At 43.8% G+C, this 144,179-nt stretch overlaps 4 protein-coding genes and 1 long non-coding RNA gene across 7 annotated transcripts; 1 reads left to right on the top strand and 4 right to left on the bottom strand.

Moving 5' to 3' along the window:
- Positions 1-21,901: 21,901 nt before the first annotated feature.
- Positions 21,902-24,994, bottom strand: LOC144669624 (cyclic AMP-dependent transcription factor ATF-4-like). The gene is made up of 3 exons (XM_078532175.1): positions 24,864-24,994; positions 23,216-23,557; positions 21,902-22,805 (listed from the first exon to the last, which is right to left on the bottom strand). Exons 2-3 carry the CDS (start codon positions 23,448-23,450, stop codon positions 21,970-21,972), a joined length of 1,071 nt encoding a protein of 356 aa, XP_078388301.1. The 5' UTR covers positions 23,451-23,557; positions 24,864-24,994; the 3' UTR covers positions 21,902-21,969.
- A 48,190-nt stretch (positions 24,995-73,184) lies between these two features.
- On the top strand, positions 73,185-129,383 carry LOC144669623 (uncharacterized). 2 transcript variants are annotated; one of them, XR_013573701.1, is made up of 5 exons: positions 73,185-73,377; positions 92,079-92,208; positions 124,779-124,822; positions 125,618-125,770; positions 128,171-129,383. It is a non-coding gene; the product is annotated as an uncharacterized LOC144669623 (long non-coding RNA). The 2 variants fall into 2 exon arrangements; XR_013573702.1 differs by lacking the exons at positions 73,185-73,377; positions 92,079-92,208 and adding an exon at positions 97,568-98,790.
- Positions 74,015-86,845, bottom strand: mief1 (mitochondrial elongation factor 1). 2 transcript variants are annotated; one of them, XM_078532171.1, is made up of 6 exons: positions 86,769-86,845; positions 84,507-84,552; positions 82,930-83,085; positions 80,247-80,442; positions 77,699-77,946; positions 74,015-75,217 (listed from the first exon to the last, which is right to left on the bottom strand). In XM_078532171.1, exons 2-6 carry the CDS (start codon positions 84,525-84,527, stop codon positions 74,411-74,413), a joined length of 1,428 nt encoding a protein of 475 aa, XP_078388297.1. In that variant the 5' UTR covers positions 84,528-84,552; positions 86,769-86,845; the 3' UTR covers positions 74,015-74,410. The 2 variants fall into 2 exon arrangements, with proteins under 2 accessions (XP_078388297.1, XP_078388298.1); XM_078532172.1 differs by having other exon boundaries at positions 80,259-80,442.
- LOC144669622 (mitochondrial ribosome and complex I assembly factor AltMIEF1-like) lies at positions 86,808-87,032 on the bottom strand. The gene has a single exon (XM_078532173.1). The coding sequence runs from the start codon at positions 87,030-87,032 to the stop codon at positions 86,808-86,810; it is 225 nt and encodes a 74-aa protein (XP_078388299.1).
- On the bottom strand, positions 106,335-143,043 carry eif3s6ip (eukaryotic translation initiation factor 3, subunit 6 interacting protein). Its single transcript, XM_078532170.1, has 15 exons — positions 142,777-143,043; positions 135,334-135,376; positions 134,229-134,439; positions 129,528-129,607; positions 128,304-128,365; positions 126,591-126,660; positions 125,089-125,162; positions 123,742-123,913; positions 122,086-122,240; positions 120,257-120,427; positions 118,629-118,762; positions 110,721-110,894; positions 109,976-110,165; positions 109,234-109,314; positions 106,335-107,123 (listed from the first exon to the last, which is right to left on the bottom strand). Exons 1-15 carry the CDS (start codon positions 142,807-142,809, stop codon positions 107,088-107,090), a joined length of 1,686 nt encoding a protein of 561 aa, XP_078388296.1. The 5' UTR covers positions 142,810-143,043; the 3' UTR covers positions 106,335-107,087.
- Positions 143,044-144,179: the final 1,136 nt, after the last annotated feature.

Raw genomic sequence — 144,179 nt, 5'->3', positions numbered from 1 at the left:
CTGCAATGGTGCAAGAGGAAGGTTGAACATCTTCTCAAGGGCAACTAGGAACGGGCAATAAACGCTGGCCCAGCCAGTGGCCCCCGCAGCCAGAGAATGATTTTTATAAATACTTTTTGAAACTCTGCCTAAAATATGAACGTCAACACTGACTGAAACCATTTAAGGTTTTGATTTTTGTATTTAATTCCACATTACCAAAATAATGCAAAATAAAAAACCTCCTTCCTCATAATGTCAAAAAAAAAACAAATTTTCTGCAGCGGGATTCCTTGAATAGTAAGTGGCTTCCTCATTACTGAGAGTCGTGTTCTGGTAAGGAGGAACTTATAGCATCTGGCCTCACAGTCAAATGGTGCAGTGCCTGCTTAAAGGGGCATTGGTCACTCTATAGGGGAAGGGGAGAGTACAGGGATGGGACATTTTCCGGTTCTGCTAACTCGACCCAGGGAAAAGAGGCCCAGAAGGTCAGGTTTTTGTCCTGCTGGTCAGGCTGGATTAGAAGTCAGGCCTGCCATCCAGGAACAAGTGCGGAGGCTGCCAGGTGCGGAGGTGAGCCGGGCTGAAGGGTCTGCTCTGCCTCTGTGGTCCGGCACCATGTTGGAGTTATTTAAGAAAACTAAAACAAAAAACCGCTCTCCACCCTCAGAGCCCACCCCACACACACTAAGCATGCGACCTTCATGCAAAGCTATGCCACCTCATGCCCCCTACCCATCGCCATTGACTTTCAGACCCCCTATGTCTCTCATACCCTCATGCCCATCATACCCTCTATGCCAACCTATGCCCCTCTACCCACCTCCATGACCCCTGTGCCACCCGATGCCCCACTACCCACCCCCATCGCACCTCATGCCCCCTTTCCCACCCTATGCCCCATGTTGAGGCCAGTGCCATTCATCTGTGCCAACTGTGGAAGGGACTGCCGCTCACAAATCGACCTCTATAGCCGCAACAAATTATGTCCGATCCAGAAGTGACATTTGTCCATCGTCTCCCAAAACGGACAGGTTCCAAAGACAATGAGGGATAAAGAGGAGGAGATGTTTAGAGAGGGTATGTTAGAGTTTGGGGCCCAGGCAGCTGAAGGTAAGACCCCCGACAATTAAAATAGGGATCGTGCAAAAGGCCGGAATTGGAGGAGCAGAGAGATCTCAGAGGGTTTTTAGGGCTGGGAAAGGTTACAGAGGTGGGGAGGGATGAGGCTATGGAAGAGAATTTTAAAATTGAAGCATTGCAGTCTGGGCATAGAATTTGTGCCTAAGCCTTTGGAGTGTGTCTGGAATCCACAATCCTCTAACTCAAGAGTCAAGCTACCTGCGGAGCCACAGCTGACGCTCAGTTCAGGAGCTGCAAAGAGTTATTCCCTTTACAGGATGAGTGTTAACTGAGGGGAGGGGGTTTCCTTTAAGTTTATATAGAATATTAAGGATGTGGGATCAGTGTTAAAAGGGAAAGGGATATTGAAGAGTCTTGTGCTTTCTGTAAAAGATGCTGCTTGACAGGTTTGCAAACCACTCCCTTGCACACAGACCGCAAGCATTATAAGCAAAGTTCTGCATATCTACGGGCTGTAGAGACCACAAATTCCTTGGCAGCTAGAGAGAGCAAGGATGTTGAGAAACAGCTGCAGTGAACCGATGAGATGCAATGACACAGCTGAGCCAGCAGCTTCAAAATAAGAGCAGAAGCTTGTGCAACACGAGGCTCCATTGTAACAGCAAGAGCAACTTACGTCTAAATCATTATAATTAGCATGACATAAAATTACTTAGGTTAAACAACACAGAAACGGGTCATTCGGCACAATCAGCCAATGCTAGTGTTTATATTCAACTCGAGCCTCCACCCATCTTTCCTCATCTAAATCTATCATCCGTAACCATCTATTCCCTTCCCCTTCGTCTAACGCCCCCTTAAATGTATCCAAACTGTTTGTTTCAACCATTCCCTGGTGGTAGCGAGTCCCACATTATCACGGGTAAAGAGATTTCTTCTGAATTCCCTATTGGATGTCTTGGTGACTTTCTTATATTGGTGGCCTCAGGGCCAGGTTTAGTTTATCATTTTAATGAGAATGTATGATTGAGCAAAGGGAAGACAATGATCTTTAAAAAGGGACCATTTCCTTCCCTTTCAGTCAGCATAGAAAACAGTTTAATGCAATTTCCTAGCTTTCGCATTTAAAATCAGTGAATAAGTTATTTAACCACAGAACTAAATCCTTCCTGGTCACCTCTTTGTTTATGGACAATCAAATAAGTACCCTGATTTAGGAAAAGTTTTGATTCTATGAATTGGAAAGTTGGATTCCGGTTGCTCCAAGAAGGAATGTTTGCAGTGAGCACTACCATCTAGAAGGACAAGGGCAGCAGGTACATGGGAACACCTGGAAGTTCCTCTCCAAGTCACTCACCATCCTGACTTGGAAATATATCGCCGTTCCTTCACTGTCGCTGAGTCAAAATCCTGGAACTCCCTCCCTAACAGCACTGTGGGTGTGCCTACACCACATGGACTGCAGCGGTTCAAGAAGGTGGCCCACCACCACCTTCTCAAGGGCAATTAGGGATGGGCAATAAATGCTGGTACAGCCAGCGACACCCACATCCCGTGAATGAATGATTAAAAAAAGTGAGTTGCAGATTTCTGTTGGTCATTGTGCATGTTACAAAGAGGCGCGTATTTTCTTGCAACAAGCTAAACATTTCTAAAAGTTCTTTGCTAAATCCAGCACCTCGAGCAGGACGATATAACAATGCATTCTTTTACATAAGAGTGGAAATTATTGAGCTTCTTTTCCTGGTAGCTGTAAGTCGTCCATGTTTCACAGCCACACAGCAAGGTGCTGAGAACACAGACCTCATAAACTATCAGCTTGGTCCTAAGGGTCAGCTTGATGTTAATCCATGTGCATTTCGCGAGTCAGCCAATGAGGTAGCTACTTTTCTTATGCTTGTATCGAGCTCTCCATCACAGATTGTCCGTCACCGTGGACCCAAGGTAGCAGAATTTGCTAACCACTTCCAGTGGGGCGTTATTTAGCGTGGTTGGGGCAGAGCTGCAACACCTTGTCCCAAGACCATGGTTTTCTTGATGTTTATAGCCAGGGAGAACAATGTACAGGCATGGGAGAAATAGTGCATGAGTAGTTGTATTTGAGTTGCCTTTTGGGTGACTAGCACAGCATCAGCAGTGTAGAGGAGTTCCCTGACCAGGTTGCATTGTGTTTTTGTCTTCACTTTTAGTCTTGGTGGGCTGCAGAGCTTTGCCGTCTGAACTAGTGTGCAAGCCCACTCCTTCCATCTCTGCAGGGAAGGCAAGGGTCAGGAAAATGGAGATGAAGACACCAAATGGACTGGGAACTCAGACACAACCCTGTTTCGCTGCAATCTTCACTCCGAAACTGTGGGAAGTGGAACCATCAAATTGTCCCATGCAACTCATGTTGCCATGGAAGGAGCAGATGAGCCTGAGGAGCTTTGGTAGGCAGCCAATTATCCCCAAAATCTTGCTTTGCTGATGGTGTCGAATGCCTTAGTAAGATTTCCGAAAGTAAGGTAAAGTGATTTTTAGCCTGTTCCCTACACTTCCCTTGAAGCTGGTGTATGGAGATCATGTCCGTAGTACTTCTCCGGCACAGAAATCACACTGTGCTCCAGATACACTCACTCTGCAAGTAGTTGGAGTCTTTTAAGTATGACCCTAGCAAAGGCCTTCCCCGTGACACTAAGGAGTGAGGTGCCCCTGTAGATGTTGCAGTCTCCTCTGCCAGGTTTGTTTTTGTACACTCCCATTTAAAATGACTCCTTTAATGTGGTTAGACGTGCCAAGGTGCTTTGACAAAGATTATCATTGCAAAACATTCTGGCAACTTCTATATCGCTGCCACCTTCTCAAGTGCAATTAGGGATGGACATTAAATGCTGGCCTTGCCAGTGATGCCCACATCCTGTCAATTAAAAAAAAAATCATTGACATGCTGATGATAGTGTTCAGGCACTCCTATGAACCGTAACTATACAAAATGCCAAATGTGATAAAGGTGATTTAATGCCAAACACAATAAATTAGAGGAGCTAAAATAGAGGTGTTCAAAAGTATGAAGCGGTTTGTTGGAGTAAATAAGGAGAAACGGTATCCAGTGGCACTGCATGGGGATGTTCTTGGCAGCACTGCCTGCTGCTGGGCACTGATGTTGGGTGTCTCACCCTATCTAGCTCACACAGAATGCTGGCTAACGTTTGGGATGTGGGCAAGTGGAACCCCTGACGGTGCCTCCTCAGCAGAATTGTTTTCGCTCACGGTCTGTTCTCCTGCAGGAGCCTTTTAGTGTTGGGAAGGTCCTAGAAAGCTGGGGGAAACGACCCTATCAGATGGCCAGGTCACTGGGTATAGTCAAGAAAGAAATTGATAAATTTTTGGATATTAGGGGGCGTCAAGGGATAAGGAGAAAAATTGGGAATATGGCATTGAGATAGAGGATCAGCCACGATCATATTGAATGGCGGAGCAGGCTCGAAGGACTGAATGGCCTACTCCTGCTCCTAGTTTCTATGTTTCTATGACAACAACAACAATTTGCATTTATATGGCACCCTAACATAGTAGAACGTCCCAAGGCACTTTCTAAGACTTTTATCAAACAAAATGTGGTGCCAAGTCATATAAGGAGGTATTAGGACAAGTGACCAAAAGCTTGGTCAAAGAGGTAAGCTTTAATGTGCAACTTAAAGAAGGAGAGAGATGTAGAGAGAATTAGAAAGGGAATCCGAGAGTTTAGGGCCAAGGCTCCTGAAGGCACGGCTGGTAATGGTGGAACAAGGAAAATTAGGGATGTGCAAGTTGCCAGAATTGGAGGAACGCAGAGATCGCAGATGGCTAAATTGGACTGAGCAGTGAAGTTGATGCTGTTGGAAATGCTTTCTGGATGGGATTGTGGCTGAAATGTTAACCAGTATATGTAAGGACATAGGAAAAGAAAGGTGTTAAAATTTCTGTTCACAGTGTTCCATTCTAAGTCCCCAGGTACAGAATTAATTCGCCTTATAGACACTTCCATTGTGCCAAAGCTGCCATATGATATGAACATACAAATTAGGAGCAGGAGTAGGCCACTCGGTCCTTCAAGCCTGTTCCGTCATTTGATAAGATCATGGCTGACCTGATTGTGGCTTCAACTCTACTTTCTTATCTAGCCCCTATGCCTTTGACACCCTTGGCAATCAAGAATCTAACTAACTCTGCCTTAAAAATATTCAATGACCCTGCCTTCACCGCTCTCTCGGCAAGAGAATTCCACAGACTAATGACACACTGAGAGAAAAAATTTCTTCTGATCTCCATCTTAAGTGGGAGATCCCTTATACTTAAGATAAAAGCAAAAAACTGCGGATGCTGGAAATCCAAAACAAAAACAAAAATACCTGGAAAAACTCAGGTCTGGCAGCATCGGTGGAGAGGAGCACAGTTAACGTTTCAAGTCCAAATGACCCTTCAACAGAACTAAGTAAAAATAGAAGAGAGGTGAAATATAAGCTGGTTTAAGGTGGGGTGGGACAGGTAGAGCTGGATAGAGGGCCAGTGATAGGTGGAGATAACCAAAAGATGTCACAGACAAAAGGACAAAGAGGTGTTGAAGGTGGTGATGTTATCTAAAGAATGTGCTAATTAAGGGTAGAAAGCAGGACAAGCAAGGTACAGATAGCCCTATAGTGGGGTGGGGTGAAGGAATCGAAAAAGGCTAAAAGGTAGAGATAAAACAATGGATGGAAATACATTTAAAAATAATAGAAATAGGTGGGAAAAGAAAAATCTATATAAATGATTGGGAGAAAAAGGGGGGGATCGGAAAGGGGGTGGGGATGGAGGAGAGAGTTCATGATCTAAAATTGTTGAACTCAATATTCAGTCCGGAAGGCTGTAAAGTGCCCAGTCGGAAGATGAGGCGCTGTTCCTCCAGTTTGCGTTGAGCTTCACTGGAACAATGCAGCAGGCCAAGGACGAACATGTGGGCAAGAGAGCAGGGTGGAGTGTTGAAATGGCAAGCGACAGGGAGGTCTGGGTAATGCTTGCGGACAGACCGAAGGTGTTCTGCAAAGCGATCACCCAGTCTGTGTTTGGTCTCTCCAATGTAGAGCAAACCGCATTAGGAGCAACGAATGCAGTAGACTAAATTGAGGGAAGTGCAAGTGAAATGCTGCTTCACTTGAAAGGAGTGTTTGGGCCCTTGGATGGTGAGGAGAGGGGAACTAAAGGGACAGGTGTTGCACCTTCTGCAGTTGCATGGGAAGGTGCCGTGGGAAGGGGTTGAGGTGTACGGGGTGATGTTTGTTTTGCTGGGACGCTGAACTAATATTGTTCCAAAGTATTTCCACATGTCATAGTTTCATGGTCAAACCTTCAGACTATGCCATACAAATGAAGGGCATCAATTGTTCTGGAGACAGCGGAGGGCACCAAGGTTAGTTTTACATTAGAAGAACAAAGAAACATATCAGAACCACTTTGAAGCATGCCAAAGTACCTCACCTGGAAGGTACAGCTTTGAACTGCAGTCCCTGCTGTTATATAGTCAAACGTAGCAGCCATTTTGTGCAGCGCAAAGTTCCACAAACAGCAGACAAGATGGGTGATTGGTTAATCTGGTCTTTTTTGGTTAGTGTCGGCCAGGACATTGGGAGACATCCCCTGCTCTCTTCGAAAAGTGCCATGGAGGATCTTTAATATCCCGCTGAATCACCAAAGCAGACAGTCCACCCGTCTAAAAATAGAGCATTACGACCTGGAAACCATATTTTGCAATGAGATGCTGGGACTAAAGTTAAAGAGGGGGTGTATTTGTGCAAATCAGAACAATATCCTGAATGTGAGTCCCATGTATTAGATAAGCCAAGTCCTGAATATCAGGGCCAGGGAGAGAAATCATGAGCCCTGGTGCTTTTCCTGTTTCTGTTCTCCCTTATTCCTCCCTCAACTTTAATCCTCCCCCCTCTATCATCCATGGTATTTTGTCCCCTTTCAAGATTCGCCAATCAATTCACAAAACAATCACTGAAATGTCCCGGCAAACTGAGAACACCCATTGTTGGCATCTGATTACAAATATCATTTGATATATACGCAGCATGGTTCATTAATGTTAGCAGCGGCAACTATATAATGCAGTGTTAGTTCGTGAGCTCCCTAAAGGTGATCCCACCGTGACTATTAACCAAACCAGAATGTACCAATTTTACTTTAACAGCTTTGGGCAATGTTGTTAATTTGACAGGAAAATATCCCATTAGTTATTTATAAAATTGTGCAGACAATAACACTGATTTCAGTGGCTGCTTCAGCCCTCATTAACATATTCTGCACAATGCACCATACGGACATGGTAACTGTAAATTCATATTTGGGGGAAAGATTCAATACTTGCAACCCAGATAAACTGCACAAGATCTTTTCCATTCTGCAGGAGTAGAAGGAGATTTTCTTCTGCCCTGGTGCATGATATTATTCAATATAATTATTTCATACAAGGGGTGTAATTGGATTCTATTTTATCAGTAATCTCACAGGGTAGAAAGATACAATGACTCCTGAGCAACAAAGTGGAATGATTAAACAACTTACGGCTTCATTGTCAGTGAGAAGCATTTGACCCTTCAGGTGTCTCTGTGCAACACAACTTTTAAGAGGCCAGAAGACAAAGACTGAATGGTTCACAATTGTATCTGTGTGTTTTTGATCAGCAAGTCTGAAGACTTTGCCGATTGCTGCATCTCACTAGAATATATTTTCAATATCTACTAAGCAACACAACTTTATCACCATATTTCAATACCTCAAAAAGCTCATAAAAAGCACCAAGATTGAGCAGGACAATAGGTAAGTAGACAAAAGGACAAGATTGAAGTCAATGGAAAGGATTCCTGAGAATCATGTGCAGTGTAAAGCAGGTTACTGATTCACTATGAGCCCATTATGGACTCCTGTCCTGGCAATCACCCCTCACAAAACCCACTCACAATAAACTTACATTGGCAACAAAATAAACACAACTCCAGCCATGATTCCACCCTCTACTCACAAGATAATTATGGATGACAAGGGCCACCTAGCCCAGCTCATCTCATCCATCCAGAATGACATACGAACATACATATTAGGAGCAGAGGTAGGTCATTCGACCCCTCAAGCCTGCTCTGCTATTTGATAACATTGCCTACCAGTGACTACAACTCAAAAGTATCTAGTTGGCTGTAATGGGATTTGAGATAGTGTGAAAGGTGCTATATAAATGTAGGTGCTGTCTTTCTTTCATTACACCTGCAGTAGTAGGCAGAGTGACTGTAGCAATAGTGAAATTAGAGGCCCAATGCTGATTCTCTAAGGATAATTAATCACCGGGCAATCACCTGATGTTAGGAAAATGGCTACAAAGAAATTGCTACATTTACAAAACAATTCTGTAGCTAGCCTCCCCTCCAACCCCCCTCCGACACCCCCACCAATCTCCCCCCACCCCCATCTAACCTCCCACCCAACCCCACCCCCCCCTACTTTAACCACCCCAAAAACCTTCCCCCACCCTTTCTTACTTCTCCCCAGCCACTCCTCCTACCTTCCCTCAACCCTCCCTCTAACCTCCCCCCAACACCACTCCCCCCAGCCCAAAACCTGGCCTGCAACCCCTCCCCCTCCAATCTTCCCCCACCAACTCCCCGCCCACTCCCGGCTTGAGTTCCCTCCCCTCACCTTCAGGCATCTTTGTGGATTTCTAGCCAGCTTATCAGAATAAAAACCCCAGGACCGCCCATGCTGCCCGGAGGTCAGGAGCAGTAGCAGTGAAATTGACACTGACACTGACAGACCGGATTTTTAACAATTAGAATCCTTCAGCCTGACAGATCTGGGGTTTTTTAAGCCGCTCTTTCAGGTCTGCAGCTCTGGCTTCTCAGTGTGGACAAGGAGAGACTCCATTTACAACATGGAGCCAAGGTGCCCCCAGACGCCAGGCCTTGCCCCAGTCCCCAGGACCGCCCAGACCCCGGTCACCCCCTCCCCCAGACACCAGGCCACCCCCAGGATTCCACCCCCCCCATTCCCAGACACCAGGCCCCAGACCTCAAGGGCCCCAGTTCCCAGAACTGCCTAGGCCCTAGCACCCCCACCCCCAGACCTTGAGCACCCCCCTGGATTCCGCACCCCCTTCCCGCTCCCCCCACCCCAGACAGCAGCCCAAGACCTCGGGTCACCCCCAGTCCCCAGGACCCCCCCAGACCCCGGGCTCCCCACAGACACCAGGCCCCGCCCAGACCTCAGAACCACCCAGACACCAGGCCTCCACCACAAAACCACGGCCCACCCTCCCCCTACAATCACTGGGGCCCCTCCCAACACACCGGGCCCCCTCAGTCCCCGGAACCCTCCCAAAACCCAGGCCCCCATGACCCCAGGCCTCCCCCAGATCCCTGCCATCCCAGACGCCGGGTCCTGGTGTTTGGCATTGTCAGCACCCTACTCCCAGGCCCTGTTAAGTATGCCCCTTGGACATTAAGCAGAATAGTGGGGCCATTTGTATAAATTTAGATCAGACAGTAAAATGGGGATCTTTAGACCAAAAGGGGTTAATATAACCCATTGGACAGGACAGTAAAGCAGTATAACTAGTAAAGTGTATGATGACAATGCATTTTGGACTCTTATCAACTTTGTGCATCTGTGGAAAGCCCTTCAACAGTCGCTTAAAATATCTGACAGGAGAGCTCTGCGGTTACCTCAGGGAGGTTATTCCATGTCAGCCTAAAGACCTCAGACTGGGGTAACTGTTCCACCCTGAACCCTGTGACCATCAGAGTTTCTGCCTCTATTGGCCAATCTGAACACCTTCTGCTAACTTCCGATGAGTGCAGGACTCGCTATCACAGGGGCTGGAATTTTCAGCTCGGCGAGAGGCGACATCATTTAGATTTTCAGTTCGGCGGGTGAACTAATTAGACTAATAAACTGAGCTGCCCGTCCAACCTTAAGGTTGGCAGGGGGGCAGGTGAAGAGCCCAGGCGGCCTTCGCATTTATCATGAAACCTCATCCACGGGCGGGACGAGGTTTCATGAAGGGTTTATAAATTGAATAAAAACTTTAATAAAAATTCATTGACATGTCCCAACTCACATGACACTGTCACACGAGGGAACACGTCTTAAAAGTTTTTCTATTCGTTATTTGGATTTTTGTAACTTGACTCAAGGAGATTTCTGCTCTTTTTCGCGTTTTTGCATGAAAGAGCGCAGGCCCCGACTCAGGGAATCTTCTCCCCCCCGCCCCCCCACCCGCACAGGGAGCGCTCAGCACTTCTGGGCCTACGTCAAGCTGGGCGGGCCTTAATTGGCCCATCCACGTGAAATGGCACATACCTTCTGGCAACAAATTGCAAGTCGTTGTGGTAGCTTGACCAAGTTTCCCTTTGGGATTTGGTCAGCCTGTCAATTGCCACCTACCATCTCATAACAAGTGTTTAAATTTACCTTTGCCTGTGGCCCAGGGAGAGTAGAGGCATGTTCTCCCCAACTCAGGTCCTGCAAGGAATGAAAAGAGGACTTGCAACTTCTGCCGTGTCTCCAGGCGTCCCATTACACCTTACAGCCAATGAAGTGCTTTTAAAGTGTGGTCACTGTTGCAATGTGGGAAACGGGGCACAGCAAGCCCCCACAAACAGTGATGTGGTAATGAGCAGGTTAGCCCTTCCCACCACATGCTGGCACCATCCCTGAAAACATGTCATTCTCCCGACCTCCTACCCACCCACCCCAGCACTAACTTCATGCTGAGGATCACTCGCTGGCGTCATCGAGCTCCCATCCCAGGAGGTTGTCATCACTCCCATTGATCTCAGGCCAGAGGTGGTGATGCAGTTTTGAAGTGAGATCCAGAGGTTAAAGTGGTCCCAGGGTGGTATTTGGAGCGGGTTGGTTTGGGGGGGGTGGTGGCTGGGGTGGGGTGTTTGCAGGGGGGTGGGGTGGCGGTGCTTCAGGCTGACGGCTGTGCAAAAGGGGTTTCTCCAAGTTTAAAATGAACCCTTGAAATTCCGCTTCAGTTTCCGGTATCTCCTCCAAAAGGCGCATTTGCATGACCGGTGTTTCAACCTCATTCCTTTATCTCAAATTTTAAACACGTCCTAATGTTAAATCTGTCCTGAAGATATTAATGTATATGATGTTATTGGAAATTATTTTAAATTGGATTTGTAGTAGGGTCTGTGCCTGTGGGTGTGAGTGTGTGTGTCTTAATTGGATTAAAGCCTGCACTGGAGTGCTGCTTTGGGCTGCAGTAGAGTGCTTAAGTTGGAGTTTGGTGACTGAGGGAGATCGGTGAGGAGGGAATGAGGTGATCCTTTGAGTACCGTGTGTATGGTCGGGTAAGTATTTGCTACTTTAATCGCTTATAGTTTTTAAGGTCTTATTTTGTGGATTATCATTTGTAAGGGCTATATTCTGTAACCACGAGGGGCAGGGAGGGAGGGCCCTAGAGTAATTGATATTATTTAATATTAAGTATCTTCCAAAAGGTTTAATTTAATTTAAAGGGGTAAGTCATGGCAGGAGAGCTCAAAGCCGTGGTGTGCTCTGCCTGCTCTATGTGGGAAGCCAGGAACATTTCCAGTGTCTGGGACTAGCATGTGTGCAGGAAGTGTCTCCAGCTGCAGCTCCTGGAAGCCCGGGTTTCAGAGCTGGAGCGGTGGCTGGGGACACTGTGGAGCATCCAAGAGATGGAGAGTATCGTGGATAGCACGTATAAAGAGATGGTCATGCTGCAGGCTAAGAGTCCACAGGCAGGAAGGGAATGGGCGACCACCAGGCAGAGCAAGAGGACTAGGCAGGCAGTGCAGGAATCCCCTGTGGCTATTCCCCTGCAAAACAGATATACCACTTTGGATACTGTTGGGGGGAATAGCCTCTCAGTGAAAAGCAGCAACAGCCAAATTCATTGCTCTGCTGCACAGGGGAGGAGTAAAAAGTGCAGGAATGCAACAGTTATCGGGGATTCAATTGTAAGGGGAATAGATAGGCGTTTCTGTGGCTGCAAATGAGACTCCAGGATGGTATGTTGCCTCCCTGGTGCCAGGGTCAAGGATGTCTCAGACTGGCTACAGGACATTCTGAAGGGATGAGGTCCTAAAAGCAGAATATAGGGAGTTAGGAAGTAAGTTGAAAAGTAGAACCTCAAAGGTCGTGATCTCAGGATTACTACCAGTGCCACATGCTAGTCAGAGTAAAAATATCAGGATATATCATATGAATACGTGGCTGAAGAGATGGTGTGAGGGGGAGGGTTTCAGATTCCTGGGACATTGGGACCGGTTCTGGGGGAGGTGGGACCAGTGCAAACTGGATGGGTCACAGCGGGGCAGGACTGGGACTGCTGTCCTAGAGGAAATATTTACTAGAGTGGTTGTGGAGAGCTTAAACTAAAATGGCAGGGGGGTGGGAACCTATGCAAGGAGTCAGAGGAGGGGGAATCAAGGACAAGAACAAAAGACAGAAAGGGTAATAAGAAAAGTGATAGGCAGAGAAATCAAGGGCAAGAATCAAACAGGGCCTCAGTGAAAGATAGTGGGAACGGGACAAATAATGTTAAAAAGACAAGCCTTAAGGCTTTGTGCCTTAACGCGAGGAACATTCGCAATAAAATGGATGAATTAACCACGCAAATAGATGTAAACAGGGATGATATAGTCAGGATTACGGAGACATGGCTGCAGGGTGACCAGGGATGAGAACTGAACATTCAGGGGTATTCAGCATTTAGGAAGGACAGATAAAAAGGAAAAGGCAGTGGGGTTACATTGTTGGTTAAAGAGGAAGTTAACGCAATAGTGAGGAAAGATATTAGCTCGGACAATGTGGAATCTGTATGGGTAGAGCTGAGAAACACTAAGGGGCAAAAAACATTAGTGGTGGTTATATATAGACCCCCAAACTGTAGTGGTGATGTTGGGAATGGCATTAAACAGGAAATTAGAGACGCATGAAATAAAGGAACATCTGTAATTATGGGTAACTTTAATCTGCATATAGATTGGGCAAATCAAATTAGTAACAATACCGTAGAGGAGGAATTCCTGGAGTATATATGGGATAGTTTTCTGAACCAATACGTTGAGGAACCAACTAGAGGACAGGCCAAAACAAAACCAGAAACAGAAATATCTGGAAAAACTCAGCAGGTCTGGCAGCATCGGCGGAGAATAGTACAGTTGACGTTTCGAGTCCTCATGAACCTTCAACAGAACTAAGTAAAAATAGGAGAGGGGTGAAATATAAGCTGGTTTAAGGGTGAGGGGGGGGGCTGTGGTTGTAGGGACAAGCAAGCAGTGATAGGAGGAGATAACCAAAAGATGTCACAGACAAAAGAACGAAGAGGTGTTGAAGGTGGTGATATTATCTAAAAGAATGTGCTAATTAAGAGTGGATAGCAGGACAAGCAAGGTACAGATAGCTCTAGTGGGGATGGGGTGAAATAAGACTAAAAGGGCATAAAAGGTATAGATAAATGATGGGTGCAATACATTTTAAAATAATGGAAATAGGTGGGAAAAGAAAAATCTATATAAATTATTGGAAAAAACAAAAAAGAGGGAGAAGAAACGGAAAGGGGGTGGGGATGGAGGAGGGAGTTCAAGATCTAAAATTGTTGAACTCAATATTCAGTCCGGAAGGCTGTAAAGTGCCTAGTCGGAAGATGAGGTGCTGTTCCTCCAGTTTGCGTTGAGCTTCATTGGAACAATGCAGCAGGCCAATGACAGGCATGTGGGCAAGGGAGCAGGGTAGAGTGTTAAAATGGCAAGCGACACGGAGGTCTGGGTGATGCTTGCGGATAGACCGAAGGTGTTCTGCAAAGCAGTCACCCAGTCTGCGTTTGGTCTCTCCAATGTAGAGGAAACCGCATTGGGAGCAACGAATGCAGTAGACTAAGTAGAACAAGCCATCCTAGACTGGGTATTGTGTAATGAGAAAGGAATAATTGGCAATCTAGTTGTGCGAAGCCCCTTGGGGATGAATGACCATATGATAGAATTCTTCATCAAGATGGAGAGTGACGTAGTTGATTCTGAGACTAGGGTCCTGAATCTTAATAAAGGAAACAACGATGGTATAAGGTGCGAGTTGGCTATGATGGATTGGGAAACGTTACTTAAAGGGTAATGACGGTGGATAGGCAATGGCAAACATTCAAAGAGTGCATGGGTGAACTGCAACAATTGTTTATTCCTGTCTGGCGCAAAAGTAAAACTGGAAAGGTGGCCAAACCATGGCTTACAAGGGAAATTAGAGATAGTATTAGATTCAAGGAAGAGGCATACAAACTGGCCAGAAAAAACAACAGACCTGAGGATTGGGAGCACTTTAGAATTCAGCAAAAGAGGATCAAGGGATCGATTAAGAAGGGGAAAATAGAGTACAAGAGTAAGTTTGTGGGGAACATAAAAACTGACTGTAAAAGTTTCTATAGGTATGTGAAAAGAAAAAGATTGGTGAAGACAAATGTAGGTCCCTTACGGTCAGAAACAGGGGAATTTATAATGGGGAACAAAGAAATGGCTGACCAACTAAATACACACTTTGGTTCTGTCTTCACACGGGAGGACACAAATAACCTACCAGAAATGTTGGGGAACACGGGGCTTAGTGAGAGGGAGAAACTGAAAGAAATCAGTATTAGTAGGGAAATGGTGTTGGAGAAATTGATGGGATTGAAGGCCGATAAATCCCCAGGGCCTGATAACCTACATCCCAGAGTATTTAAGGAAGTGGCCCTAGACATGGTGGATGCATTGGTGGTCTGAGATTCTATAGATTCTGAAACAGTTCCTACAGATTGGAGGGTAGCTAATGTAATCCCACTATTTAAAAAGGGAGGTAGAGAGAAAACAGAGAATTATAGACCAGTCAGCCTGACATCGGTGGTGGGGAAAATTCTAAAGTCCATTAAAGAAGATTTAATAGCTGAGCACTTGGAAAATAGTGGCAGAATCGGACAGAGTCAGCATGAATTTATGAAAAGGAAATCATGCTTGACTGAGTTTACTTGAATTTTTCAAGGATGTAACGAGTAGAGTTGATGAGGGGGAGCCAGCGGATGTGGTTTATTTGGACTTTCAGAAGGCTTTCGACAAAGTCCCACATAAGGCATTAGTGTATAAAATTAGAGCGCATGGGATTGGGGGTAGTGTATTGAGATGGATAGAAAACTGGTTGGAAGACAGGAAACAAAGAGTAGGAATAAACGGGTATTTTTCCGAACGGCAGGCAGCGACTAGTGGGGTACCGCAGGGATCGGTGCTGGGACCCCAGTTATTCACAATATATATTAATGATTTAGATGAAGAAACTAAATGTAATATCTCCAAATTTGCAGATGACACAAAGCTGGGTGGGAGGGTGAGCTGTGAGGAGGATGCAGAGATACTTCAGTGTGATTTGGACAAGCTGAGTGAGTGGGCAAATGCATGGCATATGCAGTATAATGTGGATAAATGTGAGGTTATCCACTTTGGTAGCAAAAACAGGAAGGCAGATTATTATCTGAATGGCTATAAATTGAGAGAGGGGAATGTGCAACGAGACCTGGGTGTCCTCGTACACCAGTCGCTGAAGGTAAGCATGCAGGTGCAGCAGGTGGCAAAGAAGGCAAATGGTATGTTGACCTTCATAGCGAGAGGATTCGAGTACGGGAGCAGGGATGTCTTGCTGCAGTTATACAGGGCCTTGGTGAGACTACACCTGGAATATTGTGTGCAGTTTTGGTCTCCTTATCTGAGGAAGGGTGTTCTTGCTATAGAGGGAGTACAGCAAAGGTTTACCAGACTGATTCCTGGGATGGTGGGACTGACATACGAGGAAAGATTGAGTCAGTTAGGATTATATTCGCTGGAATTCAGAAGAATGAGGGAAGATCTCATAGAAACCTATAAAATTCTAACAGGACTAGACAGGGTAGATGCAGGAGGCTGTTCCCGATGGTGAGGGAGTCCAGAACCAGGGTCACAGTCTGAGGATATGGGGTAGACCATTTAGGGCTGAGATGAGGAGAAATTTCTTCACCCAGAGAGTGGTGAGCCTGTGGAATTTGCTACCACAGAAAGTAGTTAAGGCAAAAACATTGTATGTTTTCAAGAAGGAGTTAGATATAGCTCTTGGGGCGAAAGGGATCAAAGGATATGGGGAGAAAGCGGGAGCAGACTATTGAGTTGGATGATCAGCCATGATCATAATGAATGGCGGAGCAGGCTCGAAGGGCCGAATGGCCTACTCCTGCTCCTTTTTTCCATGTTCCTATGTAAAGCCAGCTAGGCTGGGTGCTTTGATGTATAGTAGTTTTGAGATGTTAAACAGAAGGTAGAAGGTACATTTGCATTTTGTTGAATAAACCATTCAAAGACTGAGGGTGAAATCTTGCACCTAACGAGGAGACACCAAGCAATATGTTTATATTACTAACAGAATTGGTACTCTGAAAGGAGTTTTATTGTTAGAAGAGGTGGAGTTCAAAGGGCCTGGTGATACAATGAGAATTTGCATTCAAAGGGAGGGCTAGTTATATACAGAAAAAGAGGTTTGTGTGTGGGTCAGAGGCAAGCCGCCTGTAAGCTTACAACTGTACGAAGGAACCAAATTGAAAGGAACCTCATTTTAAATTCATAAGATAAAACGTGCTTTGCCTGGTGTCTGTTTAAGTCTATGAGTTATTGTTACCTCGGTGAAGATATTTACCTGGGAGTGATTAATTTGGGGATTTGTTTAAAAGTTATTATGGTAGTAATTTGTAATCATGTGTATGTGTTTAATTCCTTGTAAATTAATAAATGTTTAATTTAATTAAAAACCTCTGGAGGCTTGGTGGTTTCATTTCTGAATGCAGAGCTGCATCTCAAACATGCCAATTGAAAATATAGGTTGTGACAGTTGTTTAAAGTTTCCCTCTGGGATTTTAAATAAATCAACTGTTGTGTCATAACAAATCACATTGATAAAAATGCAGTCACGTTACTCCAGAACTTATATCCTCCTTGTTTAGGTGAACTAGGACCACACTAAACCCCCGCTACTTCCTCCAGCTAAGATCAGCTAATGTAATATAGTCATGTAACTCTCTCTCTCTTCACAAATTCTACCAGATCTGCTGAGCAAGCTGTTGGGTTATGACGAGTTTTCCAAATGAGTAATTGTTTCCCCTTAACCTTGATGGCAAAACCTGCGGCGGGCCAGCACCTACGGTCATTCGAAAAATTAACGATTAAGAATAGTCGAGACTAATTCGCCCACACCGCCACTGCAAAGTGTGGCCTGTGCGTCTGCAGCAACTGTGCACTGAGAGAGAAGGTGGCAGGAACACTGCACCAACACAGCTAGGGGAGCTTCAGGCCCAGAATGGTGGGTATTATCCTTCCCGTCTCCCCCTTTGCTGACTGGTGCTGGGCCACCCTTCAGTATCCAGCAAACAGACTTTTCCCATAGCAGCGGTGGGGGGCATCACAATCAGTGCGGATCCTGCCCTCGACTCATTGCCGCACTGGAACTGGAAGGATTACAACCAGCAGCTCTGGGCACTCTTGCTTCTTGCAATCCCAGAGACTTAGCGGCCAGTTTGTCTTCACTGTGAAGTGTCATATTATTTGCTGTGCAAGTGCAGTCACGTCCCTTTCGCTACCCTTCCCACCTTGGGATCGGTCGCCTGTAGCTTTCTGCTGAGTTTATTAACCTGCAAGGTGCGGACTAATCCAGGCTATGGCTGATGTACGATAGACCTGACAGTCTTTATCGAATACAGCAACGAAGAGATTCACTGCCACATGGAATGTGTCAGGCGAATAACATAGGACACATTTAAGGGAAATCTAGATAACCACAAAGCAGAAAGGAATAACGGATATGCAAATAGTATAAGATGAAGTAATTAAGAATGAGAGGCATTTTGGATGGATCAAATGGCCTGTTTCTGTGCAGTAAGTTCTCCATTCATACCTAGCAGATTGAGGCATTCTCAAAAGCTATGCTGTTATGTAGAGAATATGTGATACCTTAAGGCATGAAGGAAATGAAGCACAATTATTTTACACAGCAAGTTGGAATGCACAGCATGAAAAGGTAGTAATTTTCAATAGGAAATTGGATAAATACCAGAACAGGTGACATCTACGGGGCTATAGGGAAAGAGCAGGGGTGGAACTAATTGGACAGCTGTTTCAAAGAGCCAGCACAGGCACGATGGGCCAAATAGCCTCCTTTCGTGCTGTGACATCCTGTGATTACTTTGATATGGAAGGCATTGAAAATTTATAAGACATAAAGAGGCCATTCGGCCCATTGCCTCTGTGCCAACTGAATAAGAACGATGCAGCCTAATCCCACTTTCCAGCTCTTGGTCCATAGCCCGATAGGTTATGACGCCTCAGAGTATTTTTGTTAAGTGCAATGAGGGTTTCTGCCTCCATCACCCTTTCAGGCAGTAATATCAGTAACAGAATGCAGAATACTGACTTCAAACTCCATCACCTTGACTTCTCCAGTATTGGGAAACTCAGTACCGAGATGTTATCGAGACAACCTATTCTTTGCATGCCTCAGTTATTCTAAATTCTCAGTTCCACACACTGACACCCAGAACTAGTGTATTGGTATTTTTAAGTGTCTGTCGCATTCCTGGATGCGGTAACTCACCGATTCTCAATAAAAATTTACACTTGAAAAGGTTAGCTTGCATTCCGAGACAGCGTTGATATCTGGCCTGAGCAGCAGGGCAGAAACAAACACGTCACTACAGATTTTTTTTTTTTTTTTTTGCAAAAATATACTTTATTCATAAAATATCTTCAATCACATTCCAAACCATTTCAAAAACACCATTACAAGGGTACAATCCAGGTTAAACTTTTACAAAATGTATCACCAGGTGCATCAGTACAAACAATATTACAATCATTTACAGCCTTTCATTTTGAGCTGTACAGCCCGAGGGGCTCTAAACAGTTCCCAGTCTCTCGGTGCGCTGTGGCAGAAAGGTCTTAGACAGCGACCCTTCCCCATTGCGCCTTTGCGGCAGCTGCCCCAAGCTTTAGTGCGTCCCTCAGCACGTAGTCCTGGACTTTGGATTGTGCCAGTCCGCAACAATCGGTCGGGGACAACTCTTTGTGCTGGAAGACCAACAAGTTTCGGGCAGACCAAAGCGCGTCTTTCACCGAGTTGATGATCCTCCAGCTGCAGTCGATGTTTGTCTCGGTGTGTGTCCCTGGGAACAGCCCGTAGAGCACAGAGTCCTGTGTCACAGAACTGCTCGGGATGAACCTCGACAGCAACCACTGCATCTCTCTCCAGACTTTCTTTGCAAAGGCACAATCCACAAGGAGGTGAACAACGGTCTCTTCCCCACCACAGCCACCTCGAGGGCAACGTGCAGAGGGGGTGAGACTCCTGGCGTGTAGGAAGGATCTGACGGGGAGGGCCTTTCTCACCACCAGCCAAGCCACGTCTTGGTGCTTGTTGGAAAGTTCTGGCGATGAGGCATTCTGCCAAATGACTTTGACAGTCTGCTCGGGGAACCATCCCACAGGGTCCACCCTCTCCTTTTCCCTCAGGGCCTCTAGGACGTTACGTGCTGACCACTGCCTGATGGACTTGTGGTCAAAGGTGTTTTTCTGCATAAATTTTTCCACGAGGGACAGGTGGTACGGCACAGTCCAACTACTTGGAGCGTTCCGCGGCAGCGTGGCCAGACCCATCCTTCGCAACACCGGGGACAGGTAGAACCTCAGCACGTAGTGACACTTGGTGTTTGCGTACTGAGGGTCTACGCACCGCTTGATGCAGCCACACACAAAGGTGGCCATCAGTATGAGGGCGATGTTGGGCACGTTTTTTCCCCCTTTATCTAGAGGCTTGTACATCGCGTCCCTGCGGACACGATCCATTTTCGACCTCCAGATAAAGCGGAAGATGGCTCGAGTGATCGCCATCGCGCAGGAGTCTGGAATGGGCCAGACCTGCGCCACGTACAGCAACAGCGAGAGTGCCTCACACCTGATGACCAGGTTCTTACCCGCAATGGAGAGGGAGCGTCGCTCCCACATGCCCAGTTTCCTTTTCACCATAGCCACTCGGTCCTTCCAGTTTCTAACGCATGCCCCGGTCCCTCCGAACCATATCCCCAGCACCTTCAGGCCGTCAGCCCTGACAGTGAAGGGGACAAAGGATCGGTCAGCCCAGTTCCCAAAGAACATGGCCTCGCTCTTCCCACGATTTACCTTGGCTCCCGAGGCCAGTTCGAACTGGTCGCAGATGTGCATCAGTCTGCGCACCGACAGCGGATCCGAGCAGAAGACGGCGACGTCGTCCATGTACAGGGAGGCTTTTACCTGAGTGCCTCCACTGCCTGGGATCGTCACTCCTCTTATGCCCGGATCCTTCCTGATGGACTCGGCAAAGGGTTCTATGCAACACACGAAAAGAACAGGCGAGAGAGGACAGCCCTGCCTGACTCCAGATTTAATCGGAAAGCTATCTGTTTCCCACCCATTGATTGAGACTGCGCTACTGATGTTAGTGTAGAGCAGTTGGATCCAATTTCGAATTCCCTCCCCAAAGCCCATTTTGGAGAGCACATCCCCCATGTAGGTGTGCGATATTCTGTCAAAGGCCTTCTCCTGATCCAAGCTGATGAGGCAGGTATCCACACCCCTGTCCTGTACATAGGCAATCGTATCCCTGAGCAGCGCGAGGCTGTCAGAGATCTTCCCGCCTGGCACAGAGCAGGTCTGGTCAGGGTGAATCACCAATTCCAGAGCGGATTTGACCCGATTGGCGATGACCTTGGACAGAATCTTATAGTCCACATTCAACAGTGAAATGGGTCGCCAATTTCTAATTTCCTCCCTTTCCCCCTTGTGCTTGTAGATGAGGGTGATGATGCCTTTCCTCATGGATTCTGACATACTAACTTGTGCCAGATACAATGGATTTTCCCCCTCCCTCGAATTCAGCTCTTCTGAAGCAAGCCTGTTAAGGTCTGCTAGAGCAGTGATCTAGCAGATTGCAAACAGAACATCACAACGCAGTGTTATAGCAAATAGCCCTTTTTCCCTAGCTCCTTATTCTCCTGCAAATTGTCCATTTAGTATGGGTGGGCGTAAGGGTTAAATACCCCGAGCAAAAAATTAGATTGTGCTCAGATAATATGCTGCAATGTGCACTTAGTTTTGGAATGGCTTGCATTTAGCACCCAAACTTATATCCAAGTTAATACACTCCATAAGGGTAAAAATTATGAAATTTTGCCCAAAACTTCAGCTAGCTTCACCTACCAGGTCTAGAATTTCAACCATGTACAACAATAGTGCTTGTGCAACCCTCACACTGTGAAAATCCTTTCCATTTTTGGGGCAATAACCTTTGAATGAATTATATATTCACCCTAACCACAATCTTTTCCCAATGTACAGGGGAGGGGGAGACGAAAACAACACCGATGAATTGCCGAATCTGCAATGACTGCCAGAGGTCCTGTCCTCCAAGACCTTGAACCATTTTGGACTTTCAGCATTAATACCTTCAGCTTCTCCCACTCACATTCTAGTGGCAGATCTACTGAACTTGTAGTTTACACAATGGATGCAGCCTTGCTGGGGCCATTACAGCAATGGTTATGGAATGCAATACAGCCAGTCTTTTAGTTCAATGTTTGTTGCAAAAAAAAAAGTCTTTAAAATCTCTCCAGCACTGTTCAAATCTACAATGGGGGGGGTTTCAAGAGGAAAAGCTCATTCCCCCATTGCTCACTTTCCAAAAGTAGTGCAGCTGCAAATGGGATAAAGTGATGCGTGACAGTGAAGATCATTGAGGAAAGTAACAAACAAGGCTCATTTAATATTTTTTTATTAAAAATTATTTAGCCAACACATGTACAAAACAACAGCTAATGCTATATTACAAGCTTTTTGCACTTTTACTACTTTTAGCTTTTCTAACTTCTTCTATCAAGCCTTTTAAATATTGAATTTCTTTCGCTAATGAGTCCACTTTCTCCTGCAGATTTTTATTCTTTTCCTCCAGTAAACTACATTCCGCAACTATAGCACCATGCTCTGCTCTCTTCTTCTGTCTGTACCGTGTCGCTGCACTTTTGTTCTGCTCCATTTTCTTCAACTTTTTCTCTAGACCTCTTGGCTCCACACCACTGACTTTTACTTTCGACAAGCTGCCTACATTTTCTGCACTAGGACGATCATATGGTTTGGGCCTTATGGGGCTAAAGTCATCTAGTGAGGATCCACTAGTTTGTGGTGATCCCTCCGACGCACTTCTGTCAAAAGACTCATCAGTGGAGTGAGGGGAACTGGTCCCAACTCCGCTGTCAGAATCCAATACTGGCCCTTCATCCACTTCTTTGCAGGAATCCTGCAGAGGCCAGGATTGAGGCAATGCATCACCATCTGAAACACTAACTTCCTTCTCTACTTCTAAGTGGAAAAAATCATCAGGGGACGAGGTTAAAGATTCTGGGATAACAGTTGGGGTACCAGGAGCCAGCTGATCTGACCCCAGGGGTGAATTTGGGAATGGCTCAAGGCCAAGATTCAAGCCAAGGTCAGCTACTTGTGGTTTTGCTGACAAGGAATCAAAAGGCAATTCTTCAAGATCACAGGAACTGTTCAAGACGGCCAACAGCTCCTCTGAGGAGGAAGAGCCATTTTCATCCACCATCAGGATATCAAAGAGATCCACCTTCTCTACCATCCAGTCCAAGCCGGTGAATGCATCCTCTGTAAAAGCAGGGAACATAAAGATTGTCAACTGCATTTGCTTACTTACAAATCTACTATTCAGAAGACTGAATGTGGCAAAACACTGCAGGTGCCAGAGTTTAAATCCAGCACAAAACAATACAAGGACATCTCCAAACATGTTTTCCAGATTAAGTGCTAATGTATAACCTAAAATACATGCCAGTCAGGTGTGGAAACACCACGACTGAGGCAGGGACTGAATAAGGGAAACCTTAGTCTTATGGGTTTGCACAACAATGCATACAAGTAAAACATGCTTCAATTTCTATAAGACACCATTTTCTGTAACGTGTTTCATCTATACTGGGTTGTGAACTAAATTTACAAGTTAACCAACTACCCATCACTCAATCTTGAGTGTCACACTAGTAGCTCTGTTAACTTACCCGCAATATTGTCTGTGTCCAGTAACGAGTCAACACACGGGCACTGGGAGGACGCATCGCTTTCCTCATTGCCACCAGACGGGAGTGGTCTGAGGCATGATTTCACCGGCCCGGCCTCCTCCAGATCTGTGTGCAGGAGACACGGGTCCCCTTCAGCCGTCAGAAACGGCGAATCGAGGAAGGACACGAAGTCCTCCATCAGGGAAGAGAAAGAATTTGGCCAAACTGACATCATCTGTCTGTATTGTTAAACTGAGATGCTCTTCGAGGAAAAACAAAGTCTTCAAGTCGAGTATTTCTATGCTGTCGACTACAGCAATGCTGAGAAGTCCATTGTGGAGCCTGGGAATAAAAGAGATCATGATGATTTTTTTTTCAAACTTATTCAAGTTCAGCATTTTAGCTTTCAGAAAAAAAAACATCTAAACCAAATCTAACGTACTAACTCCATGTCTGTACCCAACTTAAAAATGATCAGTGCATGGAGAGAGACACTGAAGAATACACAAAGCCAGATTTTAAAATAAACTCGCCATATCCCAGAAGGATAGTACCAGGTTCATCCTGCAGTCTCTGCCGTTAGGAAATTCCTGTCAGTGCGGAAGTAGTGTGTGTTCCTTCAGATTTTGTAAAGCCTTGGCAGCTTGGTTAGCTAAATCTGGTTTCAAACCATCCATGACCATTTAAATATACGGAATATATTTTTAAAAAAAGAACCGATCTAAGTTCAGGCGTATCGGCAGCAGCCACAACACCGGTTACTATCAACATCAAATTCTTAAAAAAAAAATCACTAATAAAAAGAATTGTCGGGGAAGGGCTCAATAAAATTGTCAAAGCTACAACTAGAGGCGTGTAAACCCAAGAGAGTTGCAGTGCGCGCTGGAGGGAGCACCCTGTCCATTAAAGAGTTAACCAGGAGCTTGGCGCCGGCTCAGCCACGCCCAACACAGAATGGCGGAAGGAAGGCAGCCCACTTGGATTTTTTTTCTTCACTGCTCTGCCACGTCTTACGAACAGGCAAGTGGCGCCATCTTCACCCAGCGACAAAACCCCCTCGCCGTCAGGCCACCCAAACCTCCCCAACACTTTGGCTTCTTGGTGGTGGCGGTGGGGGGGGGTTGGAAAGCATTATCCAGACCCCAGGAGGATTAGGGTTAAGGGTTTTACACTTGTCCACCAGCTTAGACCATTTCAGACAAATTCCATTACTTTTACCATTACTGTTGGTGTCAATTTCCAAGAGTAATTAATTTTTAAAAAAATTTATACCTATTTTTGCAACTTTTATTTCAAATTTCCCAGTTACAAACCATTTGCAGAATTTAATTATTTTATAAAATGTTATTACCTATTATGGAATTGATTATTGACTATTACCATATTACGACTTTTTTTTTTATATGCAATTCCAATATATTATGTGTGACTCAGATAGATAGATATATTTGACTTTACGTTTTACATTTCAACTAGCAACAATTCATTGTCTAGAGAGCGATTTAACCCAGAGGCGCCATTCCCGCCCGCCGACGGCCACGAGGTACCCGCCGAAACTGGCACATGGGGATACAGGCGGGGCTCTTTTACATCCTTTTTTTCTTGGGGGGGAAAAAAAATAAAAGACAAAACAAGGATTTAAACTTACGCCATTTTGAAGCCGGTGTGTGCTTTTTGTGCCCAGTGCTTTGCACTGATGCGTTGCTGCCGCTGCTACCTCTCTAGTGAGCCGCCATGCCGAGACCCGGGCGGATCGGATCTATCAGCTTAATCACGAACTGGCTGGTGGAGGAAATGAAGCGGAACACTCGGCGCTGCTCCTTAAATAACCCCGTCCTCACCACTCACGTATACGTCACCACTCACTCCGCCGCAGACGTCATCAGAATATAGTCCTCCCACACATTTAAAAAAAAACACATCGAAGCGCCATTTCCTTCTTTTCGTTTTAATTTATCGCGTGTTTGTGTGTGTGTTTTTTTATATATATCACCGATTCTAGCGTCGACAAATGGCATTTGGAGTAGTTTTCTTTTTGTGGGAGGGGGGGTGGGGGAAGGGGGGTGGTGGAAAAAAAAGCTGAGGGGAAAACGGTTGGTGTGAAACGGTTGGTCCTATTTGCGATCACGCGCTCGGCAGTTCCGGAGGACGGTCTCTGATTGGACAGCCAAAGAGCTTCACGTGATGGAAGGAAGCTGATTGGTGGCGAGGCGACACCGCGGCGGCCGATAGTGGGGACCGAGCCAAGTCACGTGGGTAGGTTGGATTGTGGTTATTTTGATCCTTTTGTGAGCTTTGGTGCTTTTAAAGGGATTTGCGGAATGAAGTGTGCAATCAGTGCTCTGCCTGTAAGGCTAGCTGATTTAATCATAACTTCCAAAAGGAAATTGGATAAATACTTGAAGGGGGAAGATTTACAAGGTCAAGGAGTAAAGTGGGTCTAATTGGACAACTCAAAGAAGGCCAGCAGTGGCACAATGGGCTGAATGGCCTCCTTCCCCGCTCACGTTCCACAAAAAAAAATTCTAACGCTTGCCATAGTGCACCGAGGGGCTGGGAATTGTTTCGGGCAGTACAGCTCAAAATGAATGTAAGCATTGAATAATAGTTGTATTATAATTGTATTGAAGCACGTCATGGTGCAACATGATGTATGTTGATAACTCCAATACCATTGCACTGTCTGACTGTCTGCATTGACCATATTGAAATGACTGTATTGAAGCACCTCATGATCCATGTGTAAAAGTTGAATCTGACTGCACTTTTTGTGATGGCCATTTAGAAATGTTTTGTCGAGGTTCATCCTAAGCAGCTCCGTGATGCCGGACTCTGATCGCTACGGGCTGTTCCCAGGGATGCACACCGAGACAAGTTGGTGAAAGACGCTCTTTGTTCTGCCCGAAACTTGTTGGTCTTCCAGCGCTTGGTCCCTGACCAAGTGTTGCAGACTGGCACATTCCAAGGTCCAGGACTACGTGCTGAGGGATGCACTGAAGCTTGGGTCAGCTACCTCAGAGGTGCAATGGGTAAAGCCGCTCTCTAAGACCTTTCAGCCAGAGTGCACCGAGGGGCTGGGAATTGTAGAGAGCCCCATGTCAAAAGCCCAAAAATAGAAAAATAAAATTTCCCTAACATGTCCCCTCATGTGATACTGTCACATGAGTTGGGACATGTCCATAATTTTCACAAAAACTTTATTAAAATTTTTTAAAAGCCTATGCAGAGAAACACATGTCCATCAGGCAGTGGTCGGCACATAACATCTTAGAGGTCCTGCGGAAAAAGGAGATGGTGGATCCTGTTGGATGGTTCCCCGAGCAGACTGTCAAAGTCATTTGGCAGAATGTCTCATCGCCAGAACTTTCCAACAAGCACCAAAATGTAGCTTGGCTGGTGGTGAGAAAGGCCCTCCCCGTCAGATCATTCCAACACGCCAGGAGTCTCACCCCCTCTGCACGTTGCCCTCGAGGTGGCTGTGGTGGGGAAGAGACCGTTGTTCACCTCCTTGTGGAATGTACATTTGCAAAGAAGGTCTGGAGAGAGATGCAGTGGTTTCTGTCGAGGTTCATCCCGAGCAGTTCTGTGACACAGGACTCTGTGCTCTACGGGCTGTTCCCAGGGACACACACCGAGACAAACATCAACTGCAGCTGGAGGATCATCAACTCAGTGAAAGACGCTCTTTGGTCTGCCCGAAACTTGTTGGTCTTCCAGTGCAAAGAATTGTCCCCGACCGAGTGTTGCAGACTGGCACATTCCAAGGTCCAGGACTACGTGCTGAGGGACGCACTAAAGCCTGGGGCAGCCGCCGCAAAGGCGCAATGGGGAAAGGTCGCTGTCTAAGACCTTTCTGCCATAGTGCACCGAGGGGCTGGGAATTGTATAGACCCCTTGGCCTGAATACATTGAATGTATGCAGTAAATACTACATGTATCACAATTGTATTGAAGCACCTCAGAGTGCAACATGATCTATGCAGATAATTTGAATATCATTGCACTTCCTGTAATGACCATTTTGAAATGTTTGTAATGTTCTTTTTATTGTATTGAAGCACCTCAGAGTGCAACATGATCTTTCTTTAGATAATTTGACAGCATTCCAATTTCTGTGATGGCCATTTAGAAAAGTTTTGTAATGTTCTTTCAGATATTTTATGAATAAAGCACATTTTTGCAAATAAGACGTAATCATTCTAACATTGTTTGAAGAGAGATGCAGTGGTTTTTGTCGAGGTTCATCCCAAGCAGCTCCGTGATGCCGGACTCTGATCTCACGGGCTGTTCCCAGGGATGCACACCGAGACAAGCTGGTGAAAGACGCTCTTTGTTTTGCCCGAAACTTGTTGGTCTTCCAGCGCAAAGAGTTGTCCCTGACCAAGTGTTGCAGACTGTCACATTCCAAGGTCCAGGACTACGTGCTGAGGGATGCACTAAAGCTTGGGTCAGCTACTTGGAAAGTCGGTCTCTAAGACCTTTCAGCCAGAGTGCACCGAGGGGCTGGGATATTGTAGAGAGCCCCTCGGGCTGTACGGCTCACATTGAATGTACACAGTTAATGTTACATGTGTTGAAGTATCTCAGAGTGCATCATGAGCTATGTAGGTAATTTAAATAGCATCGCACTTTCTGTAACGACCGTTTTGCAACGTTTGTAATTTTCTTTTTATTGTATTGAAGCACCTCAGGGAAAGAACACGATCTATCTGTGGATAATTTGAATATCATTGCACTTTTTGTGATATCCATTTTGAAATGTTTTGTAATGTTCATTCAGATATTTTATGAACAACGTACATTATTGCAAAAAGAAAGAATTCTAAGATTGCTTGAATATCATTCCACTTTCTGTGGTGACTGCTGGGCAGCTGCCTAGAGAGTGGTTAAAATGTGGAACTTGTTACCACATGGAGTAGTTGAGGTGAATAGTATAGATGCCTTTATAAGGAAGCTAGATAGACGCACAAAGCAGAAAGGAACGGAAGATGCAAAATGGAAAGGTCACCATCTAAGACCTTTCAGTCATAGTGCACCAAGGGTTTGGCAATTGTATTGAACCCCTTGGGCAGTGTGCCTCACATTGAGGGCTGAATTTTCCCCCTGTTGGGGGGGAAGCTGAAGGGCGGGCGCGCACAGACGCGCTTCTGATCGGCGCCCCCAATCGGGGACGCGGCCCCATTTTACGTGGGCAGGCCAGTTAAGGCCCATCCAGCATGACGTCCACAGAGAAGCGCTATGCGCTCCTTGTGCAGGCAGGGGGTGGGGGGAATCCCTAAATCGAGAGTGCGCTCTTTCACGCATGCGCACAAAGGGAGCGCACTCATCTCCCTGAGGCTAAGTGCAGCCTCAGGGAGATCGGCTGTAAATGTCAAAAACCCAAAAATAGAAAAATAAAATTTCCCTAACATGTCCCCTCATGTGATACTGTCACATGAGTTGGGACATGTCCATAATTTTCACAAAAACTTTATTAAAATTTTTTAAAAGCCTACATGAAACCTTATCCTGCTGGTGGATGAGGTTTCATGCTTTTTCTAATTCATGCCGGGGCTCCTGGCCTGCCCGCCAACCTTAAGGTTGGACGGGCAGGTCCTTTAGTTACTTAATTGCCTCTATCAATGGCCTCAATTGGCAATTGACAGGTCGGCGGGCACGCAGCTGATTTCACTGTGTCCCCGCTTTCCTGAAAATTTAAATGGGGCGCGGTGACGTCGGGAGTTCCCCCCTACATCACCGCAGGTCATTTTACACGTCGGGGAGCGGGTCCCGCCCAGGTCCCGCCCCCTGCTCGCCGATGGTAAAATTCTGCCCTGAGTATGTAAAGTAAATATTACACGTATCACAAATGTATTGAAGCACCTCAGAGTGCAACATGATCTATGTGGAAAATTTGAATATCATTGCACTCTCTGTTGATGGCCATTTTGAAATGTTCTTTTCGATATTTTATGAATAAAGTATATTTTTGTAAAACAAAATTCTACTCAGTAAAACTGGATCATGACCCACTTGGCTCTGGCAATCTGATTGAGCGCCCTTCTACCATTTAGGTGAACCCCATAGGACCATGTTCAAGAAGAGAAAAATTTCCCCACCCACCCTTCACCCCCGCTGTCCCTCAACTAAAATCACTGAAACATCCTTTGAGCACTTATGGGGAAGACGGTAGGCATCATAAATATAAGATAGTCACTAATAAATCCAGTGAGGAATTCAAGAGAAACTTGTTTACCCAGAGAGCGTTTAAAATGCGGAACTTGCTACCACGTGGATTAGTTGAGATGAATAGAATAGATGCCTATATAAGGAAGCTAGATAAACACATAAAGCAGAAAGGAACAGAAGGCAGCTTGGGCACTAGTAGCATAGTGGTTATGTCACTAGACTAGTGACCTGGAGACATGAGTTTAGATCCCACCATGGAAGCTGGGAAACTTAAATTCAAATTTTAGGCTTTATTAATAGGCGTATAAAGCACAAAAGCAAGAAGGTTATGTTAAACTTGTATAGAACACTGGTTGAGCCTCAACTGGAGTGTCGTGTCCAGTTCTAGGCACCATACTTTAGGAAAGTGCAGAAAAAGTTCGCAAGAATGGTTCCAGGGATGAGGAACCTCAGTTACGTAGATAGATTGGAATTTTTGGGACTGATTTCCTTGGAGAAGATAGTTGAGAGGATATTTGATGGGGTATACAAAATTATGAGGTGACTGGATAGAATAGATAGGGAAGAACCAGAGGGCACAGATTTAAGGTAATTGGCATAAGAAACAACAGAGACATGAGGAAAGACTTTTCCCCACAGCAAGAGGTTGGGATCTGGAATGCAATGCCTGGCAGTGTTGCGGAGGCAGGTTCAATCAAGACATTTCAGAGTGAGTTAGATTATTATCTGAAATAGAAGAATGTGCAGGGCTACAGAGAGAATGGCACTAGCTAATTGTTCCTTAGGAGAGCCAGTGCAGACACAATGGGCCGAATGGCTTCCTTTAGTACTGAAACCATTCTATGATATGTTGCCAGGGTGAGGAGGAGGTGGGAGGAGGCTCAAGTGGAGCTTAAACACCGCATGGACCTGTTAAGCCCAAAAGCCTTCTTCTGTGTTGTAATTTCAATGCAATTATCACATTGATGTTTGCAAGACCTTGCTGTGTGCAAATTGGTTGCTGTGTTTTCTCAACTTTTCAGATGCCCACCTTCCACCCTCTATAAACTTCAACTCAACCAAAAACTATGCTTCCTGCATAAAAACTTGCACTGAATCACACTCACCCGTGTGCTCATTGTCATACATTGGATTCCAAGTCCATCAACACCTCAAACTTAATATTCTCGTCTTTGTGTATTGGGCTGGTATTGGGACCCTTGGTTTTCCTGATAGATATTAATGATCTAGATCTTGGTGTGCAGGGGACAATTTTAAAGTTTGTGAATGATACAGAACCTGGACTCATTGTAAACTGTGAGAACAGTGTAGAACTTCAAAAGGACATAGACAAGTTGGTGGAGTGGGCAGATAGGTGGCAGATGAAGTTCAATACGGAGAAGTGTGAGGTGATTCAGTTTGGTAGGAAGAACATGGAGTGACAATATGAAATAAGGGGTACAAATCTAAAGGGTGTGCAGGAACAGAGGGTATTTATGTGCATACGTCATTAAAGGTAGCAGGACAGGTGGAGAGAGCGGTTAATAAAGCAGACACAATGGGCCAAATGGCTTCCTTTAGTGCTGAAACCATTTTGTGATATGTTGCCAGGGTGAGGAGGAGATGGGAGGAGGCTCGAGTGGAGCTTAAACACCGCATGGACCTGTTAAGCCCAAAAGCCTTCTTCTGTGCAGTAATTTCAATGTAATCCTAGGCATTATTAATAGTGGCATAGAGCAAGGAGGTTATGCTGAACTTGTATAGGACGCTAGTTAGACCTCAGCTGGAGTATTGTGTACAGTTCTAGGTACCACGCTAAAGGATTGGAGTGAATGCAGAAGAGGCTTACAAGAATGGTTCCAGGGATGAGAAACTTCAATTACGAAGAAAGATCGGAGAAGCTGGGACTGTTCTCCTTGGAGAAAAGAAGGCTATGAGGAGATTGGATAGAGGTGTTCAAAATCATGAGGGGGCTGGACAGAGTAGATAGGGAGAAACTGTTCCCGGTCGTAAAAGGATCAAGAATGAGAGGGCACAGATTTAGAGTGATTTGCAAAAGAAGCAAGTGTGATATGGGAAAAAACTTTTTCACACATTGAGTGGTTCGGGTCTGGAATGCACTGCCTGGAAGTGTGGTGGAGGCAGGTTCAATTGAGGCAGTCAAGAGGGCATTGGATGATTATATAAATAAAAACAATGTGCAAGGTTACGGGGGAAAGGCAGGAGAATGGCACTGAGTCATAATGCTCGTTCAGAGAACTGGTGCAGACACAATGAGCTGAATGGCCTCCTTCTGCACCATAACAACTCTGTGATTCTGTGTTCAAACCCCTCCATGGTCTTCCTATCCCTAGTACATAGAGGTGAAAGTAATAGAAGGATAAGCTGATAGAGTGAGATGAAGTAGGGTGGGAGGAGGTTTGTGTTAAGCTTAAATAGCAGCACAGACCAGTTGAATTGAATGTCCTGTTGCGATGTGGTAATTCTCTATGTAATGTAATGCAGGTGTTACCCACTCATTTTGGTCCACTTGTGAAAGCATTAGAGCCCAAGAGCTTCATTTTGAAAATGTGGACACATTTACTGTCGGGAAAGAATTATAATGCCGTTAACTAATTGGGGGAATTAGGTCAGGCACTTTAACTGTAAAAGCAGAAAAAAAATTGTGTCATCTTCATCTGATCTGATGAGATTAAAGACTTAATTCTATTCTAGGAGCTGCACTTCCAGGAAGAAATCAGACCTAAAATGTTGTGCCATCTGACTCAGTCTGGAAGTGCGGTGAAAGCCCTCATTTACATGTAGAAGATCCCAGGAAAGGCAGAGCGCAAGAAGAACGTGCTGCTCCACTAATAAGAGTGCCACGTCCTATCTAACCTCCTTCTGAAGCACCAGAACAGGTGCGCAGAGCCTATACTTAATACCTCAACCAAAAGTGGGGGACTGTAGACCACGCAATTGTCAAATCTACCTTTAAACGGTGAATTTGTCATTCCAAATATTGAACGTAGTTACTCGCATACGCACAGGTGCATTTCTGTACACGTGGCATTTGTGGGTGTGTACTCTGCTGGAACATGCCAGACCTTTCGACCTTCACCTTGACTTGACAAACAGCATGTCACGCTGTGAAGCACGCCCATGTTTTGTTTCTATGGGAACCCTGCTACTGGTGATTAAGCCTCAATTAAACAGCAGTTCAATGTCCTCACTAACACCGTCTAGGCCCCGGCGCAGAGTTATTTACTTGGTATGCAGCAGACAAAACAATTAGAATGTCACTGAATGCTGAAGTGACAACAATGGTGGATCAAGTGGATTAGAGAGAGGTCTGGGGTCTAATCCCCTAGTGCTTTATGTTTCAATGCAAAATATGTGTCATAATGATAATGTGCACGTTCTAAAACTTCCCTTTCATTTATGGATCTGATTGCGTAATAATATTTTAATAGGAACAACACAAAAGAGATCAATACCTTTTATGAAGATAATGATATATAGCTGTCAGGAATAAAGCAGTAGTTTAATCTTTAACTTTAAATAGCTGTTTACATTCGATATATATTCAGACAGAAATGTAAGGGTGTCAGTTGTTAATGCCCTGGCCACTGAGTCAGAAGCTTGTGGGTTGTGATTGGCACTCCCAGTGTAGTACTGAGGGAGTGCCGTAATGTCAGAGATGCAGTCCTTTGAACAAGATGTTAAACTGAGGCCCCTGTCCGTCCTCTTATGTGGACATAAATGATTCCACAGCACTACTGGGAGATGAGTTATCCCCATTGTCCTTGCCAATATATATCCTTCAAACAAAGCAACTAAAATGGTGATCATGACACTATTTCATTGCAGCTGATGGAAGCTCACTGGGCACATAGAGGCTGCGTGTTCCCTACATCACAATAATGTTGTTGGGGTCCGTCCATCTCAGACTGTGCCCGGGGTGTATGTCACTGGATCAGCCGTCGTCTGTTGTAGCTGTAGAGGCCAATTTGTGAGTGGCAGTCCCTTCCACGGCTGGCACAGGTGACTAGTGTGGCCCGAGTTCAACTGATGTTTGTTTCCTTCCAGCAGACTCTCTTTTTCTGCCATCTGGTCATTCCTTTTGTCCTCTGCTTTTTCCACACCCTTCCTGACTGCTTGTCTCCAGGCGCTCCAGTCAGCAGCAAGGACTTCCCATGCATCGACTCCGATCCCAGTCAACTTGAGGTCTTGCCTACCGACATCCTTGTATCGCAGAGTTGGGCGACCTGTTGGTCTTGCGCCAATAGCAAACTCGTCATGGAGCATGTCTTTGGGGATGGGGCCGTCACCCACTCAGTTCACCTGGGCCCAGCCAATAGAGTCGCCGCTAACTCAAGAGGGCAAACATGCTGGACTTATGCAAGGCAAGAAAACAGGCTGAACAGCTTCCACCTCTGCTGTCTCAAAGGAATGTTGGGCATCTCCTGGCAAGACAGAGTACCAAATATGGAAGTACACAATCATGAAAACACTTCAAAAGCACTTAATTAGTTATTAAGTGCCATGGCATGTCCTGAGGCCATGAAAGTCCGGGTGTAAATTGCCAGTCTTTCTTTCCAATTCTGTAGTCCAGTGTTTCCAAGGACGAAACCACCAGGACTGAAACGATACAGGTTTAATGGGCCATGCCACTGAGTTCTCAAATTCACCTGCGGCACCGGGAGGACGTACTGTAGGGCTGTTGGCCACCTAGGAGTGTATGAATGAGCCTCAAACTCTTGGAGTTTAAATCAACCTTCCCATCAATCGGGATTTATGTTGCTGACTTTAAGAGATTTTGATTTCCTGACAAGCACAAGGTAACAGCGCTAAGGAAAGCTCTTTCTAAATCTTCAGGCCTTCAAACTTAGTACAGAGGAACAGAGGGACTGTGGAGTGTCCACAGGTCCCCGACGGTGGCTGAGTAGAAGGTGGTTAAGGAGGCACACGTGATACTTGCCTTTATTAGCCAAAGCACAGAATATAAGAGAAGGTAGATCATGCTGGAACTGTATAAAAACACTGGCTAAGCTGGAGTATGGTGTGCAGTCTGGTCACTGTGCAATAGGAAAGATGTGATTGCTCTAGAGAGGTACAGAGGAATTTGCCTGGACTGGAGATTTTTTGTTATGAGAAAGATTAGATAGAGAATTCGGTGGAAAATAACTAATTTCATGACTTCCCAAAGCCCGTCCACCATCTACAGGGCACAAGCCAGGAGTGTGATGAAAGACTCTCCACTCATCCTTGAGTGTAGCTCCAACAGCACTCAAGAAGCTTGATACCATCCAGGACAAAGCAGCCCATCCATTACCTTAAACATCCACTCCCTCTGCCACCATCGCACAGTAGCAGCAGTGTGTACCAACTACAAGATGCACTGCAGGAACTCACCAAAGCTCCTTTGACAGCACCTTCCAAGCCCATGACCTTTACCACCTAGAAGGACAAGAGCAGCAGATGCATGGGAACACCACCACCTGTAAGTTCCCCTACAAACTACACACCATCCTGGCTTGGAAATATATCGCTGTTCCTTCACTGTCGCTGGGTCAAAATCCTGGAACTCCCTCCCTAACAGCACTGTGGGTGTACCTACACCACATGGTCTGCAGCGGTTCAAGAAGGCGGTATTAGAATCTTATCTCTCAAGACTGAATTTTTCTTTAACAAAATGGAACGACATGGCACGTTCTGGCTTTCTGGATGCTAACCCGGGATTTTTTATTTAAAAGAAGGTCATAAGTTCACCTTGGAACTGTCAACAAGCAGGCCTCTTCGCCCGACCTTTATGGTACTTGAGGAAGATCTGTCTGTTTGCTCTGAACAGCAATCACTTTAATTGATGGAAAAAAAACTGCAAAGGAAAGTTGGTAACTTGCTGGAAATCGCATGGGAGAGAGGAAACAAACTTAAGTTGTGAACCTGCTTGTATTGAAGGCAGTCTTGTTGGGGAACAAGCTGAGGAAGGAAGGCTACCCTAACTGGCTCTCTCTCTCACTCTCTGAACCTTGCCTAAAATTGTGTGTGGCTTTCAACCTGTAGCCAGAGAATCTGAGTGTAACTGGTCTGCACTCGGACCTGCAATGCTGAGACCAGTTGGTGAGAACTTCCAGGCCGGGACCAGCAATCACTTTCACACAAGGGAACTCCGGGTCAACAGCATCGAGACCCTGCGGACTTTATCCTTTATTTTATAACCCCCATCCTCCAAAGCCCATCTTGGCAGGGAGACTATTTGTCCTTTGTTTGTCTGTGTGTCTGTCTGTCTGTGTGTCTGTGTGTGCGTGTGTCTGTGCATGTGTCTGCGCGTGTGTGTGTCTGTGTGTGTCTGTGTGTGTGCTGGGGCAATTCTTTAGGAAGAGGTAGATAGTTACACTTCCCCATTACAATTGAGTGTTACCCAATACTTGCAACTGGTTAAAAGGAAGTTTTGTTAGAAAATTACTTAATCATTCTGAGTTTTTTTGAAAGAAGCCTGGTCAGTCTTTTCTTCTGGGTACTAAAGGTATAGGTAAACAATTGGCCATTTTGGTGAGAAAATTAAACATTTAAATTAGTGGTACGGCCTGCAGAGTAATGGGGCTTGATAATTCGCACAATCCTCCCATCTTGGTTGCAACAGCAGCTCACCACCACCTTCTCAAGGGAAATTAGGGATGAGCAATAAATGCCGGCCTAGCCAGCGATGCCCTCATCCCATGAACAAGTATAAAAATAAAGGTTGGGGTTGTCTTCTTTGGAACAGAGGGGACTGAGGGGAGACCTAACAAAGAGTGTAAAATTATGAGGAGCCTAGATAGAGTGGATCGGAAGCCTCTATTCCCCTTGGTTGAGGGGTCCATAACCAGAGGACATAGATTTAGGGTAAGAGGAAGGAGATTTAAAGAGGATTTGGGGGGAAATACTTTCACCCAGAGGATGATGGGGATCTGGAACTCACTGTCTGAAAAGGCAGAAACCCTCATAATGTTTAATAAGTACTTGGATAGGCACTTGAAATGCCATAACCTGCAGCGCTGTGGATAAAGAGCTGGAATATGGCAATCCTGGAGGTTGGCAACCCTGTGAGCAGAGGAAAATATCAGTTTCTCATTAACTAATATAATCTGTTCTGTTTACATTGCTGTGCACAAACCAGCTGCCAAGTTTCCTACATTGTAACAGTGATTTCACACCAAAAGTATTTCATTGGCTGCAAAGTGTTTTGGGATAACTTGAAAACATGAAAGATGGCATATTTAAGCAGGGTCTTTCTTAAGAGCACTCAGATGAATTCTAAATGGTAGAATACAGTCAGGTACATAGGCTATTCTACTGGTGTGTGTGTGTGTGTGTGTGTTTGTGTGTGTGTATGTCTATGTCTCTGTGCATGTCCATATGTGTGTCTTTGTGTGTATGTCTATGTGTGCGCACCTGCTTGCGCATGCATATGTATCTGTGTGTGTGTTTGTGTGTGTCCATACATGTATGTGTGTGTCTGTGTGTGTGTGTGTGTGTTGTGTGTATGTTTGTATTTGTGTGTATTTGTCTCTTTATATGTATGTGTGTGTGCATGTGTGCAAGTGTCTATGTGTGTGCATGCGTGTGTATCTGTGTGTTTTGTGTGTGTCTGTACATGTTTGTGTGTGTGTTGGTGTGTCTGTCTGTGTGTTTGTGTATTTGTGTGTGCTCATGTGTGTGCGTGTCTATGTGCGTGTGTGTGTGTCTGTCGAAGTCTTTGTATTTATGCATATGTGTCTGTTTGTGTGTGTCCGTATCTGTGTGTGTGTGTGTGTGTGTGTGCATGCCCGTGTGTGTGTGCATGCCCGTGTGTGTGTACATGTGTGCGTGTGTACCTGTGTGTCTGTCTGTGTGTGCGTATGTGTGTATCTGTGTGTGTGTGTGTGCGTCTGTGTGTGCATGTCTGTGTGTGTATGTGTGCCTGTGTGTGTGCATGCGCGTGTGTCTGTGTGTGTGTGCTTGTGCGTCTGTGTGTGTGCAAGTTTGTGTGTGTGTCTGTGTGTGCGTCTGTGTGTGTGTGTCTGTGTGTGTGTATGTGTGCCTGTGTGTGTGCCTGTGTGTGTGCATGCGCGTGTGTCTGTGTGTGTGTGCTTGTGTGTCTGTGTGTGTGCAAGTTTGTGTGTGTGTCTGTGTGTGTCTGTGTGTGTATGTCTGTCTGTGTGTGTGTGTGTCTGTGTGTGTGTGTGCTTGTGTGTCTGTGTGTGTGCAAGTTTGTGTGTGTGTCTGTGTGTGTCTGTGTGTGTATGTCTGTCTGTGTGTGTGTGTGTCTGTGTGTGTGTGTGCATGTGTGTCTGAATGTTACCTCAGTCAGCCATGATGAAACTCTGCACTGCCCTGATACACAGCTGCCTTTATCATTCAACCTTCAGCACTGGCCACTTATATTCTGTAACTCTGCCTCCGTTACGGTAACGCCTTTACTACAGAGGCAGCAACATGGGGCAACTAATGGACAAAATAAACAGAAAATACTGAAAACCAACTTCAGGTTGGTCTGTGCCTGCAGAGAGAGCAGGGGTCAACTGTTTTAAAGGGAGGGGAGTGAAGGAGAGGGAAAGGAAGGGAAGGAAAGGGGCAGTGAGAGACCCTGCAGATAGGTCTGAAAAGAACACGGAAACGTTGGATAAACCTCAACTCCCTCCAGCTAATCACTGGGGACACATCACCAGCAGCTTACCAGCAACCTGCTTCCCCACCCATTATTTCAGGCTGAACCAGACTGGTGGCAATCTTCTCTGCCTCTCTTTTCTTTAATAAGTGCTTTAAAATCAAGCTTTTGATTGCTTGTCCTAACATGTCTTTAAGTGACTTGGCATCAAATTCTGCCTGATAACTCTTCAGTGAAGTGCCTTGGGATGTTTTTACTACATTAAAGGTGCTATATAAATGCAAGTTATTGTTGCACTTGTCGGGTCTTAGCTCATTCGATGTCCCTGCGTATAAGGTCTTGAGTTTGACCCTTGGGCTGGAATTTTCCGGCCAAGTTGGCGTCAGATGTCATTGTGGGTGGAACCATATGGCGAGAAGGCCAAAAACTGGTTTCATGCCGGTGAGAAAGCACAGCGGGGGTCATCTGATGGTGTCCACCATGGCAGAACGCCAATGCCGCTGGAAGCCGCCGTGAACCCGCTTTGCATCCCGATTTGCCAGATTTCCCGTTACGTCGGCAGGAAAACACGCCGGCCCAGAACACATCTGGACAAGCATGACGTGTGGAAGTCAAGACTTCCCGTCAGGGCCTTGATCAGCTGGCGGACATCCAACATGCAGAAGATACTGGAGCCCTACAGCCACCGGACCCTGGAGGAACACACGTATCGCACACTGGGTGGCCCTGTCGTGAAGCAGCTCACGGAAGGCGGGAGGTCTCCGTTGATGTCTCGGGTCTGCTTCAGGACACCACGGCCTTGGCCATGGGCTGCCACGGATGATCGGCGAGGCTGGGGGCGGGGAACGTTGACTAATCTCAGCCGAGGCACTCGTTGGAGAGATACCAATGGACTCATCAACCAAGGTTAGGGAAAAGAATTAGACATGATCAATTTCTCAGCAAATAAGCCTTTCTGGAAAGTGTGTGTGAGCAGGCTTTGGGTGCAGTCAGGAGAAGCCTTCTCTTTCGTGAGAGGAATTGATACCTTCATCGACTTCTCTTTCAGCAGCCTTGTGAGGAAGAGGGCCTAAATTTAGCGAGTCTCAGAATTTCCCTTTCAAGATGCCATTTTGTACGTGTGTAACCGAGAATGATGGCAGCTGTGGAATCATTCTCACATTCTTACAGTGCTGGTGGGTGGGGGTGGGGGTGGAGTGGTGGGGGTTATGTCTGTCGGTTCATTAAAAGAAGCAGATATTGAAGAGACAGATGAACATGAGGAGAGAGGACAGTTTTAAGTAGAGAATTGAAGAGCGTAAGGGCAAAGGTGACTGACTGAAGTTACGACAGAAGACCAAACCGGTAAAGTTCTGTTCTGACAACAGGTCTGTCATCTGATACCTGCCTATAAATAGTTATTGCCTAGCAATAGCTGTCAATATAGACTGCGTATTTATATGTGGTTCCTTAGCACAATGGATAATAGATGAAAGTTTGCCTCAGTCAGCTGTTATAATGGGGCCCTGCATGATTTTGAGCATCACCGAATAATTTTCCTTTAATAATAAATGATATTAGAAATTTCACATCTGGGCACGCTTCCTGTTTACAGAGATAAAAACAAAAAACTACTGCGGATGCTGGAAATCCAAAACAAAAACAGAATTACCTGGAAAAACTCAGCAGGTCTGGCAGCATCGGCGGAGAAGAAAAGAGTTGACGTTTCGAGTCCTCATGACCCTTCAGCAGAACTGAGTAAAGTTAGGAGAGGGGTGAAATATAAGCTGGTTTAAGGTTGTGGCGGGGGGCGGGGGGAGAGAAGTTGCGGGGGGGGCGGTGGGTGGGTGGGGGAGAGAGAAGTTGGGGGGTGGTGTGGTTGTAGGGACAAGCAAGCAGCGATAGGAGCAGATAATCAAAAGATGTCACAGACAAAAGGAACAAAGACGTGTTAAAGGTGGTGATATTATCTAAGAAAATGTGCTAATTAAGAATGGATGGCAGGACACTCAAGGTACAGCTCTAGTGGGGGTGGGGTGGAAAGACTGACAGGCTATTACAGTTATAGATTTAAAAATAATGGAAATAGGTGGGAAAAGAAAAATCTATATAAATTATTGGAAAAAACAAAAGGGAGGGGGAAGAAACGAGAAGGGGGTGGGGATAGGGGAGGGAGTTTAAGATCTAAAGTTGTTGAATTCAATATTCAGCCCGGAAGGCTGTAAAGTTTTGATGTACAGTTAGATCGAATGGCCTGTCTTAGTACTGTAAAATTCTACGTAATTCATTTATGGCTGACCTGAATTATTTAAACTGGTGTGAAGGAGCCTTCGCGTTTTGAGTTGTTTGCTAATGCTGTGACCTGTGTTCGTCAGTATTTGCGGGCCTGCCTAGGGTAAGTGGAAGCTGAGCAACTGATCTCATGAATACATCTGTATAAGGCTAGAAGTCAATTACCCAGTAATGCTGCAATACTATTCAAAATGTCCATTCAAAATATATTGAAATGTTTTGATCTGCGCTCACTGTTAATGGGTCTTTTCAAATATGAAGAAAAAGAAACACTTGCCTTTATGTAATGCTTTTCACATCCATCTGACAACTCATAGCGTTTTACAGTCAATGAAGCACCTATGAAGTGTACTCATGGTGTAGGAAATGCGGCAGCCACTATGCACACAACAAGCTCCCACAAACAGCAATATGATAATGACCAGGTATTCTGTTTTTGTGATGTTGCTTTGAGGGACAAACATTGGGCAGGGATAACCCCCCCTGCTCTTCTTCAAAATAATGCCATGGGATCTTTTACATCCACCCAAGAGAGCAGGCAAAGCCTAACATCCAAAAGACAGCACCTACAATACCCTCAGTACTGTACTGGAATGTCAACCTGGATTTTTGCACTAAGGTCCTGAAGTGGGAATTGAACTCAGAACTTTGTGATTAAAAGATAAAGCAAGAACACTGTCAATTGAGCTACAGTTGACAAACCTGCCTTCAATTCAAATTGATTGAATGATGTTCTTCAAGGTCCCATTTTTTTTTTCCCCAAAATATGTTTTATTTATAAAATTTGTAGAAGCACTTTACAAAATATTTCAAATTAGACACTACAGAAAGTGCAATAAAATTTAACTTTTCTCATACACCTCAGAGGTGCCTCAATACAATTTCAATACTCTTGATATATACAACGTACATTCCATGTCAGGCATACAGCCTGAGGCATGAGGACTCAAAACGTCGACTCTTTTCTTCTCCGCCGATGCTGCCAGACCTGCTGAGTTTTTCCAGGTAATTCTGTTTTTATACAGCCTGAGGGGTTTTGCACAGTTCCCAGCCCCTCAGTGCACTGTGGCAGAAAGGTCTTAGACAGCGACCTTTCCCCATTGCACCTTTGCGGCGGCTGCCCCGAGCTTTAATGCGTCCCTCAGCACGTAGTCCTGGACCTTGGAATGTGCCAGTCTGCAACACTCGGTCAGGGACAACTCTTTGCGCTGGAAGACCAACAAGCTTCAGGCAGACCAAACAGTGTCTTTCACCGAGTTGATGATCCTCCAGCTGCAGTTGACGTTTGTCTCGGTGTGTGTCCCTGGGAACAGCCCGTAGAGCACAGAGTCCTGTGTCACAGAACTGCTCGGGATGAACCTCGACAGAAACCACTGCATCTCTCTCCAGACCTTCTTTGCAAAGGCACAATCCACAAGGAGGTGAACAACGGTCTCTTCCCCACCACAGTCACCTCGAGGGCAACATGCAGAGGGGGTGAGACTCCTGGCGTGTTGGAAGGATCTGATGGGGAGGGCCTATCTCACCACCAGCCAAGCTACATCTTGATGCTTGTTGGAAAGTTCTGGCGACGAGGCATTCTGCCAAATGACTTTGACAGTCTGCTCGGGGAACCATCCCACAGGATCCACCCTCTCCTTTTCCCGCAGGGCCTCAAGGGCGTTACGTGCTGACTCTTGTCTGATGTGTGGTCAAAGTTGTTTCTCTACATAAAATTTTCCTCAAGGTGGTACGGCACGGTTCAACTACCTGGAGCGTTCCATGGTAGCGTGGCCAGACCCATCCATTGCAACACCGGGGACAGGTAGAACCTCAGCATGTAGTGACACTTGGTGTTTGCATACCGAGGGTCTACACACAGCTTGATGCAGCCACACACAAAGGTGGACATCAGGATGTGAGTGATGTTGGGCATGTTTTTTCCCCCTTTATCTAGAGGTTTGCACATCGCGTCCCTGTGAACACGATCCATTTTCAACCTTGAGATAAAGCAAAAGATTGCCACCACACAGGAGTGAGGAACCAGCCAGACCTGCAACACTGAGAGTGCCTCACACCTGATGACCAGGTTCTTAACCGCAATGGAGAGGGTCCATCGCTCCAACATGCCCAGTTTTTGTTTGACCATGGCTGCTGGCTCCTTCCAGTTTTTAGCGCATGCTCTGGTCCCTCTGAACCATATCCCCAGCACCTTCAGGCCACCTGACCTAATGATGTTCAATCCCCAAAGAACATGGCCTCGCCCTTGCCATGATTTACCTTGGCTCCCGAGGCCAGTTCAAGCTGGTCGCAGATGTGGATCAGTCTGCGCACCAACAGCGGATCCGAGCAGAAGATGGTGACATCGTCCATGTACAGGGAGGCTTTGACCTGAGTGCCTCCACTGCCTGGGATTGTCACTCCCCTTATGCCCGGATCCTTTCTGATGGACTCAGCAAAAGGTCCTATGCAACACACAAACAGGGCAGAGGAGAGAGGGCAGCCCTGCCTGACACCAGATTTAATTGGAAATCTTTCTGATTTCCACCCATTGATTGAAACTGTGCTACAGATGTTTGTGCAGAGCAGTTGGATCCAGTTGTGGATTCCCTCCCCAAACCCCATTTTGGAGATCACATTCACCATGTAGGCGTGCGACACTCTGCCAAAGGCCTTCTCCTGATCCAGGCTGATGAGGCAAGTGTCCACACCCCTGTCCTGTACATCAGCAATCGTATCCATGAGTAGCGCGAGGCTGTCAGAGATCTTCCTGCCGGGCACAGCGCAGGTCTGGCCAGGGTGGATCACCAACTCCAGAGCAGACTTCACCCGATTGGTGATGACCTTGGACAGAATTTTTTAGTCCACATTCAACAGTGAGATGGGTCACAAATTTCTAATTTCCTCCCTTTCCCTCTTCTGCTTGTAGATGAGGGTGATGATGCCTTCCCTCATGGATTCTGACATGCTGCCAGCCAGGAGTATACACTCGTACACTTCTAGCAGGTCTGGGCCCATCCAGTCCCACAGAGCCGAATAGAACTCAGATAGTAAGCTGCTGCTTCCGGGAGTTTTAATCTTCTCAAAGGACTTGACGGCCTTTGTCTGTTCATCCAGAGTTAGCAGTTTGTCCAGGCTCTCCCGCATACTGTCGCCTAAGACCTCACTGATAGAGACCGTGTTGTCTGTCGGCTTCACATCGTACAATCCGGCATAAAAGGGTTTGCTGATCCTTAGTATGTCAGGTTGCAATGTAGTTACCAAGCCAGCTGTTCCTTCAGGCTGCTGGTCACAGAGCCCCCTCTCTGTACCTTTTGGAAGAAGAAACGTGAGCACATCTCATCCTGCTCCATGGAGCAGGCTCTGGGCCGGAAGATGATCTTGGAGGCCTCTGAGGCAGAGCCTGAGGCCTGTTGGCTTTTCACCTCTTGGAGATCCTCCTTGACATCGGCCCCATCGACTGCAGCTGGAGCAGATTCTGCATGTTTTTCTGGAGTAGGGACATTTCCCTCTGTTCCTTCTGGCCTTCTGAACACCTTTGAGGATGAAGAACCTCTTGATGCTCTCCTTCATCGCTTCCCACCGGTGTGTTGGAGGCTGAAAGAGGAGTTTCCCAGTTCTCCAACCTTTCCAATCCCTTTTAAGATCCTCAACACTCCCTGGGAAAAGCAAACTCCTGTCAGCTTCCATGTCCCCCTGCCAAACCCTCTGGTGTTCCTGTAAGTGGCAGTCAGCCAGTAGGAGGCAGTGGTCAGGGAAGAACATTGGCTTGAGGTCGGTGGATCTAAGTGTGAATGCTCGGGACATGAACAGGAAGTCTATGCTGGAACAGACAGACCAGGTGCCTCTGAATGGTGCACAGTCTGCAGGCTTGGCTGAAGATGTCCTGCAGCTTGGCATCTTTTACCGTTTCCAGTGGGAGTCTGGACGTGGCTCCCAGTTTGTTGTCTGCCCCGCCGGATTGTCCAGCCACATCGATGATGCAGTTGAGATCACTGCCCAGAATGACCGGCCTGGATGTTGCCAGCAGCAGTGGGAGCTGCTGAAAGATGGCCAGTCGCTCGCTGTTTTGATCCATACACGTTAATTAACCAAAACTGGGCGTTTTTGTAAATTACGTCCGCTACAAGGAATTGCCCCCCACCGCCATCACCTCCTTAACCTCTGAGATGGTGAAGTTGCCTCCCTGCAGCAGAACACCGAGGCTGGAGGAATGGGGATCACTTCCCCCTGACTAAATCAATGGCCCACGGGCCCACCATCGCCACCATTGTGGAGGGGGAACGTCTCCGCAGGGCAGCCTGTGGCGAGGCAGGCCGGGAGGACCTCAGAGCCTTCCTGGGAAGGCTGACCCCACCCCCCCCACCTCGCTCTGTCGCCTGGCAGCTGGCCTAGTCCCTGATGCCTCCCGATAATTGGAGACCAACTGGAAAATCCCTCTTGGCCTCTGGCAATAGGCAGTGACCATCAAAATCATATCCTATCAAGTAGGAACCATGGCACAGAATGCTCCTATAATTTTCCAGGACCTAGCCTGGGAACTTTCAAGAAAGTAGAGCTGGTTTTCTGAATAAAAAGAAATGGTTTAAAAGGCTTATGTTGTTCAAAACTTTCTTGAGGTCTCCATAAGATTCCCCCTGTATAGGTTCTAATTTTCACTGCCAGGACTATACACATTAATCTGCAGTTAAATTCTGCCTTTGAAATGTCCTTAGCGTATCAAAGATATGTTTGGGGGTGGGGGGGGTGGTGAGGGGTGCGTGGGAGGGATCATTTTAATCTCCCGCCCAGCCTGGGCGCGTGAGGGAGGAGGCAGGTGAGGAAGTTAAAAATAAAAAACCAGGAAAGTCCTTGACCACTTTCAGTTTTGGCAGCGAGTGAAGAAGCCAGAGCAAATTATGAAAGTGGCACACTGATAAGAAGCAAGGCTTCCCACGGCTCTCTTGCAGCTACAGCGGCCTGGTTGACATGCCAGGAATTCACTGCGATGGTCTCTTCCACAGACACCCTCAAATATTCTCATAAGCAGCAGCGGCTGCAGGTTTTGCACATAAAGTAGTATTCAACTCTGCTCTTTTAGTCGTGCATTGATGCACGAACAGCTCTAAAAATGTGCACCTTCTGTTGTGGCCCGGTGGTTATTGGGGTTTTAGCTCTTCAAATCGTATCATGCTAAAATGAGCCTTCTCACCTGCTCCAACCTCTCCTTGTGCAGCTCGATGTCAGTTTGTGTCCTGGTAACCCTGCTGCAAAGCAACTGGGACCTTTCGCAAAGATACCTTATTAAAAGCCAGCTGTTGCCTGACAAAACACCATAAAGATCATAGGATGGTGACAGCACAGAGGCAATTCAGCCCATCGAGTCCACGTCGGCTCCCTGCAAGATGGCTCAGCAAGTACCATTCCCCTCACCTGCAAATGGATTCTCTTCAGGTGCTTCTCATTGTATTCTGCCCCCCCTCGCACTCTCAAGCAGCGCATTCCAGACCCTAACCGCTTGCTGCATAAAAAAAGCTTTTCCTCACAATTAATTCATTCTGCTTTTTTTGGGGGGGGGATGGGGAGAGTTTTGTTTGTGTTAAGAAATGCTTCCAGTCTTTACCCCTAATGCTCTGATCTGAAGGTTGTGCCTTCTGGTTCCTGACTCCCCCACCAGACAAAATGATTTCTCTCTTATCTATGAGCTCCTTTAATGTTCTTAAACACTCCAATTGGCCCACTCCTTAATCTTCTGTGGCCTAAGGGAATACAAACCTAGTCCAGTCATCATAATTGAAACCATTTAGCCCCAGTATCATTCTGGTGAATCTGCCCTGCACCTCCTCCTAGACCAATACATCCTTCCTGAGGTGTGGTGCCCAGAACTGAACACAGCATTCCAGATATAGTCTGACCAGAACTTTATACGACTGCAGCACAATTTTCACCCCTTTGTACTCCAGCCCACTTGAGGTAATCGACAACATTCCATTAGCCTTTTAAATTATTCTTAGTGCATGTCGACTAGTTTTTAGCATTTTCTGTACTTGGACAGTAGTTGCCTGCTTTAACAGAATCAGGGAGTACACACAGCTTTAGCCCTTTTGCTTGCCAAATCTGATCACGTGGAACCTCTTGAGTCCAGCAGAATATCGCAGTTCCTGTGAACATATCCTGTGACGTCAATGTCTTTTCCCGCAGTTAGTGGTAATTATTTGATAGCTTTACCTCCGTTACCTGGTAAGCTGTTTTGGTTTTAGACAATGTGTGTCTTTTCTCTTAAATGTGTTTGAGTTGTAGAACATCACCGCAAAGGTGTCATTGCACTAAGAGAGGGTACAGTGGAGATTTCTGAGGATGTTGTCTGGACTGGAGAGTTTTAGTTATGAGGAAAGGTTGGACAGGCTGGGGTTGTATTTTTTTTTTGAATCAGAGGCGGCAGAGGGGACATCTGATTTGAGTGTATAAAATTATGAGGGGTCTAGGTAGAATGGATCGGAAGCATGTTTGGTTGAGGGGTACAAAACCAGGGGTTAGAAAAGGTTTGGAGGCCATTTTGTTTCACCCAGAGGGTAGCAGGGATCTGGAACTCACTGCCTTTGTTAAAATTCATTCATGGGGTGTAGGCATCACTGGCAAGACCAACATTTATTGACCATCCCCAGCTGTGTAGCTTACTAGGCCGTTTCAGAGGGCAGTTAAGTGTTAGCCATATTGCTGTGGATCTGGAACATGTGTATGTCAGATTTCCTTCCCTAAAGGGGTATTAGCGAAGCAGAGGGGTCTTTATGACAACTGAAGCTGATTTCATGGTTACCATTACTGTAATTAGCTTTATAATTCCAGATTTATTAATTGAACTTAAATTCCACCAGCAATGGTGGGATTTGAACCTATATTCCCAGGAGATTAGCTTGGGACCCTGAGATTATGAGCCCAGTGACATTACCATTACCATAACACCACCACCTCCCCACATTCAAAGCGTACTTGGATATGCACTTGAGGCGCTGTAACCTACAAGGCCACAGACCAATATTGGGAAGTGGGATAAGGCTGAATGGCCACTTGTTAGTTGGCTTGGACACACTGGACTGAAAGGTCCCGTTCCCTGCTGTAAATGTTGACGATTCTTTGAAAGCCGCCTTGCTTCTGAGTTTATTCTTGAAACCAAAAAAAGGTAAACGGCAAGACAAAGATAATATCTTGACCTCCCAATCTGGAGCGGCATTTCTTCCAACTGAGACATAAGGTCAAAGGGCAAAAGAGTTCTGATTTTTTTTTAAGGCTGTTGTGATCTTTGTGTGAAGGGCCTCTCTCCTCCCCAGTGAAAATACAACAAAATATTTTCGCAAGTTTAGCACTATTTTCAGTCAGAGGGAAAGAAAAGTTTCATTAAAAGGATCAGGGGTAAGTCAGATCCAATTTCTAGGCTTGGGTTGAAGGCTGCGATTGTTATTAAAATACATCACAGAACTGTCGTTTTCATTTTGTCAGCACCAGTGAAGCATAAGGGCCCTGGACAAAGGAACAAAAGAACACTAAAGATATTTGTTTTTAAAAAAAGAAATCCTGTCAGCAGAATGAACGCCTGTTTTGTCACTGCCCTGTGCTCTGTCAACCCATTTTAGTACTCTGGGCGAGGGAGGGAGAAACTAGCTTGGGGCCATGGGCTGTTAAGTCTGGGTGGAAACCTTCCTTCTGACTGTTAATTGTATGTCATTTGCAGTTAACTATATGCAGGTGGAGGGTATTGATTAGGTTGTTACTTGAGCACATATAAAGAGGCACTGACACGTTACTGTGGTTGAGTTAGGAGGTATATACCTGTAATGTTTCACTCTGTGAATAAATCTAAGCTGAGTAAAAAATTAGCTCTGGTTACATCCTTCACCAGCCGGCTATCAGGAGTTTAACATTGACCACATGACATCTGACCATGTGATGTCTGTATGCGAATTGAATTGGTCTTTTAAAGATTGGGCTCCTCAGGTTGAGTATCTTTGCTCATGGTTTCGGGGCTGCAGCTATTGTGTGAGCAGTTCTGAGAACCAGGAGGTCAAGGAGGGAAACCGGGGGCAGAGAAACTGAGGGAAAACCCAGGGTAGGAGAGGCAAAACTGAGAATGGGAGAGGCAAAACCAAATGCAGGGAAACTGAGGTGAAGCAGATGGGCAGGGAAGAGGGGAAATCAAGATTGAAGGTGGAGAGGTGTGTGTGCGCGCACAAGTGTGTGTGAGGGGGAGGAGCTGATTACAGTGTATGTGTGTGTGTGTGGGGGGGGGGAGAGGGTTTGATTACATCATGTGTGTGTGCATGGGAGGTGGGGAGAGTTGTATACTTTTTATCTCGGAGCCATATGCAGAGGTGACACTAGTTTCTATATGTGTAACAGGCTTTATTCACAGTGCTTTAAAATGTCTGCTCCATGCTTACAGCTCCAGCTTCCAGAAACTTCTACAATCTAGGCTTAACTGAGGACAGTGAGCAACAATAGTAACCAGACTCACATAATCCAATGCAGAACAATTGAACACTACAAGGAGTGGGTCTGATTACAGTGTGTGCTGGGTGGGGTGGGTGGGGAGGGGAGAGGGGCTGATTACAATGTTTGTGTGTGGGAACGGAGAGTCCGATTTGTATGTGTGTGAAGGGGGGAGAGTCTGAGTACAATGGTTGGGATTATCCATGCCCGCCAGTGTCAGGCATGTTCGGTGGCGTGAGTGGACAATATGGCGAGAAGGCCAAAAAACAGTTTCACGATGTCGTGAAGCCAATTTGCGATCGTCTGCTCGGCCCGTCAATGCCAGACTGTGTTCCCCGCCATCAGACGTCGGGAACCTCATTGTAAAATATCAGCATGTTATAACAAGGCCAACCCGCGGGACTCATCTCCCCCCGCACCCGCTGGATCATCCGCCCATGTTAGCGGGAAAACACAGCCATTTGTTTCACAACAACGTATATAAGGAATGTGAATGTGTGATGGGCTTGAGTGTGTAAGTTTAGAGTGATGAGATGGTTGCCTTACCCTGGCGGCATAGATGAGATCATTCACCCTCTTTCTGCATTGGATGAGCAACCTCTTCTGTGCAGCAGAAGTGGTAATGTAGCTGCCCCTCCTGTGGCCAGAGCAGGGGTACAGGACATCACCGCGGAACCCCCATGGTGTTCAAAAGGAGCTCGAGGGGTGCTGTCTTCTTGCCTTTCGGGGCCATGTCTTCTTTGCTGCAGTCCTGGGCTGGAAGCACTGAGCGCAGCTGCACTTTAAATGTGGTGCCTGGCGTAATGAAGTGGCGAGGTGGTGGCATGGCAGGCGAATCAGAGCCTGCCCACCATCGAAACAGCGTGTATCCCGGGAATGCATAATTAATGCAGCGGGTTTGGGACGATACGGCGTGAAAAGCCGCCATTGCGGCCGGCGGGAAAAACATCGCTTTTCCTGCCTGCTACTGCACTTAGTGCAAAACTGGGACAATTCCACTCAATGTGTGTGTGTGGGGTGGGGGGGGGGGGGTGGGGCGGAGAGAGGCTGCTTAAAGTGTTTGTGTGTGTGTGTGTGTGTGTGTGTAGAGCAGCTGATTACAGAGTGTGTGTGTGTGTGTGTGTGGGGGCGGGGTGGAGAGAGAGGCTGCTTAAAGTGTTTGTGTGTGTGTGTGTGTGTAGAGCAGCTGTTTACAGAGTGTGTGTGTGTGTGTGTGTGTGTGTGTGTGTAGAGCAGCTGTTTACAGAGTGTGTGTGTGTGTGTGTGTGTGTGTGGGGGCGGGGTGGAGAGAGAGGCTGCTTAAAGTGTTTGTGTGTGGCGGGGGGAGAGAGAAGCTGCTTAAAGTGTTTGTGTGTGGCGGGGGAGAGAGAAGCTGCTTAAAGTGTTTGTGTGTGTGTGTGTGTGTGTGTGTGTGTGTGGAGAGCGGCTGATTACAGAGTGTGTGTGTGTGTGTGTGCGCAGGGAGAGAGGCTGATTACTGTGTGTCATAACCTTTGCCTCCCCTGCAGATATGGAAGGAGTCGATTTACACACCAGGTCAGACAGCAAGCTCTACAATCGATCAAGGCAAAAGTGAAGACCAAAACACATTGTGTGCTGATCAGGGAATGCCTCTCCGCTGCTGATGCTGTGCTAGTCGATCCCCATGGAACCACAGCTACAAAGACTCATGGACTATCTCTCCCATGTAACCTGTTCTCCCTAACAATAAATGTCAAGAAAATCTTGGATGTGGGAAAGGTAGTTGCATCGCCGCTCCTGATCACACTAATTAACACCCTGCTGGAAACAGTTAGCAAATTCTGTTACCTTGGGTCCAATGGTGACAAACAAGGTACGTGAGTGAGAGACATACAGGTCCCTTGATGCAGAGCTCAATACATGCACAGTGAAAGCAGCTACCACCCTGGCCGATGTGCCAAACGTGCATGGGGTAACACCAAGCTGACCCTTAGGACCAAGCCGATGGTTGATGAGGTCTGTGTTCTCAGCACCTTGCTGCGTGGCTGTGAAACACGGACGACTTACAGGAAAAGAAGCTCAATAATTTCCATCTTCACTGCTTGCAGTGCATTATGGGCATATCCTGGCAGGACACGACGACGAATGTGGTGGGTCCTCTCAAAGGCAGAGCCCCCAGTGCGTTGGCACTAATCAAACAGCGCCAGCTTCGGTGAATCGGACTATGTCTGCAGGGCGGGAGACAGTCACACACCCAAGGGCCTCCTGCATGGTGAGGTTGCTGGAGCCGGGTGACCAGTGGGGCGTCCATGGCTCCGCTTCGAGGACGCTTGAAAGCGCGACAGAAAAGCCTTAAACATTGACCTATCGCACCTGGGAGCCCCCAGCTGGCGGAAGAGGGAAATGACGACACCGCCTGTGCGCTCGACTACTACTACCACAACCAGCGGCTACAGCAGCCTGGCAGCAGCTTGGCAGCAGCCTGGTAGCAGCCTGGCAGCAGCTTGGTAGCAGCCTGGCAGCAGCTTGGTAACAGGCACCAGAGTCAAAGACAACAACCCACAACAACGCCTGGCAGCCTCATGTGCGGCCGGCCTCTCAAGGATTGGCCTTCACAGCTATCTGCAAAGGGTGCACAAAATGAAGACCCCCACCCCCACCCCCACCCACCTAAATGGATTGTTGGCTGCGCGTCCGTCGCCTCTCATTGATGAATGGATGCCAACAAAAGCCGCGGGGGGGTGGGGTGGTGGTGGGGGGTGGGAGAAGAGAGAGTGGCTTCGCTGAGTCTTATGTCATCGGGAATATAGCGAGCTTGGTTGAAACCTCAAATGGTTGCGCCTCATGTTCTAACCCTGTTTAGAAACAGGTCCACGTTCCACTTTCCCCAGGTTGGAAGACGTATGGCTCCACATTCAGATAAGTTACTTACCTTGTGAGATAAATTTATTTTATTTTAAAGCTGCATTGTGTGTAGCAGAATCTGCATTGAAATTGCAGCACCCAGGACCATCAATAATCCCGTGTCATTTGAAATCGTCAGTAGAAAATTAAACGCTTACTTGACTAAGCTCACATGAAAATCAATGATGCCAGGATAGCCTATAGGGAACCTTGGTGTGATTTATTTTAGATCAGTAATCCTGAAGGCAAAAGCAAATATCAGTAGTATCTACTGCTTCCTGGGCAAGGTGCATGAGCTAGAGCGGCTCAGATTAAGTAATGGACTGTTTAATACATAAAATAATAAAATTTTTCGTATAGCAAGTACTTTAGTTTTAATAACATTTTATTTTAATAACAAGTAAAAATACATATCTTCATATTTACATGATTTATGATATGTTGATCTATATTGCATTATGTCTGCTAGGGAGGTGGTGGTGTAGTGGTAATGTCATTAGACGGGGACATGGGTTCAAATCCCATGGTAGCAATAGGTGGAATTTAAATATAATCAGTAAATCTAGAACTATAAAGCTGTTCTCAGTAATAACAACCATGAGCTATCATCAATTGTCATATAAATGGGGGAAAACAAGCCATCTTGTTGATTAATGTCCTTTAGGGAAGGAAATCTGCCATCCTTATCCTGGCTTGGCCTACATATGACTCCAGACCCACCACAATGTAGTTGACACTTAACTGCCCTCTGAAGTGGCCTAGCAAGCCACTCAGTTCAAGGGCAATTAGGGATGGGCAAATGCCAGCCTTGCCAGTGACACCCACATCCCATGGAAGAATAAAGAAAGCAAAATTATATACTATGCTTGATGTCTGGGGTCACGTTAATTTTCAAGTGTTAAAATGGGGCCACTTTGGGAAACACTGACCTAAAAGCTGCTCAGCTTTGCAAAAATGTTTGGTAAAAGCAGCATTCTGTCCTCAGTGCAATGAAGGAAATGTGGAGTTTCTGACACAGCATTACACCCATGCTACCACGTCAGCCAAAGATAAGTAAATGCCTCTACTCACGAAGAGTTCCTTAAAGCTTTTAGCCAAACTGGCAGAAGTACCCAATAATGGGCTTGAGAACAGACCTGGAGAGCCTAAAACCACAGAATTGAATCTCGAAAGAAGGTTGAGGTGGTAAGATGGGAAACAACACTTTCTCAGAGTTCTAGGCTGACGATATGTCAACCAAAGGGTGAAGGACACTCAATTCACCCCTCTTTTCCCTGAAAGGTTGGAGATAAAGGGTGCGCTGACTCTTCTTCTTTTATCTGGAAGACAATTGACTCCTCATTGGCCAACCCACCCTTCGGAAAGACCCCAGTCAAGTAAGGATGTGGATCAATTCACCCCCTCTATACCTACCCTCAAAAGTGGCATAAAAAAGAGACCAATTACAGCGTTACACTGGACAGGGGCGAGCGCTGACCCTTAAAGGGAGAAGCAGCCACATGAGAAAAGGTTCAGGATCCAAAAGAGGAAACCCCAGGAAGGATAGAGTGAGCAGCCAATGAATAGCGAGAGAGGGACCCCAGGCAAGGTGGAATCTTCCTTCAAGAGTCCTACCAAATGAAGTCAGCAATACTTAACCCTGAAAGGCACAGGTGGTTTAATTCCCACTTTGTACTATAACCTACTGATAAGCCACATATGGGCGCTGACTCTTGTGTCAAACTTAATTTAAAAAAAGAAAGGCTTGCATCTATATAGTGCTTTTCACAACAACCAGACGTCTCAAAGTACTTTGGTGGCAGGGAAGTAAAACTGGTAACAGGAAGTTGAAAAGTAGTAAGTGAAATTAGAAGGCAGACAAAGCAGATCAGAAAGCGGAATAATGTCATAAGACAAAGTTAAGGGCAGTCTATCTGAATGCACGCAGCATTTGCAATAAAGTAGATGATTTGAAGGCACAAATAGAGGTAAATGGGTATGATTGAATCCCATTATGGCAATGTGGTTGCAGGGCGACTGAGACTGGGATCTGAATATTTAAAGATAGTTGTCATTTAGGAAGAATAGGCAAAAAAGGAAAATGAAGTGGGGTAGTACTGTTAATAAGGGATGAGATCAGTGAGAGAAGATCTGAGATTGAAGAATCAAGATCTAGAATCAGTTTGGGTGGAGCTAAGAAACAGCAAGGGGCAGGAGACATTGGTGGGAGTTGTTTATAGACCACCAAATTGTAGTGGTAACATTGGGCACAGTATAAATCGGGAAATTAGAGCTGCAAGTAACATGGGTAATACAGTAGTAATGGGCGATTTCAATTTATATATAGACTGGATAAACCTAATTAACACTAATGCTTTGAAGGATGAATTCCTGGAGTTTGTACGAGATGGGTTGCTGGAGCAGTACATTGCAGAACCAACTAGGGATCAGGCTATTGTGGATTTACTATTATGTAATGAGAAAGGCCTAATTAATAACCTTGCTGTAACGGAGCCTTTAGGGAATAGTGACCATAACATGACAGAACTTTACATTAAGTTTGAAAGTGATATAATTCATTCCGAAACTAGGCTCCTAAATCTGAACAAAGGAAACTATGGAGGCATGAGGGGCAAGTTGGCTATGGTGGATTAGGAAAACACTCTAAAATATTTGACGGTAGACAGATAAAGGCTAGTATTTAAAGAAGTGTTACATGGTCTACAACAAATATACATTCCTCTTAGACACAAACCAAAAGGGAAAGCTGAATCAACAATGGCTAATAAAAGAAGTTAAAGGTTGCAGTAGATCAAAGGAAGTGGCTTATAAGGTTGCCAGAAAAAGTGATAACCCCGAGGATTGGGAGCTATTTCGAATCTAGAAAAGGAGAACCAAGAAACTGATAAAGAAAGAGAAAAGAGAATATGAATGCCAACTAGCAAGAACCATAAAGGCTTCTGTAAAAGCTTCTTTTATGTAATAAAAAGGAAAAGTTTAGCAAGGACAAATGTGGGTCCATTACGAGGGGAGACAGGAGAACTTATAACAGAGAATAGGGAATTGGCAGCGAAACTAAACATTACTTTGTCTCTGTCTTCACAGAGGAAGATACAGAAAACCTCCCAGAAATACTAGGAAACCGAGGGTCTTGTGAAAATAAGGAACTGGACTTGTTTAATTTTTCATCTGAGGGACACGTCAGACTGTGCAGCAACTCTCTCAGTGTTGCACAGAACAGTCAGCCTGAAGAAAATCTCATTGAGACATACAAAATTCTTGCAGCGTAGATGCAGGAGGGATATTTCCCCTGGCTGGGGGATCTGGAATCAGGGGACACAGTCTCAGCATAAAGGGCAGGCCCTTTAGGACTGAGATGAGGAGGAATTTCTTCACTCAGGGGGTGGTGAATCTTTGGGATTCTCTACCCCAGAGGTCTATGGAGACTCAATCACTGAGTGTGTTAAAGACAGGGATGTACAGATTTCTAGATGTTAAAGATTAAGGGATATGGGGTAGTGCGAGAAAATGGCATTGACGTAAAAGATCAAACCTGATCCAGTTGAATGGCAGAGCAGGCTTGAGGGGCTGAATGGCCTACCCCTGCTCCTATTTCCTAGGTGCTCAAAGTCCCTGGAGTTGGGATTTGAACCCACAGCCTCAGGCTTTGAGGTAAGAATGCCATCCACTGAGCCACAGCTGACTGGAATGTCAGCCATGTTACGTGTTCTCTCGTTTGGTTTGCTAAATCTCGTGTGTGAAGTGCCTCTCCTGTCGTACTTGTGACTGTTTCCAAATTAGAAAAATGTTTTCTTTAGCTTCTCTTTCACCAGCCGTGGCATTTCTTGGGTATGAGAGAGGGCAAGAAAGCAGAAACTGAGCCCCGGGATGGCTTAGCCTTTGCTCCTGACTTCTGAAGGAAATGCTTCACGTCTTCTTGTGCTTCCTCCTAGCGCAGCAGCTGAAGTTGGTAACTTGATCTGCAAGGATTCAAATCCATATTTCTAGAAACAACAGGAACAAAGGAGGCCATTCAGCCCATCTAGGTGTTACAGGCAGGAGGGGGGTCAGTTCAAATAGCACTGACTTCCTCTTACCACCTGTCCATGAAACAGAAGGTGTTTTGAATCAGTTTGCTTTTAAGGATAAGAATATTTTTTTTGAAAGTATTTTTTAAGTCCCTCAGTTTTAATGTGATCCAATTTTACTAATAAATCCACAGAAAATTCGAGTTAGGATTAACTCACAAGGTTAGTTTATTTTTACGCATTTAAAAACCCATGAAAAGGAGTGTTCGCCACACCCCATTCCGCATTCACGTAGTACAGGGAGGGATAGAGAAAAGAAGGTTTTATAGTACAAGGACCAGAGAGAAAATGGGTATTGGTGCATATGTGTTCCAGAGCCCCAAAGTTAGAGTCCAATGAGGAAGCCTTTTCATGTAGGCCTTCGATGGCTAACAGGTGGAGACTGGTGTTGTAAGATTTGCTTTTTCAGGTGACGTTGATGCCACGAGGTGAAGTAGGCACACAGAGATGGCATCAGTTCCGTAGGCGATGATACAAAACCTTCCAGTAGTCTGGTTGGCTGGTAGTCCAACCTGGACAGAGCTTGCTTCTGTGCAGCCGGCCAGTTGGATGTTAAACAGCAGACTGGCTACACAGCACCGAAAAGTGATATTAAACTACCCAAAAGGTCAGAGTCTTGGGTCATGTGACCTTCCTTCACCAGAGTGACTTCAACAAAGGATGTTTATCCAACACCTGGAATTTGGCTTTGTTTTCAGGACTGATAATGTCTCAGCCATTACGGGTTGAAAGGGGTGCCATTCATCTGGAGGGTCTGGTGTTTGGGAAGCTATTGTCTCAACAGACCCACAAACTCCGCTAGCAAGGTTGGCTTGTCAAATGCAAATGGCCTTCCTGTAGCTCCTTCTGAAATTGGCCTGTGTAGTCCCTGGTGGTATGTTAGAAACTCCTTGGGCATAACGAGGTGTGACATTCCTAACACCGAGAAGAGAGAAGTCTTTTGTTCTGGAGACCACTGGGGGACAATTTCCAGACAGAGGGTCAACTATCTTAATTGTCTGTGTTCAGCAGAAAAGTCCAGTTTAAAAATAAGAAATGGTAATAAGGATAAAGTTTTTAAATATATACAGGGTTGGGTTTCTGTTCCGTGTCACAGGGGCCCAACGTAAGTCATTTCTGTCACTTAATTAGGTGAGGGCTTCTCTATATGTCAATTCCACCTACCTTTCTCCTTAACCCTTAAAGCCCTTTGCCTAACCAAAACATATGAACCCATTTTAATATTTTTATTTGAACCCCCACCACCCCCCACGAACAACAGATTTTTGGGTGAGCGAGTTCCAGTTTCCATTACCCTTTGTGTGAAGAAGTGCTTCCTGACATCACCCCTGAACGGCCTGCCCCACGTTAAGGTTATTCCCCTTGTTCTGGACTCTGCATCAGAGGACATGGTTTGACTCTATCTATTTGAGCAAATACTTTAATCTCCTTAAACACCTCAGTTAGATCACCAGATATTTACATCAGATAATTCTACACACCTTTGCCAAGATTTTTCAATACGTTGCGGCAATCTAATTTTAACTATTAATCATTGTAGTTTTATCATAGTTTCCATTCCTATTCCTGTCGGCTCTGCAGAGCGACAACAGCGAAATTATTTCATTAATAGACTTTAGCCGGAGAATCTCTCACACATTTTGCTGTGTTTCTATTGCCACCTGTTGGTTTATTCATCACACTTCTTAGAGGCAGATTATCAATTGCACATTTTACTGTGGTGACCACTCCACCTCAGACAGCTAGGGAATTCTTTTGAAGTAATGAATTTAAAATAATCAATTGATCTTAGGCAGCATTGCTCACAAATATTTTCCTGTTAACGTTAAGATTTTCCATTTGGCTCTCATTCTTTGTCTACCACTCTTTCTCTTTCTCCTCTCTCTCTCTGGCTTCTCGGTCAGCAATGCCTCGATTTAAAAATCTTCACCCTTGCTTTTCAAATCCCTCCATGGCCTCACTCTGCTCTATCGCTGTAAGCTCTTTCAGCCCCACAACCCTCCAAAATTTCAGTATTCCTCCAATTCTGGGCTTTTTCACATCCGCGATATTCATCACTGGCGGCTGTGTTTCAACTGACTAGTCTATAAGCTCCCTAAACCTCTTTACCTCTCTACCTCTCTTTCCTCCCTTAAGCTGCTCCTTATAACCTACCCGAACCCTAACTCTAACCCCACCTCTTTGACCAAATTTTCCTGATATCTCCCTATGTGGCTCGGTGTCACGTTTTATTTGATAATGCTCATGTGAAGCATTTTGGGATGTTTCTACTGCAATAAAGGCGCTATAGTAATACAAGTTCCCACACACCTGCTGCTCTTGTCCTTCTATCTGGTAGAGGGCTTGGGTTTGGAAGGTGCTGTCAAAGGAGCCTTGGTGAGTTGCTGCAGTGCATCTTGTAGATGGTCCAAGCTGTCACTGTGCAATGGTGGTGGGCGAGGGAGTAAACATGCATGTTATTGTGCTACATTTTCTCAGTTATATTGCCAAACTCCTTCTTGCCCCTGGTTTAGGTCTCAGCTGTTATTTCAATCCTTGCCTGTTGTTGCAGGTCCCTGAACAATCTCTCCCTCCATGTATAGTCCCAGGCATTACTTCTGTCCTAAAACAGAGAAGGTGGTTTCCCCAGGATAAGAAGCCAGTGCCAAGGACAAGTGGAGGTTAGGAAAAATGCTGCTGCACAAAGTGTTTTCCCTCCATCCCAGCTGTCTCTCCTCTCGTAGTTACTGACACTCCAAGGACTCTTTCTCAAGTGATAGGAGAATCATGGAGGTGTACGGCACAAAAGGAGGCCATTCGATCCATCACATCTGTGGCAGCACTTAGCGAGGAAGCTATTTCCACTCCATTGCTCTCGCCCGGTAGGCCTGATTTGTCTTCAGTTTCAAACATTTATCCAATATTCCCTTAATAGATGTGATAGTCTCTTCCCCAATCACTCCCACTCACAATGCATTCAACGCCACAACGCATGGTGACTGTTAGGGGAACATTAAAAATGCTAAATTAAAACACTGTAAGAATTTACTGAAGAACACTTAAAAATCCAGGCAGACATGGCTGCTAAGCATAATAAGAGTTGACAATTACCAGATGAACATTGCACAACCTTGAGAGTCAGGCTGAAGACACAAGGAGGACATAAAATAGATTACGTGTACTCCCCTCTCACATAGGGAAGGGGCAGATGGTTTTAGCTTAGATATGGGAAGACATACAATGGACGAAGAGGGGGCTTTGATGAAACACAAGCAGTCTTGAGTTGTAAGAACCAAGGTCTTTGCGTACGTGTTTTAATTTTGATGGGTTAATATAATTATGTATAATACAGCCTTTAGAATAATTGGTTAGCAAAATCACATATTTATGTACTCAGTAGGATAGTGTTAACATGGGACCTGTGTGTCGGTTACCGATTGGATGTATTCAAATGTACTCAAATGTATTATGATAAGAAAAGATACAAAAGTAATGAAATGTAGTCAGTCTGGGAGCTGGGTCATTTTCAGGAATGATTGCAACTCCCTTGCATATGCTTGAATAAACTGGTGAAAGGAAGCCTGGGTCTCTGTGGTCGCTGTGTGATCAGGGGTTGTAGTTTCGCCTCTTCAACTGTGACCATGACAACTATCTTTGATTGTTGTAAAAACCCATCTGGTTCACTAATGTCCTTTATGGAAGGAAATCTGCCGTCCTTACCTGGTCTGGCCTGCATGTGACTCCAGACCTCCAGACCCACAGCAATGTTGTTGACTCTTAACTACCCTCTGAAATGGCCTAGCAAGCTAGTTAGGTCAAGGGCAGTTGGGGATGGGCAACCAATGCTGTTCTCCTTGCCAACAACGCCCACATCCCATGAAAAAAAAAGTTGGAAAGTGTACTTACATGGATACTGGTCAAGGAACAGGATTATGTTCAAATGTACGTGCTTTAGTGGTCAAATATTTTGTAGATACTTAGTGTGCAGACTCACACAAGGGCACTGGCCATTTTGGATTTCATCAGTATTATAGTAAACCCAACTGCATCAAGTCTCAAGTCAGGCTTCTTAAAGGGGGTTTACTTTACAATTATTGTCCCCCATCTTGATAGAGTGATCTCTATTCCCCATTGTTCCTTCTTTATATTTGATGTGAGGTGCAGACCTCCAACGTTCCCAGTGTTAAATGCCACAGCAGGAACCTTTGTTTGAGTGCAGATCCATGCACCCACGATACGATCAGTTCCCTGGAACTGCAGTTTGTTTGCATCACAGTCCGGAGTTAATTCTCCAAGACCTGCACATCTACTATTGGCCAGAAACTACCAAAAGAAGCAACATTAAATGTCAAAAGTATTTTATGACATTCAACAGCCCATCATATCGCTTATACATACACAGCTGACTTATTCTAAAATAATAGCAGCAGGACCATTTAGAATTATATTGTATACCCAGGCCACTCAGTCCAACTGGTTTGTACCAGCTTTTATACTTCACATGACTCTCCTCCAACCTACCCTCACTCTAGGGGAAGGTGGTGGTGTAGTGGTATTGGTGTTGTCACTAGACTAGTAATCCAGAAGCCCTGTGTAATGTTCTGGGGACCAGGGTTCGAATCCTACCATGACAGGTAGTGAAATTTGAATTCAATAATTTTTTGAAAATCTAGAATTAAAATGTTGATTGTTGTCAAACCCCATCTTGCCTGGCTGACATGTGACTCCTCTGAAATGGCCTGAATGCACTCTGTGTGGGGGACTTCAATGCCCATCACCAAGAGTGACTCGGTAGCACCACTACTGGCCGAGTCCTAAAGGACATAGCTGCTAGACTGGGTCTGCGGCGGGTGGTGAGGGTACCAACAAAAGGGAAAAACATACTTGACCTCATCCTCACGAGACCGCCTGCCACAGATGCATCTGTCCATGACAGTATTGGTAAGAGTGTCACTGGATAGTCCTTATGGAGATTAAGTCCCATCCTCACATTGCGCATACCCTCCATTGGCACTACCACAATGGGATAGATTTTGAACAGATCGATCAACTCATGACTGGGCAAATGTGAGGCACTGTGGGCCATCAGCAGCAGCAGAATTGTACTCAACCACAATCTGTAACCTCATGGCCCGGCTTATCCCCCACTCTACCATTACCACCAAGGCAGGGGATCAACCCTGGTTCAATGAAGAGTGCAGGAGGGCATGCCAGGAGCAACACCAGGCATACCTAAAAATGAGGTGTCGATCTGGTGAAACTACAACACAGGACTATTTGCATGTCAAATAGCATAAGCAGCAAGCGATAGAGTCGCTAAGCAACTCCACAACCAACGGATCAGATCTAAGCTCTGCTGTCCTGCCACATCCAGCCGTGAATGGTGGTGGACAATTAAACAACTCAGGATCACACAGTGCAGAAGAGGCCCTTCGGCCCATCAAGTCTGCACCGACACATGAGAAACACCTGACCTACCTACCTAATCCCATTTACCAGCACTTGGCCCATAGCCTTGAATGTTATGACGTGCCAAGTGCTCATCCAGGTACTTTTTAAAAGATGTGAGGCAACCCGCCTCCACCACCCTCCCAGGCAGAGCATTCCAGACCGTCACCACTCACTGGGCATGGCTCCACAAATATCCCCATCCTCAATAATGGGGGAGCCCAGCACATCAGTGCAAAAGATAAGGCTGAATGTAACAATTTTCAGCCAGAAGTACCAAGTGGGTGATCCATCTCGGCCTCCTCCAGTGGTCTCCAGCACTACAGGTGCCAGCCTTCAGTCAATTCGATTCATTCCACATGACATCAAGTATGGCTGAAGGCATTGGATACTGCAAAGGCTATGGGCCCTGACAACATTCCAGCAATAGAATTGAAGACTTGTGCTCCAGAACTTGCCGAGCCCCTAGCCAAGCTGTTCCAGTACAGCTACAATACTGGCATCAACCTGGCAATGCGGAAAATTGCCCAGGTATGTCCTGTACACAAACAAAAAGCAGGATAAATCCAACTTGGCTAATTGCTGTCCCATCAGTCTACTCTCGATTATCTGTAAAGCGATGGAAGGGGTCATCAACAGTGCTACCAAGTGGCACATGCTTAGCAATAACCTGCTCAATGATGCTCAGTTTGGGTTCCGCAGGGTCACTCAGCTCCTGACCTCATTGTAGCCTTGGTTCAAACACGGACAAAACAGCTAAACTCCAAAAGTGAGGCGAAACTGACTGCCCTTGGCATCAAGGTAGCATTTGACTGAGTGGCATCAAGGAGCCCTAGCAAAACTGGAGTCAATGTGAATCAGGGGGAAAACTCTCCACTGGTTGGAGTCATACCTCGCACAATGAAAGATGGCTGTAGTTGTTGGAGGTCAATCATCTCAGTTCCAGCAAATCACTGCAGGAGGTCCTCAGCCCAACCATCTTCAGCTGTTTCATCAATGATCTTCCTTCCATCACAAGGTCAGAAGTGGGGATGTTCGCTGATGATTGCACAATACTCAGCACCATTCACGACTCCTCAGATACTGAAGCAATCCATGTCCAAATGCAGAAGACCTGGACAATATCCAGGCTTGGACTGACAAGTGGCAAGTAACGTTCATGCCACACAAGTGCCAGGCAATGATCATCTCCAGCTAGAAAGAATCTAACCACTGCCCCTCAATGCTCAATGGCATTACCATTTCTGAATCCTATCAACATCCTGGGGGTTACCATTGACCAGAAACTGAACTGGACTAGTCATATAAATACTGTGGCTACAAGAGCAGGTCAGAGGCTAGGAATCCTGCATTGAGTAACTCGCCTCCTGGCTCCCCAAAGCCTTGGAGGATGAAAATAGCGTGAGTAAAGAGGCAGTCGGGAGATTGGAAACAGCGCAAGTGGAGAGGCAGTCGAGAGATTGAAAACAACGTGAGTGGAGAGGCAGTCGGGAGATTGAAAACAGCGCGAGTGGAGAGGCAGTCGGGAGATTGGAAACAACATGAGTGGAGAGGCACTCAGGAGATTGAAAACAACGCGAGAAAACAAATAGTGACATCACAGCAAAGAAGCAATTTGATTTGTTGGTGAAGAAGCTAGCTTTTTGGTGAGTACCTGGTCAGTAATTAGTAAGTGGTTAAGGTTTATTCTGTTCCTAGGATTTAAAATAGTATGGGCACTGTCCTTTGTAAATTGATAGTAAGTTGATAGGCCGATAAGTGCTTCTTGTTAGGGATAGTATGTTAATAGCCAGCTTAGGACACAGGAGTTAAGGTAGATTTATAAATAAAATAGAACTAAAACTTTAAAATTAAAATAAAATAATTAAAGTAAACACCTAAAACACGTACCTGTGTAGTTAAGAAGCATGTAACCTTTAGTTGTCAGTGGTACTAGCATTTAATAAGCACCGTAAATTGTAGCATACATAGTAATTACTCTAAGTTAATTAAGAAAGTAATTAAATTAGATTAACTAAATAACATAAGTAACATGGCAGGACAAGTGTTATGTTGCAGCTGTGGAATGTGGGAGCTTTTGGATGCCAAGGTGATTCAGGACAAACCCGTCTGTGGAAAGTGTAAGCAGCTTGAGGAATTCTGGATCAGGATTATTGATTTGGAGGCCGAACTGCAGACACTGCGCAACATAAGGGAGGGTGACAAATACCTGGACACTTTTTTCCAGAAGATAGCCACACTTCTTAGAATAGGGTCATCTGTTTTGGTCAACAGTGAGGGACAGGAGGATGTAACCATGAGTGGCACAGGTAAAGGGATCGAGCAGTCGGTAGTGGAGGAGCCTCAGGCTTTGCAATTGTCAAACAGGTTTGAAGTGCTCACAACCTGTGTAGACAAAATCAAGGTCTACAAGGTAGATGAGCAGGCTGGCCGTGGCACCATGGTACAGGAAGCCGTTCAAGTTGGGGGAACAATCAGGAATGTAGTTGTAATGGGATAGTGTAGTGAGGGAGGTTGACACTGTTCTCTGTAGGGAAGAGCGAGAGTCCAGAAGGCTGCATTGCCTGTCCGGTGCCAGGGTTCAGGACATCTGCTCAGGGCTGGAGAGGAACTTGCAGTGGGAGGGGGAGGACCCAGTGGCCGTGGTCCATATAGGACATAGGCAGGACAAGGAAAAACGTTCTGCATAATCAGTATGAGGAGCTAGGTACTAAAAGGTAATAATGTCTGGATTATTACTTATGCCAAATAAGATTAGAGAGATGAATGCGTGGCTCAAAGACTGGTGTGGGAGAAGTGGGTTCAGTTTGAGGGGCACTGGCACCAGTACTGGGGAAACTGGGTGTGTACCATTGGAACGGTTTACACCTGAACCATGCTGGAATGAGTGTTCTTGCGAATCGCATGACTAGGGAAGTAGAAATTGTGGGGGCAAGGGACCAAATGTGGGAAGATGTGGTGCATCAAAGAGTAGAGACAAGGTAAGTGGAAGGTATTAATTTGGGAAATGATAAACAGACCATGGCAGAAAGGGGCAGAGAGTACAAGTCTAAGAGTAAACCAATAGATAAGGCTAGATGTTACAAAATGAATAAAAGGACAAAACTTAAGGCTCTGCATTTGAATGCATGTAGCATTCGAAACAAAACAGATGAACTAATTATCTAATAGCTATTACAGAGACATGGCTACAGGATGGGATAGATTAGGACCCGAATGTTGAAGGGTGTGAGACTTTTAGGAAGCATAGGAAGTTATGAAAAGGTGGATGGGTGGCTCTGTTAATTAAAGACGACATTAACACAATAGAGAGGGATGGACTAACTGCAGGAAACCAAGATATAGAAGTGGTTTGGGTAGAGATGAGGAATGATAAAGGCAAGAAATCACTTGTGGGAGTGGTGTACAGGCCCCCTAACAGTAATCACACAGTAGGATGGAGTATCAAAGAAGAAATCATAGGAACTTGTCAGAAAGGTATAGTGATTATTATGGGGGATTTTAATCTATATATACACTGGAACAACCAGATAGGCAAAGGTAGCATAGATGACGAATTCATAGAATGTTTTCGGGATAATTTCTTAAGTCAGCACATTCTGGAACCAACCATGGAGCATAGAACAGGCTACAGTGGACCTGGTATTGTGCAATGAAATAGGATTAATTAATGACCTCACAGTGAATGTGCCCCTAGGTAGCAGTGATCATAATATGAATTAATTTTACTTTCAGTTTGATGGAGAGAAGTCTAGGTCTAACACTAGTATTATAAACTTAAATAAAGGCAATTGTGAAGGCATGAAAGCAGAGCTAGTGAAAGTGAACTGGCAATTTAGGTTAAAGGATAGGTCAATAGAGATCCAGTGGCAGACATTTAAAGAGATATTTCAGAATACACGGAATATATATATTCCAATAAGAAAGAAAGATTCCAAGGGGTGGATTCACCATCCATGGTATAGTAGATGGTATCAAACTCAAAGAAAAAGCGTATAATTACACAAAGACAGGTGATTGGTCAGAAGATTGGACAGAATATAAAAACAGCAAAGAATGGCTAAAAGATGAATCAGGAGGGAAATATTAGAGTACAAGAGAAAGCTAGCTGGAAATATAAAGGCAGACAGTAAGAGTTTCTACAGATATTTTAAAAAGTAGTTAACAAAGTGAACATTGGTCCTATAGGAAAATAAGGAGATGGCAGATGAATTGAATAGGTATTTTTCAAAGGTCTTCACTATAGAGGATACAAGTAATATTGCAGTAATAGCTGTTACTCAGGAATTGGAAGGGAGGGAGGAATTCAAGAAAATTACAATCACCAGGGAAGTGATACTTAGCAAGCTGTTGGAACTGGGTCCTGATGGATTCCACCCTAGGGTCTTATGAAATATGAGGTTAAAATCAGATCATCCATGATCTTATTGAATGGCAGAGCAGCTTGAGGGGCCGAGTGGCCTAGTCCTGCTCCTAATTCATGAATACGTATGTTCTTATGTCTACCATCTACAAGGCACAAGTCAGGAGTGTGATGAAATACTCTCCACTTGCCTGGATGAGTGCAGCTCCAACAACACTCAAGAAGCTTCACACATTCCAGGACAAAGCAGCCCACTTGATTGGCACCCCATCAAAAACATTCACTCCCTCCACCATTGACACACAGTGGCAGTAGTGTGTGCCATATACAAGATGCACTGCAGGAACTCACCAAGGCTCCTTAGACAGCACCTTCCAAACCCATCACCATTACCATCTAGAAGGACAAGGATAGCAGACTGATGGGAACACCTATAAGTTCCCCTCCAAGACACTCACCATCCTTACTTGGAAATGTATCGCTGCTCCTTCACTGTCGCTGGATCAAAATCCTGGAACTCCCTCCCTAACAGCACTGTGGGTGTACCTACACCACATGGGCTGCAGCGGTTCAAGAAGGCAGCTCACCACCAACTTGTCAAGGGCAATTAGTGATGGGCAATAAATGCCTGCCTAGCCAGTGATGCACACATCCCATGCATGAATAAAAGAAACCCTCTATGCCCACATCCTACCATTCCTTTCTCCCTCGTATTTATCGCAGCTTTAGTAAGACAAACGTTAGTGGTGTTGCTGTGTGGTTCTTTTACTGAGTATGTTATCAGTATTAGGTGTTATGGGGGTTCAGTAGCATAGTAGTTGGGTTCACTTGTCTAGTAATATAGAAATCTGGACTAATGATCCAGAGGCATGAGTTCAAATATTACAGCAGCTGGGGAATTTAAATTCAATTAAATGAAAATGCAATGAAAAGTAAGCATCTGCAATGGTGACCATGAAACTATCAGGCTATTTTCAAAACCCATTTGGTTCACTCATGTCTCTTTAAAGGAGTTCTGCCCCGTCTGACCTATATATGGTTGACTCTTAACTTCTGTCTAAATTGGCATAGCAAGTCACCCAGTTCTATTCACAAAAGTGGCTCACCACCACCTTCACAACAAATAGGCAATAGATAGGTTAAATGAATGGGCAAAGATCTGGCAAATGGGAGTATAATGTGGGAAAATGTGAAATCGTTCATTTTGGCAGGAAGATTAAAAAGGAAGCTTATTATCTAAATAGTGAGAGATTGCAGAGCTCTGAGATTCACAGGGATCTGGGTGTCCTAGTGCATGAATCACAAAAGGTTAGTATGCAGGTATAGCAGGTAATTAGGAAAGCTAATGGAATCTTATCATTTATTGTGAGGGGAATTGATTACAAAAGTAGGGAGGTTATGCTTCAGTTGTACAGGGTATTGGTGAGACCACATCTGGAGTATTGTGTACAGTATTGGTCTCCTTATTTAAAGAAAGATTTAAATGTGTTAGCAGTTCAGAGAAGGCTTACTAGGCTAATACCAGGAATGGGTGGCTTGTCTTATGAGGAAAGGCTGGACAGGTGAGGCTTGTGTCATGAAAATGTAATAGTTTTCATAATATTGTGATTTATTGTAAAGGTAGGTTAATAGTGGGATTTGGATTAGTTTCTGTGTGTGTAGGTGTGTGTGTAGGTTTTAATTGAATTGCAGACTGCTGGTCTGGAGCTTTTGAGTTATCAAAAGAGAAGCTAAGTTTGAAAATGCTAAATAAATAAACATGGTTGAAGTTTTAGGACTTGAAGTGTGAGGAACATTTGCATTTTTAGATAAACCAGAGTAGTTTGAATTTCAAAGAGATGATGGGATGTTACACCTAGCCATAAGAAGTTAAGCCAGTGTGTTTATTTTTCCCAATGATTACTGATAATATGAGTACTATGAAAGATTTATTTTATGGAAAAAGTAAAGTTGCAAAGACATATTGAGACAATGGAATTTACATTAAAAAGGGAGAAATCTGTATAAAGGACATGAGGTTATGTGTAAGGGGAAGGAATTCTAAGATCTAACAAGTGTGAAAAGCCTCCAGCTTCTATGCATCAAGCTGCTGTCTACAGGAACCAAAGAAAACTTATTGTGAATATCACTGTCCAGCGTATTGTGGGCTATGCCTGGGTCTGTTGAAATTTATCTTGTTTTACTGTTACCTTAACAGAGGCGTAACTGGGAGCTAGATTAATTAGGAGATTTAGGAGTTAATATAGTAATAATTTGTAGACCTATATGTGTGCTTAAAATCTTTTCTTCTGTTAATAAATGTTTTAGTTTTGTACAAAAACCTCAAAGTCTCGGTGGACTCATTACTACTGAATTCAAGGCATGCATCTCCAAATAAAATACAAATTGCAAAAACAGTTATGGCAGCTATTTCAAGTTTCCCTCTGGGATTTGAGCAGCTCAGCATTTACCATCTGTGGTGCCATGTCACTTGTATCCACTGGAATTTAGAAGAGTAAGAGGTGACTTAATTGAAACCTTTAAGAGCCTGAGGGGTCTTGAGAGGATGGATATGGAGAGGATGTTTCCCCTTGTGGAAGAATCTAGAACTAGAGGCCACTGTTTAAAAATAAGGGGTTGTTCATTTAAGACAGATATGAGGAGAAATTTTTTCTCTCAGAGGGTAGTGAGTCTTAGGAACTGTCTTCCTCAAAAGGCAGTGGAAGCAAAGTCTTTGAATACTTTTATAGCTGAGCTACACAGATTCTTGATTAACAAGGGGGTGAAAGGTTATCGGGGGTAGGCAGAAATATGGGTCATTGAGGTCACATTCTGATCAGTCATGATCTTATTGAATGGCGGAGCAGGCTCGAGGGGCCGAGTGTCCTACTCCTGCTCCTAATTCATATGTTCATATGCAATAAATCCTGGTCTTGCCAGCGAAACCCACATCCTGTGAATGAATAATAAAAAAACATTATCAGGAATTACAGAGAAATTTGTTTGTGATCTGTAAGGAGGGATTGTATAACATACGAAATCAACATTTAAAAAGAAGTTCAAATTTGCAGCACTTAAAGGTAAAAGTTGCATCTTTATTCAAAGGAGCACTTTACAATGGTTTAAAGTAAATAAGTTACTCCTCATAAATCCATTAGTTTCGGTAGCTTGTGAACAGGGCTGTTGGGAACATGGATTTCAATAACCCAAATATGAATTTGAGACAATATTTTGAAGGATGCCAGTTACATTTCTCCATCAAAACCATATCACAAACACAAAAATTATAGTTCCAAGTATATTGTTTCTAGGTATACGTACAAACACAACTTTCATTAGATACATCCAGGCAGAAAAGTGCACAGAATTTCCGTTTCACTTGGCATCGATAATTCTGCAAATTAAGGAAACGTCCTCTGGTTTCTAAGGTTCAGCGTTAAAATTTTCTCAGAAAAATCAAGCAAACAAATGTCAAAAGATAGAAAATGATCTCTGACTAGAATCAAGTTCAAGAGAGTTAAATTGTTGGAATGGAGACTTTAAAACTGCTGGGTAACTTTTCAAATGCCAATAAAGCTGTTTTTAATATAGAAATCTGGCAAACATACTTATGATCAGTTAAAGTAACATGTTAAGTTGGTTCTGCAGGTCTGGCAGCATCTGCGGAGAGGAACGCAGATGCTGCCAGACCTGCTGAGTTTTTCCAGGTATTTTTGTTTTGGATTTCCAGCATCCGCAGTTTTTTGCTTTTATGTTAAGTTTGTTGTCAGTCAGTTAACACTTCCACCTGCTGTCTAGTCACCATAGGCAACCTTTTTTGTCCATTCCTGTGCACTGTGTGGGACTACATTCCACTATATTTTAGTGTACAACTTCTGTTCCAGTATGTGTGAATGCTGGACATAATTAGGGCGTCTACAGAAAAAGACCAACATTAATATTGTATCTTTCATGATATACCTCAAAGCACTTTAATATTATTGTGAAGGTAGGTTAATAGTGGGGTTTGGATTAGTTTCTCTGTGTGTGGGTTCTAATTGAATTGCAAACAGCTAGTCTGGATCTTTTGAGTTATCAAAAGAGAAGCTAAGCCAATGAAGTACATTTTTTTAAGAATAGTCACTATTGTAAAGTAGGAAACACAGCAGCCAATTTGCATACAACTGCTGCAAACAGCAATAATAACCAGATAATCTGTTTTTATGTTGATTGAGGGACACTGAGGAAAACTCTCCTGCTCTTCTTTGAATTAGTGCCATGGGATCTATTACATCCACACAAAGGGCACACAAGGCTTTGGCTTAACATCTCATTCCTTTTACCTCCACTCCACCCTTTCCCTGTCTCTGTACTTACTTAAAACCTGGTACAGCTCTTAACTGTGCCCAGTTCTGTTAAAAGGTTGCTGACTCCAAATGTCAGCTGTGACTCAGTTGATAGTACTCTTAACCTCTGACTCTTAAAAGATTGTGGTTTCAAGTCCCATTCCAGGACTTGCGCACAACAATCTAGGCTGACACTCCAGTGCAGTACTGAGGGAGTTGGAGGTGCTGTCTTTTAGTTGAGACGTTAGATGGGCATCTGCCATCTCAGGTGGATGTAAAGGATCCCATGGAACTATTAAGAAAAGCAGGAGAATTTTCTCTTGTGTCTTAGCTGACATTTATCCCTCAAATAACATTAAAAGCCAGATTACCTAGTCATTATCATTTTGCCATTTGTGGGACTTTGCCGCACACAAAATGTTTGCCATATTTCCTACATTACAAACATAATGTTCAAAAGTACTTTACTGGTGGGATAGCACTTTGGGGTGTCAAGCGGTCTTAAAAGGTGCTACATAAATGCAGGTTCCTTCTATCTGTGATTGCTGTGAAGGGTGTTATTCAGTGTCATGCACCCATTATCCTTTCCTCGAATTCAGATACACCGCTGAACGATGTATCCATTCAGGTTTGTTATAATTTGCAGTGGTCCACTTGTTAGGTAGTCAAAGCCAATTCTGAAATGTTTTTACGCGACACTCTAGGACCTTCCTCCATGACTGGACAGATAACAGTTCTATATTCCTGTGCCTTTCAAGATACCACTCATCACCCTCCTGTTATACTAAAGGTGGTTCTAAGAGTTAACACTGAATACTACAAAATTATAAATAATTTAAAGGTTTGAACAACGCTTTTGCGCATTTGAACATTTTGTACTGCAATGTTAAGTTTTAAAAGGTACATGAGATAGAGCATTCATGAATAAGGATGGGAACTTGATCCACAACTAAACATCATCTGATACACTGTATGTCCTAATATTTCCTACCTATTTTACCAACTAGTGAACAGATGGCAACGTTTTACATTTTATACACACACAGCGAATTTCAAACCCGTGTATTTAAAATGTGTTCCGAGGAAGAGTCACATTGGGCTCAAAACTTTAATGCTGTTCCTCCCTCCACAGATGCTGACAGACCTGAATTTTTCCAGTTGGTTTTATTTCAGATTTCCAGCATCCGCAGAATTTTCTTTTTATTTAAAATGTGTTCCAGTTTATGAAGGGGGATTTGTTATACCTACCACAGTATTTTCACATTGCAATAACTAAATAAAGGAACCAAAGTGGGTTTAAACCATCTGATATGACCCTTCCCAGTAGTCAGCTTAGATTTAAGTCACAACCAGAACATTAACCAGTCTTTCTGACGCTGATTGCATATGTCCTTTAATTTATTACATTCCAATGTCAAAACTAATGATAAGAAAAATCGCTTTTCATAAACTGGATGAATTTTAAATAGAGTTGCACAAAATTCTGTGTGCAACATGAAATATTGCTAAATATTTGTGTTACAAATGCAATATTCTTCACCAATCAGCTCAATCTCAGCAGGTACAGTTGGTCACTTTCCAAAACTTTACAGCTGCAACATAATTAGGTACAAATGCAAAAATAGTACAAAATCCATGTTTATAATCAAAGACTGCTTAAATGAAGAAGGAAAACCATTGGCTAAATATCATCAACAGATATCAGCTCAAAGAGGTTTTCTGTGCATTTAAGTTTTCCTTCTTTCAGCGTCCTTGGCCAGGGCTATCGGGACAGCCATATGAGTTTTGCTTTTTGAATAATAATCTTTGGTTACAGAGATTTGTGTCAATTATACTCACATAGAAATCATTAATTTTGTATAGGGACAAACCTTTCCATGGTGTACATGTTACTCAGCAAGACTTCTGATTAGAATGAATCATGCAGATTTTACATTAGCAATGTGCATATAATTACAGGTAATTATCTTAGTGCAGAATATTAATCATATTCTGATACAAGATTATTGTACATAACCAGAGACGGAAGCGGTCGTCTTTGTAGTATTGATAGAGGTTTTAGATACTCTTCCAAGAGGTTTTTGCCGTACCCCTTAGCATCATCTTGCATATTTTAAACAGGACTTATTTTTCTTCTCCAAGGAAGAGATTCACACTGTAGTACAGTTCCATAGGCTGCAGCTGCCTTATGGTATTTGCTCAATCTTCATATGCACAGCTAGGTAATGAGCACCAGTGGGCTATTTGGCCACAGAAGCCCAATTCTACCCACATCTGATGAACATATACACAACATTCAGATGGCAGTGTATAGCTATCAAGAATGAGAACCCTAGTTGACTCTTTTCCCCCCCTCTCCTTTCCAGGTAGTGTGGCACACATTGTGGTGCTCCCACTGGTACCCATGCCATTCAGCGTATGCTTGTACTGGTACTAACTTTATGATACAGCATTAAAGGTTGAACTGGAAAACATATAAAATATTTTCTTAAAAGCAAAAGGGTATGTTCTCTCATACAAAGGGACATACCAATGTTCCAACACCCATTGCCTAACCCCTGCTAAAAGGCAGCCTTTTTCCCATTACTGGTTAGCTTACGATGTACATAAGCTAGATGGAGACTCCCCATTTGGTTTTATCCAGCATCTGTGGCAGCAGAGGTCCCGAGATCAGGGAGGAGAGCAAGTTCAACCCCAACTCCACTTCAGTGTATCACACTTCCACTGAGGTTTCTTAGTTAATTGTAAATTTAAAACATTGTTCGAAAAGAGAAATTCTTTACTGAGTGTGAAAGTATTACATAGAATTTCCAAAGAGGTTATTCAACCCAACTGGTCGGTGTTTATGTTCCATTTGAGCTTCCTCTCAAATGCTTCATCTCACCCTTTCAGCATACCCTTCGAATCCTTGCTACCTCAAGTGTTCATCTAGCTTCCCCTTAAATGCAGCTATGCTATTTGCCTCAACTACTCCCGGTGAGTTCCACATTCTAACCACTCTGGGTAAAGAAATTTCTCCTGAGTTCTTTATTGGACTTATTAGTGACTCTCTTCACTGAAGCTTAAGCTGGGTGGCCAAAAGAGTCAAGAGATAAGCACCAGAAAAGGCAACATATCAAAAACACCAAAGGAAAAGCTGGAAAAAGAATCGAAGACTGTAACATTACGCAGGAGTTTCTCTGTGTCATCGAAAAACAACTTTTTAAAGCTGTGAATAGGAATTCATACTCAAGAAACCTGGAACCCCTGAGTTAAATCATGAGAACAGCAGCATAGAGATTATAAAAAGGACGTTTGTGTTCAGTTACTGGGGTTTGCCAGCACTCATTTATCCACATTTTTGCGTGGTAAAAGCTGAATCGGAAGAAGTAATTTTCTGTAGAAAGCCATCTGGCAGTGATGTGATGGATGAGTAGGAACTTAGCTCTTTGGGGAAAACACTGCGCTGTTCATAGTGTCACTGCCTAGGCAAAACACCTTCAAATTAAAATGAAAAAAAGGACGGGAGGCGTCCAGCAATTCTGGCAGCATCTGAAGGAGAGAGATAGGTTTAGGTGAGGCTACTCGCCAAAACCACATGTGTGTTGATTAAAGTGTGTGAAAATTTCTAGTTGAAGTATTGATACAGCCAGCTGGATGTACAAGTCATTATGGGATGAGTAAACGTGAACATGAAAAGTCTGCTATAACATTTAGCTTGGTATGAACTATAAAAGCAGATTGATAAATTAAATCTTGTTTTGAGTTTAACAAAGAAAACTCAATTTTGTTCTTCACAAACCACTGAGAATTTGCATTTTACACAGAATTTACAGTGAAGAAACAGGCCATTCGTGCACACTGGTCTGTTCCAGTATTCATGCTCTATACCATTTTGTATCTTGTATAAGTTTTAAATTGAGTTGGGACCTGCATCGAAAACTAAATCTTAACCATTGGCTCTTCTGCTGCAGGTGGTTAATTTGGCAAGGAGATAGCAATTTTCCTGCAATTAGGCATGGGCAGTGTTCACTTCAACGAACTGATGACTCAAGAGGGAAGTATGCTCAATAAGAAGTCTCACCTCCCTTATGTTCCATACAGTACTTTTACTTTAGTTCTGAGACAGTGGAGTGGAAGGGCTCCTCATAAGTGGAGGGAAAAATTGCTACTGTGAATATCCGCCCGACCAGATTAGTTTCTGAAGCTCTTAGTTTGCACTCTTCTTTTAACATGCAGTTCCTATTGAATTCTGTTTGCATCCTTAGTAATAATCCTGGACATTTATCGGTTTTTGAAAACAGAACCAGTAGAACAAATGACTGGACCTCAGTCAAATTGATTTTATTGACAGCTGCAATTTTGAAAATTTTGTCCGAGTCTTTCAAAACGACATTTATTTTAAATCTTTACATTTTAAGTGTTAATGGGAAACGTGAATATTTATTTCACGTTTGGTTCATCAAAAGGACAAGACACCATTCAGCCCGAGCCTAATTGCCTTTTTAAAATAGTAAACAACATTGGAAGTCCTTCCCACAAGATCACTGGTTCCCCTTTCATGCAACTTCCAATCACGACTACAAATTCAGGAAATGCAAAATGAGTCATCTGGCCAATAGGGTTATTAAATGGTTAACAGCACTCGAACGCAGTCATTTGGTGAACCCTGATAAATATCAAATTACGAACCTCTTCACGTGCCTACTACAAAATAATTCATGTATTTAACAACGTCTCTGGTTCAGATAAGGAACAGTATAGCATGTATCCCAATTCATCAATTTCTTCTTCTTTAAGTTCCAAAAACAAGTTGACTTTGGTATCTAAGCTGCATGGCAAGAAACCTTGCTCCAAATAGCTTATAAGCTCTCTGAGAATCAGCAGGAATTTATCGGCCAGCGAATCTGGTGACCAGTCGGATTCCTTCTCGCAGCCATGGAGGATCACGTTGGTCAGCTGGCTAGCCGTCAGCTTGTTGAGAACAGGGCTGGACTTGCAGATGGCTTTCAGTATCTTCAGGCAGCAGCAGCGACAGCCTCCGTCCCTCTCGTCCAGGGCTCGCAGCTTAACGGTTTCCGCAGTTCGGAAGCTTTGCCGCCACATGTTTTCGTACCGTCCGTCCCGGTGAGGTTTGGCAATCAGCATGGTCTCCTCCATCACGATCAATGGCAAGAACTCAATAAATAATTTTTTACTCGTGTCGTACTGAACCTCCAAAGTCATTGTTTCCGAGGGGACCACCGGTCGAATCACGAGGTCCAAGACACTGCCTATAGCTGGCCAGTTGATGGTCCCTGACAAGGCCTTGTCAAACGTCTCGTTCACAACTTTAGGTGAGAGGTAGCCACCCACGATGCAGCGGTCCCAGTAACTGCTGCCGCGGGGGAAATATTCCATGTTTTCCCTGCGGACCAGCCAGAACCCAGGGACATTCATAATGGTCTCCTCCCCTGGGATTGCAGCCCAGAGGTTCTTCTCCAAGATCAATGGAACCATCAGTTGAACATGATCTGCAGTGACGACCTAAAGAATCAGACACAATTAAACTCAATTGATAATACGGTCAGAAGCAATTTTATCAAGACAAGCATTTAGTAACATGTGAATGCCACAAAACATCACTAATCAAGATGATAACATTCCAAACAGATCTCATATAGCTAAAATGAATCAAATCAGGAAAAGTAGCATGGATGATGAGTTCATAAGAGTGTATTCAGGACAGATTCTTAGAACAATATGTTCTGGAACCGACCATGTAACAGGCTATTTTAGGCCTGGTAATGTGTAAGGGCACAGGATTAATTAATTACCTCATAGTAAAGGATCCCCTTGGTAAGTGATCATAATAGATTGAATTTCACATTTAGTTTGAAGGTGAGAAATGTTGTTCTGAAACTACAGAGTTAGGGTAAATGGATCATTTTCAGGTTGACAAACTGTAATGAGTAGAGTGCCACAGGGATCATTGCTAGGGTCTCAACTATTTACAAAGTATATTAATGACTTGGATGAAGAGACTGAAGAATAGATATACAGAATATTACATAAATGGAGAGAGACTGCAGAACTCTGCAGTACAGGGGGATCTGGATGTCAGGGGGGCAAAAAGCTAATATGCAAGTAACAGCAAGTAATTAGAAAGACAAAAGGAATGTTGGCCTTTAGTGCAAAAGAGATGGCATATAAAAGTAGGAAGTCTTGCAGCAGCTGAACAGGGCATTGGTGAGACCACACCTAGAGTACTATGTACAGTTTTGGTCTCCTTACGTAGCAAAGAAGGTTCACTAGGCCAATTCCTGGGATGAAGAGATTACCTTATGAGGAAAGGCTGAGCAGGTTGGGCCTATACTCACTAGAGTTTAGAGGAATGAGAGGTGATCGTATTGAAACATATGATTCTGAGGGGGCTTTACAGGGTAGTTCCTGAGAGGGTGTTACCCGTCATGAGGGGATCTAGAACGAGGGGCTACAGTTTAAAAATAAGAGGCCTCCCAAAAAAGACAGAGATAAGGAGAAACTTTTTCTCTCAGAGCATTGTTAGTCTTTGGAATTCTCTCCCAGGGCAGTGAAGGCTGGGTCATTGAATATATTCAAGGTTGAGTTAGGCGGATATTTGTTCTACAAGGGAGTCAAGGGTTACAGGGAGGCGGCAAGCAGAAAAGTGGAGTTAAGGCCGCAATCAAATCAGCCATGATCTTACTGAATGTTGCAGCAGGCTCGAGGGGCCGAATGGCCTGCTCCTGCTCCCATTTCTTATGGTCATATTTATGATTAAATTCTTCCCTTGCCCTTCAACACTCATATGACTCAAAGACCAGAACCCAAGAAGCTGGATAATTTGGGGTAAATCTGTACCTTCCCAATCTATAGCAGGAATGCAACGCAGTATGAATCTGTCACCCAGGAATCCCCAGTTTTTAAAGTGAATAATTCCAATAAATCCAAGGCGATTAGATCCACAACAAATTGTTTTGTGTCTTTTGGATTAACAAGGCCTGCTCTTTCCAATGCTGCTGAGGTATTTTAAATTCCCACACATTTTATCCTGAAGCAGGTTATTGAAATAGTGCCAGTTTGTAGGCATTGTATAATGCATAGTATAAATTGTTTTATATGAATGAACAAGGCCCCTGTATTTCTTCCTCTGTATCTAGTGGTCGAGCGTATCACCACCTTAATCACCTATACCTCATCTGTTTCCATTCTTTTCAACCTCCAGTAAATACCCTGCACCGACTTTCATCTGGGGTTCTCAGTAAGATTATTAAGGATGAACAGAATATCTGGGAGGGGGCCAGAAAAGAACGCAGTACGTGAGACATGATTCCAGAATCACATCAGAGCCCAACTGTGTAGCATTCTAACTTTCCAATACACATCTTGAATTTGAATATGACAATAGTCAAATGACAGCTGTGGCTCAGTTGACTGTGCACCAAACGGTTCAAGGCCTATTTCAGAGACCTGACCACATAGTCTAGGTTGTCACTCCAGTGCAGCGCTGAGTGGGTGCCGCACTTTTGGAGCTGCTGTTTCTCGGATGAGATGTTAAGCCTCCATTGCACACAATTTGGTTGCTGCATTGCCCTATATTAGATGACACTTCAAAAGGACTTTATTGGCTGTGAACAGATTTGGGACATCAAGTGAAAGGTGCTGTATAAATGCAAGTTCCTTCTTTCTTTCACCATCAACATGGCAATCGGAAAACCTAGGTCAGACTTCATCTATTGGCCCAAGCAAGATCTAGTCGGACAACCAGCGTTACTGTGACTTGAACCATCCTTCTACTCGGGATTCAGGAGATCAATTCAACCTTCACACTTCCATTTCCCCATTATAAAATTACTGTCCTTCTCCTGTCATGCTGCTCTTTATGCTACATGCCATTCCACAACAGAGAAAGTAGCAGTATTTTGCTTTTATCTTAGAGAAAGTAGACAGACGGTCTGCTTCCAGATCTGTCTGATGCCACTCAACGGAATTAGATTAAACTCAAACCTGTAGATCGTCATACAGACTGCCACTGAGATACATATCCCGGAGGGGCATATCAGGAAGCTTGGCATGGATGAAATTCCGCAGTTCTGTGCAAATATCCATTGCAGCCTGCTTGGCTCTGCTCATTTCCGCACCTAGGATGACAACATGCTTACGGTAATACACAAAGAGTTTATCTTGCATGGACAAGCGGAGTCGAGCTTTCTTCAAATCCATTTGGTTTCTCTTGCTAGCACCTTTGGAAGTACCTGTATCGAGACACAAAATGGAGTAAATGCAACTAATTCATTTAACACTCAATATACAAGTCACACTTGTGTCTGAATTGTACGTCATGTAAATCAAACCGGTCATAAAGTGAAATAGTTTGACAACTCATTCAACCTGGCAGCAGGCAGAAGACTGAAATGGATAGTTTTAACCTAAGCCGCATAATTAACTTTCTTAAAAGCAAAAAACTGCGGATGCTGGAAATCCAAAACAAAAACAAAAATACCTGGAAAAACTCAGCAGGTCTGGCAGCATCTGCGGAGAGGAGCACAGTTAATGTTTCGAGTCCGAATGACCCTTCAACAGAAGGGTCATTCGGACTCGAAACATTAACTGTGCTCCTCTCCGCAGATGCTGCCAGACCTGCTGAGTTTTTCTAGGTATTTTTGTTTTGTAATTAACTTTCTTTCCTTGACAGGGCATTATAAAGAATAGTAAATCCCATTAAGTTTCTGTTAACTGAACAACAAAGATTGGCGATATTCATTATAACAACTTATAACAAATTATAACAACTTGCATTGACAGTGTCTGTAAGGCAGAAAGTCACCCCAAGGCACTTTACAAGGCATGTTTAAAAGGATTGAATGCTAAACCATGTGAGAGTTAAGAGAGCTGACGGAAAGCTTGATCAAAAAGGTGGGCTTGAAGAAAATTCAAATATAGAGATGAGATTGAAAATATATAGCGCCTTTCATGACCTCGGGATGCCCCAAAGCACTTTACAGCTAATGAAGTGCTTTGTGAAGTGTAGTTACTGTTGTAATGTAGGAAATGCAGCAGCCAATTTGCACACAACAAACAGCCATGTAATAAGGATAAGATAATTTTTTTTAAGGTGATATTGATCGCAAAGATGAAGGTTTAAGCAGCAGAAACATGGGCAAGACAACTGGGGGCTCTCAAATCAACTTTGTTATCAAGGTAGAGGTCAGAATTAGAGGACAGAAAGGTGTGGTGGGGAAAGCAAGGCTGGAGCATATGCAGGGGTGCGTCACTGGAGAGAGGCGAGGCTGAGAATTTCAAATCGGATCTGTATTGGAACAGTTAACCAGTGTAGATTAGTGAGGAGGTTTGCATGCCAACAAGACTTAGTGCAGAACAGGACAGGGGAGGAATTTGAACAAGTTGAAGTTTGTGGAGAGAGGAGAATTGGAGACCAACAAGGAGGATGTTGAAGATACCAAGTCTAGAGATGGCAAAAGCATACATAAGAGTTTGGGCAATAGCAGCAATGAGGTAGGGTGTAGAGGGCAAAGCTGCAGAGGTGAAAAAGGGCATTGTGGAAGACTTGAGAAGCAATTCTGGCTCAAACTAAATACCAACGTTTGCCACAGACTGTACCTGAGTGAGTACCCAGGCATGGAGATGAAATCAGTGGAAAGGGAACAGAGTTTATGGCAGGGACAATGTTCGATAATAAATTAACTTAGTGTGGGATAAAATTACAGTAGAGAAACATAACACCAAGCCAATACACCAACATACTCTCCCTTTAATTTCCTACCTCATAAATGCTCTCTTAAAATAAGTTGGCTCAACACAGTCATTCTCACATGTAAACTGCAAGTGCTTCCAGGTCATTTTGATCATGGGTCACTATAATTGACTCAGCCTATCTCTGCTCATGATTACGTTTAAAAGATACCATTTTATGGAGCTGTGTACGAAAATGATACAGCTTTGTTAAAAGAATGATGTACCACCATTGAAGTTAGATGTTACGATGAACATCACTGCCGAGGAATGGAATACTTTGTCAGCCAGTAAGTATCAACGCTGACTGATGCTGAACCTGTCTGTACAAAATGACTCAACACCCAGTTTCAAAACCCACCATTGTAGTCAGTACTGATAACATAGCCAGATCAGATCTGCAGTACTGCAACACCCAGTGATGATGGAGGTTCCATTAACATAGTCATCCTCAATGACAGTAGAGGCCAGCACATGAGTGTAGAGGATAAGAATGAAAGTAATGGCCTTCAGCTAGAAGTGCCAAGTGGACGATCCATCCCAGCCTCCGCCTGAGGTCCTCACCATCACAGATTCTAATCTTCAGCGAATTCACTTCACTCCACATGATACCAAGAAGCAGCCAGTGTACTGGACATGGTGACTATGGGTTCCAATAACATCCTGGCTGTACTGCTGAAGATCTGTGTTCCAAAACTCCCTCTCCTACAACTGCACCAATCCCTTCAGTGTCATTAATTATGATTTTCTCCTTCTATAATTAGTGCATCATATATGCTGTATAGTAAACCACTTATTTTACCTGACAATTTACCTGCTTCGCAGCTCTTGCTATCAGTTGGCAGCGTCTGTAGCGATCTGCTGATGTTCATTTTCATATCTCTGGTCAATAAACGTGGTGATGAACCAATCCAGCTGGGCTCCTCCCAACTTTGCTTGCCAGATCTCAAATCCATCTTGCTGGGGCTACTTGGGGCACTGATCGCCCGGTCATACATCTGCAAGGAATAGGTTAGAAAAGATATAATATTGGTCATGAGCAGCTTGGTACACACAGTATGTACTATATTCCAGTAGTTTTCTTCCATGGGGATGGACGTTGCTGGCAAAGCCAGCATTTGTTGCCCATCCCCAATTGCCCTTGAACTGAACATTCCAGAGAACATTCCAACAGCCAACCACATTGCTGTGGGTCAGGAGTCACCCGTAGGCCAGACCAGGTAAAGGTGGCAGATTTCCCTCCCTAAAGGACATCAGTGAACCAGGTGGGTCTTTAAAACAATTGATGATCGTTTCATGGTCACCATCACTGAGACTAGCTTTATATTCCAGATTTATTAAGTGAATTTAAATTCCACCAGGTGCCATGGAGGTATTTGAACCCTGATCTCCAGAGCATTAGTGTGGGCCTCTGGGTCACTAGTCCAGTGACATTATCACTATGCCATCATCTCTTAAAGGGAGACATCAGCATTCTTTAGTTAAGCAATGTTAATATCCCGTTTGAGAGGAGATATCTTTCATCCATTGTGCAGCCCCACAGAGACAACAACAACTTACATTTATGGAGCACCTTTAATATACTAAAATGCCCTGAACAATGATGCCTCTAAGTTGCACAGCTGGAAAGCAGTCCAGAAGTTCTTGTGCAGGTCAACCACATGTTGGCCCCTTTGGTTGTCATGCAACAAATTTAAAGGGCCAGTACACTAAATGAATAGGCTGTGCACAACAAAATAAATTAGAAGCAATGGTGTTCCCAGGGTTCTTCACCAGACTGCCATCAAACAAAAACAAAAATAACTGGAAAAACTCAGCAGGTCTGACAGCATCTGCGGAGAGGAACACAGTTAACGTTTCGAGTCCGTATGACTCTTCATCAGAACTAAGGAAATAGAGAAATGAGGTGAAATATAAGCTGGTTGAGGGGGGGTGGGTGGGACAGGTAGAGCTGAGTAGAGGGCCAGTGATAAGTGGAGGTAAAGAAGAGATTGCCAAAGATGTCATAGACAAAAGGACAAAGGGGTGTTGACGGTGATGATATTATCTAAGGAATGTGCTAATGGTGACATTAAGGGTAGAAAGCAAGTGACAGATGGCCCTAGTGGGGGTGGGGTGGGGGGAAGGGATTGAAATGGGCTAAAAGGTGGAGATAAAACGATAGATTGAAATAAATTTTAAAACAGGTGGGAAAAGAAAAATATATTTAAAAAATTATAAATTATTGGAAAAAGGGAGATCGGAAAGGGGGTGGGGATGGAGGAGAGAGTTCATGATCTGAAGTTGTTGAACTCAATATTCAGTCCGGAAGGCTGTAAAGTGCCTAGTCGGAAGATGAGGTGCTGTTCCTCCAGTTTGCATTGAGCTTCACTGGAACATTGCAGCAGGCCAAGGATGGACATGTGGGCATGAGAGTAGGGTGGAGTGTTGAAATGGCAAGAGACAGGGAGTTCTGGGTCATGCTTGTGGACAGGCCAAAGGTGCTCCGCAAAGCGGTCACCCAGTCCGCGTTGGTCTCTCCAATGTAGAGGAGACCGCATTGGGAGCAGCGACTGCAGTAGACTAAATTGAGGGAAGTGCAAGTGAAATGCTGCTTCACTTGAAAGGAGTGTTTGGGCCCTTGGACGGTGAGGAGAGGGGAAGTGAAGGGGCAGGTGTTACACCTTCTGCAGTTGTATAGGAAGGTGCCGCAGGAGGGTGTTGAGGTGTAGGGGGTGATGCAGGAGTGGACCAGGGTGTCCCGGAGGGAACGATCCCTGCGGAATGCCGCCGGGGGGGTGAAGGGAAGATGTGTTTGGTGGTGGCATCATGCTGGAGTTGGCGGAAATGGTGGAGGATGATCCTTTGAATGCGGAGGCTGGTGGGGTGATAAGTGAGGACAAGGGGGTCCCTATCATGGTTCTGGGAGGGAGAGGAAGGAGTGAGGGTAGATGTGCAGGAAACAAAATCTGACACTAAGCCACATAGGGAGATTAGGACAATTGATCAAAGAGGCAGTATTTAAGGGTGTGTTTAAAGGAAGAGAGAGTGGTAGAGAGATATAAGGAGGTAATTCCAGACCCAAGGGATCAGGCAGCTGAAGGCACAGCCTCCAATGGTGATGGGATGAAAATCAAAGATTCACTAAAGACTAGAGCCTTAGGAGTGCAGAGATACTGAAGGGTTGAAGAACTGAAAGAGGTTATAGAGATAAGGAGGGCCAATGGCCATGGAGGGATTTAAAGGCAAGAATGAGAATATGAAAATTGAGGGGCTGCCAGACTGGGAACCAACATTGATCAGCGAAAGCAGGGGCGACCAGCAGGTGAACGAGACTTGTTGTAAGTTAGGATACAAGCAGCAGAGTTTTAGACAGGCTCAAGTTTACTGAGGTTGCGAAATGGGAGGCCAATCTCTCCACGGAACCTGAAAACCTAGAAAAGGAGGGTGTGGAGTTGGAGAAGGAAGCAGAACAGGTAAATGCTGAAAGAAAATGAGGACCCTACCCTCTTAACAGCCAGCGTTGCAATGCCTAACATCGCTGCTCCACCAACACCTAGCACCAGCCTGGCATTCGAGAGCACAAAGTCAATGGCATTTCCAATCCCATTGTCTCCTTTCTTGCTTTTTCCTTCACCCACACCAGCCATCTTGAACAGAGCCTGGAATGAAAAAAAGTTACAATATTTATTTTTAAAAATGATTTTGAAAAATATTTTCCTCCAAATTATTTGGGTGCTATTTGCAGAGGGAGGTACTTTGACCAGCATTCTAGTAGTACTGCCTGCTGATCCTCACTCTCCACGTCTACCTGGGCCATCAGAGCAGGCTTAGCTTAATTCATCAGCCAACGAACATCATGTAGAAATCAGGACCTGTAACTGGAATTCCCAAATTGGTCATTTTTAAAATATTATTCATTCACGGAATGTGGGCGTCATTGGTGAGGTCAGCATTTATTAATCATCCCTGTGAAACTGAGTGGCTTGCTAGGCCATTTCAGAGGACGGTTAAAAGTCTGTCATGTTGCTGTGGTCTGGAGTCACATGGCTGGCCAGGCCACAGTACAGATGGCCGATTTCCTACCCTGAAGTGAACCAGATAGGTTTCTGATACTATTTTATTCCAGATTTATGTAATTAATTTTATTAATCAAATTGAAATTCCTCAGCTGCTTAATTAAATAAATCTGGAATCAAAAGCTAGTATCAGTAATAGTGACAATGAAACCACCCCGATTGTAGTAAAAACCCACCAGTTCACTCATGTCCTTTAGGGCAGAAAATCTGCTGTCCTTATCCAGTGTGGTCTCAACCTGACTCCAGATCCACAGCAATGCAGTTAACTCTTAAGTGCCTTCTTAAATGACCTAGCAAGCCACTCAGTTGTATTCAAGGAGGCAGCTCACTATCACCTTCTCAAGGGCCATTAAGAATGGGCAATAAATGCTGGTCTAGCCCACCTGCCCTGAATGAATTAAAAAAAGAGATGTACACTCTCTGTGGCCTTAGTTTCATCCCATAATGTATCAGCACTGCCATGCTGAAAGCTATTATTTGTTTGTTGTTGTATTCTAAAGAAAAACCCAAACACTAAGCCATCTGTTTTTATGGCCTGTAATCACACGTTCAGGCAATCACTTCCTAGATCCCTTTGTTAGTCACACCCTTCAGTGTCTTTCCGTTCAGTGCATGTTTCCAAAATGTATCGCTTTAGAATTTTCCACGTTAAATTCCATTCGACCCCTCCCCCATCTACATTCTTCTGAAATTTTTCACAGGCCTTCTTGCTGTTTACTAAGCACCCTACTGTATGGTTTTAAATGTCTTTGTTTCTACAAAGGCATGCTCAAAACTGCACTTAGTATTGTAATTTGTGCCCTAACTGTTGCCCTTGGTTTTGTACTCTATGCCCATATATAGGCTATTGGCCTCTGTTTAACTTACTATTTCAGGTAATTCTGTGTTTGAACAGGTCCCTCCAGTTCATCAACACACACTGCGTCTTTCCAGAATGTATACTCCCATTTCTAGCACATCCTCTCAAAATTACCTCACGCTTCTCCACATCAAACATTACTTACCCAATCTGCTAACCTGTTCATCTTCTCCTGAAGCCTTTCTCCAGTCCTCATAACACAAGAGGGGAAACATAAAATAACACTAATTGACTCAACTCATCACAATGCTTCACTCCTCCCTTATGACTAAATACCTTCATTCTCTTTCCCTACCCAACCGAGAGAGCTGGCTACATTTGGTCTCAAAAACTTGTTGAGGCTGGGGGTCAACTGAAAAGTTGAAAACTGAGTTTAATAGGTTTTTGTTAGGCAAAGGTGCCAATGAATATGGAACCAAGTTCCTACAAGAAGATAAACGGCCAGAGAATTTGCTTTGATGTTGCTTGAGGGATAAATATTGGGTAGGGCACTCCCTCTTTGAAATAGTGCCATTCAATCTTTTACGCCCAACTGAGAGGGTTCATGGAGTACAGAGGAGCCACGATTTAACTAAATGGTGGGACAGGCTCGAAGGGCTGAATGATAATACTTCTTGTCCCATAGCAGCATGCATGAACTGGGAAAGAATTGGGATTCCTGTGCTTGTTAACTGCCCAGTAATCCCACTGGAGAGGGTGTGGAACAATTTTATACTGGAGTGACATTGAGCTTGTCTCTGATGGCTGAGCAGGCTGCTGGAGCATGTGGGATTTAGGGAAGTACGACAGGGCTGCCTGTATCTGTGGAACCTTACCCAGCATAAATCACCATTTCAGGCAGGAAAACAAGAGAAAAAAAGCAAGCTAGATGCAAAACAAAAATCCACCGCTTATAAACTACTGGCATCCAGTCAACACAATAACACAAATATCATTAAAATACAAGGAACTTAATTACATGAAACTCTTTCGAGTTATCAACAGTCACAGATTGCAACTCTTTCAAGTACAATCACAGTTCTTGGTTTCCGGGAGTGGGACGTGAACCCACAACCCTCTGATTCAAAGGCGAGGGTGCTATGAACTGAGCCACAGCTGACAGTGCACAACGTGTTCTAGACAACAAACTACTATAAAATTAGAGATGTTGAGGCATCTCTAAGATCTATTAATTTGGCAAGAATTATAAGCTTATTGATCATACTATGTTGATCATAACTTAAAGACAATAGAAAGAGATGCTAAACTAAGACCAGGCAAAGTCAAAACCCAGCACTGCAAGGAGGCTATTTATTCCTATTTTATCTTTTTATGATTTCATACAGAAGGTTTAACATATTTCCCTCTGCCGCCATTATACCTTCTGAAAATCTATTCCTTACTCTAGCCTTCTATTCTTTCCTCAAGTCACACTGGTGTGCACTTCCACGGGAGTTGGTCAAAGCTCTGGGGGAAAACCCATGTTGACTTTCCTCATCAAACCACAACTACCTCAGCTAAGGTCAACGAGCTCAGGGCTCAAAGCTCAGGCCTTTCTGATCCATTAGCTGCACTGAAGGCAAGTTCCTAAAGGTTCTTATTTTGTTATTAAAAATGTCGAAGACATAATGAATCCCCACCCGAACTTGCTGCCTACCATTCTACAGGGGTTGATGTGCTGAGGTATCGTTCTATGAGCAGAAGTAGCCGTCCAGTACCAGCCTCGATTACCTCTTTGGTTTTGTACTTGATGTCCATTTGTATTGTTACAATTGTGAGGTTGAGAAGATTGTGTTTTGGGACTGTCTCTTCGATTTAGGGTAAAATGAACAGGGTTGTGTGACCCACTCTGAAGTCTGCCTAACAACAGGCCTGGGTGAGGGGGCTGTTAAAGATTAAAGGAAGACCCAGATTGTTTTTCAGGGAAGAAGGTAAAAAGTATCTTCCGACAATTACCCAATTTCCTTTGAAAGCCACCACTGAATCTGCCTCCTCCACACTCTGAGGCAGTGCATTCCAGATCCTAACCACTCGCTGCATAAAAAGATTCGGCCTCATGTTACCTTTGGGTCTTTTGCCAATCACCTTAAATTGGAGTCCTCTGGTTCTCAGGTCCAGCACATACAGTTCAGAAAGGCCCACTCTCCTCATTAACTTCACACCCATTTTCTATCCAGAGTTACTCAGGAGTGCCCTATCATGGTGTCTCAGTACCCAGGAGGCTATGGCTGATGAAAGAACCCTTACTGATGCCCACAGAACTGCCAATCCTGCCCCAACTAACTCAAATGTGAAAATTCGTAGTCGACAGGACTCATTTTCACACTGGGCAATCCATTTACCAACTGTGGCCTCAGGAACATCTAACCTAAAGGTTCTAAGAGACAAAACAGTGCCATGAGTGATTTTTATTCCTTTAAAAGCATACCTCGAAGTTTGGAAACAGATCTTATGTTTTGGCTCAAGATTACACCAGGCCTCCGAGCTTGCTCTTCAGGAAGTAGACGCCCTTCTCCAATTGCTTAACTTTTTCCTCCTCCTTGGAGAGATGCTGGTTCTTTCTGAACTCCCTCTTGATGAGTGTATAGTAGTAGTCGCGGTCAGTGTACTGGAGATTGCGGCCCTCGCGCAGGAGAGCTCGGTAAAGATTCAGCACAGCCACACGTGACCAGGCCGCCATGACAAGAAACATCAACCAGGAAAATTGACCATGCCCTCTAATCAGTACGAAGTTATTTCTGCCATACCTGACGGAAAATAAACCAAAGTTGACAGCATTGATCAATAAGATAGAATGTACAGCACAGAAACGGGCCATTCGGCCCAACTGGTCAATGCTGGTGCTTATGTTCCATATGAGCCTCTCTCACCCTACTTCATTTAATCATATCAGTATAACCCTCTATTCCCTTCTCCCTCATGTATTCATCTAGCTTCCCCCTAAATGCATTTTTCTTTTTCACCTCAACTATTCCTTTTGGTAGCGAGTTCCACCACTCTCATAGTAAATAAGCTTCTCCCAAGTTCCCTATTGGATTTACTACTGACTATCATGTATTTATGTCCTCTCGTCTTAGTGTTCAGTTCTACTACCTGCCTGAGGTACTGGCAGCTACAAGTCTGTCACGTGGCAATTATAGGAGTAAACAGAGATCACTTTCACCACATATGAAGTATACTGGCACAGCGTAAAGGCGCAATGCCTGCAGAGCAGTTCTTATTACAATGATTTGGTGGTAATACCCATAATGTCAGATAGAACATTCTTCTCCATAGACATAAGTAAATAAGAACTGTAAACTTTGAAGATATACAGCATATCCATCAGCGTTGGAAAGACATATGTAAAATGAAGAATAAGCTTGTTCCTCAATCGGACTGAGCAAGATAGGGTGACGGAAGGAAGAGAAATCAGGACATCTAATCCCATTTGCACTAACTTTTCACACCATTCAATCCAAGTCAATCCAGATTTCATGAACAGAATCTCATCTTTCCCCTGGTCAATGTGCTGTCTTCTGCACTGAACTACACCAGTCATTCCACACCTCGGCCTTTGTCCTTGTTTACTCAGAAACAGAATACACTTGGCAGTTTTCCCTGTCAGGGGACAGGGATATTTCAGGTATAGAGCTTTCCCACATTCTACTATCTTCGTACATTCGTATTATTTCTCAACCAAACTGTTTCTCTTTCTCTGGGACTACCCCCTTCATTCCCTCATTAACCATTGCATTGCATTTTCTTATTCCGCATCCTTTCCAACATGTGCCTCACTCGCATTTACTTACATTTCACTTTCCGTAACTGTTGGCTTTACCATGTGATCTTCCTCTTCCCGTAAAGTCCCTTTCTCTCTACACGCAGGTGGAAATTGCATGGTGTTCAGTCTGTTATGTTGCTGAGCAACAAGACTGGATTGCTAATTTTCAGCCCATTGCCCACTTCACATCTCCACCCTCAGGAGTCCAAATGGTGGGGCATGTGGAACTCAAAGCCTAAATGGATGGCATAGGCAGAAACCCTCACCACATTTAAAAAAGAAATACTTGGATATACACTTGAGGTGCCATAACCTACATGTCGACGGATCAAGAGCTGGAAGGTGGGGTTAGACTGGATAGCTCGGCACGGACACATGCGCCAAATTACCTCCTCCTGTGTTTTAAATATTTCTATGTTTATGTTAAAACACAGATCTAAATGGGAGTCTATTCCAGGCAGCTGTAATGGAGAGGAAGTCAGTCTGGTCTATCTTTTACTTCAGGTGCTAATAACCTTGGTGTATTAACGTTTTTCTTGTTCTTAATTTGAGATTTCCAGTATTCATAGTTTTTTTCTCCCGTTATATTTCCTCCATATTTTTGCATCTATCATTCACTTTGGAGGATCTGTCTATTTTCAATGCCTTCATTCCTTTCGCACGTTTTATTCTCTTAATTCCCCTCTCGCTGCTAGAGGTGATCTTCGTCCACCACTCACTATTTCTACCACTTACCAAATAAACCCCATTTGCTGGCAATTCAACCTATTAACCATCCCTAACAACATTTAGCATCTTTGACATTTTTCTCTCTCTCTCGCACCCCATCCTCCCATTTTGTTTCAGCCGAATTAAAGCGCTTGTTTATTTTCAGGTTCTGAAAGTGTGAACCTTCTTCTCCTCCTAACTGACACACACATGTTGTGCAGTGCCAACATTTCCAGCTCCCCTTTAACACCGTCCTGAGAAAGGTGAAAAGCCAGATAAACATCCGAAACACTAAAGCTGTGAAACTTGTCGGTCATTGTTCATGACTCCCCATTTCTGCCTGTTCATTCCCTTACTAACTCTCTCATTTAGTGCAGTGGTCCGAAGGCCTTACCCTTCCTGAAATTTCAGTATTAGATGGAAGCACAGGGCCTAGGCAACTGAAGGTACGATTGCCAATGTTGCAGTGAATATAACTAGGAATGCACAAGAGGCCCAAAATCAAAAAGCAGAGATTACAGAGGATTGAATGTATCAAGCTACAGAGATGCTGAGAAGAAAGACCACTGAGCAATTTGAAAACAAGAATGAGAGTTTTAAAACTGCTGTCGAACCAGGAGCCAATGGCGATCAGCAAGTACGGGGGCGATGGGTGAACAGGATTTGGCTCAGGTGAAGACATAGACAGGAAAGTTTTGGGTTAGCTCAAGTGTACAGAGTGTGCAAGATAGAGGGTTGGCCAGAAGAGCATTCGAAGAGTCAAGTCTGGAAATAAAGGCATGGATGATGGTTTGAGCAGCAAATAAGCTGAGGCAGGAGCAAAGAATGGCAACGTTATGGAGATAGGTGAAGGCAGTCTTGGTGATGGAGCGGAAATGTGGTCAGAAGCTCATCTGAGGGTCATTTAGGGCATCACAGCTGCGAGCAGCCTGGTTCAACCACAGACAACGAAAGGGATGGAGTCAGTGTGTAAGGAACAGGGAATCAAGACAATATCACCCCTTTTCTCATGCAGTATAAATTGCTGCTCCCTTTGAAACTTGGTATTCTTGCATCTGTCCTAATGAGTGCAAGACGAAAAGCTTCAACATGTCTTTTTTCTTCCCAACAGTGAGCAGTTTTAGCAGAGAAGAGCAGGACCTTACATGGTCCAACCAGATCTGACAATGAAAGGATAAACCAGCACCATCTTCAAGAGGGAAACACTCCTATAACATGATCCAGTTTTGCAACCCCCAATGATTCAGTCCCAATGTTTTCCCCTTCCAGTCTGGGTAACAAAATAGGATTAAATACAGCAATATATATATGTTAAATCCAAATTTAGAGAGGCAGCTTTTACTTTTAATGCTACTATCCATTTATATTCTGTATTTATATTCTGGATTATCAGCCACAAACAGACAATAACCAGCTTATATTTCACTTCTTTTCTATTTTTACTTAGTTCTGTTGAAAGGTCATTCGAACACGAAACGTTAACTGTGCTCCTCTCCGCAGATGCTGCCAGACCTGCTGAGTTTTTCCAGGTATTTTTGTTTTTGTATTGGAAAGTCCTGATCTACTGGCAATGAAAAAAAACCTGTGATGGCTCACAGAAACGTGTCAGCAAATAGACAGCAGCTTAACATCGAGCAAAGTACTTGTGACTCTTTTCACTTTTGACCTTGTCCATGCAGCAAGATTGTTTAGTTGGACAGAAGGTTGTACCCAAAGACATTCCCCTGCCTTTTCACTTTACAGATGGTAACTGGCCGACTCGCTGTAGATATTCCAGCATTTTCAGACTCACATTTCAAGCATGTGATGTCCTTTAGTCAAAATCTGGGTTTAAAGACCCTTTTTTCCCCCACCTGGGTTTTAATGTATATAAATAGGGGCTAATGGGCAAATTAAACCAGGGAGTGACAAGGAATATGGAAATAAGAATTTAAAAATGAGTGCCAGCCCTTGTAAGATGCATAAATGGATTAAATTCCTTTAACAATAAACAGGCCCATTTTTAAAATAAAAAGTTGACCAGAATCTGGTTGAGAGACCGGAAGTCTCCACCCACCGCTCTCCGATTGGCCCCGACCCTTGTCAATCGTCTCTATTTGGCCAGACGGAATTAACAGCCTAAAGATAGCGGATTCCTTCGCAACTGCGGATTTTTAAAAAAAAAAACCCCACATAAAGCCGATAGCGACTAGCCTAATCTGATTTCGGTAAGTTCAACATAAAGCTAAATGAGTAAAATGTTGGCCTTACCTTTCGCCCCGCGCCCGCTCCGACCTCCGCGGAAGGATGAACAAGATGGCGGCCACGCCCCACAATTGCTCCCGGGTCACCTCTTACGTCATCACGTCCTTGCTGTGCCGGGGTGGGGCGGGGCCAACGTGGCTGTCAATCAAAGTGAAGGCTTTTGGAGGCCTGATTCCAATGAGAGTGAACCTGGTGCAATCTTCCATCCCAGGGGAGCTCCACCATGCCTCTACCTGCCTTGCCTTGTCCTTCTCCAGTCTTGTTCACACCCATGGAGGAGGGGCACACAGTGGCTCACCCCCTCCAAAAGTTAAAATAAAACAGTAAAACTTGGAAATGAAGGGTACCGGTTAAACTTCTCCAAACTGGTCTTGCATACCTTAAAATGGAACTCTAGTACTACTGATTTTTTACTGCAGTTTGACAATTCTGAACTTTTTTTTTAACCTTCTGGGAAATTCGGTAACATGCTCGCCTCTAAGCCACATCAGATGTTCTAAAGTCAAATCTGAGATGCATTGAAAAACCAAGGGAAGGTGAGGCTTCATAGTGATTGACATGTTGGGCAACCAATGACCGGGGTCTGGTGGGCGGGGGTGGTGGGTAGTTGAAGGTGGGAGGTAGGGTTGGCCTGGAGTCTCCAGGAATGGAAGATCAATCTCCAGGACACTGCTTTGTGCAACCCTGGATAGAAAAAATCATCTGGACATTAAAAAGGATTTTTTTTTGTCATTTTCTTTGATTGTTTCTCTTTACCAGATATTAAAAATGGAGAGTAAAAAGGCTGATTGGATGACAGTCCAAGCATCATCCAATTGGGTGATGAGTCTTATTGCTTTCCAATTGGTGTAGGAAGGCAGTGCGTCACAAGGATGGATGTGCTAGCTGACTAATGGTTGGAGTGTGGGAGAAAGTCATGTGATGAACGCTCCAGGAATACATTTAGTTACAGTTAGCAACCCTAGGCTGCAGCCATTCCATGGGAGCTCACTATGGCTCTACCTGCCTGTCTCTCTTCCACAGTTTTGTTCAACCCTGGAGGAGGAGAACGCAGTGGTTGGTAGCTCCTCTGCCTCTAACCCAGAAGTGTGTGGGTTCGGCTGACCAGATTTTCAAAAGTCAAATCCGAGGTTAATTGAAAAGCCATGGGAAGGTGAGACTCCATGATGATTGACATGTTGGTTGACCAATGGCAGAAGTCTGGGGTAGTTGAAGGTTGGCAGTCATATGATGACATAGGAACAGGAGAAGGCCATTCAGCCCTTCGAGCCTGCTCCGCCATTCAATACGATCATGGCTGATTGAACACTTCAATGTCTTTTACCCACATATCCCATAGCCCTTTATATTATTGTTAATCAGAAATCTATCAATCTCTACCTTAAACATATTTGATGACTGAGCTTCCACGGCCCTCTGGGGTAGAGGATTCTAAAGATTCACAACCCTCTGAGTAATTAAATTTCTCCTCATCTCGGTCTTAAGTGGCTTCCCCCTTATTGTGAAGTTGTGTCTCCTGGTTCTAGACTCCCCAACCAGGGGAAACATCTTACCTGCATCTACCCTGTCTATTCCTTTAAGTATTTTGTAGGTTTCAATGAGATCACTTCTCATTCTTCAAAACTCTAGAGGCCCAGTTTCCCCAATCTCTCTTCATAAGACAGTCCCGCCATCCCCGGAACAAGTCTGGTGAACCTTCGTTGCACTACCTCTATGGCAATAATATCCTTTCTGAGGCAAGGGGACCAAAATTGCACATACTATTCCAGGTGTGGTCTAACCAATGTTTTGTAAAATTGAAGCAAGACTTCACTACCCCTGTACTCAAATCCTCTTGTGATAAAGGCTAACATTCCATTAGCCTTCCTAATAGCTTGCTGCACCTGCATGTTAGCTTTCAGTGACTTATGGACAAGGACGCCCAGGTCCCTTTGGACATCTACACTTTCTAATCTCTTAGCATTTAGGAAATACTCTGCACATCTGTTCCTTCTACCAAAGTGGATAACCTCACATCTTTCCACATTATATTCCATCTGCCATGTTCTTGCCTACTCACTAAGCCTGTCCAAATCCTCCTGTAGTCACTTTACATCTTCCTCACAACACACATTCCTGCCTATCTTTGTGTCATTCCCAAACTTGGAAATATTACATTTGGTCCCCACATCCAAATCACTGATATATATTGTGAACAGCCCAAGTACTGATCCTTGCGGTACCCCACTAGTCACAGCCTGCTAACCCAAGAATGACCCGTTTATTCCTACTCTCTGTTTTCTGCCTGTTAGCCAATCCTTAATCTCTCCTTTGCCCCCACCTATCGCTGGCCTTCTATCCAGCTTCACCTGCTCATACTCCCCCCCCACCTCCCTCCGCTTAAACAGTATAAATTTCATCACATTTTTACTTCTCTTTAACTCTGAAGAAGAGTCAAACGGACACGAAACATTAACTCTGTTTTTCTCTCCTTAGATGCTGTTAGACCTGCTGAGATTTTCCAGCATTTTCTGTCTGTGTTTCTTCATCCATGCCATTATATTTCCTCCTATCCTATGTGCTTTTATTTTGCTAATCAACCTTCTGTGGGGATTTTATCAAAAGCCTTCTGAAAATCCAAGAATACTGTGTCCAAAGACTCTGCTTTATCAATTTTATTAGTAACACCCTCAAAAACTCCAATAAACCCATCAATCATGATTTCGCATTCGCAAATCCATGTTGACTATGCCCAATTAGATCATAATTATCCAATTATCTATTTATCACATCCTTTTTAATAGATTCTAGCATTTTCTCTACTACTGATGTGAGGCTAACAGGTCTGTCATTCCCTGTTTTCTCTCTCCCTCCCTTCTTAAATAGTGGGGTGACATTTGCTACCTTCCATTCTTCAGGAACCAATCCAGAATCTATAGAATTTTGGAAAATGATCACCAAGGCATCCACTATCTCTATAGCAACCTCTTTCAATGCTCTGGGATGCAGAATATCAGGTCCCGGGCACTTATCAACTTTCAGTCCCATTCATTTCTCCAATACAACCTTCTTACTTATACTAATTTCTTTCAACTCCTCATTCTCCCTAGTCCCTTGGATCTCTAAATCTGGGAGATTTCCTGTATCTTCCTCAGTGAAAACAGGCACAAAGTAATCATTTAGCTTCTCTGCCATTTCTCTATTCCCCATTATGAATTCTCCTGACTCTGCCTGTAATGGATCCACATTTGTCTTAGCCAAACAATTCTTTTTTACATACCTATAGAAGCTTTTACAGTCCATTTTTATGTTTTTTGTTAGATTGCATTCATATTCTATTCTCACTTTCTTTACCAGTTTCTTGGTCTTCCCTTGTTGTATTCTAAAAATCTTCCAATCCTCAGGTTCAATACTACTTCTGGCAACTTTATAAGCCTTTTCTTTTAATCTTATACAATCCTTAACTTCCTTCGTCAGCCATGGTTCACTGACTTTTTTGGGTTTTTGCACCTTGAAGGAATGTATAGGTGCTGTAAGCTGTGTAATAGTTCTTCGAAGACTATCAGTTGCCTATGTACAGTCATACCTTTTAATTTCCCCAATCCACCTCACCAATTTGTCCCTCATACCTTCATAATTTACTTTATTCAACTTTAATACCCTTGCTTCAGAGTGAACTACCTCACTTTCAAACATGAAGTAAAATTCTATCATATCGTGGTCACTCCTCCCTAAAGGATTAATTAATTAGTCCTTTTTCATTACATAATACTAAAATAGCTTGTCCTCTTGTCGGTTCCTCAACTTTCTGCTCTAGAAAACCATCCCTAACACACTCCAGAAACTCATCTTCCACTGTATTAGTGCTCAATTGGTTTACCCAGTCTATATGCAGATTGAAGTCACCCATGATTACTGTATTGTCCATGCTACATGCTTCTTTGATCTCCTGATTAATATATTACCGCTACTGTTTGGTGGCCTATAAACAACTCCAGCCAATGTCTGCTGCCCTTTGCTGTTTCTTAGCTCCACCCAAACAGATTCCACACATTATTCTTCCGATCTGAGATCCTCCCCTACTAATGCACTGATCTCATCCCTTAATATCAGCGCAACACCACCTCCTTTCCCTTCATGTCTGTCCTTCCTAAACATTGAAGATCCTTGAATATTCAGTTCCCAGTCTTGGTCACCATGCAGCCATGTTTCCGTAATAGCAATTATTTCACACCCATTTACCTTTATTTGTGCCTTTAGGTAATTGCCCTTAACTTTGTTTTTTTGGCATCATTCCTCATTCGAAGCATACTCAATGCTCTGCTTTGTTTCTCCTGCCTTGTAGTCTCACTACTACTTCCTGCTACCAACTTTACTTTCTTCCAATTTGGGTCACCCCTCAGGTTCCCACCCTCCTGACAAACTAGTTTAAACCCACCCCAACAGCACTAGCAAATCTCCCTGCAAGTAGATCAGCCCTAGTCCTGTTAAGATGTAACCTGTCCGGCTTGTACAGGTCCCACCTGTCCCAGAACAGGCCCCAATACCTCAGAAATCTGATGCCCTCCCTCCTACACCAGTTCCCCAGCCACATGTTCAATCACTCAATCCTCCTATTCCTATGCTCACTAGCACGTGGCACTGGGAGTAATCCTGAGATTAGTGTTCTTAAGGTCCTGCCTTTTAATTTCTTTCCTAACTCCCTGAAATCTGCTTTCAGGACCTCATCTCTCTTCTGACCTCTGTCGTTGGTACCAATGTGGACCACGAATTCTGGCTGATCACCCTCCCCCCGAAGGATGTCCTGCAGCCACTCCATGACATCATTGACCCTGGCACCAGGGAAGCAACACGACATCCTGCAATCATATTTACTGCCGCAAAGAAACGCCTATCAGATCCCCTGACTATGGAATCCCCTATCACTAAAGCCTTTCCATTCTCCTTCCTTCCCCCCTGTACAGCTGGTGCCACAGGCTTGGTTCTGGCTGCACTCCCCTGAGGAACTATCGCCCTCATCAGCATCCAAAATGGAAAACCGATTAGCAAGCAGGGTAGACTCGGGGGACTCCTGCACCACCTGCCTGGTTCTCTTAGACTGCCTGGTGGTCACCCATTCCCTCTCTGGCTGTACGTCTCTGACCTGCGGCGTGACCACCTCCCCAAGCGTGCTAACCACGTAGTCCTCTGCCTCCCGGATGCACAACAGTGACTCCAGCCACGGCTCAGGTTCTGAAACCCGGAGCTCAAGCTTGTGCAGCTGGTGACACTGATGCGTCCACGACTGCACACATACCACAGGATGTACACTCCACTTGGCCGAGCTAATCTGCCATTCCATAACTCTAAAAATTACTTTTTACACTTAGACTAAGTAGAATGGGCCACACTCCAGCTCCTATTTCTTATGTTATTGTTCTTGAAAAGGTGTTAACTGTATATTCTACATCACTAAAAACAGATGGTCCTGCCATCCTTGGGTTGAGCAGTTGCAAAGAGCTGTGGCTCATTTGAGCAAATCATGAGGTAAAGGAGGTGGAACTGAGGGTTGAAGGTAGCACATCTATTGAAAAGCACCCTCCAATCAGAAGCATGGGCAGGGGCAGAAGTTCTCAGCAAGCTTGATGCTAGCAATAGCTACTGGAACATGAGGCTTGACGTAACAAGTCGTTGTAATGGGAGTGCAATGAGATAAAAATCAATCATAAGCAACTGAGGCTTTTCTGCGAGACAGGGAGAGAACTCAGGGCCACACTCCCATTTTTGTTTATGTAGGCTATTGCATCATGGTCAAGGACTCGAATAACTATATGGATGCCATCAATCACTCACTGCATTTTTCAGAAAAACAGACCACAATCTGGTAAAAATAGACAGACGGTTCCTGTTGTTTTCACTGTTCTATTGAAAAGGAAATAGATATATTGGCCTGCTGACTAAAGCATCAGTCACCTGTTTGATACCTCTATATACAGCCCATCCCAAATTGCCCTAAAAAAAAATGAAACAACTCTGCCAAGCAAGATGCTCCCTCCACGTGATCAGGAGGAGGTAAGACGACAACTCACATTTGCACAGGTGGAAGGTCTGTCATGCCAAATCTCTGCCCAAGCTGTTGAAAGGTCAGACTGTGCGTGTACAGGACCCAATCCTGGAAACCTGGAAGCCAACAAAAGTTGTTTGGAAGCTGAGATTGCAAGGTCATACATTATTGAGGCCAAAACCGTTAAGCAAAGAGAAAGTGCAGAGTCCATGTTCGACCTCCGCCTGAGCTTGGAAAGCAGAAAAGATCATCAACAACATCGCTAACCAGCGAGACAGCATCACCAACGAGTGACACAATATTACCAAGCACAACTCCTACAACACCAGGCACCAGGAGCATCACGCACCACATCGCTTATGCAGCATACCAACTCACCACTGGGAGCAATGATGCCAGATCTACAAGGTGCAGGCACAGCATACTACCATCTGAGCAATACTGTAGTAATTTTTTGAGAAAGGAAACAAGCTATAACATACTCTAAAAGTGTTCAGTTTAATTAGAAAAAGTTGATTGTTAACCTTCCTTAGTTAGATTTAATATAAAAAAAAGTTAAGGATTGGAATTTATATTGATGTAAAATTTTTAAAGAAAGATGGATGTTATAGTGTTGTATTATTTGTAAAGAGTTAGGAACTAATTGTTACGGGAATGTACGTCCAGAGTGCCACATTTACTGCAACGCCGCAGTCACATGTCCAGCACAATGTATCACTCCATCAGTCACATGGAGATCTGTGAGAAATACATTCAATGAATCTCCTTGAGTTTAAATGTGTGACTATTTTGAACTTATGGGAACTGGAAGACATAAGTTCTAAGTGCAGCTCCAACCTTCCAATTTGTCTCTCCTGGAGCTCCTTCTCCACCTTGTGGCCGATGGCAGGATGGCTGGAAACAAGAAAGACCCACAGGCCATGGGAAGAGGAGACTCCCAGCAGCCTCCCAGTCATTGCCCGAGGAATATGGGACAAATGGCAAATGGTGTCTGGGGTAAACAAAAAAAGGGGGCGTGGGACTAAAGGGGAAATTACAGGAAAATGCCACAAATTAAGGGGCAGTTGGTCACCATGATCTAGAGACTTGACCACAAAATTCAGGCTGATACTCCCACTGCACTACTGAGGGAATTCTGTACTGTTGGAGGTGCCACCTTTTAGCTGAACTCTCTTGCCTAGTGCAATCTGCTTCTATCTCCATAAGGCCTAGTAAAGTATTTACATTGAACATTAAGCCCGCTCCACTATTTGTTAATATCATGGACATTCTCCAACCTCAACTCCATCTTCTTGTACTTTCCCCATGTCCTCTAGTTCCCTTAATATCCAAAAATCTATTGATCTCTGTCTTGTATATATTCAATGACTAAGCATCCACACGTCTCCAGGGTAGAGAGTTCCAAAGATTCAACACCTATTGAGTGAAGAAATTTCTCCTCATCTCAGTCCTAAATGACCAACTGGTTGTTCTGAGACTCTGATTCTGAGCTCTTGACTCTCCAGTCAGGGGATACATCTTCTCAGCATCTATCCTGTCAAGCCTTTTAAGAGTTTTATATGTTTCAATGAGATTAACTCTCATTCTTCTAAACTCTAGGGAACTAAGGCCAAGTTGACTCAATCTCTCCTCATATGACAATCCCCTCATCACAGGGATCAGTCTGGCGAAGTTTTGTTGCACTTTCTCAAAGGCAAGTACTTCCTTCCTTGGGTAAGTAGACAAGGCATGATACTTGTGAATTCTTGAATTGTGAACTTGTAATTTTTTTTTGCTGCTAATATATAATGTGCAATAATAAGTTATTGAAATAAAAATTATTTTAGACTTCTTAGGCAGTCCCTCGGAATCGAGGATGACTTGCTTCCACTCCAGTTCGATGGCTGACAAGCCCAATGCATGATGGGCGGACTCTGACAGGTATGGGACAGATTGTACTTGAAGGGTAGATGAGGTGTTTGGAGGTTTGGGCGTGCTCGCCTACGCCTTGATTTTGCCTCTGTGTGTTTCTGACAGTCTCTCGATGTATTCGGTGAAATGAAACTTCTCCACTTTCGTTCGTCACAAGCCAAAGACTCCCATGTGTCAAAGGGGATGCCGTAGTGTAGTGGTATTGTCACTGGACTAGTAATCCCAGGGTAATTCTCTGGGGACCAGGGTTCAAATCCCGCCAGGGCAGAAAAAAATCTGGAATTAAAATTTAATGGCCATGAAACCACTGTTGATTGTCGCTGGTTCACTAATGTCCCTTAGGGAAGGAAATCTGCCATCGTTACCTGGCCTGGCCTACATGAGATTTCAGATTCACAGCAATGTGGGTTGACTCTTAAATGTCCTCTGAAATGGCCCAGTAAGCAATTCAGTTTCGTAGGGGCAATTAGGGACGGGCAATAAATGATGGCCTAGCCAATGATGCCCATGTCCCGTGAATGAATAAAAAACAAATTGATCTCTTCAGGGATGCTTTGAAGATGCTGGGGGTCTCCCAAGTTCCAAGTAGAACATTTGCTTCAAGATAAAAACAAAAAGCTAAAAGCTACTGCGGATGCTGGAAATCCAAAACAAAAACAGAATTACCTGGAAAAACTCAGCAGGTCTGGCAGCATCGGTGGAGAAGAAAACAGTTGACGTTTCGAGTCCTCACGATCCTTCGGCAGAACTGAAGTATAGTTAGGAGAGAAGTGAAATATAAGCTGGTCTAAGGTGGGGGGCGGGGGGAGAGAGAAGTTGAGGGTGGGGTGGTTGTGGGGACAAGCAAGCAGTGATAGGAGCAGATAATCAAAAGGTGTCACAGACAAAAGGATCAAAGAGGTGTTGAAGGTGGTGATATTATCTAAGAAAAGTGCTAATTAAGAATGGATGGCAGGATACTCAAGGTACAGCTCTAGTGGGGGTGGGGGTGGGGTGGAAAGACTAACAAAGTATTAGTTGTAGATTTAAAAATAATGGAAATAGGTGGGAAAAGAAGAATCTATATAAATTATTGAAAAATTTGCTTCAAGAGTCTGTCGTCTGCCTGGAGGAGCTAGATTTGAATGATTAGCGCCAAAATGCTGGGCATGCTGGCTTGGGAGACTATGCTGCTGTTGGACCGCTATTCTTGCCACACTGTATTTGGAGGATCTTGCGAAGACTTCTCCCGTGCTTTGAGGTGCCTGCTGTAGGTCATCCAAGTCTCCGAAGCATACAGGCTGCCGGTAAACCATGATCTTTGTTTCGGGTTTGAGATCCTGATGCTCAAAATCTCTTTTCCTCAGTTGGCTGAAGGCTGACACACTGGAGCTGGAACTGGCACACTGGGGTCGATGGTGAATTCTGTCTGTTTTTGTTGAAAGGAGGCTCCTAAGAAATGGAAAATAGTCCAAGATCCCCAATAATCGATCTGCAGATAGGGGGAGGTGTTGTGCTATGGGAACTGGTTGGAAGAGGACCTTAGTTTTCCGGATGTTTAGTGAAAGGCCCATTTTCTCACATGCATCGGAAAAAGAGTCGACAATGACCTGGAGCTCAGTTTCCTCTTCTTTGCTTTAGGTTACAAAAGCATGAAATGCAATGTATTTGCATGAATATGCTCCCTCCATACTCCTATCAGTTTAAAATGTGTAAGTCAAACAAAACTGTATTTACAAGTTGCAACTGGTGAATAGGAACTGGCTTCGGAGTGAGATTTACTGTTGTGTTAGAAGAGTTGTCTGCTTTTCAGCCATTAGAAACTAGGTGAAGTTTGCTTCACAGACAGAGGAAACGTTCTTGCCGCCTCACAGCTTAATTGAACACAGATCCCAGAAGTGAAAGGGCAGTGTGCTAAGCAACAACTTGCCTTTATATAGCACCTTCAACATGGTCGAACGTCCCAAGGCACTTCACAGAAGCAAGGCGGAATCTGACACCAAGCCACATAAGGTGACATTAGGATAGGTGATCAAAAGCTTGGTCAAAAAGGTAGGTTTTAAGGGGCACCTTAAAGGAGGAGAGAGAGGCAGGGAGGAAATTTCCACTCTATCACACAGCCCATGAACTATAGGTTACAACATTGCCCCCGAAAAGCTGCTTAGTTGCATTGTTTTCTATTGGCATGCGCAGTGCTCAAAGGGTTAAAGGTTGTTGGGTCTGAATTCGTGGCAGATAGCCAAGACCCTGTGCTGTTTGAAATAAGGTTTTCTGGGATAGTAGCAAGAAACAAATAAAGCTCAAAACTTTGTGACAAGCACACACGCTAGATTCTCATATTAATTCCTGAAAGCAACAACTCTTGTTAGGGTATAATACCACTGGTGCCAACTGCAGTCCAACATCCTGGCTCCAAGATTATTCCTTAGCATGATCAGGCTACTTGGTTATGGGGTTATTGAGCCCAAGGTAAGCTGTCAAGAGGCCACAAATAGGCTGCAAACAGATATAGACAGGTTATGTGAGTGAACAAGAAGGTGACAAATGGAGTTTAATATGGGGAAAGTGTGAAATTATTCACTTTGGCAGTAAGAACAGAAAAGCAGAATATTTTTAAAAGGTGTGAAACTTTTGAATATCTGATCAGTTTATTTCCAATGGCAGGTTATCATGCCCACGCTGTTATACTCGTGGATTTATGGAAAATGGACACATTACTTTTAAAAAACAATCTGCTTTGAAGCAAGGTAGAGTTGAGAGGTCAGGTGACCTCCTTTCTTGACTGCCAATATACGTGGAATCACCCAATGATAGAAATTAGCCTGTTTGTCTGGACAGGACATTAAAAGGCAAACTGCCTTTTGGGACATTCCCTTGAGAAGGCATTGAAATTGCAACAGATCTTTCCCATGGATTTAATGGTTTATATTGTCCAAATACCTGCAAGAGCTAGCTTACAATTTCCCTGCAGACCTCTTGGCTGCGGAATGGAATTCCACAGAATGGGTGTGAGGAGAAACCCATTACATCACAAGGAGATGCAAATGGTTGAAACTCAAATACTATTGTGTGTCAATGTTCAAGTCATCAGGGATCATTTGTGTGGACAATAGTAAAATAGTTACAATGTTCATCTGACAGAAACCTGGTTATGATAGGGAACATTTATGAACATATTTGAAAGTAGCCTGAGGGAATCAGTCTGGGCAGCCAGAGAGAGACCAGCAAAAGAAGGACCTGCCTAAAATCCACCAGCAGGCAGCAAATTGGGGCTAGCTTTTACCTACCGATTTGAAGAACCAAAACCAGATTTTCGCTACAGGGGTTCGATTGCATCTCAACTGAAGCCAGAAACCTGCTGCTGCAAGCGGCAAGCGGCTGCAGGATCACATGACACTTCCAACCTCCATTTCTTCAGTGAACCAAAAGGGAATATCAGGCATGCAACGTTTCAAGCTTCCACTCAAGTATAATGGTGAATTTTTGGGCTTCTAAAAAATCTAAGTGCATGCTACCTCCTTTGGAATCACCTTTTCTTGTGTCTGTGTGTGTGTGTGTATATCTGTGCACGTGTGTGAATGGGTGCTGTGAATACATTTCGGGTGTTAAGAAATAAACATTCATCATCCTTTCTTTTTAAAACTTACAAGGAAACCTGCCTTTTGTCTGTTCTTGAAAGTTACAGCACTCAACACCTTTCCTTTAAAACACATCTATTTGTGGTCAGTTGAAAGGTAGAAAAATGGGAGCCATCCTACCATCTCTCCCCTGTCCAGATCAAAGTACATATCTCTAAGGATAAGTCAGTTATTTTGAAAACTATAGATTGATGAGACCACACCTGGAGTACTGATAGATTACTTTGAATCACATCAACGTTGCTGAGGTAGAATTTTATTATGAGCCACCATCCAAACTCATAGGACCTCTACTGCCTAAAAGGACAAGGGCAGCAGACAGATGGGAACACTACCGCCTGTAAGTTCCCCTCCAAGCCACACACCATCCTGACTTGGAAATATATCGGCCGTTCCTTCACTGTCGCTGGGTCAAAGTCCTGGAACTCCCTCCCTAACAGCACTATGGGTGTACCTGCACCACATGGACTGCAGTGGTTCAAGAAGGCAGCTCACCACCACCTTTTCAAGGGCAATTAGGGATGGGCAACAAAGGCTGGCTCAGCCAGTGATGCCCACATCCCACAAAAGATTAAAAAAGAAATAAATTGTCCATGGGATTTCTGTGAATGGTGCATGTGGGAAATTTTTAGATTATTGCCTTGAACTGAAAAAATTCCCAGCAGTAAATTTAAAGACATTTTCCCTTTCAAACTTGGGTTATGTGTAGGCTGTATATCACAAAGATAAATTACTGCTGGTGGTAGCTTTATTGATTCAAACACTAAACAAGCACATGATTAAAGCTTATTGCTGAAATGCGCGATTTTCCCCTTACGTTAAGTATGACAATTATAGCCAGTGACAACACTAAGTCATTTCAATGCAATAACCCAAGGGCGGTGGGGGCGCTGCATTGTCAGGTTCAACTGAGGCCCCATTTGAGCTCTCAGGTAGGCATAAAAGATCCTATGGCATAATTTAAAGAGCTGGGAATTTCTCTGTCCTTAGCACTAAAAGCAGGTTAACTGTTCAAGCAGCTCATTGCTGTTTGCTGGGTTTTGCCCTGCACAAATTGGCTGCCATGTTTCAAAAGTACTTCACTGGCTTTGAAACATCCTGCCGATGTGAAAGGCAGTGTATAATGGGTTTTCCTCTCTCTCTTTCTAAAGTCATCAGCTGAAAATGTGATTTATGGACAGAAATGTCTCAATTTGCAAAATCTAAATATGATCCCTGATCTTTGTCCTAATCAACAACCTGTCATCAGTAAGGAGATCTGAACCATTTAATCCCATTCTGATTTTCTTTATACAAGCATATGAATGAGGAGGAGTAGGCCACCCTTGAGCCTGCTTCGCCATTCAATGAGATCATGGCTGATATAATTGTGGGTGCAACTCCACGTTCCACCTACCCTGATAACCTTTAACTATTGCTAGTCAACAATCTATCTCCTTCTGTCTTAAAATTATTCAATGACCCTGCCTCCTCCACTCTTTCGGGGAAGAGAATTCCAAAGATTTATGACCCTCAGAGAAAAAAATTCTCATCTCTATCTTAAATGGGAGACCCCTATTTTTAAATGTTGTCCCCTAGCTCTAGTCTCTTCCACAAGGGGAAACATCTGTTCAGCATCCACCCTGTCAAGTTCCCTCAGGATCTTCTATCAATAAGATCACCCCTCAATCTTCTAAACCCCAATGGATACAGACCAAGCCTGTCCAATCTTTCCTCATAAGATAACCCTCACCCCCCCACAACCCAGGTATCAGCTGAGTGAACTTTCTTTAAAATGTTTCTAATACATTATATCATTTCTTAAATGAGACCAAAACTGTACACAGTACTCCAGACGTGGTCTCACCAACACCCTGTACTTTAATATTCCATTCCCCTTGCAATGAACAATAATCCATTTAGTTTTAAACTGTATTCTTGGCATCTATGTTTCAGATATTCTAGTCCCATAAGTTATTTCACTTGCCCAGATATCTCAAATTGTATTTCCTTGAATATAGAAGATTGAGGTTATGCAGAACTGAAATCAGGATGCAGATCTCCACATAGAGGGGTAACAGAACTCTGGAACCCTTCTCCCACAAAAAGCTGTGGACTTTGGGCCAACTGAAACTTTCAAAACTAAGATTGTTAATCTTTCCGAACAAAAATCCATCAATGATAATTTAGGACTGAGGAGGAGAAATTTCTTCACTCAAAGGGTTCTGAATATTTGGAATACTCGACCCCAGGGGATTGTGGATGAGCCATCATTGAATATATTTCAGGCTGGGATTGAAAGACTTTTGTTCTCACAGGGAATCAAGGACATGAGAATGAGCGGGAAAGTGGGGTTAAAGCCCAGTATCAACAATGATCCTATTGAACACAAGAATTAGGAGTAGGCCGTTCGGCCCCTCAACCCTACTCTGCCATTCAATAAAATCATGGCTGATCGGATTGTGGCCTCAACTCCACTTCCTGATCCCCATAATCCTAGGCTCCCTCGTCAATCAAAAAACTATCTAACTCGGCCTTGAATTTATTCAATGACCCAGCCTCTGCTACCTCTCTTGGGAAGAGAATTCCACATACTAATGGCCCTCAGAGAAAACATTTCGTCAAGCTGCAGATGTGGTTGCCGTAGATCACACAGGTATCCACTGGATCCCATACTCCACAGCTGCAACACAGCTCCTTCCCAGCCATCTATATTGCTTTATTGGACTAATTAAGTTTAGAAATATAACTCAAATGATTATCTGAGGTTATAAGTGATTTAACAAGTTAAGCTATAAATTTAAGCAATATTTATATTGCCCCAGTTAAACTACTTCCCCTGTTCAGAGAAAAAAAACAACTTAAAATCACCAAGCACTCACTGTTTCTTGGCTTCAACAGTCACATCCCACTCATGGTCTCTGGCTCCCTCTCTCAGCCCACTCTTTTGTAAAAAGTCAGAACAGCACCTACTCCCTCACTCACCAAATTCCCAAACTCGCACTCTGTTTTGATCTGCTATCTTCGTGCTTGCTTACTGGAAATGGCGGAACAGGTTTGACAACCCGTATCGTCTTCTCCTGCTCGTATTTCTTACGTTATGTTAACTCTCGTCTGAAAACGGCAATTGATGCTCGATCAATTGTTAATTTAAACCCGAGATTGATATATTTTTGTTAACCAAAGGTACTGAGGGATTTGGGGGGGGGGGGGGGGCAAAGATTGATACGTGGAGTTAAACCCAGGTCAGCTACGATCTCATTGATCACAGGCTTGAGACTAAATAGCCTCCTCCTGTTCCTGTAAGCATCAAGCTTTGCGAGGTATCAGCGTGGAAAAGGCCCTGCCATATTTTTCAATGTATCCGTGGAGGTGCAGTTACATTAGAACGCAGAAGTTCCCTAGAATTATTCTGAATTTATAAGGCAGAAGCAGGCCGAACTGGTCTAGGCTATTGCTTTTTCGAAGGCAAAAATCCAGAGGAAAACTCAGAACCAATGGGGGGGAAAAATACTCTTCAACCTCCACAGACACGCAAAGCCACTCAAGACCAACCCCAAATACAAAGTGTTGCATTCACATGCTTACAGATCTGTTGTGTTTTTATTATTCCATACTTTTAGTTTCTCTTTTATCCAAACATTGGCTGGACTGCTTTTGTTGCACATTCTTGGTTCTCCCCCAACAATCAGCTGTACGCAATATTCATACTGTTAACAATATCCTTGAATGAAAGATAACAAAGCAGGAGACAGCAAGTACATTTTTATTGAAAGGCCTGGTATTATATCTGATATCCAAACACATGCAGATAGCCAATGGACATGAAATCAGTCATAGATGGGTTACAGAGGCAGGAGTTTTGTAGAGATAGCTGGTGGATGCACTCGTAACCAGTTGTCCAAAATAACTGGACAGTGACACCTCGTTCCATTAGGTGCAGACTCAGTTGAAATTTAATTAAGAGATGGGGAGCAACACCCTTCAGTGTGTGTTCATTATCTGCATTCACACAGAACGCCAGAGAGTGTGAGAGTATAGTGAGGTGCCAATTGAATTAGGAATGCATCATTAACCAAGGATTTGTAATAACAATAACCAGTTATTATTTTATAATACATACAGCCTGAACTCGCAGGCTTTTTGCTTTTTTGAATGTTAATTCAGAAGACTGGAAATTTTCCTCTTCAGTATCACAACATCCTCCTCAAATTGCCTGTATCAGCTCACATTGAGCGAAAGGTAGGCTAAGAATGTGCGCTGTATATATTATAAAACAGAAGGCATTTTGTTACCAAGGTGTAAGTGGTAGGTTTTGAGCTTGGATGCTTTTAAAACTGATCTCTCGACCACATTTAACCAAGCAACGCACCTGGCCGTTCAGGTATCAAAAAGCCCTAGTTACATCAGGACAACTTGCACGGCAACCATCCATCACTGTGCTCTTGGAGAAGCAGCAACTTTCTTGGTTGACCGTTTGCTGCTGTAGGTACAGGAGTTCCATTATCGGGGGTTGATTTTCTTCAAGCTTCTGTTGAGCTGCAAAATAAAAATAAACTTGCGTGAAACATTCTGGCCCGACGAGGCAAGTCCATCACGAGCAGGTCTCTTTTATAGCAGTCAGAGTTCTATAATGCACAATATATATTAATCTGCTGTTCAGAGCTGGTCTGTCCCTCTATTGCAATTGGTGAGGGATCTTTGCAGACTGATGGGCACTGGTAAAATTCCAGCTCCAGGCAAAAGAAACCAGCATGAAATGACTACCTATCTTTCTCTTTATGCCTTTAACACCTTGCAAAGCCTTATTTCTGCGGGACAAATATACAGTTAATATATTAAAAATTAATACATTTTCCCAAACACTTCGATTTCTAGGTTTTCTTCTAAAACTCTCCCCGGGAAATGAAAACCTCTCTCTCTGCTGATTGTTGGGAGACCTACTTTGAAGAGGTGGTTCTCAACCCAAGCCCAATGGATGCAACTCCACTACATACAAGGTGGCCCAATCAAGAGGCCAAGAGGTTGAGGGAATAGAAAAACTTCACATGGTACGATGAAAGGAGATCCTTCTCAGACTGAGGCATGTTACTGCACTATATCAGATTAGGTTCACCAATCTCCAGCATTGCGGAAGCAAAAATTCCCCAGAATAAAAAGATAAATGACCACTACAAGGGTAAGATTTCTGTATCAGTGAAGAATCTTTAACGCATTTCCAATGTTTACTATACAAGCGGCACATCAAACACTTTGATAATATGTTGCCTTTTGTTTTCATTCTTTCAAGGGATGTGGGTGCCACTGGCAAGGCCAGCATGTGTTGTCCATCCCTAATTGCCCTTGAACTGAGTGGCTTGTTAGGGCACCGGAGAGAGCAGCTAAGAGTCAACCACATTGCTGTGGATCTGGAGTCTCATGTAGGCCAAAGCGGGTAAGGGTGGCAGATTTCCTTCCCTCAAGGACACGAGTGAACCAGATGGGTTTTTATGACAATTGATGATAATTTCGTGGTCGCCACTATTTTCAATAGCTTTCAATTCCAGATTTATTAATTGAAGTTAAGTTCCACCAGCTGCTGTGGATGCTCCTCAGGGCATTAGCCTGGCCTCTGGATTATCAGTCCAGTGATGTGACCACTATAATCACCATCTCCCCCTGTTGAAGATTTGTTATGACATACTCCTCAATCCCAGTTCCCAGGACGGGCAGAGGCATCTGGGTGTACAGGTCCACAGGTCACTGAAAGTGGCAACGCAAGTGGATAAGGTAGTCAGGAAGGCATATGGCATGCTTGCCTTCATTGGCAGGGGTATTGAGTATAAAAGCTGGGAAGTCATGCTGCAGCTGTATAGGACCTTGGTTAGGCCACACTTGGAATATTGCGTGCAATTCTGGTCGCCACATTACCAGGATATGGAGGCGCTGGAGAGGGTGCAGAGGAGGTTTACCAGGATGCTGCCTGGTCTGGAGGTTATTAGCTATGAGGAGAGGTTGGAGAAACTCGGATTGTTCTCACTAAAGCGTCGGAGATTGAGGGGCAACTTGATAGAAGTTTACAAAATTATGAGTGGCATGGACAGAGTAGATAGTCAGAAGCTTTTTCCCAGGGTGGAAGAGTCAATTACTAGTGGACATAGATTTAAGGTGAGAGGAGAAAACTATAGAGAAGATGTGCAGGGCAAGTTTTTTACGCAGAGGGTAGTGAGTGTCTGGAATTTGCTGCCAGAGGAGGTGGTGGAAGCAGGTACGATAGTGGCGTTTAAGAGGCAGTTTGACAAATAGATGAATAGGATGGGAATAGAGGGATATGGACCCTGGAAGTGCAAAATGTATTAGTTTGACAGGCAATATGATTGGTGCAGGCTTGGAGGGCTGAAGGGCCTGTTCCTGTGCTGTACTTTTCTTTTATCTTTGAAAGTATTCAACCCATTCAACTGACAATCCTGCTGAAAGGTAGCCAGAGAGAGTCACTCTCCATTTAACACTTGGTGAACTCCATGTTACACAGTTCAATGAGTTTCGCCTTTTGGTAAAAAGTCAGATTCAGGAGCACAGTCAAGATGGGTCCACGTTCCATGGTGTCACTCTCTTATCTAGAAAGGGCTTAATGAAGTCAGTACGTGAAGAATAAAACACTCAGCCTCACCTCTTCAAATTTGTGTATCTGCCTGATGAAGAAGTCACCATATCGTCGGGCCACTTTGGTGTCTGCAATGTGGATCATGTCCTGAATCAACAGTGAAAACAAGTTTTAAACAGAAATTCAAATTGTTCCATTGCGGGTAAAGACGAGGTCTGGTAATTTACTGCATGCACCCCAAAGGCTCAAGTTCAATTCCCAGTTTGTTGTGTGTCAGCTAGGGCAACCACTGACTGTGGTACATACACTAGGGTCTCATACTCTAGGGTGGTGCTCCCAAGCTTTTTCCCACTGCAACCACATTTAATCCTTAAAAGTTGGTGCAGCCCAGAGAGTGGGGGAGGGTTGTTGTTGAGCAGGAAGCGGGTGGAGGAAAAGAGTTATTGAGTGGGCAATGGGAGCTGCTGAGCAGGGCACGGGAGAATGCTTCTTTGTCCGAACAGTCTGGCAGATTGCAATGGAGACAGAGATGAGACCTCGGAGTTCAAGCCTCCAAACCATATGTGTGCTTAAGGGCCTCGGAGCCACTGACAGGGCTGTCCTGCCAGAATCACCATTGCTGCCTCACAATCTCAATCACTCGTCCCGCGGCCCCACCGGGCATCTTGACCCACGGTTTGGGAACCCTTGCCCTAGGGTCACAACATTGAAAAGGGAAAAGTATCAAATGGCCATCAGCACGTGTCGAGTAAGAGACATGAACCTGGTAGAATACAAAAAAAAGTACTCTTCCATAGGCAAAACTCACCTTATCAATGTAGAAGTCAACCTCAGAAGCAGATTGAAATTCGCCATCCAGGGCTGAGATCCCACTTGTCCATACCAGGTTCTTCATCTTGTGCTTGAAGACCAAGAGATTGATGCGGAATTCCTGCTCAGTCATATCGAGAAATCCAGCCAGCTTGACAACAGGCATTGTGGTATAAAGCTTCAAGAAACTGCAAGCGGAGAGATGGCAACCAGCAAGAAATCAACATGCAAGAGTGAGTGGCACATAATGATATTGGCCTCAAAACTAACTCCATTTAAAACAAATATATTTTCAGGTGGTTATTAAGTGAACCCTTTAGTCAACTAATGCAATGCCCCACTGAATATTCATTGATTGGTGTATTTTGGGTGCCTTGCCAGACTCATCAAGTGACCTATAGTGTCTTGACTCATCAAGTGACCTATAGTGTCTTGACTCATCAAGTGACCTATAGTGTCTTGACTCATCAAGTGACATATAGTGTCTTGACTCATCCCACTTCAAGGTTTCAATGCAGAACTGAGAGTGAGGGCGAGGGAGCGCACGCGAGGGCGAGACACGTTCCCTAATTCCTCCATTGCTAAAGCGGTGTCGACTTGTTGTTGGGAAATGGTTCCATAGGGATAAGTTAATCTAAAGTAACTTGCCATGGGATCTTTTGCACACCACTATATATTATTACAAACACACTAATAGATGGCAATGGTACCGTCTAATCTTGTTGCATTGTGAGTTCACATACCTACGTATAGTGGACAGTACAGACTGTTGCTGCACCTCATCCATAAACACTTTCAGCTGCTGTAGGAAGGGCTCCTTGTGGTAGTTGGGATGGACGGAGTCATAATTTGGCACCACCGGTGACAGGAACTTGGGACAAGCAAAACTGAAAAGCTCCTCAAAAATCTGCATCTCGCTATTGGAGAAACAAAAAGCAGCGTTATAGGTGTGGGGGAAAAAAAACAAATTTGGGAGACAGTCATCATAAAGCAAACCATTGCAAAAGCACAGCATTTCAAGGAGAAAGGACAGGTTATGGTTCAGCTGCAGCATGTGAACCTTTACTGTATTGTTAATATTAGATAAATATATATTGGTTGTGGTGCTGCTTCAGTGCTTAAATAATATCAACCGTGTCTTGCTATCTCAGAATTTTATTATGATAGGGGTCCACTGAAATATCTCTTTTCTAAGGGGAGGCGATGATCAGAGACCCAGGGTAATGCTCTGGGGACCCGGGTTTGAATCCCACCACGGCAAATGGTGGAATCTGAAGTCGATAAAAAAAGCTGGAATTAAAAAGGCTAATGTCGATTGTTGTAAAATGTTGTCACTAACGCCCTTTCGGCAGAAGGGAATCTGCCATCCCTACCTGGTCTGGCCTACATGTGACTCCAGACCCACAGCAATGCCCTCTGAAATGGCCTATCGAGCCACTACAAAGTATCAAAAGGCTCAAAAAAAGAATGAAACCGGACAGACCACTCAGCATTGACCTAGTCACTGGAAATGGACTTCAAACAACGAACCAATTTAGGCAAGTTTTCAGTGCGCAATGTCAAAGAACAAAGAACTAAAAGTGATCCTATTTACATCTAGAACAGCTTCTATTTTAAAAAAATCATTCAAGGAACGTGGGCTTCGCTGGCTAGACCAGCATTTATTGCCCATCCCTAGTTTCCCTTGAGAAGGTGGCGGTGAGCTGCCTTCTTGAACCACTGCTTCTATGCAACTTCAGGTGACTTGCTCTGAAACTATGCAAGTGGGTACTGTTGCACCACAGATTTTTAACTATCTGGAATGCAGAAGGTATCACAGTTCGAATTGAGTTGATTGCAATTTTAAGAGAAAAGATGGATAAATACCTGACGTAGAGGAAGACAGAGGGCTAGTTTTGGATTACTAATATAGAGGCGACACAGGCAAGGTGAATCATATGGCCTCTCAAATTCCGGAAAGCATTTGACTGTGCCTTATAACAGCCGGGTTTACAAGTTGTGTGACAAAGGTAAGCGAAGGATGGTGCTTTTTGGAGAACTGTCAGACTGGAAACTAACAACCAGTGCAGTTTCACTGCTGGAGGAACAGCACCTCATCTTCCGACAGGACACTTTGCAGCCTTCCGGATTTAATATTGAATTCAACAATTTCAGATCATGAACTCGCTCCTCCATCCCCACCCCCCTGTCCTCTTTTTCCAATAATTTATAATTAAAAAAATATATTTTTCTTTTCCCACCTATTTTTAAATTTATTTCGATCTATTATTTTATCTCCATCTTTTAGCCCATTCTGATCCCTTTCCCCCACCCCAACCCCACTAGGGCCATCTGCCACTAGCTTGTCCTGCTTGCTACCCATCATGTCCCCATTAGCACATTCCTTAGATATCACCACCATCGACACCCCTTTGTCCTTTTATCTATGACATGTTTAACAATCTCTCCTTTGTCTCCACCTATCACTGGCCCTCTATCCAGCTTTACCTGTCCCACCCCTCTCTACCAGTTTATATTTCACCTCATTTCTATATTCCCTCAGTTCTGATGAAGAGTCATACCGACTCGAAACGTTAACTGTGTTCCTCTCCGCAGATGCTGTCAGACCTGCTGAGTTTTTCCAGTTACTTTTGTTTTTGTTCAGTTTCACAAGGGTTGGTATTGGATTTTCTACTTAGAGAATGGAATACTGTCCAATGTTTGCAGATAACAGCTGGGTGCAATAGAGTAGCTAACAATGTTAATAATCCAGAGAGATCTAGAAGGGTTGGATCAATGGTCAGAGAGCTGGAAGATTAAGCTGAACATGGTTCTGTATAAAGCCATGAGATTAGGTAGAGGCAGCAAGACCGGAGCTTACATACTAAATTACAGTGTGCTTGAGGTAACAAAGCAGGGAGAGGTCTATGGAAGTTACTGAATAGATTGTTAAAACCATTAAGTCTTGTCTTCATTGATGGTGAGAAAGCAATTAAACTAATGAGATATATTAATCAGGATTGAGAGTTATAAAGGAAGAGATGTGGAAATTGTATCTGGAGCATCACAGCCAATTATGGCCAGTATTAAGGGCAAGGTATAGATTTTTTCAGGGATGGAAACAACAGTCCTGAGGAGGTACACAAAGCTGAGATAAGAGGAATGACTGGAACCTGTGACTTTACCCTCTGAAAAATAGGATGAGGGAGAGGAGGGAACTTAATGGAGATAAGATCTTCACACATACCCGAGTCTGGGTCCGGCAAAGTTCTGCCGACACTGTTGAGGAATAGTTTAAAACTTAATACAGACATGCATTTATATCATGCCTTTCACAACCACAGAACATCCCAAATGCTTTACAGTCAGACCTAGCTTCTTGTACATTTTTTTTAAAATTAAAGTCGTTCCAGCACTGGCAGCTGTTGTGACACTAAGGGCTATAATTCCTGCCTAAATCTCTCTGCCTCTCTATCCTCCTTTAACATGCTCCTTTAAACATACCTCTTTGACCAAGCTTTTGGTCAGCTACCCTATTATTCCCTTATGCAGCTCAATATCAAAATCTTATGTTCTCATCAAGTGCCTTGGGCACTTAGCATAGCAAAGGTACTACATAAACGAAAGTTGTTGTTGTTGAAGTACTTTTGAAGTGTAGCCACTGTTGTAGGAAACACGGCAGCCAATATGCGCACAGCAAAGTTCCACAAACAGCAATAAAAGAAAAGATCAAATCATCTGTTAATTGAGTGATAAACGTTGGCTAGGACTCCAGAGAGAACTCGCCATCCTGCCTTCGAAATAGATGGCTGAGAAAGATCTCTCAGCATTGAGAGAGCAAAAAGGGCCTCATGGTTTAGCAAATCATCTGAAAGATAGCACGTTACAAAGCGCAGCACAGAAGTGACAGCCCAGATTGTGCGCTCGAGTCTTTTTTTTCCAATTTATTCTTTCATGGGATGTGGGCATCGCTGGCAAGGCCAGCATTTGTTGCCCATCCCCTAATTGTTCTTGCACTGAATGGCTTGCTAGGCCATTTCAGAGGGCAGTTAATATGGATCTGATTAATGTGAATCTGGAGTCAAATGTAGCCCAGGTGAGGATGGCAGATTTCCTTCCCGAAAGGGCACGAGTGAGCCAGATGGATTTTTATGACAATTGATGATAGTTTCATGAGATTACTGTCACTGTTACTGAGGCTAGCTTTCAATTCCAGATTATTTTTTATAAATTGAATTTAAAATCCACCAGCTGCTATGGTGGAACTTGAACCCATGTACCCAGAACATTTGCCCGGGCCTCTGGATTACTCATCCAGTGACATTACCACCATCACCCCCTCAAGTCTCTGGAATGGTTCTTTAACCCATAATCTTCTGATCAGAGGCCAGTGAGCTGTCAGCTGAGCCGTCTCTTAAAGCCTCAAAATAAAATAGGAAATTCTGTCAACGGGTTTTTTTTTTAAATAAGGCGGTGATAAAATTTGGAGATTATCTGTGGGGATAGTTAGGTAAAATATAGATATTAGGTAGAATTCATGTATAATTAGGACGTTATACTTTAGAATTGAGAAAATGGTTACAGTCTAACAGACAGCCATTTTACCCAGAAGCTCTTTTCACACACAAACAGGGGCAGCACTGAACTTAATTAAAACCAGCTCTAAATTTAGTTAAAGACAGACAACATTCCTTCATGTTGGTATCATTCATTGGAATTCTAGTGCTCGTGCCTTTTTTGGAAGGAGGTAACGATAAGGATTATCCTTTCACAGTTTAAATACTTAAGTTACTACCAAAGGAATTTTTTAAAAAGGTGATAACACACATTTAATGATAGTTCAGTCCGGGATTTGGTGTCGCTACCTATTAAGAAGGCATTCTTAAAATTTAGCTCAACGTATCATGGAAGACTAGTGGGCTTCCAAAAGTCAGAATTGAACATTATCAGACACCTTATACAAAAGGCAGATGCTATAAGAACGTAGCCTCTGACTGAGCTGGGAAAGAACTTAAGAATCACTATTCCTGTGTTAAAAGTCTAAAATCACATCATGAAAATATAGAAACAAGTGAAATTAATTAGGATTGATATTAGAACATATCATAAACCTGTACTGACCAGATAAAGTCTCACAATGCTCACATAATAAGGCCATCCTCGACAATTAGATAATAGTGGATTATAAGGGATAATCAAAAGAGAGGAGTTTCAACAAGGAGGCAACACCCATAGCTGCTGGAGATGATGAAATTCAGTTTAGTCGGGTATAAAAGATTTCTCCAGAAAAGCAGAAATATTGAAGAAGAGTAAAGGGAAACCGTACACCAATTTTTCTGAGGCTGTCGAAGAGATAGAAACTTTAGACAAACGGTTTTTTCGTGTCCTACCATTCAGACAGCCTAAGCTACCGGGAGATTTAAGGCAATCTTTTGCTTTAAATATTTGATGGACATCTTAAGAGATATTTTAATCTGCAGCATTATTTTTTAAAGTCTCTTTTACTGGATTTTATATCAGAACTAAGATTATGCTTTCCATCTTACTATAAATCTTTAATGCTGCAATGTACTTATCAATTTTGAGTGTATTGTATGTTAAATAGTTCTTTAATAAATTTGTAAATAAATTATTAAAATATAACATCTCACGTAGTCTTCAGTGTGCAGCTTAAGAACCTCCCCTTTGCATTATCCTAAAAGTGGGAGGTACAACTTTTTGAAGAGACTCTCCTGGACCTTAGTAATTATAACCTAGCTGATAATTATTTAAAAGGCTGACTGGAAGAAGGTAATAATGTTCCTTGAGGAAAAAGTGGTTCACTTGCTCAGGCCCAAAAACAATAGTCTGTGGGAAGTGGCCAGGGCTATAAGGGGGAGACTAGAACTAGGGGATGCAGTTTAAGAATAAGAGGTCTCCCTTTTAAGACTGAGATGATGAGAATCATTTTCTCTGAGTGTCATTACGATGTGGAATTCTCTCCCCCCAAAAAGCAGTGGGGGCTGGGCCATTGAAGCTATTCAAGGCTGAGCTAGACAGATTTTTGATACACAAGGGGGTCAAGGGTTAGGGGGACAGACAGGAAAGTGGAATTGAGACCACAACCAAGTCAGCCATGATCTTATTAAATGGCAGAGCAGGCTCGAGGGGCTGAATGGCCTACTGCTGCTCCTAAGTCCTGTGTTCCTGTGATGGAACAGAAAACCATGGAAAGGTTAAAAAAAGGAGACAAATTCTTATTAAAGGGAAGGGGCTACTGGGTTATTAATTTCATGATCACAGTAACGAACCTGATGGAAAGTTGGAAAAGGGAGACACTATTACAAATCTCTCATTTTAGGTTAGTTTCTCATTCCTAAAATTCCACGTTTTACTTGCCCATTAATTGTAGCAGTTTCAGAACTTTTCAAAATCCAAAAAAATGGAACATCACCTCTCATAGAACTGAGCAGCACTTAGAAATCCTATGAAATAATAAACGGGTTTTGAATTGACAGCTTAGATTTTATTCATGCACTCCCATGGTCAACATCCGTTTAAGAAGATGTCTGACCAGTGCTGTCTTGTTCCTTTATCTTGAATTTTAGACTCATTTTTGTCCTAATTTAAGTCTCTAAAGTACAATTTTAGGCTAAGTTCACATTTCCTTTGAGTGATTGAACAAAATACTGCAGATGCAATCAGCAACTTAAGTGCAGGTTTCTAAGACGGCAAACCACCGGCTACCCAACCCTTTTACGCAGAATTCCTGATACAAGCCTGAACATGAATGCAAATTGAGTGAACACTTCCATTCAGTGTCAGTCATTGTTTAGATTCTTGTATTGCTCAACAAACGATTAAATGGGTGCCTAGTTCAAAGATTTGAAAACTGGTCACTATCAGCCAAAATCCTGGGCCAAAAAGCTCAGTTATGAATCACAGAATCACACAGGGCAGAAGAGGCTCTTCGGCCCATCGAGTCTGCACCGACATGTGAGAAACACTTGACCTACCTACCTAATCCCATTTACCAGCTCTTGGCCCATAGCCTTGAATGTTATGATGTGCCAGGTGCTCATCCAGGTACTTTTTAAAGGATGTGAGGCAACCTGCCTCCACCACCCTCCCAGGCAGTGCATTCCCGACCGTCACCACCCTCTGGGTAAAAAAGTTTTTCCTCACATCCCCCCTAAACCTCTTGCCCCTCACCCTGAACTTATGCCCCCTCGTGACTGACCCTTCAACTAAGGGGAACTGCTGCTCCCTATCCATGCCCTTCATAATCTTGTACACCTCGATCAGGTCACCTCTCAGTCTTCACCGCTCCAATGAAAACAACCCAAGTCCATCCAGCCTCTCTTCGTAACTTAAATGTTTCATCCCAGGCAACATCACGGTGAATCTCCTCTGCACCCTCTCCAGTGCAATCACATCCTTCCTATAATGTGGTGACCAGAACTGCACTTGGTACTCCAGCTGTGGCCTCACCAAGGTTCTATACAACTCCAACATGACCTCCCTACTTTTATAATCTAAATAAAGGCAAGGGTCCTATATGCCTTTTTCACCACCCCACTAACATGCCCCTCAGTATAACTGGAACAGCAGCATTGTGGTTATATTACTGGACTAGTAATCCAGGGATCTCCTAGTAGTCCAGAGGCATGGGTTCAAATTCCAGCACAGCAGTTGGAGAATTTAAATCAAATTAGTTAAATAAGTATAGAATTAAAAGGTGATGGTTGTTGTAGGGTGTTGGTACAGTTGGGTACATCTGAAGAAGTCTTTGCAGTCATATGTAGGTTAACTGCAAGTCTTTATTGATTCTGAGAACTAATTACAAATGTACAGTAAAGGGTACAAGGTAGGAGCTATCTGCATGGTGGCTGGGACACATGGTTCTGTCCAACATTAGACTGACCCTGGGTGCAGGTCACGTACTCTGTTACATCACTGTGTGGGTAGTACTGTACTCAGTCCCACATTATGTGCCAGACACTTATACTAAAATGGTGACCATGATTGTTGGTAAAAATCCATCAACGCCCTGACCAATGTGATTCCCTATTGACTACATTAGAGTAAAATTGGTTGTGGTGGTGGAGGGGTGGTGGTTAAAGCCAGATCTGCACTCATTTCCCAACAGTTTCCCAATGGAAAGGTGAGGTTAACATTGCCCCCGCTATTTCACTCCTGTACCACCCATTTCCAATTAGCCACTAATCATTCCAACAGAAACATCATTTTAGAGGTAACAACTGAATATACAGGTGGACAAGACTTGTGTTCAAATCCCTCCTCATCTCTGTAACCTCATCCAGGCCTACAATCCTCTTGAGATCTCTGTGCTCCTTCAATTCCTGCTTCTTGCCCATCCCGACTTTCATTGCTCCACTATTGGCAGCCGTTCCTTCTGCTGCCTCGGGCCAATTGGAATTCCCCCCCTTGAACCCATCTGCCTCAAAACCTACCTCACTGCCCAAGCTTGTGGTCACTTGCCCTAATGTCTCCTCGCATGGTTCACTATCAAAATTCGTCTGAGAATGCTCCTGTGAAGGGCCTTGGGGCATTTGACTACTATAAGGTGCTAAATAAATGCATATTGTTGTTGTGATGTGCACAATGCATCATTGCTGAATAACTGTAACATTAAAAATAAATGGATGGCAGAGAAGGAACAGCAGACCTACCCTTTCTGCATCCGCAGCATTTTGTCTCCGTACTTCTCTCGCAGCTGAGTGTGGATGCTCTCATCAATCCTCATCGGGTACAGCGTCAAGGCAATTGCCAACAGACTATGCATCTGCTCATTCTGTTTGTTGATCTACACATTGATGTAAAAAGGGGCAGAAGGAAGAGAGAAAGAAAACAGGGCTTTGATTTTATCTGTAATGATGCATTCCTACTTTTGGATGATCCCACACAATTGTTTGGAAAACCTACATACGTACCCATTCGGTCTGGGCTAGAAAAATGCCCAATTGGAATTTTAAATCAATCGCTATAATAGGGAAAGAGAAAGATAGACTTGTACTTATATAGCACCTTTCATAACCTCAGCACATCCCAAAGCGCTTTACAGCCAATTGAGTACCAACGTAGTCACTGCTGTAATGTAGGAAACATGGCAGCTACATTGCAAATAGCAAGCTCCCACAAACAGGGTCATCATTGGCTGCCCCTTGATTCGAGCATGACTTATACTCAGGGTCGCGTGATTCTGCTGCAGGTCTTCACGTGGCTGAACAGGCCGATTCTTGACTCGCAAACCAATGGGCAGATGGGGCAGGACATCTCACAAGGTAGTGGGATCTACGATGCAGGGCCACATGGTGCAAGAAATGGGCTTTGCACAAAGTAGAGAAATTAAATGGAACATCGGTCCCATGTCCAATCCCTGTTCTCGGGTAGGGCAGGAAGATATTTGGCCTCAGTTCCCTTAACAGGAATTGGGAGTGGGTGGGGAGGAAAAAATCTGCACGTGCTACTCAGTAGAACGGCTGCCTAGGAGTCAGAGAATATCGTGGGTTCAAATCTCACTCTAGAGGCTTAAAGACAAAGACCTGAGCTGACACTTCAGCAACAGTACTGAGGAACTGCTACATTGTCAGGGGTGACAACTTTTGGGTGAAACGTTAAATCGAGGTCCTGTCTGCCTTCTCAGATGGAAGTAAAAGATAACATGACACTATTTCAAAGAGATGGGGTATCCTGGGGCCAACACTTATCCCTCAACCAACATCACAAAACCACGTTATCTGGTCATTGCTGGTTTTGGGACCTTGTTGTGTGCAAATTGGCTGCCGTCTTTCCCACATTACAACAACGGTTACACTTGGGGGTAAAGCACTTTGGAACGTCCTGAGGTTGTGAAGGCACGACATAAACGCAAGTCTTTCTTTTGCCCGTAATCACCATTCAGTGCCCCAGTGCTGGAAAGTCAACTTAACACACAAAGCATGAACTGGGGTAAGGACAAGTTTGTCTGCGAACACCCTCCTTGCTGTTTGGCACTCACTATCTCAGCGCATGAAAAATGACCATTTTGCGCGAGTCAGGAGGGTTGACTATTTAAGAGCTGGCAGCATCAGGAACGGCGATAAGCAAATCAAAATAAAAAGTTAATATTGTCTGCTCTTGCTAATTCATAGTATTTGGACTTGTAAAAAATGTGAGTTATCTGTTAGTTTGAATAAAAACACCCAGGGAGCATTTCTTTTACGCTAACGTGGAATCATTTGAATTAAACAACTATAATTGAAGAGGAACACAGTGTATAAGTGCAACATCATACACAGTTTTTTTTTTTAAGGTTTACCATCTCATATTTATAGGTCGACCGCTGAAACATGTTCTTGGTTCTCTGAATATACAGCAATATGTTGGCAAACACACGGATAGAATCCTGGTAACGGCGCATCATCAGGTAGGCGAAACCCACGTAATAATAAGTCGTAACCTGACACTCTGGCACTCGGGAGTACATACTCTGTGTGAAGGAATCAAACACAAACAGGTTTACAGAAGGCGTGCTACTCTCAAACATCAGGTATGCATGGCTGGAAAACCAATACTTAACCCTCCCTGCAGATTTACCAACCAGACTGAATTACTGTGGCGTAACATTCTCCCTGGATTGGGGTGATGAGGGGACAGCAGATGATTTGGGGATAATAATTATTCCTCCTGGTCACCTGAGCGCTGTGATCATTACAAGTTCGTCATAGGTGAGGCAGGAGTCAGGTCGCTATCGTTAGTGAGAGAGTTTGAGGTGCCAGGAGCTGGCAGTACATCAGTTGCCGTGAAATCTATAGGAGAAGGATTGGAGTCTTGTTCTACTATTCCTTACCAGTGAAGATGAACCATCGTTCAAAGGGAAGTAGGTGAAAAAGTTCTGCCTCATCTGTTTGAAATGGGTGATCCCTTATTTTTAAACAGTGACTCCCTAGTCCTAGATTCTTCTACAAGAGGAAGCATCCTCTCCACATCCACCCTGTCAAGTCCCCTCAGGATCTTATATGTTTCAATCAAGTCGCCTCTTACTCTTCTAAGCTCCAGCAGATACAAGCCTAGCCTTTCCAACCTTTCCTTATAAGAAAACCCACCCGGTCCAGTTATTAGTGTCATAAACTTTCTGTGAGCTGCTTCCAACGCATTTACATCCTTCCTTAAATACGGTGACCAAAATTCTACACAGTACTCCAAATGTGGTCTCACTAGTGCCCAGTACAACTGAAGCATAACCTCCCTACTTTTATATTCAATTGCCTTGCAATAGCCTTTCTAATTATATGCTGTACTTGCATACTAGCCTTTTGTGATTCATGCACTAGGACACCCAGATCCCTCGGCACCTCAGAGCTCTAGTAATCAGGAAGTGGAGCTCTTGGAAGCTTTCCCTCTAGTGGCAAGGTCCTGATGGCAAATATCACACTCCCAACCACAACACAGCTGAATCAGCAAGGCCCCCGGGGTCTAAGCCAGGATCCTTCTGGCCTTTCTGTATGGTGCAGTGTCACAAAGCTATTGAGGAAACTGCAAAGGTTTTGCTAAAAAGCGCAGTGGGCAAGGTCTGGGCTTTGAGAGGTTACACAAAGGTGGTGTGACAAGAATTGTTGTCCCCCAATATTTTTACAGAGCGTGTTTCCAAACTCAACCTGTTCATCTACAAGATGGAGCAGAGTTGAAGGGAGGTATAAGCCCAGATGGAAAACCTATACAGATTACAATGCAGTTCTCAGCAAGCGTGACATTTAATAGCACTTGCAGGGACCCAGAGGGCTTTGAAGCTCCTCTAACTCCAAGGCCAGAAAATAGTGTACCTTGAAGGACAAAAAAAAACCCTCATTATCTGATGTATACACTCCTTTTCTTTTCCTCCTGCTTCACGAATTAAAACATGAACAACTTTTGGCTGATTACATAGATTTGAAAAGGCTGGCTAGTCCCAGTGTTAAGTTTGGCTTATAATATTTTCACTTGCATTACTCTCAGCGGTATTTTGGAATTCTTGTTTCTTGCAATGGATCCCTACCATTCGTCAACAGCTATAGAAATAACTGGAGAATGTGACTCTAACTGCTGGTTAAAATTAGCAGGATAATTAATCTCAGTTAACAGACAGAAATGTGCTGCGATGGGACGCACCTTTTTATTGAGTTCAATGTTCTCGAGAACTTTGATGGCCTGGTAGTAATCGCCGAGCAGTGAGTGGAGACGCAGGAGTCCAACCAAGCTGAAGTATCCCAGCATTTTGTACAGGGAATGACGTCCATACTCCCCAGCAACACTCTCAGGATCTCCTGTAATCAGATGAACAGTAGCAGATGTCAATGCAAGAGTGAATGTAGGTCTCTAGGGAAGTCAGTTTTAACTAACACCAGCAGTAGATGATCTGGCCGTTACCATGCGGCTGTTTGCGGGAGCTTGCTGTGCGCAAATTGGCTGCCGCATTTTCTTTATTCACAGTGACTATACTTCAAATTCATTTCATTGACTGTGAATCACTTTGCGGGATGTCCTGGGGTGGTGAAGGGTGCGGAACAAATGCAAGTTTCCCTTTCACAAAAATAGGGGCATCATTTGAGTGAAAATGTGGTTCTCAAATTAGATGGGGAAAAAATTGCAGATGTTTGAAAACTGAATTTAAACAAAAAGTGCGCAGGTCATTCAGGGGTCTGCAAAGTAACATTTTGGTTCAGGAAGCTGCTTCAGCATTTTTGAATGCTAACTTAAAATTAGTCTAGTGCCCAGAGACACAAAAAAAAAGATATAATTATTAAACACAGAAAATGAGGCAAAAAAATATAATCTTTCAGTGCAGAATAAGTTTATCAGGAAATGTAAGAATATTAACTGAGATTTCCTAAGAATTCACAATCCCAAATCAGTACAGAAAGTCCGCATTTGATGTTTTGTAGTTGCGTTCTTGAAAATTGTGACTTTAACTGAAACTACTTTATGTGAATCATAGGTTTCCATAGGAATCAATGTTAAAGTCAGAGTTGGGTTCCTTTGGTTTTCCTGGGTGAGAAAGGTCCGATGTACAAGTTGAAATACTGTACCATACCATGTGCAGCACTGTGCATTCCGAACTGAAATAACTCGCTAAGTAAAACACATCGCTAAATATAAAAAGAAATACAATACGTAAAATGTTTAAAAGAATAAAAAGGTACAGGGTACATTCAACTACATTGCAGTACTTTTAGATTGACCAGGCTCCATCCAGTGGCAAAAGTTGGTCGATGCAGGTAGCAGCTGAAGTTCGAGGACTACCTGCACTGACCAACTTCTGCCGCTAGATGGAAAACAGAACTTCAGAGAGAGCTCAGCAGCGGCCCCACAAGGGGGCTGGCGGGGCCGGGGGTGGGGGGGGTGGGGAGTGAGGCCGGGAAAGAGGGACTGAGAACGAGAGAATAAATATTAAGGAAAAAGTCATCTGAGCAGACAGTCCACAGAAGAGGAATCCTGTGGCGAACGACGTTGAAGTAAAAACAAAAAACTACTGCGGATGCTGGAAATCCAAAACAAAAACAGAATTACCTGGAAAAACTCAGCAGGTCTGGCAGCATTGGCGGAGAGGAAAAGAGTTGACGACTCAAAACGTCAACTCTTTTCTTCTCCGCCGATGCTGCCAGACCTGCTGAGTTTTTCCAGGTAATTCTGTTTTTGTTTTGACGTTAAAAGTAAAGGTTGGGGGCGGGGGGGGGGGGGGGGGGGGGCGCGGAGTGGGGCGCAGAAATGAAAGAATATCAACAAAAGAAAGCCAAGTTTACAGAACGCAGAATCATCCGCACTTGCCTCCACTGGTGTAGACCTCTAATTGCCGGTTGATGTTGGATTTGTCGACCAAGGAGTGCAGGACGTTGAGGACACTATGGACGTTCCAGATTTTGGGATTTGACCGCAGGAATTCAATTTCCTCTTCCGTCTTCTTGGCTGTTTTGCAGCGGTACTGACTAAAAGACTGGAACTGTGTGGAGAAAGAGCAAAGGTTTCAATGGAAGGCACGGACCTGGTTAGCACTCTGATAGGCAAGCCAGTTTTGGGTCAAATCTCTGGCAACGAAGATAGCTGCAAACTTTTGCAGGGCAGCCTAGCAAAAGCACATTTCGATTTGTACTCTGAATAAAATGTGTGGCTTATTTCCAATGTTTTCATCTCTGCTTGGTCTTCAGAATTACAACAGGTCAAAGGTGTATTCTGTTCCTTCACCAGGGCCATGTTTGTAACAGCACTGGTGCGGTGAAGACGTAAGGAAATGTTGCACAACCAAGTTTGTCCCAGTACGAACCCTAGGAAAAATAGGTTAAGTAACCCAGTCAACATGCCCTTCTCATCATATCTCCACATTCGACTTGTGTAGTTCAAACGGCGAATGCACAATATTTCTTTTATTATATATTCTTTCATGGGACATCAGTATTGCTGGCTAGGCCAACATTTATTGCCCATTCCTAATTGCCCTTGAGAAGGTGGTGGTGAGCCGTCTTCTTGAACCGCTGCAGTCCATGTGGTGTAGGTACACCCACAGTGCCGTTAGGAAGGGACTTCCAGGAGTTTGACCCAGCGACAGTGAAGGAACAGAGATATAGTTCCAAGTCAGGTTAGTGTGTGGCTTGGAGGGGAACTTACAAATAGTGGTGTTCCCATGCGACTGCCACCCTTGTCCTTCTAGATGGTAGAGGTTGTTGTTTGGAATGTGCTGTCGAAGGAGCCTTGGTGAATTGCTGCAGTACACATCATTGCCATTTCAAAATAAAACTGAAACTACTCAGTTCTAAATTTAGACTCAATTCGTGGCTCTAAAAATTATCCTTTATTTCTGCTTTTCACAGATATAACTTGGAACACAAATAAAATATGTACTTTGCAAGAATGGGTGAGTCCCCCCCGGTGATTTCTTCCTCAGCATCACCCTTCCCCTGCCTGACGTGCTCTAATGGGTCGAGATGAGAATTGCCAATTGTCAATAATAAGAGGCCAAGTCTGAATTGCCAATTGTTGCAGAGACTCAAACAAAGGAACAGGAGAAGGCCACTCAGCCCCTCGAGCATGCTCTGCAAATACATGCCACCCCAGGAACAGAAAAGTAATGTTCAGTTGAGATCCAGGCAAGTTAGCCTAAAGAAAAAGTCAGAAAGTCACCTGGTAAATGAACTCGTCAATGATGTCCCACAGCCACTGGTTCGGGAGCTCCAGAGGGACTGGGCCATCTGCATCTAAAAGGGACAAGATCGTTTTGATTTAAAATTAGTAGGATCTTACAGATCTGAAAACTCAACAATTCAGTCTCATTCTGGGGCTTTAGAGTAGAGTAGTTACCCAGAAGTTAGAAGAGATTTTACTTCTTCCAATTTTTCCTGGGTAACTATTTGTGTAACACATCCACTGGGAACCATCCAAGGTTTGGGATTTAACTTGCATTTTCAGATGGTTCCCAGCGCAGGGCAATCGCCCAGAGGAATCTTGCACTTTTGGGCAATTGCCGTACAAACCCTTACCTGTGAACGTAAGAAGGGGGTTCCCCAGCGCATCATCGGGGTGCCCCCCAAATCCGACGGCAGGGAGCTCGGACGTTACGGCCCATTATTTTTGTATAGCTACTTTAGTGTAGCTGTAACTGTTAAAACCAGGATATTTCAACATTTTATTTGCTATATCTGCTTCAATTCAGCTGCCAGATACTTTTGGTTTTTACATGGAGAACAATCACATCATATCAGAATTCACTGGCTGCAAAACCCAGGGGAAGTTGGATGGGAGAAAGTTCATGTGGAACATAAACACCTGCATTGACGAATTCGGCTGAACAGCCCCTTTCTGTGCTGTAAATTCTATATATTGTGTATTGGGCTGTCAATATTGAAGGATGTTGGTTGATGCTTTGTGTATAGGCTATCAGAATATAACTCTGCTGTTGTTCACCATCTTGAGTGTCCTTTTGTTCAAGTGTCTTTCACTTGTCCCACCACAATAATTGTTATTGTTAGTTAATATGGTTGTGCCTCTCCATTACAAAAGCAAAATATTACAGATCACAGAATCACACAGTGCAGAAGAGGCCCTTCGGCCCATCGAGTCTGCACCAACACTTGAGAAACACCTGACCCACCGACCTAATCCCATTTACCAGCACTTGGCCCATGGCCTTGAATGTTATGACGTGCCAAGTGCTCATCCAGGTACTTTTTAAAGGATGTGAGGCAACCCGCCCCCACCACCCTCCCAGGCAGCGCATACCAGACCGTCACCACCCTCTGGGTAAAAAAGTTTTTCCTCGCATCCCCCCTGAAACTCCAGCCCCTCACCTTGAACTTATGTCCCCACGTGACTGACCCTTCAACTAAGATCCTGGAAATCAGTTCGGATGAAAGGTCACAGACCTGAAAATGTTAACTCTCCACAGATGCTGCCTGACCTGCTGAGTACTTCCAGTATTTTTTGTTTCTATTTGTGTTTTTCTGTTCATCAGTTTTCAGGTTCTCATGTGCCCCAGGTTGACCGTAATGCAAGAAGATATCACTATTCAGTAACAATAACCACCGTCGCAACGTTCTCCCTTCCTCTCACTACCCGAGTTTGTGGTGGGGGTGGGGGGGGCAGAAAAACACAGAGAATAACAAATATTTTACTAGAAATGTACTTACTCAGAATGTAGTTGAACAGATTGCAGTAATTGTAGTATGATTCAAACCTCTGCTCCAACGTAGGCCCTCCCTAGAAAATAAAGAGAACCAGTGAGTATCACAGAAATAGTTCCCTAAACTATGCTTAATGTATGGTTTGCCCTGGAGACTGTACAGAAGCTTAAAGTCCATCAATACTCAATTCCACTCAGCCACCTTTTGACAAGGTAATACTGAACTAATGACTACAGCACACTGTGCTGTGGGATTTCCAAATAACTAATGTTAGCTTTCAATAAATCTGCAACAATGGCATCATGATTACTAATCTTTCCGTCTTAATGCCATTAAGCATGAAGACCATACAATCATAGAACCTTACAGCACTGAAGGAGGCCATTCGGCCCATTGTGCCTGTGTCGGCTCTTTGAAAGAACTATCCAATCAGTCCCACTCCCCTACTCTTTTCCCCATAACCCTGCAATTTTCTTCTCCCTTCCAAGTATATTTTATCCAATTTGATTTTGAAAGTTACTGTTGAATCTGCTTCCGCCACCCTTTCAGTTTACTTACTCTCTTACATGGATAATTCCACATTCGAATCAACCGCTGTGTAAATGATTGTTTTTCAAATCCTCCTAATTATTTTGTTGACTGTCTTAATCTCTGCCCTCGCTTCACCATCTCACCTCCCAGTGGAGACAATTTCTTACTGTTTACCCTTCCATAACTCTACAGAATCTGAAGACCCCCATCCTGTATCTTTCTGTAGTAGGATTCCAACATCTCATCATTTTTCCATCCCTGGTGATGCCCTTGTCAATCTACACTGCACCTTTTCCATTGCTTTTATATCTATCCTGTAATTTTCCTGCATAAATTCATCAGTACCTCCTTGTATTTGGATTCTGTGGCTCTGAAGTAGAATCCAGGATTCCAGGCTAATTTGTTGCTTTACTTACTTTCACTGAAACCCGAGCCAAAAAGTTAAAATAAAGTCTCTCAAAAACCCTGAAATGGCATCTACTGTACGTTATATACTGGGGAGATGATGACGTAGTCACTGGGCTAGTAATCCACAGGCCCAAGCTAAAGCTCTGGGGACGTGGGTCCAAATCCCACCACGGCAGCTGGTGGAATTTAAATTCAATTAATAAAAAATAAACTGGAATTCAAAAAAAAGCTAGTCTCAGTAATGGTGGCCATGAAATTATAACTGATTGTCGTAAAAACCCAGCTGGTTCACTAATGTCCCTAAGGGAAGGAAATCTGCCCTCCTTACCTGGTCTGGCCTACGTGTGACAATGTGGTTGACTCTTAACTGCCCTCTGAAATGGCCCTAGCAAGCCGCTCAGTTCAAGGGCAATTAGGGAGGGGCAACAAATGCTGGCCTTGCCAGCGACAACCACATCCCATGAAATAATAAACAAAGGAAAAAAATATAAACGCAAGGATGTATTGAGTGATTACAAAGGTCTTTACAGAACTTTATTTCTACAGAATAGAATATGTGCTTCCATTTAATATTTTGAAAAGCAAAATACAAGTCTAAGTCACTAGAAGACTAAAGTTCTAATTTGTGTTATGTTTTAAATTAACAGGCACAGGTATGAAAACTACAAGGAAAAGCCGTGCGTCTATAAGGGCTGATGAAAAATAGCATGTAAAATATTATCCTTCTAATATAGTTAAAATGCCGAACAAACAAATGGAAAGGTGGAGTTTAAGACTTACGCTGACTTTAGCGTAAATGTGTCTGTAGTAGAGCTCCTTGTATAGAATAATAAAAACAGCATCTGCAAAAGATCGTTTAGAAGGTAAATACACAGCTGACTGGACCTCAGTACTTATCCCCAGTAATAAATTATTCAGGATACTAGGTGACACCTACAACTTACCAGATATGCAATGTTACAAACCTTTTTTTAAATATATAAATTGCACCCCCTCTTCTGCCTTTAGGTAACCAAAAGACTTCAAAGTAAAATTAAGTTTCTACTCAAACTTCAAAATTTCACAAGGTATCGTAGGGACAGTGGCACCTGAAGCAGCAAAGGCATGACAGACTTGAGCGGCCCGAGGACCACCAAAAATTTATCCTCAGATTCCAACTTCGTAACCCAGGATAGTCACAGACACCGATCAGGTGTCATAATGCATGGGGTGGGAAGTTCAGGCTGCCAAAGACCTTCAGTTCTTTTCTGTGTCCAGGAGAAGCACTCCAGCCTTTAAGGACCACTTGTTCGACAGCTCAAGACCCGGAAATACCGGCCGCAGTTCGGAAATTAGTCCAAACTAACTAAGCATCTGATTGGAAATAGGAGCAGCAGTTTCATTTCAATATTGAAATAAGACCTCTGTTCACTTCGGGCCAGGGCCACCTAAAAAATGCAAGGGTCTGATCAATTTAGCAGTGGCCTGATGCACACATAGAACAGGCACTGGCTGCTACCCTGTTAAATTGGTTTTTGCTGCATCCATTTCACTCCCGGACACTGGGCACAACTTGTTAAATTTAGACCTCAGGTGTTCCGCAGATCTGATGATGATCTTGTTTCAGGGTGGGCTATATTGTGTGGAAATAAGCAGATGTCCTTAAGGATCAAGATAACGCATTCTGTGATAGGAGATTTAAACAGAATTGATTATTTTTCGTAGGCTTAGTAATCTTATGTTAATTGTATATCAATTATATTCAAGTCGTGGGCATCTAGGGATTCACTTTTGCTCTTGAATAAGTACGACTGAAACTGAGGTTGGCAAGGTTTGGAAATGCATGCTTGTAACATGTCTTGCTGCAAATAAAACCATATAAAGTGTATAAAGATTAAGTTCCAGTTTTGTCCTTTAATGGTATAGAACATCTTATTCTACTGCTGGGACACAACTTAGGTAGTCCATGAGCAAGTACATTAACATAAAACATCATTTTGTACAAGCTGAAAGCGAGAACTATACCATTTCGACATATGGATGCAATAGCTTCTGCCTCAGGCCAAGGGGAGTTTTTGAAGAACCTTTCTGTCAATTTGTTCCAGCTGAGGAAACAGGAGAATTAAAAGACATCACTCAAAATTTCAATAATTGCTCACATTGCAACTGTATAATATTCACACCACAGACACGCTTTTCTGACCAGTTTTGAGCTGTTGAGTTTCAGCATCTTTTTAACAAGTTAAATATGATTCTGGTCCATAATCCTACCAAATGAAGCATTTTACCGTATTCAATGATGAGTGCCTATGTGACAGACTTCCCAATTTTCTTTCCTCCTCCTCTTCAAATAAATGACAGTCACCAATAATTAAAACGGAAAATTCAGGAAAAAAATTCTTTATCGAATGTGTAGCAACAAATATGGAACTCACTTTCACGATGAGTAGGTAAAGCGAGTATCATAGATGCATTTAAGGGGAAGCCAGATAAGCAGATAAGGATAAAGGAATAGAAGAACATGTTGATGAGATGAGAAGAAGCGGGATGGGAGCAGGCTGACGTGCAGCATAAATGCTGGCAGAGACCGGTTAGGCAGAACGGCCTGTTTATGAGCTGCAGGCTCTTATGTAATCTCTCCAGAAGGTACTGCGGGGTTGTAGTTCCGAGAGCACTAGGTAACCTTCCGATAGCTCTTCCAAGAGCTCAGTTGTTACGTATGAACTTAGTAAAGTTCTGGTGGGCTATTTGACTGTTCAGGGTTTCACAGGCAAGTCTGATCCTGTCCTTCCAGCAAGGTCACGCAGCCAAGCTTGAAAATAAGACACAGGGGAGGTTAGAATGGGATGTACTAAAACGCGTTCAAGCACGTGCGGTGAATATTGTTTTGTCCAGATGTTTCAGAGTTCATTCGATGCAAAAAAAAGTAATTTAAGGTGTAGAATAAACTCAGGGTGATAGGTCTCTGCCTCCTTCGATGACTCTGAGCCATTTGGCCCACGAAGATACCTTGTTTGAATCCCAGTGTGCGCTGAGTTAATTTACTTCAAAATGCCATGGGAGTGTTACAATTCCTGGTCGCTATAGTGACCCCTGAGAGCAAGTACCAGTACGTGGACATTGGACGAACGTGTTGTCTCAGCACCAATAACAGAATACCATCAAAGCTTATGCATAAAAGCCACTTAAGCAAGGTATCCGATGTCGTGTCAGATGGAATTCTACCCCCAGTTAACAAGTCAACAACTTCAAGAGAAAAGGAAGAGAATAGAAACAAGAAAGCAACAAGTAATTCCCTGAGGAATAAAAACTCCACTGGAAAAGTGGCAGACATTGCTGTTAATTGCGTATCAATTAAGTGTTTAACTGAATTCAGGCGATGGGCATTAACTGGGGATTCATTTGTGCTCCTATATGTAGAACATAAACTGCAGCTGGTTGGGTTTGAAGGTGCAAGTTTGTTATGTGCATCTCCGTAAATAAAAAAAAATTACAAAGTGTGTAACGATTAGGTTCCAGTTCTATCCTTCACCGGCTGGCTTTCTGGATCGGAGGCATTGCGAACAAGAGGAGTTACGGATAATATTAGATTAAAAGAAGTGGCTTACAACGTTGCCAAAATAAACCTGAGGATTAGAGTGTTTCAAAAATTGGCAAAGGGCGATCAACAAATTGATAAAGGAGGGAAAAAATAGAATGAGAGTAAACTAGGAAGGAATACTAAAACATATTAGAAGAGTGTTTACAAACATGCAAAATGGAAGAGATTAGCTAAAGTAAATGTGTGTCCCTTGGAGGCAGAGACAGGAGAAATTATAACGGGGAGTAAAGAAATAGCAGAGACATTAACCATATGTTTTGTGTCTGTCTTCAAGCAGATGACACCCAGGGGATGCACGCTGACACATAAAATGACGCGTGTTGACGTCGGGCGAGCGTCCCGACGTCACCGCGCATCATTCAGATCTTTCATTCGGCGGGTGCGCGTTGGAGCCAGCTGTGCGCCCGCCGAACTGCCAAAGGCCTGTTAAGACCATTAAAAAGCTAATTAAACTAATTATCAATGCTGCCCACCCAACCTTGAGGTTGGCGGGCGGGCGAAGAGCCCAAGCGGCCTTCGCATTTTTCAGGATACCTCATCTATGGGCGGGATGAGGTTTCCTGAAGGTCTAATAAGATCTATAAATAATTTATTCACATTTCATAAACATGTCCCAGCTCATGTGACATTGTCACATGAGGGGACGTGTCTAAATAATTTTTACCTTATTTCAATATAAGCTTAATCTCCGAGACAGCTCCGTGCCTCGGAGATTTCTGCGCTTTTTCATGCGCATGCGTGAAAGAGCACAGGCTCTGATCTCCCTCTTCTCCCCCGCCCATGTAGCGCTGAGCGCTACTGGCCGTGCGTCACGCTGGGCGGACTTTAATTGGCCTGCCCGCGTAAAATGGCGCCTAGGATCGGCTCTGCGCCCACTCCCGACCGGCCTGCCCAGAACAATTCTTCCCCCAAGGACATCCAGGGGGTCTTCAGTTAAAGTTGTGGCTGTGTTCTTGAAAATTGCAACTTTAAGCGAATCACAGGTTCCCACAGGAATTAATGTTAAAGCCAGAGTTAGGTTCCTTTGGATACTTCTCACCCAGAAAAAACAAGGTACAAGTTGAAATACTGTACCATACATGTGCATTCCTAACTGAAATACCTTACAAAATAAAATACATCACTAACTATAAAAGAAATACAATGTACAATATAAAATGTATAAAAGAATTATGGTACACTCACCTACATAACAGTGCTTTTAGATGGAGCACGGTCAATCTAGTAGCAGAAGTTAGGAAGCACTGGGCTAGGGGTCAAGGGGGGCGCGATGCTGGGGCGGGAGGCAGACGGAGGTGTGAGGCCAGGGGCTGGAGGGGGAGGCACGAGGCCCAGGGATGAGGCTAGGGATGAGGCAAGGCTGGCAGCAGGAGGAAGAGAGACTGAGGGCAAGGGTGGATGTGCTGCAGGAGAGGTCATGTGAGCAAGCAGGCCACAGAAGAGGAAGTCTGTGGCAAACGACGTTAAAGTGACACTTGGCGACGCTATATAGATATACTGGCACTACTTTATGTATGATGTTAAAGTGAAACAATGTTAAGTGGGTTAAGTGGCTAAGTGATGACTTTACTGGAAATTGCGGAGAGCCAAGGGCTAATTGAGAGAGAGAAACTTAGAAGTAATTAAAATTAGTGAAGAAAAAGCACTAGAGAAACTATTGGGGCTAAAAGCTGACAAATCACCCTGGGCTTTTAAAAGAAATGGAAGCAGAGAACGTGGAAGCGTTGGTTTTGACCTTCAGAATTCCCCACATCCTAAAATGGCCCCCCTGGATTGGAAGATAACAAATATAATAAACCCATTGCTCAAGTAATGAGAGAGGGAGACACAGGGAATTGTAGCCAGCCATCCTGACATCAGTAATATGGAAAATGCTAGAAGCTATTATTAAGGACATGGCAACAGAGCACTTAGAAAATCACAATAGGATTAGGCAGAGTTTTAGGAAAGTGAAATCATGTTTGAAAAATCTATTTAGTTTTTTTTGGGAATGTAACCAGTAGGGTAGATAAAGGAGAAACCAGTAGCTGTAGTATATTTGGGTTTTCAGAAGGCATTCAACAAAGAGTCAAGAGGTTGGTACAAGATTAGGGCTCATGAGATTCATGGTAACATATTAGCAAGAATTGAAGATTGAGTAACGGACAGAAAAAAAGACTAAAATTAAATGGGCCACTTTCAGGATGGCAGGGTGCAACGAATAAGGTGCCACAAAGATCAGTGCTCGAGTCTCACCTATTTTCAACCTATGACGATGACTTCAATGAGGGGACTGAGTGTGTGACATGTCGATACAAAGCTAGGTGGGAAAGTGAGCTGTGAGGACATAAAGAAGCTGCAAAGGGATCTCAACTAGTTAAGTGATTGGGAAAGAAAGTAGCAGATGGACTTTCAAGTGGGGAAGTGTGAAATTATCCACTTCGACAGGAAGAATGGAAAATCAGAATTTTTTTTAAAAGAAAGACTAGAAAATGTTGTCATATAGAGGGATTTGGAGGCCTTGTACACCAATCACAGAAAGTCAAAATGCAGGTGCAGCAATTAGGAAGGCAACTGGTATGCTAGACTTTTTGCAAGGGAGTTGGCAATATAAGTGTCATGAAGTCTTACTGCAACTAAATAGGGCTTTGATGAGACAACACCTGGAGTGTGTATGGTTTTGCTCTCCTTAAGATATACTTGCCCTGGAGGGACTGCAACAGAGGTTCACGAGATTAATTCTTAGGATGAGAGGCTGTTGTCCGAGGAGAGATTTAGTAGAATGGGACTGTACCCTCTTGAATTTAGAACAAGAGGTGATCTCATTGTATGTATATATGTATAAAATTCTTAGGGGGCTTGACAGGATAGATACTGAGAGGGATATGCTAATATGGCAGGAAAGTGTTGATGGCACAGCAGGCTCGAGGATCCATACGGCCTTCCCCTGCTCCTGTTTCTTATGTACTCATGTTCTCCCCTGCAAAGCATGGATCAAAAGTAGCAAATGGGCAGAAAAAAAAATCTTGCCTTTTTACAACGTGCAGCCTAGCGTGAAAGCAGTTTGACAAACATGTGTGCTGCAAAATTACTTCCTGCATTTACTGACCCACAAACAAAATGCAATATATATTTACTACCAGTACCTGTTTTCATAGATATCCTGAATTTCATAAAGCTTCTGTTCAATCAAATCGCTGGACACACGATTAGACTGTAACTCGTAGACCTTCTGGTCGATCAGGTCAGTAACAGTTTTGTGGAAGTACTGGATGAAGTTTTTGATTACTTCCGGGATCACGTGATAAGTTTGCTGTTCATACTGCCGCTCGTAAGCAAGGTCCTGTTTGGGGTCACCTGAGGATGTAGGAGAGACTTTTACAAATACTTGCATTTCCTTCCTAATGTTCTTTCCCTCGTTCCCCCACCCTAAAAGGTGCAGAATACGTTGAGGTACCATTAGGATGCCGACCCTTTGGTAATTTACCCAAGTGAGCAATTCTAAGCCGAACGCACATTTCAGCCGATGCCCACATTTGCAATGAGGGGTCACAAGTAAGGAGGGTGGCTGAACTCTCCTTTCTGTAGCTTTAGTGCTGAAACAACTGTAGTGAATCCAAGCCATACTAGATGTCAAACCCAAAATTATCCAGTTCCAAAGGATTTGAAATTGGACTCGAAACGTTAACTCTGTTCCTCTCTCCACAGCTGCTGCCCGACCTGCTGAGGTTTTCCAGCATTTTCTGCTTATATTTCAGATTTCCAGCATCTGCAATATTTTGCTTTTATTATCCTGGTCTCTCTGGCTTGGTACAATACCAGGTGGCGCGCTCATCTACTGAGCCAGCTCTGCCTTTCAAATAGTCACATTTAACGTCAGTGTGCCCCTCCAAGTTGCAGGCTATTTACAGCATAGCGATCCCACAATCAGCTAGGACTCCTGGGACACGTATGACAGCCAGGCCTGACTGTTAAAATCCATTGGACCTCCATGGCCCCGGATGCACTGCCCACATTGGGGACTTGTGCATAAGGTATCTGCCCTCCCCAACTCCTTTAAGATTGGGGGCCGATGTGACCAATTCAGCGACTCATTCACTCTCTGTAAGAGAGGCTTGAATCGCTTAGCTCAGCTCCTCTCTACAGTTCATGCCAATAATCATTGCAGGCTACACACTTGCACACATTGACTTGTCAACAGCTTCAAAGCAAGCATGCCAAATAAAAAAAAAATTAAACTTGAAGATTTACCAGTGTGAAGGTCATACTCGGCATTGTAGGCATATGGATCGTACTGTGAAAAACAGAAAAAAAGACTTCGCATCAATGGAACAAACACACAAGATTCCTGAACAAGAGGAGAAAATTGCAATGGGTGCAGGTATTTTTCAGGTGAGACAAATTATGCACACAACAAAAACAAAATTATGTAAAAATAATCTGTCCCACTACCAACTTTTAACCTATTAAATATTAACTGACACAATGCACTCTGCAACAGTCTAGCACATGGCAGAATTATGCACAGAATGACCTGCAAGGAGAAACTTCAAAATTACAAAAAAAAGAAACATGCCATTTGGCACAAATGGTCTATACCAGTATTAATGTTCACTACAAGCTCCCTCTCACCTTTCTTCATCTAACTATGTAAGAACTGGAAAAAAATAACAGACATAACAGATTTTAAGCAAGTGCAGAAGCAGGGAAAATGGGGGAAAGGAAAGTGGCGGTGGTGGCAGGGGAAGGGACAGCGCAGGAAGGGTCTGTGATAAGATGCAAGGCAGGAGAGGTTAAATGACAAAAGGACACAATGCCTTTGTCTGTTAAGTCTGTATCTCTCTCCCCAGATGCTGCCTGGCCCACTCAGTCATTCCAGCATCCACAACAGTTTGCTTTTGTATTAGTGTTCAGGGATCTCCTCACAGCATCCCTGAAGAGGTCAAATGTACCCAACGACTCTTGGGACACCGTGGTTTGTGACTGACCAAAATGGAGGCGGCTCATCTGAGAAGGCATCGCACGCATCGAGAGACTTTGTCGGGAACGCCCAGAGGCGAAGTCAAGGTGTTGGAGGGAGCACAAAGACCCCCAAACAACCCACCGACCCAATTCTTTTCAAGCATCACCTGCCCCACATGTGGCAGAGTCTGCAGATCAAGCATTGGACTCATCATCCATTTCAGAACCCATCAAACCGGAGTTGAAGCAAGTTCCGAGGGACTGCCTAAGATGATTAGCGTTTAATGCACTGCCACTACTCTTCAAGGAATGCCCACCTCGAAGAAGTTCAGCTCTCCTCTCAGACAGGATTTCAGTTTCTCTCTTTTCACCTTGTTCACCTTCATTGCTTTCTGTTGCCCTTCTCACGTCCGATCAGATATCTACCAAAACTTGCTTTCACAGCCACGCCTCTTGCCTTAGCAACTGGCTCCGATTTATTCCACGTGGATTGCAATTGAAATCCCCACCCGTCATGTCGGACAGTCATGAAAAGCGCTATATAAATGCAAGTCTTCCCTTTTTTGAAAAAAAATGGTGAATTTAACTCTCCTGGACAAATGTATCACAAAAGAAACCCATCAAATGATTGCCCTCAAAACTATGAAGGGGTTCAGCACGGTGCATGTGGAAAAATTGTTTCCACTACTGGCTAAGTCCAGATAAGGCGGCATCGACACAAGAAAGCCACTAACAGATCAAATAAAGAAGTTAAAGATATCCTTTAGTGGTGAGAATGCACAACTCACTGGTTCCTGGAGTGGCTGGAGCAGATAGTACAGATGGATTTAAAGGGAAGCTTGGTGTTCACAGCAGACTGAAAGGGACACAGGGCGGGAAGAGGCTCATGTGAGAGATAAACACCAGTATAGAGTAGTTGGGCTGAAGTCTTTTGTTCTGTGCCAGAGAAAACTCCCAACCAAATCTGATCGTTCATTTGCTTCAAATATCTTCACTTTCTTTCCAAGTTTCACAATGTGAGTATTGCAGTTCCTCTTTCACTATTTGAAGGGGTTGCTCCTCAACTTTTGGCTCCACTTCAGTCCCCGGCTCTTGATCAACCATGGCGGAGGGGCGGGGGTGGGCAAATCTGAGGACCTCCTTGTTGGTCAGTTCCAGGCCAAAGTGGCATCTACAAGTCCAGGTTGCAGGCTGTCTGTGGGGGTGGTCACTCTGGCTTCCATGGTTTTGGCCGCACCCGGGCAGCCCTGGAGAGAGGGAGCACATTGTGTCCATCTTGGGAACTGCACAGATTGGAGTGTATAGGGGACACTGTAACAATGTTATTTAAGTTTATAAGTTTCCTTTGAGTTCCTTATTAATAGTTAGAAAAGTTAGGTACTTTTGCTTGATTTTTGCTTATTGCTTGGCATCCCAGATTTCAAAGGCCAATGTCACAGCAAATGTCTGTCACCAATATTGTAGTCCTGCATCAAATACTATTTAGTGTCTGAGCATAGGGCAATCCCAGCCCAAAAACATAAAGAGAAAAAAAATCTACGACCCTCCTTTTTTAAAATGCGTTTATGGGATGTGGACATCGCTGGCTGGGCCAGCATTTATTGCCCAGCCCTCATTGCCCTTGAGAAGGTGGTGGTGAGCTGCTTTCTTGAGCCGCTGTAGTCCCTGTGATGTAGGTACACCCACAGTGCTTGTGGCCACCAAAATTCTCATCTTTATGTCAACTGGTACCCACAAATAATTTGCGCAGTTCTTTCTCACTACATTCCTACCAGCTGTATTTGATACAACTTGTTATTTGAGAGCTATTCTTTGTGCTAGAAATGAAGATTCACCAAATTTGAATGACAAAAGTTTTAGAAAAGCTGTCAGGTGATTGAAAAGAATACATCAGCGTTGAATTAATAGATGATGGTAACAGTCTATGCCCCTCCAGGCATTCTGCACAGTCTAACTCCAATGGTCATGCTACCACACAAACTTTGACACAAGGAAGGAGCAGTTACAAGGTTACTACAGAATTTGAATTCTAAACAAGGACTTTGTCATGGAATAAGACTGGCAGGTTAGGAAACTGTTTTCTTTGACGTTAGATGCTGAAATTATAACAGGCAGATTTCAAAGAAATCGAGTGTTTATTCCTCAAATAATATTAAGCCCAACAGATGTAAACCTGGCTTCTCAACTCAGGAGAAAAGAGTTCCCAGTTAGACTTTCATATTCTATGCCTATAAACAAGTTATAAGGCCGAACACTTCACACAATTTGTATTTATATTCCAGGGCCTGTTTTCAGGCAAGGACAGCTTCATGTAGCTTTCTCCAGCGTGAGAGTTTGATTCCGTTAATGTTTTTGGTGAAAGGATGCCCAGGAACCCTGTAGTTAAAGTAGTATTGTTGTAATAATGATATTAATTTGACTGAAAATGTTTTGTGGGAATCTGTTCGTGTAAACGTAAATAGAAGATAGCCACTAATAAATCTAATAGGGGCTTCAGGAGAAATTTCATTATATGTTACAACATCCTCAACTTGCCTGGATGAGGGCGGCTCCAACAACACTCAAGAAGCTCAACACCATCCGGGACAGAGCAGCTGGCTTGATCGGCACCCCATCCACCACCTTCAACATTCACTCCCTCCACCACAGGCACACAGTGGCAGCAGTGTGTACTATCTACAAGGTGCACTGCAGCAACTCACTAAGGCTCCTTCGACAGCAACTTCCAACTCTACCATCTAACAGGACAAGGGCAACAGATGCATGGGAACACCACCACCTGTGAGTTCTTCTCCAAGCCACGCACACCATCCTGACCTGGAACTATATCACCGTTCCTTCACTGTCACTGGATCAAAATCCTGGAACTCCCTCCCTAACAGCACTGTGGGTGTACCTACACCACATGGACTGCAGCGGTTCAAGGTGGCGGTTCACCACCACCTTCTCAAAGGACAATTAGGGTTGGGCAATAAATGCTGGCCCAGCCAGCGGTGCCCACATCCCATGAATGAGGAGAAAAAAATTTACCCAGAGAGTGGATAGAATGCAGAACGCACTCCCATGTAGAGTAGTTGAGGCAAATAGCATAGTTGCTTTTAAGGAGAAACTGGATAAATACATGAAAGAGAAAGGAACAGGAGGACATGCAGACAGGGTGGGAGGAGGCTCACTTGGAGCATTAACACCGACACAGGCTAGATGGACCAAATGACATATTTCAGTGCTGTAAATTCCGTGTCATTAACTGTTGTGGTCTTACCTGTCTCAGAATAAATATTGTAGAGGACATCACTTGTAGCTGCTAAAAATAATCTCCTAAATTCTGAATTTACAATGATATGACCCAGTTTACAAGATTGGAAGCCAAGCCTATATAATTACAGTATAGCACTAAATAAAATGTTCTTACTCCAAAATCTTTAAGCCACGTTTACTATCAAATTAAACAAAACCCATCAAGTATGAAGATTTCAGAGCACTTTTAAAAATATTAGTAGGCATAACAGAAGTGACCAGCACATTTTTCAAACCACAATGGCCTGTCATCTTTGTGATGGGAAAAGTGTATTGGAGACCAACGGACAAGTCAAATTTTGCAGACTTCAGCAAATCTGCTTCAATCAAGTGCTGGTTTAAAAAATTAAAAAGGCGGGAGAACTCAAAATTGCTCTTTGAAGAGTTGTCATCTACTTTTCCTTATTTGTAGAAGTGTATCAGTGTGACAGGTACATTCTTAAGCAGAGTTTACCCTGCCGTGCTGCTCTGCTGAATAGGTTCAACCATTTGGCTGATAACATTAAAAAGGGAGGGTAAAAATATCAATGTTGGAAAACTTTCTGGGAGTTAACTTAAACGTAGTTTGTCAGCCGTGGCTCAGTTGGTAGCACACTCACCTCTGAATCACAAGGTTCAAGTACCACTTAAGGGCTTGAGCATAAAAATCAAGGATGACACCCCAACACAGTACTGAGGGAGCACTGCTATATCTGCAGTGCCCAAAACCGAGGCCCCATCTACCGCTCGGGTGGATGTGAATGATCCCAGGATATTATTTCGATGAAGAGCAGGGGAGTTATCCCTGGTGTCCTGCCCAATTTTTATCCCTCAATGAACACACACTAGAACTAGGGGACACAATGTAAGAATTAGAGGTCTTCCTTTAAAGATTAGGTGAATTGTTTTCTCTGAGGGGGTCGTTAGTATGTGGAATTCTCTCCCCCAGCGAGCAGTGGAGGCTGGGTCATTGAATATATTCAAGGCCGAGTTAGATGGATCTTTAAGGGAGTCAAGGATCACGGGGACCAGACAGGAGAGTGGGGTTAAGACCACAAACATAAGAAATAGGGGCAGGAGTAGGCCATTCAGCCCCTCAAGCCTGCCCCGCCATTCAATAAGATCATGGCTGATCTGCCCCAGGCCTCAACTCCTCTTTCGTGCCAACTCCTCATAGCCCTCAACAGATCAACCATGATCTTATTGAATGGTGGAGCGTGCTCGAAGGGCCAAATGACCTATTCCTGCTCCGACGTGTTTGATGGTCCTGTCACAAAAGAAAACGGGTTATCTGGTCATTACTACATTGCTGTTTGTGGGAGTTTCTGAATGTGAATTGGCTGCCACGTTTCCTATATTACAATAGTGACTTCACTTCAAAAGCACTTCATTGGCAGTAAAGCACTTTGATACATCTGGTGGTCCTGAAAAGCTTTACAAAAGCAAGCCTTTCTTTCTTCTCCTACTTTGCTTCTGGATGGTAATGCTTACAGCTTGACACGCTGAGGGACGCACTAAAGCTTAGGGCAGCCGCCGCAGAGGCGCAATGGGGAAAGGTTGCTGTCTAAGGCCTGTCAGACATAATGCACCAAGGCGCTGGAAAATGTATAGAACCCGTCGAGCTGCATGCTTGGCACTGAATGTACTTTGCGAATACAGAGCAGAGAAGGCTGAGGGGGGACCTGATAGAGATATACAAAATTATGAGGGACATAGATAGGGTAGATAGGAAGAAACTTTTCCCCTTAGCGGAGGTGTCAATAACCAGGGGGCATAGATTTAAGGTGGGGGCAGGAAGTTTAGAGGGGATTTGAGGAAAACATTTTTTCACCCAGAGGGTGGTTGGAATCTGGAACACACTGCCTGAGGGGGCGGTAGAGGCAGGAACCCTCACAACATTTTAGTAGTATTTAGATGAGCATGTCACAGCATACAGGGCTACAGGCCAAGTGCTGGAAAATAGGATTAGAATAGATAGGTGCTTGATGGCGACATGGACATGATGGGCCGAAGGGCCTGTTTCTGAGCTGTATAACTCTGACTCTAAGTATACTGAAACTTCTGTATGAAGGAAAGTTGAATTCTATTGCACTCTCTGTAATTTTTGAATTTGGAATGTTTTGCCCCCAGGTTGCATCCCTGACATAGGAATGTGTATTGTAAAAATCAAAGAGAATTACAATTGTATGGAGACACCTCAAAGCGGAATACACGGCATGGAGACAAGTCAAATTTTACGGCACTTTTAAGCTGAAATGCTTTGTCATGTACTTTTACAAATTTTACGAATGAAGTGTATTTTTGGAAAAAAAATTTGAAGCGATGGGGAGGAATAGGGAAACAAACCCACCAGCAAAAATGTCTAGAAATTAAATACAACATTACTCTTTAAAATAAATATGTTGATGAGCCAATGCTGGAAATTTAAACCAGAAAGGAAAAGGTAAAACATTTAAACCAGAAAGGAAAAGGTAAAACATCTAAACCAGAAAGGAAAAGGTAAAACATTTAAACCAGAAAGGAAAAGGTAAAACATTTAAACCAGAAAGGAAAAGGTAAAACATTTAAACCAGAAAGGAAAAGGTAAAACATTTAAACCAGAAAGGAAAAGGTAAAACATTTAAACCAGAAAGGAAAAGGTAAAACATTTAAACCAGAAAGGAAAAGGTAAAACATTTAAACCAGAAAGGAAAAGGTAAAACATTTAAACCAGAAAGGAAAAGGTAAAACATTTAAACCAGAAAGGAAAAGGTAAAACATTTAAACCAGAAAGGAAAAGGTAAAACATTTAAACCAGAAAGGAAAAGGTAAAACATCTAAACCAGAAAGGAAAAGGTAAAACATCTAAACCAGAAAGGAAAAGGTAAAACATCTAAACCAGAAAGGAAAAGGTAAAACATTTAAACCAGAAAGGAAAAGGTAAAACATCTAAACCAGAAAGGAAAAGGTAAAACATCTAAACCAGAAAGGAAAAGGTAAAACATCTAAACCAGAAAGGAAAAGGTAAAACATCTAAACCAGAAAGGAAAAGGTAAAACATCTAAACCAGAAAGGAAAAGGTAAAACATCTAAACCAGAAAGGAAAAGGTAAAACATCTAAACCAGAAAGGAAAAGGTAAAACATTTAAACCAGAAAGGAAAAGGTAAAACATTTAAACCAGAAAGGAAAAGGTAAAACATTTAAACCAGAAAGGAAAAGGTAAAACATTTAAACCAGAAATTTAAAAAAAATAAAACAGGTTTTGAAGAAGGCAGAACATGTTGAGCCTTTGTTTTAATTCTACAGCTACAGGAAATAAATTAATACAGTCACTTGAAGATAATATGAAGAGTGTTGGGGTTTTATGGATAAATTGAGGTTCCTTTGGGCCTCAGGCTGCAGGAACCATGTGTTGGGACATTAACGAAAACAACCGAAATTATCAGCGAGAAACCCGGCTCCCGCCACAAACTCACCTCCGTCGCATATTCTTCCGTAAAAGCCGACATCTCTCAACCACCCCACACCGAAAAAAAAAACACAATTATATAATGTTTTTCAATTGAATTTTCCACAGAGACAGGAAGTCACAGCCACCCGGCCTCTGGTGCCCTGCAGGAAAGGGTCCCCCGTGCGGCTCAAGTGCCGAAGAACAGTTCCACTGTGCAAACAAAAAAGAGCAGCAGTGAAACCTCTGCAGCCACCATGGAAAGTTGTCTTAATGTGAATTTTTTTTACCTCTCTCTTCTTTCCTACTTATTTCCACCCCCTATTGTGAAATGTTTACCTCTCTCTTCTTTCCTACTTATTTCCACCCCCTATTGTGAAATTTTTACCTCTCTCTTATTTCCACCCCCTATTGTGAAATTTTTACCTCTCTCTTTCCTACTTATTTCCACCCCCTATTGTGAAATTTTTACCTCTCTCTTCTTTCCTACTTATTTCCACCCCCTATTACACTTTTAAAAAAAGATATTTACACTCTTCCTTTTATTTTTTCCACCTTGACTTGGGTGTTAAAGATCCCAATATGACACTATTTCAAGGATGAGCCCTAGGGCACTCTCCGGCTGAAAGGCCACAGTTCTTTCTCCACATTATTTCCAGCATTTTCTTCTTTCTTCATCTCAGATCCCCAGCCTCTGCAGTATTTTGTTTTTTTTTTCCCCTCTCTGTAATGGAGCTCTCCTCCAGTGTCCTAGCCAATATTTATAACTAACCCTCAAACAACAGAACTAAAATAAACACCCAGGTTACCTGGCTGTTACCACATTCCTGTTGGCAGAAGCTTGCTGTGCTCAAATTGGTTGCTGCATTTCCTGTCACAACTAGAGTTGCCAACTCTCCAGGATTGGCATGGAGTCTCCAGGGATTGAAGATCGATCTCCAGGATGCCGCTGTGTCCGAAAGGTCATTGGGACAGTACAAAGATTTTGATTTTTTTTGGTCATTTTCTTTGAACATTTCTCTTTACTAGATATAAAAATATTGAAAATGGGGAAACAAAGTCACTCAAACGGGTGACAGTCAAGCATCATCCAATTGGTTAATCGATCTTCTTGCTTTCCAATTGGTGTAGGAAGGAAGTGTGTCACAAGGATGGATGTGTTGGCCAACTAATGGCAGGAGTGTGGGGGGGGCAAGTCATGTGATGAAACATCCAGGAATACATTTACTCATAGTTGGCAACCCTAGTCACAACAGACTGTGCTTCAAAAGTAGTTCTTTTGCTGTAAAGCACTTTGGAAGATCCTGAAAGCTGGTATATAAATGCAAATTTACTGTTATTTCCAAAGGCAGTACCAAGGGACTGCAATATGAAGAAAAATTTAAAATTGCATAACCAAGGATGTTTGTTAGGTTATTTTGAAACACAGGT

This window comes from Cetorhinus maximus, chromosome 29 (assembly GCF_964194155.1).
Source record: "Cetorhinus maximus chromosome 29, sCetMax3.hap1.1, whole genome shotgun sequence".
Classification (NCBI taxonomy): domain Eukaryota; kingdom Metazoa; phylum Chordata; class Chondrichthyes; order Lamniformes; family Cetorhinidae; genus Cetorhinus; species Cetorhinus maximus.
Note: the sequence above shows the minus strand (reverse complement) of the source record. Positions and strands in the feature narration are given on the sequence as shown.

Coding starts and splice junctions, on each gene's coding strand:
- LOC144669624 (XM_078532175.1), bottom strand. CDS start 23,450: ATGATGTCAGTTTGGCCAAATTCTTTCTCTTCCCTGATGGAGGACTTC. Junction 22,806..23,215: donor GGACACAGACAATATTGCGG/GTAAGTTAACAG, acceptor CTGCTTTTACAG/AGGATGCATTCACCGGCTTG.
- mief1 (XM_078532171.1), bottom strand. CDS start 84,527: ATGAACAGGTTAGCAGATTGG. Junction 80,443..82,929: donor CAACGCTGGCTGTTAAGAGG/GTAGGGTCCTCA, acceptor TATTCCTTGCAG/ATGTATGACCGGGCGATCAG. Junction 77,947..80,246: donor CGAAGCAGGTAAATTGTCAG/GTAAAATAAGTG, acceptor GTCTCGATACAG/GTACTTCCAAAGGTGCTAGC.
- LOC144669622 (XM_078532173.1), bottom strand. CDS start 87,032: ATGTTTCTTGTCATGGCGGCCTGGTCACGTGTGGCTGTGCTGAATCTT.
- eif3s6ip (XM_078532170.1), bottom strand. CDS start 142,809: ATGTCGGCTTTTACGGAAGAATATGCGACGGAG. Junction 118,763..120,256: donor CGACCTATAAATATGAGATG/GTAAACCTTAAA, acceptor ATCAATGTGTAG/ATCAACAAACAGAATGAGCA. Junction 110,166..110,720: donor GTACTGTCCACTATACGTAG/GTATGTGAACTC, acceptor CTCCGCTTGCAG/TTTCTTGAAGCTTTATACCA.